We start from the raw sequence: 144,179 nt of genomic DNA, 5'->3' as shown, positions 1-144,179 counted from the left end.
ATTCCACGCAAACACACACATAGGGCCGTGGGAGTGAGCACATTCAACGGCATTTGGCCCACTTCCAATTTTAAACTGCACTTAGACACTGAGGGCTGTGGGTGCAAGTGGGGTAGTGTGGTGGCATCAGCTGGCATAGGCCAGAAGATGCCCGCACTGCCCGCTCACCACAGCCATGGCATACACCTCATCAACACTCACTAACACCATACTGGAGCAGGCGGAGGGAGACTAGGGGTCTTAGCACTCCTCTGTTGTCGCTTGACTTCCTGGGGCTGGAGGCTAGGAGGGAGATCCGGCCGTCCAGTTGGGGTCTGGGGTGGAGGGTTGCTGTGCTCAGCGTTGGGCGGGGGAGCCTGCTCATCAGCATCCCAGCAGAAAGGGTAGAACTCTGGGAACCGGTAATGGTTGTACCCCATGTGCAGCAGTACCGGGACCAGAGTGAATAGGGTGTGTATGGGGAGCATGAGTGGGTGTCCGGAGTGCATTTTTGTAAGTCTTTGGTTGTATGTGTGTGTGTGAGCATGAGGGAGGGATTGTGTGACTGTGTTTCTGTATGACTGTATATGTCAGGTGGGCCTTTGACTCCTCCCTTCTCTTGGGACTTCTTTTGATGATATAGATCTTCGTCTCCCCTCTCCCTGCCAAACCTGGTGTGGAGTGCGGTGCCTTGGTCTGCCTGGGTCGTGGCTCCCGGGTCAGGGAGTTTAAGTTTTTTGGCATCTGCCTGACAAATCCTGGTGGCTGCCTGGTGGGGTCTGGGTCCCTGGGCTCTGCTGGGTCCCTGGCGGGGGTGGTCACCCCTTGGTCCCGGGTCATTGGGTCCCAGACTCAGCCGGCTAGGGGCTGGGAGGCTGCGGACGGGCCTGTGGTCTTGCCGCCGATATCTCCCGGGACTCTGCTGACTGCTGGTTGTGGCCCTCCGGCGCGATCCTCTTCACCTCTCGAGGGGAGAGGGGGCTTTTCTGGTCGCAGTCTCCCTGAAATTCTGTGTAATCTGTGATCTGCTTGAAAGCTACACTTTCAATGATTTTGGACAGAAAGAGGAGCGAGATAGGTCGGTAGTTCTCCACATGATTTGGAGGAAGAGATGGGGTTTTTTAGCAGCAGTTTAACCTGAGCATGCTTGAGAGAGGAGGGAAATGTACCAGATGTCAGTGAAGCGTTGATCACATGTGTGACTGCTGTAGGAGCGCTTGGAGCAGATTAGTTGGAATGGGGTCAAGTGGGCATGTAGTACGGTGGCTGCACGTGAGAAGCTTAGACACACAGTTCTCAGTGAGAGGGGAAGGAGAGGGAAATGAAGCAGTAGGGCTTGAGATGGATGGGCTAGAAGGAGTTTGTGGTAACGAATGTTCAGGAGTGGCCAGTTGAGTAAACTGCTTATAGCTGCCACTTTGTCAGTGAAGAATGAGGCAAAGGTGTCAGCTGATATATTGTAGGTAGGAGGTGGAGACGGAGGGTTGAGCAGAATTTTGAATGTCGAAAATAGTTTCACAGGATCTTTCATGGATGTAAATTCAAACAGTCGGAATACCCGGCCCGCAGGGTTACCGGGGTCCCACCCTGGAGACAGGCCTGGGGTTGGGGCCCGTGAGTGTGCGCCTGGTGGCAGGGCTTTCGCCCATGGGGCCCAGCTGGGCCCAGCCCGAACCGGATACATGGGCTCATCTAACTGTGGACCCACCACCCGTAGGAGGAACATGAAGGGTCCGGTGCAATGTGGATCGGCCAAGACCAAGGCGAAAGCCTTGGCGGTCCGATCCCCGGACAAGAAAACTGGTTTTTTTTGGACATGGAACGTCACCTCGCTGGCGGGGAAGGAGCAGGAGCTTGTGGCAGAGGTTGAGCGGTACCGGCTAGATATAGTCGGACTCACCTCAACACATAGCATTGGCTCTGGAACCCAAGTCCTTGAGAGGGGTTGGACACTCTCCTTTGCTGGAGTTGCTCCGGGTGAGAGGCGGAGGGCTGGGGTTGGCTTTTTGTTAGCCCTGAGACTCTCTGCCTGTGTGTTGGGGTTTACCCCGGAGGACGAGAGGGTAGCTTCCCTGCGCCTTCGGGTCGGGGAACGGGTCCTGACTATTGTTTGTGCTTATGGGCCAAATATCAGTTCAGAGTACCCACCCTTTTTGGAGTCCCTGGGACGAGTGGTAGATAGTGCTCCATCAGGGGACTCCATTGTCCTGCTGGGGGACTTTAATGCTCACGTGGGCAATGACAGCTTGACCTGGAGGGGTGTGATTGGGAGGAACGGCCCGCCTGATCTGAACTCGAGTGGTGTTTCGTTATTGGACTTCAATGCATGCCAGTTTGGCCATAACGAACACCATGTTCGAACATAAGGATGCCCGTCGGTACACTTGGTACCAGGGCAGCCTAGGTCGCAAGTCGATGATAGACTTTGTAGTCGTATCATCTGACCTGCGGCCGTATGTTTTGGACACCCGAGTGAAGAGAGGAGCGGAGCTGTCAACTGATCACCACCTGGTGGTGAGTTGGATCAGATGGCAGGGGAAGATGCCGCGTAGACCTGGCAGACCCAAACGCATAGTGAGGGTCTGCTGGGAACGCCTGGCAAAAGAACCTGTCACAAGATGGCGCCCATGAGTTGTTGTCAGTTTGCTAGGCTCCTGGTCTTTTTTGGTTATTTGGTGTTTTTTGTTGTTTCTTCTTTATCTGGTGCGGAGTCCCTGCTAACATATGATCGAGACTTACTGTTGTCGATCAGGTCCGCGATGATCAACCTCCAGAACTCCGATACCGGACCCGCTTTCCCACCGCCTCTGGAACCTGGCATTAACCCAGGTCTCGGCCCTCTGTTACCTGTCAGCCTGCCGCTGCCCAGGAGGCCGTGGAAGAGGAAACGGGGGAAGTGAGCCGGCTTCTTCGTTCAGCTTTGAAAGATCCTGAGAGGCGAAGCTCTGCCTGATCGCTGCTCCGCGGCTGTTTTGTGGCGGATCCAACAGAAACTTAACAGAGTTGGGCTGATCTCGCTGCTAAATGGAGCCCCTGATGCGGAACGCTACCTGAAGGCTTGGGAGACAAAGAACCTCAGCGGGCGTAGCCTGGAGTCACTACGTAGCTTAGCCCGCCAGCCGCCCGCCATTATCGAGCCCGCAGCACACACATCGCCAGATTCCTCCGCGAAAATGATGTTGATTATCGCGCTCCATCGCCAACAAGTCTCACATCCTCAACGATCTGTTCCGGACCAAAAAATTTAACTTTTTGTGGATTTCTGAGTCGTGGCAGTGCGAAAATGACGTCACTCATCTCCGTGAGCTCTGTCCTCAAGACTGCTCTTTCTTCTCTGCTCCACGAACCACAGGCCGTGGTGGAGGAACAGCTGTTATCTTTAAGAAACACTTTTCGTGCCAAATTATATCCTCAAACTCCTACAGCTCATTCGAGATGATCATGATTAAAATTGGTCGAGTTCAACCAGTTTATGGAATTCTGGTATATCGCCCACCTGGATCTACTTCATCCTTCCTGTCTGACTTTCAGGACCTCCTATCTTCAACTATTAAACAAGACAGGATAATCATTGTTGGAGATTTCAACATCCACACTGAGGATCTATCGAACTGCTCCACTAGGGAGTTCCTAAACATGATGAACTCTTTTAACTTCTCTCAACACGTGTCTGGTCCCACTCACAGAGCAGGCCACACCCTGGATCTGGTCTTTTCCTACGGACTTCTTGTTGATAAGCTGCAGATACACGATGTTGTGTTCAGTGACCATAAGTCAGTTTCTTTTCATACCAACCTAAATTCTGAATCTCTTTTACCAGTCTCTGCTAAGCAACGACGTATTATCAACAGTTCTACCATTTTAACTTTCTCCTCCCTCTTTGACTTTGTACCTCCTCCCTCTGATGACGTAGAGCTCCTTACTAACTCATTTAATGATCACTGCCTCAAAATTCTAGATCAGGTCGCCCCTTACAGAACCAGCCGCAGTTCAAGTGCCTCCAGTTCACCCTGGCTGAACAACCAGATTCTTGAACTTAGACGCTCCTATAGAAAAGCGGAACGACGGTAGAAGAGGACAGGTCTGGTTGTTCATCGCGAATATTTTAAAGAACTTCTCGAGTCTTACAACGAAGCTGTAGAAAATGCCTGGTCTTCTTTATTCAGCAACCTCATATGTCAAAATAGGAATAATCCTAAGGTTTGCAAAAGGAGATCTGAGGCACTCAGGAGGTACAAAAATAAAAAGCCTTTATTAGTACATGGCTTAAATCCTAAGGTTTTGTTTGATACCATCTCCAGCATCGTGTCTTCTCCTCCGCAGCAGGCTCAGCTATCTTCAGCTGATGACTGTAACAGATTTCTCCACTTTTTTGCAAACAAGGTGTTGAATCTGAGATCCATCATTCCACCAGCCCTCCCCCCTCAGGAGGGGAGGCCCCTCAGTGCTACGAGTCTTTCACCTCCTTCTCCCCAATTACACTAAATGACTTAACCTCAATAATCAGTCAGATGAAACTCTCATCATGCTCATCAGATATCTTAACTCCCTCTGTTTTAGTCGGGTCCCTTGCCTCTGTCAGTCCATCTCTGTTGACTATAATCAACAGCTCACTGAGCCAAGGCTGTGTTCCATCTTACTTTAAAAATGCAGTAGTGACACCTCTCTTAAAGAAACCCAACCTTGATGCCAGCTCCACCAGTAACTTTAGGCCCATTTCTAAGCTACCTTTCATCAGCAAAGTACTTGAGAAGGTTGTTGAAACCCAACTCAGATCCTGGTTTTCTAAGTCAAAGATCTCTGTCCCCTTCCAGTCTGGCTTTCTGAAGCAGCACTCAACTGAGACTGCTCTAGTAAGGGTGCATAATGACCTCCTGATGGCTGCTGATGCAGGGAAATGCTCTGTCATGGTCCTGCTTGACCTCAGTGCAGCTTTTGACACTGTAGACCACAACATTCTACTAAACAGGTTAAGGCCCTGGCTGGGATTTCAGGTTCTGCTCTAGACTGGCTCTCTTCTTATCTCACCAACAGAACATTCACAGTGAAGTCCGAAACCTTCTCTTCAGATACTGCCTCTCTAACATGCGGGGTCCCACAAGGTTCAGTTCTAGGGCCTCTACTATTCGCATTCTATATTCTTCCCCTAGCTGGCATCATTCAGTCTTTCCCAGACATCTCCTACCACATCTACGCTGATGATATTCAGCTCTATATGTCCTTTATGCCACACCAGTTGGACAGGCTGGCCACACTTGTACTCTGCCTGACCCAGATCAGTAACTGGCTGTCCAGCAACTTTCTTGTTCTCAATGCTAACAAGACAGAGACCCTGATCGCTGCAACCCCGGAACTTCAGCCAAAAATTGAGCAAGAAATTGCCTCCTTTTGCCCATCAGCCAAGGCCAACATTAGAAACCTGGGAGTTATTTTGATCCAACTTTAAGTTTAGACTCACATGTCAAAACCATCTCCCGCTCTTGTTTCTTTCAACTGAAAAAGATTTCAAAAGTCCGTAAACTGGTTTCTACTGCAGATCTGGAAAAAATCATCCATGCCTTTGTGTCATCACGCTTAGACTACTGTAACGCTCTTTTTACTGGTCTCAGCAAAACCTCCCTCTCACGCCTTCAAGCCATCCAAAATGCAGCAGCCAGACTCCTAACCAAATCCAGCAGACGAGCTCACATCACTCCAGTTTTACAGTCCCTCCACTGGCTCCCGGTAGAATACAGAATTCAGTTTAAAGTTTTAGTCCTGACCTATAGAGCGCTTAACAACCAGGCTCCAAGCTACCTATCTGAGCTTTTATCCCCACACACCACCTCTCGGAACTTTAGATCCACATCTGAAAACCTCCTGGCTGTTCCTCGAACCAGACTGAAAACCAAAGGGGACAGGGCCTTTCAGACTATTGCACCCAGATTTTGGAACAGTCTGCCTTCAAATCTCCATCTCTCTAACACTGTAGAGGTCTTTAAAAATCATCTAAAAACTCACCTTTTCATCCAGGCGTTCCCTCCCTAAATGTTCAAAAAGATGGCTTTGTTCGGGTTCACACCTTCACTTTGTTTATGCTCATGATTTTATTTTCTATTTTATCACTGCTATTGTTTTTCTGATATTTTTATTGGTTAGAGGTATTTGCCCTGATCTTTATCATGTTGTACAGCGCTTTGTGATTTATATCTGTGAAAGGCAATATATAAATAAACTTTTACTTACTTACTTACTTACTTAAGACGGTCTTCAACTCCCATCTCCGGCAGAGCTTTGACCGTGTCGCGAGAGCAGTGGGGGACATTGAATCCGAGTGGGCCTTGTTCCACTCTGAGATTGTTAAGGTGGCTGTTGCTAGCTGTGGTCGCAAGGTGGCCGGTGCCAGTCGTGGTGGCAACCCCCGTACCCGCTGGTGTACACACCTTCATCTTCTCACGCTTAGACTACTGTAACTCTCTTTTCACATGTCTGAGCAGAACCTCCCTTAACCGTCTACAGGTGGTTCGGAATGCCTGTGCTTGGCTTCTGACCAAGTCCTCCAAACACACCCACATCACCCCGCTTCTCCTCCAGCTTCACTGGCTGCCAGTCAACTTCACGGTCTGCCCCTGCCTCCCTTACTTTGTCTCTCTCCTGACCTTGATTGGTCCCTATTGGTTTCACCTGCCCCTTGTTAACCTGCCTATGTGTTCCTTATTTTCCCCAGTGTATTTATACATCCCGTCTCGTTATGCCCTTTGTCAGATCATTGTAGGTGTATGTGTCAATGTTGCTCCAGTCCTGTCGTTCCTGCTCAGTATTAAAAACCATTTTTACTTTATCCGAGCCTGCATTTTTGCCTCCTGTCAGCTCCTCCACACATGGTCCGCCGTCATCCACACCCGCAACTTGACAGAATGATCTGACCAACCTGGACCTGTGGTGAGCTATAACATCTGCCTGGAGGATTTTTTTTTTTTTTTTTTTTTTTTTTGCTTTGTCTCCGTCCAGCGGAGGGAGATTCTGACTTGAGTGGTTTTTTCGGCGCATCCTACCTGTTTCCGGGGTGGTCGGACCCATTGAGGGGGTTTTGGCGCATCCTATTTGTTCCCGGGGTGGTCAAACCCATTCTCCTCTCCTGCTTTTGCCCCGTCCTGTTTTTCTTCATGGAAGCTGCTGTTCCTGGAGTTTTTGATGGAGGTAAAAACCCCTACGCATGCCAACATTCTCCGGGGTGGTAGGGCCGGTCTTCCCGCTCCATGTCTGCTTCCCTTCACCCGAGCCTCTGCCTGTGACCCAGCGAATCGGGATGTGCACCTGCTCAGACCATATGTCAAGTACCTGCCGCCGAGCTGGGTTTCCTTGCGTCGCTCCTGCTGTTCATCCACTTCCTGGTCCACGCCTGCGGCGCCTATGCCTGCAGGTCTCATGCTGCTGCAGTCCCTACACGGTCCCACGCCTGCTGCTGCAGTCCCTACAGGGTCCCACGCCAGCTGCTGCAGTTTCCAGTTCCTGTTCCCAGTCACAAGTGTTACCATCTCAAGTCTCCCAGTCACGTGTTCCCGTCTTAAGTCTCCCAGTCACAAGTGTTCCCGTCTCAAGTCTCCCAGTCACAAGTGTTCCCGTCTCAAGTCTCCCAGTCACAAGTGTTCCCGTCTCAAGCCTCCCGGTCTCAAGTGTTCCCATCTCAAGCCTCCTGGTCTCAAGTGTTCCTGTCTCAGGCCTCCCAGTCTCAAGTGTTCCCGTCTCGGGCCTCCCAGTCTCAAGTGTTCCAGTTCCCCAGTGTCCTGTCAAGTTCCAGTGTCCCGCGCCTGCTGCTGTCGAGTTCCAGTGTCCCGTGCCTGCTGCTGTTGAGTTCCAGAGACCAAGTTCCTGTTTCCAAGTCCTGTTTCCCGAGTCCTGTTTCCCGAGTCCAAGTGTTCCAGTCTCCCGAGTCCGAGTGTTCCCGAGTCTCCCGTGTTATGTGGCTTAAGGGCGTCTGGTATCCGCCCCTTAAAGGGGGGGGCGGGGGGTACTGTCACGGTCTGCCCCTGCCTCCCTTACTTTGTCTCTCTCCTGACCTTGATTAGTCCCTATTGGTTTCACCTGCACCTTGTTAACCTGCCTATGTGTTCCTTATTTTCCCCAGTGTATTTATACCTCCCGTCTCGTTATGTCCTTTGACAGATCATTGTATGCGTATGTGTCAACGTTGCTCCTGTTCTGTCGTTCTCGCTCGGTATTAAAAACCATTTTTACTTTATCCGAGCCTGCATTTTTGCCTCCTGTCAGCTCCTCCACACATGGTCCGCCGTCATCCACATCCGCAACGTGACAAGGGTTCATTTCAAGATCCTGGTTCTGGTCTATAGGGCCTTACATGGACAAGCACCATCTTACATTGGTGATCTTCTTAGTCCCTACACCCCCAGCAGGTCCCTGAGGTCCAGTGATCAAAGCCTACTGGTTGTGCAGCACCAGGATAAAGAACAAAGGTGACAGATCATTTGCTGCTGTGGCCCCCAGACTCTGGAACTCTCTCCCCCTGAGTCTGAGATCAGTGGACTCAGTGGTCTCCTTTAAAAAGCAGCTGAAGACTCACTTGTTCAAGCTGGCTTTTGTATGACCTTCTCCACCACTCTCTCTTTATTCTGCTCTCCCCACCTATTCCACCTTCCTCAGGATCCACTGACTTCCCTCTTTCCTATTCACTCTCTCTTTCTTAACATTTTTTCTTTTCAATCCCAATTGCCTATTTTTGCTCATTTTGAATATATTTTTAAACATTTTCTAAATGCTTTTTTATATTTTTACTTTTTTTTGTGAAGCGCCTTGTGATTTTTATCTTGAGAGGTGCTATAGAAATTATATTTTCTTCTTCTTCTTCACCAGAGGTTCGGGGAGCCGTCAGGCTGAAGAAGGAGGCCTACAGGGCGTGGCTGGTCTGTGGGTCTCCGGAGTCAGCAGACAGGTACGGGATAGCCAAGCGGGGTGCAGCAGTGGCAGTTGCCGAGGCAAAATCTTGGGCGTGGGAGGAGTTTGGTGAGGCCATGGAGAAAGACTATCGATCGGCTCCAAAGAGGTTCTGGCAAACTGTCCAGCGCCTCAGGAGAGGAAGGCAGCAACTCGCTCACACTGTTTACAGTGGGGATGGGGAGCTGCTGACGTCAACTGGGGCTATAGTCGGACGGTGGAAGGAATACTTTGAGGAGCTCCTCAATCCCACCTATGCACATTCCGAGGAGGAACCAGAGCCGGATGGACTGTCCAATTTCGGGGGCAGAAGTTGCTGAGGTAGTCAAACAACTATACAGCGGCGGAGCCTGGGGGGGGGGGGAAGAGATGAGGTTCGTCCTGGGTATCTCAAGGCTATGAATTTCGTAGGGCTGTCATGGTTGACATGTCTCTGTAACATTGCGTGGTCATCGGGGGCAGATCCTGTGGAGTGGCAGACCGGGGTGGTGGTACCCATCTTTAAGAAGGGTGACCTGAGAGTGTGTTCCAACTATAGGTGGATTACACTCCTCAGCCTCCCTGGAAAGGTCTACTCCAAGGTACTGGAGAGGAGGGTCCGATCAATAGTTGAATCTCAGATTGAGAAGGAGCAATGTGGTTTTCGTCCTGGCCGTGGAACTGTGGACCAGCTCTATACCCTTGTAAGGGTGATGGAAAGGGCATGGGAGATTGTCCAACCAATCCACATGTGTTTTGTGGATTTGGAGAAGGCTTATGACCGTGTCCCCAGGGGCACCCTGTGGGGAACGCTCCAGGGGTATGGGGTGGGTGGCTTTTTGTTAAGGGCCATTCAGTCCCTTTACCAGAGGAGCATGAGTTTGGTCCGCATAGCCGGTAGTAAGTCGGACCTGTTCCCAGTGAGTGTTGGACTCTGCCAGGGCTGCCCTTTGTCACGATTCTGTTCATTACCTTTATGGACAGAATTTCTAGGCGCAGCCGTGGTGTGGAGTGTGTGGAGTTTGGTGGCAAGAGAATCTCGTCTCTGCTTTTTGCGGATGATGTGGTCCTCCTAGCTTCATCCAGCTCTGACCTTCAGCTCTTGCTGTGTAGGTTCGCGGCCGAGTGTGAAGCGGCTGGGATGAGGATCAGCACCTCCAAATCTGAGACCATGGTTCTCAACCGGAAAAGGGTGGCTTGCCAACTCCGGGTCGGGGGAGAGGTCCTACCTCAAGTGGAGGAGTTTAAGTATCTCGTAGTGAGGGTAGGAGGGGTTGGAAGATCGACAGGCGGATTGGTTCGGCATCTGCAGTGATACGGACGCTGAGCCGATCTGTTGTGGTGAAGAGGGAGCTGAGCCAGAAAGCCAGGCTCTCAATTTATCGGACAGTCTACGTCCCAATCCTCACCTATGGCCATGAGCTTTGGGTAATGACCGAAAGAACGAGATCCCGGATACAAGCGGCCGAAATGAGTTTCCTCCGTAGGGTGGCCGGGTTCAGCCTTAGAGATAGGGTGAAGAGCTCGGACATTCGGGAGGGACTCGGAGTAGAACCGCTGCTCCTCCGGATTGAAAGGAGCCAGTTGAGGTGGTTTGGGCATCTGGTCAGGATGCCTCCTGGACGCCTTCCCGGGGAGGAGTTTCGGACATGTCCTGCCGGCAGGAGGCCCCCGGGTCGACCCAGGACACGTTGGAGAGGTTACACCTCCAATCTGGTCCGGGAACGCTTTGCGGTCCTGCCGGAGGAGCTGGTGGAGAAGGCCGGGGAGAGAACAGTCTGGAGCTCCCTAGTTGGGATGCTGCCCCTGCGACCTGGACCCGGATAAGCAGAGGAAGATGACGACGATGAAAATAGTTTCTGAGAGTCAGTAGAGCTGAGAATTTTGTCAGTGTAGAAAGCTTTCTTTGCATCAGTGATGCTGGCAGAGAATGAGGACAGTAATTCATGAAATTTCAATGGATCTTTTGCTTTGCGCCAGTTCCATTCCGCAGCTCTAAGATTGGTGCGTAGAGTCCGGAGGGTATCATTTAGTCAAGGGTGCGACTGAGAGGATCTAGCAGGTCTAGTGGCTAAAGTGCACAAGTTGTTAAGACAAGAGCAGAGTGTGTAGCAGAGTGACTCGGTGTCATCATTCTCTTCATAAGCAGAGAATGTGCTGGGAGATGGAAGAGTGGAGGCAACAAGAGAGAAGTGGTTGGGTGCCAGATTGCGGAGGTTGCGGCAGAATGAGACCATTGGGGAGGAAGCAGTGGACCTCCCTTGTAGAGTCATGCTGAAATGAATGAAGTAATGATCCGAAAGATGCAGCGATGTGACAGAGATTGTGTCTATGACACAGTTTCTGGTGAAAATGAGGTCAAGTGCTTTTCCAGCTTTGTGAGTAGGAGGACTTTGGACAGGAAGCCTGATGAGCTAGGAATGTCCAGGTGAATATTTATTTTTCAAGGACCATTTTGGGACAGTCGTGCTCAGGAATTGAGGAAAGCAGGGTGTCGAGTTCATTCTTTCATGCCCTGGGTAAAACATATTCCCAACATGACAAACACTAGAAGTCCCAGCATTTTCTAATTCCCCCAGCTCTAGCAGAGCTTTGTCAAATGACTGCTTGGTTTGATAACAACTGATCGTTAGCTGCCTTTCATTTTTGTTGCCCGCCACAGATGATGGCCAATGGAATGTGCTTGGGTGTTGTCAGTCTTTCAGGCTGGCCCAGTGGCTCTACTTGTCTCTCCTGTCTTGAATCTGGTCAACTGAACTTGTCCATTAAAAGACATCACAGAAGCACACAAAGGACAAGAAAGGATTTTTTATATTGCGCTTAATAAAAACAAAGCACGAGTTGCTTCAAAAGAACAATTAAAATATAAAAGAGGTCAAATTTAATAAAAAATTGAAGATAAAATGAAGAATTAAGATTTTTAAAAATGAGAATAAAAATGAAAAAAAAAAAGGTTAGCATGGGATCCTGAAAAATGTGGAATTGTTCATGTCCTCAGTCCTATGTCTCCCATGTTTTTTCCATGTCTCTCCCCTTTTCCTGTGCATCATTGTGTTTTCTGTCCCTCTATTTATTATCTTTCAGCTTTCATACTCACCCTTGTTACAGTGTCAGCCCAGCCATTACCAGCCCTAGCCTCTGATAATTTCAGTTTTTACTTCTCATCAGTTTTCACTTTCCTACTTTTTGTGTAATTTTTCTATTTTCATGCTTTATTTAGCTTCCATTTTTGTGCCTTTGAGCTCTGCGTTTTTCTAAGTTTTTTCTTTTTTTGTTTAGAGTCCTGTTCTAGTTTTTTCCTCAGTTTTTTTCCAGTGTTCATCCCCTCAGCTCTTTGATTTACTTTGTAAGATCCTGTTCTTGGTGTTAAGTTTTATCATTTTGTTAGTTTATCCTTATTGCAGAGGTCACCACTGGCCACTAGGGTGTGCTGTAATCAAACCTTGAGGGGAAAAGGTGTATTCACGGATGTGCCTGAAGTCACGTACATGTGACTATCCCTGACTGTATATACTGCTGCTTCTCATTTGGATTGCTGCGGCTTTCTGTCATCTGGCGATGGCTACAGTCACCGCTTTGAAGCGATCCTCTCCAACTCTGAATGGAAGGAAAGGTGCGTGGATGACACCATCCACTATGACACCGACCTTAACACTCATTGGTGGAGAACAATCGACTTCCTGACACACACTGGCTGATCCGGCATCGCGTTGAACCCATCTAAGTTTCAGTTTGCCAAGAGGGACATTGATTTTGCCGGTTTCAGGGTTTCCGATGCTACAATCGAGCCCCTCCCAAAGTACCTGACGGCCATCATGGACTTCCCCACGCCTACCTCGACCACGGACATCAGGAGCTGGTTTGGTCTGGTTAATCAGGTGGCCAACTACGCGCAGCTGCGTGATATAATGGTGCCATTTAAGCCCTTTCTGAGCCATCAATGCAAATTTGTGTGGTCACCCGAGTTAGAGGCAGCATTTCAGGCATCCAAGTTGGCCATCGTGGACTCTATCCAGGCAGGTGTAGAGATCTACGACATGGAGAGGCACACTTGTCTCCGCCCAGACTGGTCCAGGCGTGGCATTGGATACTTCCTCCTCCAGCAGCACTGCACCTGCAGCTCCGGTGTCCCCGGCTGCTGTCCGGATGGATGGAAAATTACTCTGGCCGGCTCATGCTTTCTCTCCTCAACTGAGCAGCGATATGCCGCTATACGCCTTGGCTGTAGCATGGGGTCTGGAGCAGACCAGATACTTCACGCAGGGGTGCGACAACCTGGTCGTGGTCACCGACCATAAGCCCCTGGTGAAGATCCATGGGGACCGGACATTGGATGAGATAACTAACTCTTGCCTGTTCAGGCTCAAACAGCGCACACTCCCATGGCGCTTTGATATTGTACACTTGCCTGGCAGGAGCAACTGCGCTGCCGATGCATCCTGCAGGTATGCCTCACCCTCTGGCTCTGATAAGGGCCGCCGCATGGGCAAATGGAACGTGACCGATAGCGAGGAGTCGGTGCATATGGCGTCCATTTGCAGTGACGCACTGGAGTCTGCTGCCATTGCATGGCCACTCCTTGCACAGGAGACGACCGCTGACGCATGCCTCTCCCACCTCCTGCACCTCATTGAAGATGGGGGCAGCATTGACCCAAAGGACCCGGCGCTGGCCGACCTGTCTAAGGTCTGTGAGTCAGTGTATGTGCAAGATGGGGTCCTGCTGTACTGTGACCGCGTCGTTGTCCCCACGTCCCTTTGTCATGCGGTACTTCAGCACCTCCACGCCGCCCATCAGGGCAAGTCGGCAATGGAACGATGGGCCTGCTCCATCGTTTACAGGCCTGGTATGTCTAACGACATCCGGTTGACCAGGGAGCGATGCGCAGACTGTAACCGCAATGCCTCCTCGCAGGCGGCCACACCTCCCATGCCGGCATCACCACCATCCACGCCATTTGAGGAGGTGTTCGCAGACTTCTTCGACTACAGGGTCACCACTACCTTGTCGTTGGCGATCGCCTCTCTGGCTGGGTGGAAGTCATGAGCTCTCCTGTGGGCACCAATCTCGGGGGTTCCATTGGACTTATCCATCACTTAAGGGCTTTCTTCGCCACATTTGGTGTGCCTGAGGAGTTGTCAAGTGACTGAGGCCCGGAGTTCTTGGCAGGGTGCACAGCGGACTTCCTCTGCTTATGGCAGGTCAAGCACCGCGTGGGTTCCCTCAGTCTAATGGAAGGGGGGAGGTGGCTGTCAAGATGGCGATGCGCCTACTAGTCTCAAACACTGGCCCGACCGGGAGCCTCGACCATGACCGCTTTCTGCGTGCGATGTTGCAACTGCGTAATATGCCTGACTTCGACTGTGACCTGTCGCCCACGCAAATCTTTGGTCGCCCCCTCAGGGACTCGCTGTCATTTGTTAATAGGCTGGAGAAGTTCTCCAACCCTCACATCCGTCCGCTCTGGCATCAGGCATGGGCCACTGAGTCTCTGAGAGAACATGTACGACCGCTCTGCCCTCTCCTAGTCGGAGAGGCGGTGTTCCTCCAGAACCTAGTTGGCTGTAGCCTGCGGGCATGGGACAGATCTGGGGTGGTAGTAGAGTCACTATGACATGACCAATACCGCGTCAGAGTCAATGGGTCTGGCCACCTCACCCTGCGCAACCGGCGCTTTCTCGGCGCCTACACCCCTCGCACTCACCCAGAGAGCGCTGCGCCCCTGCCTGCATCCAACGACGAGACACACGACTTAGGTCCTGCCAACCCGGGGTCAGCGGGACCCCTGCCAGATCAGTCACACACAACACCCGAGCCCCAAGGCACAAACCCTGGCACCCCCCAGCTGGTACCTTGTCGCGACTTCATGTCGGCCGAGAATCTTCCAGACGTAGCCAACGGGGAGGCTGACCCAGCGGCGTGGACCCCGGAACAGTGCCCATCACCTCCCTCCTCCCAGCCAACGGCCTCCGGTTGGGTAAGGCAGCCACCCAAGCGTTATGTACCTGAAACTGGCCAGTGGGTTAGGTCATAAGTCCACTGCGCCGGTGTGTCACATGGCTTCCTGGACTGGGGGGATGCAGAGGTCACCACTGGCCACTAGGGTGTGCTGTAATCAAACTTCGAGGGAAAAAGGTGTATTCAGTGATGTGCCTGAAGTCACGTACATGTGACTATCCCCTGCAGGGACGTGTCTGAAGTCACGTACATGTGACTATCCCTGACTGTATATACTGCTGCTTCTCATTTGGATTGCTGCTGCTCAACCATCACACTGTTGTCTATCCATGCTACTGTTCGACTTGTATCTGTAAGTCTTCACCTGCTTGTTAAGCTAATGCAGGGATTCCCAAATTGTGGTGCGCGCACCCCTGGGGGTGCGCGAGCTGCCGCTAGGGGGTGCGCGAGGTGAAAAGTGTAATGGCTGCGGAGCTCAGAGAAGTCTGTCAGATGTCACCATTAGCGTAGCCAGAAACTCATTTGTGGGTGGGCCTAAGGAAAAGTAAGTGGGCACAATAAATGTAATTGAAAACAAGTATATTTTTGCGCGCGCGTGTCCTCCACATGTGCCCTAGCTTCATAATAACAATAATGCGCTGAGCTTCAGCACTCTGGCCTGCGCATGCCGATATCTTCCGTCACGCGCGTGCGTGTCCTCCACATGCGCCCTAACTTCATAATAATAATAATGCGCCGAGCTTCAGCACTCTGGCCTGCGCACGCCGATATGTTCCGTCGCGCGTGTGCGTGTCCTCCACATGTGCCCTAACTTCATAATAATAATTATGCGCCGAGCTTCAGCACTCTGGCCTGCGCACGCCGATATGTTCCGTCGCGCGTGTGCGTATCCTCCACATGTGCCCTAACTTCATAATAATAATAATGCGCCGAGCTTCAGCATTCTGGCCTGCGCACGCCGATATGTTCCGTCGCGCGTGTGCGTGTCCTCCACATGTGCCCTAACTTCATAATAATAATTATGCGCCGAGCTTCAGCACTCTGGCCTGCGCACGCCGATATGTTCCGTCGCGCGTGTGCGTGTCCTCCACATGTGCCCTAACTTCATAATAATAATAATGCGCCGAGCTTCAGCATTCTGGCCTGCGCACGCCGATATGTTCCGTCGCACGCGTGCGTGTCCTCCACATGTGCCCTAACTTCATAATAATAATAATGCGCCAAGCTTCAGCATTCTGGCCTGCGCACGCCGATATGTTCCGTCGCGCGCGTGCGTGTCCTCCACATGTGCCCTAGCTTCATAATAATAATAATGCGCCGAGCTTCAGCACTCTGGCCTGCGCACGCCAATATGTTCCGTATTTGATCATTTTTAACGGTGTTGGAGGAATCTGAAGGTGGTGAGTCATTCTGGCAGATTGTAATTAACACCTGTCTCATGCAGGTGTTCTGACATTGTAAACCTCACACTCAGAACATTGTGGATTGTAACTAAATAAGAAATGATTCCCATTCAGGCTATTGACAGCGCGCTGAAGATCTGAAGTTCAGAGTGCGTCTGTTAGAAGTCAGACGTGTTCCGGCTGAACCACGGCTCACGGGTGCATATGTGAGCACATCTGGGATGGGGAGAAGTCATTTTACAACATTGGTTTAAATAGCGCGAGACGCGGTGACTTGAGCGGCTGTGCCGCGCGCGCGCACGCGCACACTCAGCTCAGGTTTACGCAGAGCAGAAGGAAGGAGAGCGCTCTGGCCGCACAGGGTAAACGTTCCTACTTTAAGAAAACCGTTAAATTGCATTGTTGATGTGCTACCTGGGCACTCTAAATATTTATTTAAAATGAAATCAAAGGAAATTGTAATGGTATCGAATGTTTATTAATTACTATTTAAAAAATGAAAATGATGGGGAATTTTTTAACCCTGTCTGTTTAGCTTGACATCTTATATATATATATATATATATATATATATATATATATATATATATATATATATATATATATATATATAGAGAGAGAGAGAGAGAGAGAGAGAGAGAGAGAGAGCCATGCCCCGATGTGGGGGCTGGGGGGGGGGGGGTGCGGGGGGGTGCGTCGACATGGTCGGGACATAGAAGGGGGTGCGCGGCTAAATAAGTTTGGGAACCACTGAGCTAATGTAATGGTCACATTGTCAGTATGCATGCTAAGCCGCGCTGTATTTATTTACCTATTTTATCGCATTGCTTAGCTTTGGCTTTAGCCCATGCTGCTGCTTCACGCTGCCGTTAGCTTCTGCTCACTCAGCTTTGTATGTCGCCGCAGGGCTCCTTCATCCTTGTCAATAAAGCCATTAGACATCGAGGAGTGCATTTCTTCACTTATGTTCTCCTAGCTTTTCACTTTCAGTAATCTTCATGTTTGCACTGCATTATGGTTCTTTTTTAACACAGAAAAAGTGTTATTTTACCTTGTTTTACTGATGTATGACTATCACTGCAGCCTTCTTTAGAGTTTTGCCACTGTTAGTGGCACCACTTCCTTTCCTGTTTGTGTGTCGAGTTGCCATCTGGCTTCACCAATGTAAGTTGTATTGCATAGCTTGCCTGGGATTTTATATATGACTCCACATTTGTGTTCTGCTGATATCTTGTCTTTGGGGTGTACAAGTCTTTTTCTAACTGTAATGTATGGTTTTGTTGGTGTACTTATGTTGTGTTTTTCATTGGTGCCATTATTTTCTGTTGTCTTTTATGTGTGGTTACATAAACAGAGTAGGAAGTGTATTCTGGTCAGAAATCACAACCAACCAACAACAATGGAGGCCTGCCATTAGAGCCTCACAGGCAGGATAACTGCAAGGCCAACTTGAACTGTTCAGCTAATTGTGAATAGGTGACTTTTAGCAGACAAACTTGCTATAGTTGCATTTGAAAAGATGGCTCCTAACACCTATGATAAAGCTGCTTTTCAGGCGTATGAAACAAGTCATACTCATACACAGACTTGGGTGTGGTGTGTTGGACGGTGGGCAGGATTGTGGACTGTGATGACAATATAACCTTGGGAATAAGGACAGTTTACTACAAGAACCTTTGGCTTGATAAACACGACACAAAGATGCCTAAAGGCTACACTGCTGCCGAGGCTTTGGCTCTGCTGCAAAATATGGGTTTTTGTTATTCAGATGGGGGGGGGGGAAGATCCATTTTCTTGCAAGAGAGTTTTGCTTTGTCTTCAGATGGTGAGTTGTGTTCCACGTCAGAGAGCAGAACTCCTCTAAAGAAGAATGGTTGACTGGAGACACAGACAGGCAACATTTTGGAACCTGAAATGTTGGAATCTTTGAAGGAATTGTCACTACACCACCGATTCACATGCAACTGCCACATTTACAGAACAAAGGCAACCATCCACAAGTGATTATGAATCCTAGATAACAACAGCCCAGTCAAATGACAACTGGTAGAGATGGGGGATCCCGTCAAATGACAAGTCTCTGGGACTTCTAGTGTTAAAAAGGTTGGTGGCGTTACAGTTAATCCTTCCAAGCTTTGAAGATTTTAAATACAGAAGTTATGTTTGTACTGGTGCATTTTATTTAGATATAGTGTTATTTGTGAAGTAAGATTAAGTACTGCATAAACTATGAAGCTTATTAAGTAACAAATTCATATCCCATTGTTTGTTTGTTGTTGTTTTTTTCAGGTTGAGCTTAGACCAAGAGCAGGGACAGACACATACTGCAGCTCAACTTCAAATTATTTTCAGCGCCCCAAGTCAGACAGTCAGAGCCTAGAAGTTTTTTTTGCATTCCACCCTCAGAAAAAGCAGCATCCATGATGGTACAGAGAGTGTTTAAACACAAAGATGGCACAGACAGAAAATGGCTGACATACTGTGAAGAGAACCATAACCTGTTTTGTGCAGTATGTTTAGCATTTGTCAAACCAACTGAAACCATATAAGTCAAAAGTTGAGGAACATGAAAGGTCCAACATGCATAGAGGTTGAGCTGAGGCATATTTTTTGAGAGAATCTAAATCAGATATAGCCAGCCAAATTGCCAAGTTGTGGCTGGTTTGAAACACCCCCATTGACTATAATGGTTTCTATTTCAAGTTGTGGCGTTACACTGCCATGCCGCCCCGCTGATGCTTCTCAATATGAAATAGGTGTAAGTTAGCTGGTTAGCTCTTCTTTCTAGTAACATGACCAATATTATTAGTCATCCATGACAGCCCAGGGTCCAGACCAGGAAGCAGAGTCTGCAGCTTCTGTACCCACCCACTACCTCATTTAAACAGTGTCCTGCCCACAGCCAAAATCACACAGAGCTCAAAACTAGAAAAATTAAATATGGGTTATTGAACATTAAGTCTATTTTTTCAAAGACGTTGTTAGTTAATGACTTGATTTGTTATAATCAGATTTCTTTGCTCTCTCTCGCAGAATCCTGGCTGCAGCAAGAGGAATGTTAGTAAAATGAGTCGACTCCTTCTAATTATTTAAATCATCATATTGCTCAAACTACATGGTGAGGAGGAGAAGTAGCAGCCATTTTTCATTCAGACCTATTAATCAATCCCTCACCAATCAATAGTTACAGTTCTTTTGAACATCTTATTTTTAGTTTTCCTAATCCAGATTGCAAAACTAAAACCACTCTTGTTTGTAGTTTTATATCGTCCACCAGGCCCTTACTCTGAGTTTTTGGATCAGATCTCTGATTTTTTATCTGATTTGGTGCTAAATACTGATAAGGTCAATGTAGTGGGGGATTTCAACATTCATGTGGACATTGAAAGTGATAGCTTCAATGTAGCCTTTAGTAATATCTTAGACTCCTACTTCTTACCCAAAGAATACATAGCTCCACCCACTCCTACATTAGACCTTGTGCTGACTGATGGTATAGAGTGTGAGGAAATAACGATCTTTCCACATAATCCCATCCTGTCCGACAACTTTTTGATAATCTTTGAATTTATTGTGTGTCGAGTTGTCGGTCTCTATCTGACAACGCTGTTGCAACTTTTAAATCATCTATTCCATCTTTACTGTCTTCAGTATCTCAGAGGAACGTAGCAGAGGGCAATTTTTTCATTTCTAGCCCTTCACAAATTGATGATTTATTTCATAATGTTACTTCTTCTTTACGTGTGGCATTAGATGCTGTTGCCCCTTTAAAAAAGAAGGTAATTAAGCACAGGAAGTTGGCTCCCTGGTTTAATTCTGAACTGCGTCTCACTTGGTGAGAACCTACACTGGTTGCCTGTTAAATTTAGAATAGATTTTAAGATCCTTCTTCTCATATGTAAAGCTCTTACTAATCAAGCTCCATCATACATCAGTGACCTGATTATTCCATATGTTCCTAACAGAGCACTTCGTTCTCAGACCGCAGGTTTACTGGTGGTTCCCAGAATATCTAAAAATAAGATGGGAGGCAGATCTTTTAGCTATCAGGCTCTTCTCTTGTGGAAACAGCTCCCAGCTTTAATCTGTAAGGCAGACACCTTGTCTACTTTCCAGACTAGGGCTTAAATAATTTTTATTTGATAGTGCCTATGGTTAAAATCCGCTGTTAGCCTAGATCTGGACAAGTGGGGGAGTAGAGGGAGGTGGAGTGTACAGTCGTTAAAGATGGATCTCCCTTGCCCTGCCTCCAACATGCCTCTCTCTAAAAGGCTAGGTTATCCAGAGTTATCTCTGTAGTTATGCTGCTATAGGCTAAGACTGCTGGAGGACACACTGACCACCTTCCACACTATATTACTTTCTTCTACAATGTCTCTCTTAACTGCATTATTTCCTGCTATTTGTGCTGTTAACTTTATTTTTTCTCTAAAACCTTGGCTCCTCTGCTGTCCCATCACAGGGGAGGGGGATGTCCAGGAGGGGGAGGACCCAATCTTACCTGGATGTCCTATGTTTTATATATTCTGGAAGTTGTGCAAATGCAGGGATGGGAGTAGATATTCTGCTGCGGTGGGGCTGGGTTGGTGCCCTCGGACTGCGTGAGGCTCTGCGATGCTGCTGCTTTGGGCCCTGGCAAGATAGACTGGGGTCTTCATGCCCTGGGTGGCATTTTGGCAACAGAAGTGCCTATTGGGGCCAGTGGGGGAGCTGGCTCCCTGGAGGGCTTAGAGCAACCAGCCATTCCTCCCCATCCCCACACATTTTTCTCCTCCGGCTCCCTCACATCATCACACAAACATGCACTTAGGACCTTGGGGGTGGGGGGTGGGGGGTGGGGGGACACACCGAGGGCTGTGGGTGCAAGTGGGGTGGGGTGGTGGCATCAGCTGGCATAGGTCAGAAGATGCCCGCACTGCCCGCTCACCACAGCCATGGAATACACCTCATCAACACGCACTAACACTTTATTGGAGCAGGCGGAGGGAGACTAGGGGTCTTAGCACACCTATGTTGTCGCTTGGCTTCCTGGGGCTGGAGGCTAGGAGGGAGATCTGGCCGTCTGGCTGGGGTCTGGGGTGGTGGGTTGCTTTGCTCAGCGCTGGGCAGGGGAGCCTGCTCATCAGCACCCCAGTGGAAAGGGTCAAACTCTGGGAACCGGTGATGGCTGTACCCTTTGGGCAGCAGTACCGGGACCAGAGTGAATAGGGTGTGTATGGGGAGCATGAGTGGATGTCCGGCGTGCATTTTTGTAAGTCTGGTTGTTTGTGTATGTGTTAGCATGAGGAAGGGAGTGTGTGTCTGTGTCTGACTGTATATGTCAGGTGGGGGCTTTGACTCCTCCCCTCTCCTGGGACTTTTTTTTATGCTAATCATCGTCGTCTCCCCTCCCCCTGCCACACTTGGTGTGGAGTGCGGTGCCTTAAGCCGGGCGTACACTGTGCGACTTTTTCACTTTTTTGAGCCGATTTTCCACTCGTGCGAGAATCCACGACATCGGGGCGAGATTTGCGCCGAGCGGTCATGTAGTGCACAGGGGGTTACGAGAGGCAATTAGCACCACGTCACCAGCTGCCGATCAGCAGTCGTGAGGTTGCACGGACTTCTGGAGTGTTTAATATTTCGCTCGTCCCTCGTGAGGGTATCGCACTGTTGAAGCGGCGCTGCGACCCAAAAAGTATCAGAACCGCTCACGGCGCATGCGCAATCCTGCATCAACGCCGCTCGCTCGCTTTTTCCCTAATAACACACGCTGTTCGTTTTTGTTTCTACACGTTTTTTTTACTCCCAAAGATTGTCAAGAAAGCGTGTTTGTCGTGTTCATGTCAAATTAAACTGATCACAAAACACAGATTTACTTTCTTTATTTCGTTTTCCTCATCCAACCCCCATAAATCCCTGTGTGTCCTCCTGCAGCACTCCTGAAGGACAACAGGCAAGACAAGACAAAAAAGTCTGACGTGTTGTGTAAAAACTGCTATTTTAGCATATTTTTAGGGCCGACGTGTTGCTACCAGACGTACAGTGTGAGCAGTCAGATCGCATGCGAGAACAGGGTCGTGCAGTGTAAGTGCATGACTCGGGAGATCTGCCCTGCGAGGAAGTCGTACAGTTTGAGCTGAAGCTGAGTGCTACGAGTGAAAAAGTCACACAGTGTACGCCCGGCTTTAGTCTGCCTGAGTGTTCGTGGCTCCCGGGTCAGGGGGTTTAAGGTTTTTGGCATCTGCCTGATCAATCCCGGTGGCTGCCTGGTGGGATCTGGGTCCCTGGGCTCTGTTGGGTCCCCGGCTGGGTTGGTCGCCCCTGGGTCCCGGGTCGCTGGGTTTGGTGCTCAGCCGGCTAGGGGGTGGGAGGCTGCTGGAGGGCCTGTGGGCTTGCCGCTGATATCTCCCCGGACTCTGCCGGCTGCTGGTTGTGGCCCCCTGGGGAAATTCTATGCGCCTCTCGAGGGGGGCAGGGGCTTTTCTGGTTGCAGTCTGCCTGGGGTCCCTGTGCTCTGGGGCAACTCCTGGATCTCTGGGACTTGGAGCTCCTTCCATCTCCTACACATCTTTGGGGGGCAGATCTGTGGCCCCTCACACTCTCTATTGGACACTCCTGTAGAGAAACCTTACATAAACAAGCATGTGTACACACACAGGTGCTCACATGGTGCTCTAATAAGTATAGACATGGACACGTTCAACACATGTCATAGGGCTGTGGTTGGCACTTAATGCACTGTGATTTATTATCGTGATTGTTCAGTAAAACATTGTTGATTTTATATTTCCTCATCAGGTTGACGCAGTGATAGTTTGCTCCTGTTGTACTGTTGTGTGTCCCATTTCTTTTTTTCTCCTTCTGCAGGTCTAGAAGCAGACTCTTGTTCATCACTGATTGTTTATTGTTGTGGAACACAACTTACATTCCCCATTTACTGGGACAGCCAGGAGGTCCTACGGAGCCGAGCGCACTGAATTGCATTCAGCAACAATACGCTCCCTGCGGTCATCACGTGTGAATGAAGAGTCAGCCAGGAGTGCAGCTCCACTGATGATGCTCTTGAGGCGCTCCTCAAGGGAAAGACGACAGCACTCCTCGCTGAATGCCAAGGGGTCCACAATGATTTGTTTCTGTTTTATAAAAGGGATGAAATTTAACAAGGTGCAAGAGAAGCTTTTTGTGTTTCTAGACCTTAATGGTAAATTAAATGCCAGCATATTTGCTTGTGCAGCACCTTTTAAAACCAGTGTTAAAGGTTGACCGGTCAAAAGGTCAGTGCAGATAGAATGAGTGCAGGAAAGGCTCATTTTAAAAATAAGCCATTATAGTTACTGAGAGTGGCAACACGAGGAGCGCAACGTCACGTCCCAGAAGCACCCGTCTGCGCCGAGACGCTGAAGATTGTTGCGGCTGTTTACAACAACGGCTTTACAGCACAAACCCAACCACCTAGACATGGACGAGGAGCTTATAAATGGTACTTGATTACATAATTAATAAGTTTAAAGTACTAGTGATTTTTAAATCTTCTAATAAATAGTGTACTTAACCGTTTTTTATTATTTAGAATCTCACTTTGTGAAATAAATGTAACGGAATGAAATGACTGTTTCCCCCTCTCCTATGAAACAGGACTAGTCTGCATGAGATATGGTCTCAAGGTCTCATGCATTTGCTTATAAACTGCTTCTTTCCAGCTCAACAGAAGATTGAAGAATGGACTCTCTCCTTTTAATTATTCAAAGAACTCTATTTTAATAAAGCTAATCAAGCAAAGCGTTAGTCAATAAATAAAATGTGACCAATCTGTGAAATCAAAATATTAATTACTTTATTATAATCCTATAGAATATGATGAGTAATATGACTTTAAATGGTCCAATAGGACTGATCTCACGTAGCGTTAAAAGACATGACACATTACTTTCACTGATCCAATCAGAATCTGCCAGATCTGACGGAGGCGTGTTTTTGGTGGTGCTTGGTAAACCTGTCATCTTTTCATTCGACCATAAACCAAAACATCCGAAGTATAAAACTATGCCCACGTCATCTTTAACGCCAGTTCAAAGCGTTCTAGAGAAGTGTCGGAGTGGCCAATCCGTAACTTTCCTCTTCAGCCAAAAGAACCAACGACAAGCTGGATAAAATCTGTTGTTGTTCCAACTGCTGCAACGGTTCGTTTCAGAATAAAAGCGGAACCATCAAGACCCAGGTTTGGGTCTCGCTAGACGCCAACAAAACTGTCGTGACCCGGAAGTATCTCACAGACTGCTCTGGTTGGCAACCGCTGCTTTTCCTTCCGGCTTCGGTTCCAGAAAAGGTCAAGCTGGACCTCGACATTCCTGATCTAACGGGGACTTCCGCTAAGGGTATGCAGGCCGGTGAAATGGCGTAGAATGTGTTTATGAATCTCCTAACCAAAGCTTAACGTGAAGACATCACCTTCTGTTCCCATCAGAACTAATCGCTTCTTCGGATTTGCTGGTTCTGAGCAACATTCCATATTACACCATTCTCCATCTCATCCACCTTAGTTACACCATACATTTAGTGTTAAAGTTAGTCTAGTTTAATTTGTTAAGTGATACATTTTTAAACTTTTAAACTTGACTCTCTCTCTTCTGTTGTCTCTGAGTGAATATGAAGTGGTTATCTAATCCCTGCATTAAAAAGTTCCAATCTTCTGGTTTAAATAACCTCACAGATCCGTAAGGTGGATTTCATATTTCCTATGGAATCTTATGCCTTATGGCTTATTAAATAATATGTAATTTAAATCATTACATAAAGTTTCAAGTCATGCTCTTATAGATGAGAAAAGAGAAGGATTTATCACACCATTTCATCTTATGAAGATGATATTTAGCTAGGATTATGATTGAATTGATTACATATGTTTATTTAGAACAAAAAGCTGGGTTGTCAAAAATAAGAAGTATTTTAGGTTTTGATAATGTTACATTTTTATCAATTTTGTCTGAAATAAAACTTTGAAACTCAGACCAGAATGTTAGCACGAGAACATTCTACAAACAGATACCGGTATACAATACTTTCACCATTACATTAACATAAAGAGCATTTGTTTCATATATCAGGAATAAATCGACAGATTGTTAACTGGGTAATACCTATGTATAATTGTAAATAAAATGAATTTAATCTTATTAGTAGGGTTCCGGTTCCAACTGTTCATTTTTCCCGGAATCGTTCAAAGTTTTTTATTTCGATTTCTAGTGTTGATTCCAGTGGCGGCTGGTGAAAAATATTTTTGGTGGGGCTGTGCTATTTTTTATTTTTAAATAAACTTGTGCTTTCTGAGCTTTGTGCACAACTTCACTATTTCCTGAATTAAGCACAGCTCTTTTATTTCCTGTCTTACATCATTGGACAAACTGATTAATCCAGGTGTGTCTGACTATTGGCACGCTGCCTTGCAGACCAAGGTTGAAAAATACTGCATTAAATTGCACATAAAATAACACGACCATAAATGGTAAATAGGCAATACAAGAGGCAAGTAACAAAAACATTTTGTTTAGTTTCAACATTTGAGTGAACACGAAAAATTATGAGCAGGTCACTGTTACAGTAATGGTAGTAAACACCACTTAGACAAAATGCCAGAAATTTACACTGTTAAATATTTCTGGAGTGTTGTGCCAAGGTCAACTTTATACAAAGATCAAGTGGATGCATTTGTGTGTGTGTGATACCTCATTTGTACAGAAATTTTGCCCTTCTGTCCTTCTGAGTGGCAAAGCTCTCGATTAGCTTTTTATTGAAGTCAGGAATGTTTGTGACAAGCTTTTTTTCCATGGAGAGCATGGCAAGAGCATTCAGCCCATCCTGTGTCATGGTGTTCCTCAAGGAAAGTCTTAATCCTCTTTAAAGTAGAAAAGCACCTTTCTGATTCGGCTGTGGTCATGGGTGTGGTGACAAGAATCTTCTTTTGCATGACTCAGGATGGTGTGAAAAACCTGTCATATGATAAATAAAAAACAACAGATAAGTACATAGGAAACACTTTTATAGGAAATAATGTCATAAGTATCCTCTTACAAATGTCATATTTCCCAGTTTTTGGGACAATAAAACATTTCTGATTCTCAATCAGATGTTTTTACATTTGAGGTAAAAACATCTAATTGAGAATCAGAAATGTTTAATTGTCCCAAAAGCTGGGAAATTTGTTTGCTGCAGCAGAAGTGTAACAAGTAAAATGGAATCAGATTGATGTATGTACAAATTTACATGAAATACACATTTACGTGATTAAATATGTATAATAAGTATGTGTGTTGAAATTAGTTTTTACAGTTATTGCACATTAAACATGTTATTAAACAAATGTCCCGGTTTGTGGGACAACCAAGGATTTCTGATTCTGATTGTCTTGTTCACAGAAATGTAATGTACAGCTTACCTCTGCACCCAGCTGCTGTTGTTCCCTGCATGGCAACGTTAGCTCTGCTGCCTAGCATGGCTAGCTTCACCGTGTTGTTGTCCATGTGTGCCCGGGATGACTCGTGTTTCTTCACCTTCTCAGAAAAATGTTTCATGTCTGTAACTCCTGACTCATCCATGCCTATCTGTCCCAGCCGTTTTGAATAACAAACACGGAAAGCAAAATAACGCATTAGCGTGATTGCATCCAGCTAGCCAAGCCTTCCTGGTGTACCAATTTCGGGAGAAGCCTCGTGTGTACAGTTTACCTCTCTCCTTCTCCTGCTGGCTTATCTTTACGTCGGGCTGATCTGGTCCAAGCTCTTTGACATTAAGTTTTTCCACCATAGTTCTCCTCTCGAACGGATACTGGAGAAGAGACCGAACTGAATTCAGTGGCTGCTGAGATCTGGTATCCATGCTGGTTGTAGGCTCACTGGCGGCGTCCATGTTACATCTGCGTCACGACCAAAAACGACTCTGCCGAGTTCTACCGAACACCAACGAAACCTTAGGCGGTAGCTCCATCGCCCATCATGCTTCTGAAACGTTCTGAAACAACGTCGACGCTGATTGGATACATTCCCATTCCTACCCTTTGATATTCTTGTCAGCAATTGGTCAGCTGGTCTCGTCCTGTTTGGGCGATTGAAAAACAGCACACAGCCTCCACCGCTCGGCAGAGACCGGCAGAGATCGGCAGAGACCGGCAGAGACCGGCAGAGATCAATATAGATATATATATATATGATTTATTTTTGTTACAAGACACACAATTAACTTAGAATATGTGATTATTGTTAATTTTATTTATTTATTTTTTTTAAATAAAAATTAAAAACACGGAAAAACTGGGAGGGCGGCGCCCTATCGCCCTCTACTGGCCATCCGCCACTGGTTGATTCCTAGAATGCCGACGGAAGAGGAATCCACGGCCGATCTCCGTGAAAAATAAACGTGATCTGCAAATTGTGATCAACGCTTTTCAGAGCTGATCACACCAGCTGTCTGTGTGCAGCACGAGTCCCCCTCCCCCCACCCGGCGCACAGCGGCCAAATCTAAACAAACGCGTCTGCCGAACTTTTACTCCGTGATGTAAACTTTAACTCCTGCAGCGTAGACGAAACGTGTTAAATACGTCAACACGGTGGATTTAATAGAAGCTTTAAAGAACAAACTCTGGACGGTGTGAGGTGAGTTTGTCTCACTGCAGAAATAAAACCACACACGGAGCGTCAGCAGTCAGACGCGATTCACTTCCTGTTGTGACTGAATGCTGCTGCAGCATGGAGGTGTAGTTCTCAGCCATCCTGGACATGATCATCCTGAGAGTTTTAGCTGTAAACAGCTGGACGTTTCTGGATATGTTGGAGACATTTAGCCTCTCATCTCAGAGGCTGCTTCCAGACTTTGGTTGTGGTCAGAAACAAACACACTGGTTGTGCTGCAAGTCTTTTTCTTTTTGTCTCCAAAACATGTTTTTGTCTAAATGAAGGTGATGTTGTTGTTCATAGAGTTAAAATTCATGTTGAAGTTAAGATTATTTCATCCAGTAGGACCTGTGGTTAGCTGGCTCATGTAACACATGTCATGTCTTGAAAGAATTTGAATCGGGAATAGATAGGAACCGGAATCGAAACGAGGAATTGGAATCGGAATCGTTCAAAATCAAACGATGCCCAACCCTACTTATTAGTAATGAAATACTTATTAGGCAATAAGAAGATTGCATTCCACTTTTAATTACTTAGAAAATCCCATCTATGTTTACATAAGGGAGTAGACACAGTATCAAGGTGAGCTCTGATGAATTTGTTCAAACATTTCTTGTCCAAGAAATTAATTTCTTGAAATGACATTTGATTATCATACAGATGTGTACTGTTATGGTGGACATTTTGTGCTAAACAGACTAAATTACATGGAAGTGACTGAATGACTTTTTCAAACTCATTTTTACTTATATCTATATTATTATTGAAAGTAAAAGTCTCATGGTTAAACCAGACACCTTCACCATCAAGTAGCTGATTCATAAAGATAATCTCCCTGTGACTTGTTTTTATGCAATATATACTCATTGTTCTATAGAATGCAAATATGTGGAGAATAATTATGTCAAAATTAAAGAATCCAATAAAATAAAACCTGTCAGTGAAATTTGGCAAGTTTGACAGGAAGTTTTCCAACTGAAAAAGGACATTGTAACAATAAATTTAGACTCCTCAACTTACTAAAAATATGTTTTGGGGAAATATGCTACATAGAATTTGGATTTTTTTTTTTAATGATTTAATCCTGGTAATTTTTATTATCTGAATGAAAAATGAGTAAGTCAGAGCATTTAGACCTTCTTCAGCAAGGGTACTTGAGAGAATGATTTCTTGATTTTATGGCTTTTGGATTTCCACAGCAGTTAAACACAGACTTAGGGAGACAGGAGCACGGTGTTTGGCTGACCTCTAGTGATGAAAAAATATATCATGCTTTAGATAATCCTTCAGCTTTGCTGAGATGAACTCTACCAAATATTGTTAAATCTCCAGCTAACCACCCATTAACTTTTTTTAATTGCTTCATTAACAGAGGAAAAATTATTTACCATGTTGGTATGGTCTTTTGTTATTTGAATACCCAGGCAAATTACACTGTTTTTCACTGGAATATCACATATTACAGTATCAGTTATATTGGTTAAGGGAAGAGTTTGGCATTTCTTCAAATTTAACTTCAAACCTGAAGCACTAGAAAATTTTGGTATGATCAATAAAAATTTCAGAATCTCGCTAAGATTTTTAACAAAAATTGTTATGTTGTCAGCTAATTGTGAAGTTTTGAATTCTTTATCACATTCTTTCATTACTTTAAAAGAGTATTGTCTAATCAAATAATTTAAGATTTGGCCTACAAGTAAAAATATGTAAGGGGGGCTGGGCAGCCTTGTCGTACACTTTTTTAATGTCAAAGCAATAAGATGTGCCATATGGGAATTTAATAGAGCTATTATTATCTTTATATATCGTCTTAAAAGCTTTAATAAAAAACCTACCAAAATTAAAGTACGATAAAGTTATCAAAAATAAATGAGTGAGTAACTGTATCAAACGCTTTCTTACAGTCTAAAAAGAGAATGGCAGGGTCACCAATGATGATATCCTTATAATCTATTAAATCCAGTACTAGTCAGATATTATCAGAAATATTTTGTCCGGGCATGAAGCCATTTTGAGATTCATGAATGATGTCTTGTAAAGTACTTTTTAGCCTATGATAGATGTTAGTATTTTGTAGTCATTATTTAATAATGTGACCCCCCCCCCCTCCAATTACCAATAAATAAATTATCCTTATGCGCTTTAGGAATCAGTGTGATAAGACCCTGTCTCATTAAATGTGGTAACTCTTCATTATCAAAAGATCCCAAGTAAATTGTGAGAAGAAACTGCGATATCTGGTGAAAATCTATGATAAAACTATGTGGTCGGGCCATCATTTCAAGGAAATTTGTTCATTTTGAGATGTTTAATGCCCCATTTTATTTCTTCAATAGACAGTGTTTCATCGCAGTCTTGTTTCATCAAGTCGTCTACTTTCCTGACATTTTTAAGCAAGTGTAAGATTTCACAACTATCTGCACATTCGTCTTTTTTGTATATTTCTTTATAAAAATTTGACACATATTTTGAAATTACTGAGGAATCTTTAGATATGAAATCAATAATCTTAAGTTTAGATAAAGTCTTTCATTCTGCATTTCTTTTTTTACATACAAAAAATTTGCTATTTTTTATCCTTCTCCAATCTACTTCAGTCTACATACAAATGCACCGTGTGCTTTATCTTTAGAAATTTCCCCCAGCTCTATTTAGTAATTTTGTAACTGTGTTATAGAATCTTCATCATTAGAGAAATTATTAGTGATGTCTGAAGTATTTTTGATTAAGTTGTCTAAAATTTCCTTTTTCTTTTGATTCAATCTTTTACTAAATTGGATTGTAAATTTCCTAATGTCATACTTTAGTAGCACCCAGTGTTTTCCAAAATGATTACTATTGTGAGCAAGGGTCATTATCTTCTAATCAGATTATGAATGTCAGTTGTGTATTCTATTTTGTTTGACTATTCAGTTTCCAGTTATTATAGATTTTTCTGTTCTGTGTATAGGGTTTGGTAAATTTAGTGCTTTAAGAGCTTAATATATATACTGTAAATCCTCTAATACAGGCCCGGGCCTGTATTTGACGCAAGCTCATCAAGCTCCAGGCCTTTATTGGAAGGAGGGCCAGTATTAGAGGCAGGCCTCTATTTCTATTTGAGCAAAATGAACTAATGGTTCGCTGGAGTTTTTGACAATTAAAAGTGCGCCCACATTTTCAAAGTTAAACACATTTCTTTTAACAACGGTAGTTCCTGCTTCAGCCCTCTCCCCCCTCCCCCTGCGCAGCGGCCGCAAACTCACTGATGCGCCTGCAGCCTCTCGGAGTTCCTGCTGCTCTAAACATATTTCATTTTCTGTTCCTCACTTCTGATGACCTTCAATGGTGTCTGTTTGTTGCAACCACCAGGTACAAAAACTAACTTGTTTTTATTTGACTATTTTTCTGTCCTGTCTGTTTATTATCTTCCTGCATCTCGTCTCAATCCTAAAGAAAAACTGCTACCTGGGTTCATATATATTCACCTCATGAGTTACCTTTGAACTGCAGTTCTAAAAGATCTACCGACCGCTAAAACAGCGGAGCGCTCGCTGTTTGGCGGCCGTATCAGTGATCAGTGCGTCGGAGGACAAGGTGATGCGCGCAGCGCCCCGCTCCACAGCATGCAGCGAAACGCATCAGGCGCAAATAAAAGACAGAAAACATTAAAGGAAATGAACTGACATGAACGATCGCGTGTCAGTACCTACGGTCTGGCACAGCGCGTTGCACCCCCCCCCCCCCCCCATGCGAAATATCAAGAGATTCTTGTTTTTTTTCATCAATTTCATCATAAAATGCACTTTTTGTAATAAAACTAAAAAAACCAAGTAAAAAAACAATTTCTTGAGTTTTACCCCCCAAAAGAGAATGTGATCATACGATAATTCAATAGGGAGCGTGGTTTCACAGACGCGGAAGTGATAGCGTCGGTGAAACGCCGGCTGATCTAGGAAACCCCCAAGCGTTCGAGCGTCAACGAAGTGACACGGAAATGCCGGGCTCTCCAGAAGTAAGTAATATAGCTTACTATGAGCTGATAGTTCGTTGGATTGATTGGTAGGTTGGAAACTCTGATCATGAATCTGAAGAAACGATGACTGAGTGGTGAGCTGGAAAGGCGACTTCCGTTTATAGCCGCGGTTTGTGATGTAGTTGCGACGTGGAGGGAATCCCCGCGAGGGGCATGCTGGAAGTCCCTACTTCGCAGATTTTCACCTATCGCAGCCAGGTCTGGAACGCATCTACCGCGATAAACGAGGGATTACTGTAGTTCATACACCCCCTACTGCTGCTCCCCAGAGTGTTCTGCAGCATAATCAGCACGTTCTCTTTGAACTTGATAGTGTAATGACCTGGCTGGGGTTGTAAGCCAGGTGCATTCTGGGTATTGTGTTATATGCGTTTCCTATCGTTCTGCTAGTTCCTATGTGCTGATTTGCGTGTTGTGTGAGTGTTATGTAAGCCACAGGGAAGGTGATGTGTGTTCTGTGGAGCGGGTTGAATTAGCATGGTTAACTGACACCGTGACTCTGTGTGGTAGGAGCGTGATAGAGGATCGTGTCTGTAGCGTTACAAAGCGTTGAAGAAAAAGCCTAATAAAGGTCTGCGTGAACCTCTACTGCCTCCTGCTGGTTGATTTGGGGACTATAACCCTGCCGCTGGGACGCTCGTACTTGCTTGTTACCACATTCCATCCGGCCACAATAAGAGACCGGCCATCATTTACCTCCGCTGACTCCGACACCGGCCAAAATTGGAGACCCGGTCTTTAATTGAATACCGGCCTGTATTAGAGGATTTACGGTATATATATATATAGACGTTCCCTGTACTTATGACCAATAAGCTGTGATACTCTATATAAATATAGAATATCAACCTGCTTGGTCTTTACTGTGTTTAATCAGAAGATTCTAGGATTCTTTGTTTATTCAGGGATTGTAAACACTTTGTTTTGATTCAAGAAGAGTCAAGTTTGTAAAAGTAAGAATTTAATTCACAAACAATTAAAGCATAATATTAAACACTAATATTTACTGTGAGTGGATGGATCTAGATGGAGTAGGTGTAGTGTGTGGTGCCTATTTGTGAGTGTGATGTTATCAGAACTTCCGTATCTAGGAGAGCTGAGTTCTGGGTGTAAAAGAATTTGGTTTGCGTTAAGCTATGAAGCTGATTATTATCAAAAGGCATCAGACACTATCTGTGTGTCTACTTCACCCGTTCTCGGAGACCCTCTTCGTGGATCCGAAGGTCAGAGAGGTCGGGTGATCTCTGGCACCGAGGGCTGTAGAATACTGTTGCACAGACGCTTCAGTCCAGAGATGTCTTGGGTCACAACAGATGGATGGAACCGCGCGTCTGGGAATCTTTAAGGAGTCGCAACAAAATCAGCTTTGTTCTGCAGGAACTGTTTGCTGTGTCAGCTTCGCAGGTGCAAAAAGATTTTGTCAACGTGTCAAAAGCTTTGATGGGTTAGAGAGGTTTTGCTTCAGATGGCCGGTCTGAAGCTTTCTCAAGAACTGATAAATCACCAGAGTGGTCCAGTTTTAATGTTCTCATGTTATGATTTGTGTAGCCAACCAGAGGTTGACAAGTTGAGGAATATTACTGAGGCAACCTCAGAAACACGCCTTCTTTGATACCGGATGCTCTGATCTGGGGTAAAGGACTATCTATGTGTCACACGTTTGTTTGTCTTAACTTTACTTTGTTTTTTTTGTGAGTGTAGATGGTGATGACCTCGTCATATCAACATGCTGAAACATATATAAATCTTCCAATGTGATCATAACATAGCATTCATTTCAAACTTCAATCACATATTAATGAAAGCATTTCATTATATTATAATTATTGTGACAATAAACAAACATTTATTTAATGATTATTTAACTTATAAGTTTTAAAACTTCATATTTAATTTAAGAATTAATTCTTTGATTTAGCAACTAATCCGAGCTGTGAGTGTTCCTTATTCAGAGGCATGAAGAATCCTGTAGGACGATAAGGGAAGCCTTAAGGAGAGAACATCATTGTTGACAATACGTTATCTGTGTTCAGAGCTGCAGAGAGGCTCTGAGCTCCAGCTGGTGTGATGAAGGCAGGCAGATTAAAGGGAACACATGCAGTCTCTTGTCTCCATCATTTTGACCAGATGTTGAATGGTCAAACTGTACTTAAAATTGACCATTGCTGGATGTTACATGTATAACGGAAAGATTAAATTTGATACTAATAGTTTTGTGATCAGTGAGTATGGCAGGACAAATTTTTACTTCTGTAACTTGATTCTAGTTCCTCTGAGATTAGCCTAAAGTTAATTCTGGAAGTTTTATTACTTCAAGTCAGGGCCGGATTAACCATATGGGCAACTGGGCAATTGCCCAGGGCCCACGAACTCTAAAGGGCCCAGGGCAGCAAGGGCACGAGCAAAATACTGTAGGCCTATCTGTAATCTCCCGCTTTATATTAAACTAGGGTGACTGTACGTCCTGTTTTCCCTGGACATGTCCACTTTTCACTCTCTGTCCGGGGCGTCCGGACTGGGGGTTCTTGTATTGATGAAAATGTCCGGCTTTTCATCCAGGAGCAGGGATCGAATTATGGGGGAGCTGTATATCCTACACATCCAGGGGAGCCGGAAAAAAGTCTTCTACCTATATTACATCATTTATGAACTCTTTTGAGCAGAGAGCACAGAGAGCAGCACAGCGCTGAGTTGTTGCGCAGCGATCCAGGCTGCTGCTTCCAGCGCACGGCCCATTCTCAAAGTGGCTCAACCAAAAAACTATAATTAGCACACGATCGTTCATGTCCGCACATGTTCTCTACTTTCTGTCTTATTTGTGCCTGAAGCGCTCTGCTACTGCGTGTCATGATGTGAGGGTGGAGATGGCGGACCAAGTGTGGTGGAGGGGTTCAAGAGGCAGGAAAAACTAAAAATGGTTTAATGGTGGAACGGGAGAGACGGGACAAAACACGCATGAACAAACAATGATCTGACGAAGACAGCAACAAGGAGGGACGTATAAATACACAAGGAAATCAGGAACACATGGGCAGAGTAACGAGGGACAGGTGAGAACTATAAGGTTAATCAAGGCAGGAGAGACACAGTCAGGGAGGCCGGGCTAGATCATGACAGTCAGGGAGGCCGGGCTAGATCATGACGGCTGCTGGTTGTGGCCCCCCGGGGCGATCCTCTGTGCCTCTCGAGGGGGGCGGGGGCCTTTCTGGTTGCAGTCTCCTTGGGGTTCCTGTGTTCTGGGACAGCACCTGGATCTCTGGGACTTGGAGCTCCCCCCATCTCCTATGCATCTTTGGGGGGCAGATCTGTGGTCCCTCACACTCTCTATTGGACGCTCCTGAAAAGAAACCTTACATAAACAAGTGTGTGTACACACACAGGTGCTCACTTGGTGCTCTCAAAAGTATGGACTTGGGCAAGTTCAACACTTGTCTTTAGGCTGTCGTTGCCACTAAATGCACTATGATTTATTATGGTGTGATTGTTCAGTTAAACAATATTGATTTTATATTTCATCATCAGGTTGACACAGTGATAGCTTGCTCCTGTTGTATTGTTGTGTGTCCCAATTTTTTTCTGCTCTGCTCTTTCTGCAGGTCTAGAAGCAGACTCTTGTTCATTGTTTATTTTTGTGGACCCCCCCCCCCCCCTCTCTCTTCCCACCATTTGTCTTTTCCTTTCTCTTTCACCTCTGTCTCCGTGTCTGGTCGGAATTACAAAGCATTCAAAAACAATAACAATAAAATTTGAAGTATCAGGCGTGACATTTTAAGCAGACGCTTTGATGCTCCACCTGAGAGTAAATCTGTAAGGCTTGTTACCAGCATTCAGACATCAATTCTGTTTGCTTCACAGCCAGACAGGACACGGTAAAATTAATTAAAAAAAGATAAATAAATAAAAAGAAGTGCAGGTAATGCATTCTGGTGCCTTTAAATGAAAAAAATGAATGAAAATTGAATTGGGAGTTTTTACTTCATATTTTGGAAATAAAAATGACGGGGAAAAAAAATTATGACGTCGTTGTAAACGAAATGTTCTAGCGCGACCTGCCTGCTCAACTAACTATATCGCGATATATTGCGATATTGATATTTTCTTACATCCCTTGTCTGCAGTGTACTTTATGTACACTATGGTGTGTCTTAGCTCACCAGCTTCAGTTGATGCATGTAGCCGTGTAGCACTTCCATTGTAATGCGATGCAGTAGTTTTCAATCTAAAAGGAAAGAAACAAAAGAAATAGCTTTTAGACAAAAATATAGATTTTATGTAAAAATTAAATAATTAAAAGCATCTATTTCACTCATTATTGATTATCTGTCCTTGATAACATTCTTTTGATGGAGAATACAGAACACGTGACAGAAAGCACATTGAATCTGATTTGTCCTGTTCTAACAAACAAATGTCAGATCTGTATACTGGTAAAAAATTTATTATCAAACATACTCAATTAGATAATTATTCAGTCAGAGTTACGTCATATAATCCATTCGTTTCACTGCACAAGGAGCAGGCAGAACTACGAACTTGTTTAGCCCGTCCAAGTAACATGGAATAAAAATGAATATGTTAAGATGAGTTTTTAATACGTCTCTCTGGAACAATAGACCATTGTCCTGAGGCTAGCACAATGACTTGCTTAGCAGCTAGCTAGTGAGCTAACGCCTGGTTAAAACCAACTTAAAAAGTGAATTAACTTACAGATTAACTAAGAAAAGATAAAATATTTTATCAATACTCACTTTAGATCCTCAGTAGACACCAAAGACAGCAGAAATGTGTTTGGGGCTCAAAATTCATGTTGTTGACCGAGGTGGAAAAAAAAAAGTCTTGGAGGCTGCATCACTTCCAGGTCACTGAACTGTCACTCAAGAGAAACCACTGCCCTATGGGAGAGGACTTCTCAGGAGTCCCACCCACCCGAAAGGGTTGTGACAGAATTGAAACCAAAAACTCAGGGAGTGCAAAGGAGAAAGTCAGAAAGTGTAAGTGCAAATCTGGTAGTGCGAGCAAAGCTGTGAGAAGGGAGAATGAAACTAAGGAAATTGATAACAAAAACACATAAAGGCAAACAGAAAAAGGAAACATACTTTGTTACTCATTTTAAGAAGTTGATTCAGATAGCAAGTTTTACTTTTGAAACATGTTTTTTCCTTTAGTCAATATTTTTGTTCTGTCAATTTCTTAATTTTTGTTTGACCGTCAAAGTGTTTTTCTTGATCATTTTAAGAATCTGATTCAGATTGTAAGTTTGTCTTTTGAAACAAATGATTTTTTTCTCTCAATGTCTTAAAATTTGTTTGCTCTCCAAAGTGTTTTTCTTGATCATATTGGTACAAATCTCATCCCACAGTGCAGTGTCTCCTGTGAGCTAATACTGCAGTGCCCACAATTGTCATTTTTGACGATGGCTACATGTGTGACGTTTGCAGTGGAAAAAACCGCATCAAAATCATTTGAAAATTCAAGGAGTTATGGTTGATTTTACATGCTGACACTTCAATGCCTCTGTCAAGGACTACTCAGGAGGGAAGGGGTGCTCGACCGATCCAAGATGGCGGCGCCAGCGCTCGTCAGCGCCAGCCCAACCTTTCAGCCACTCCCCCTGCTACGTCCGACTCCGTCTGCTCTCGTCTGTTTCCCAGGCGAGGCGCTGCTAAACTCCAACACGGCCTATGTATGTCGATGGGCGCTGCTCATGTCGAACTAATGGGCCCGAGTCGTTTATCGCCAGTCACGTAGTTTACTGGTTTCATAGACACACCCGGTTTGCGCTCGGCATAAGCCTCTGCTTGACGTCTTTCACTTTTGTCCCATCAGTATCTCCGGACAGAGATGGCGTCTCTTCTGCAGCCAGACAGGGTTCTGTACCTGGTTCGTGGAGAGAAAAGGACAAGAGCTCCCTTGTCTCAGCTTTATTTCTGCCGCTACTGCATCGAGCTACGGTCCCTAGAATGTGTGTCTCATGAGGTACGGCATTTCCCTCTCTGGTTAACGCAAGCTAGCGGTTAGCTTTTTGTTTAGTTCCCTGACGCGTTGACATGTGAGCGGGACCATCCGATTTTCAAACGCATTGATCAGCTAAGATTCTTGTCAATCAACATTTTCTATAATCTCTGGTTGTTCAGTTTCATTTCCGCTGGCGATAACGTTTATGACGCGAAAACAGGAAAAGAAAGGGTTAAGGGAGCTAATGGCTTTTGCTAAACTTGAAGGATCTAGATAATTGTATATAGTTTTTAGCTTGTTGTTTACTTAAACCGTCTCCGATCACGTTCATCCTCCACCTCGGCTAACATTTAGACATCGTATACGTCTTAAAGAGGCTCAGTTTGGGACACCACACCCAGTGGTGTTCTTCTAGGCACCTCCTGCGTCGAGCCGCCAGAGGGCGCTATTTGTGAGAGAAGCTCATGGAGAGCAGACTAGGTCTGAATCAGAGGTGTTCAAACGAAATTATAAGATTGAATCATTAAGATTAAATTTTGAATAGATAGAAAACGTGTTTGAATAAAAAGCTTAACGTTACATTGTTAAAGCCTATTTTTATTATTCCTATATAATTACATCATCATTCTCACATGATGCATTTATTTAAAAGTGCAAAATGAAAGTTTTTCTTATGTGGAACGAATCCTAAAGTTTTAGTGTTGGCTATTCTATTGCACAAGGATTGAAAACACATTTAAAATCAACAAAACATTCACAAAACTTCTCAGAGTTGTGCTTCTTAGTCTGTTCAACAACAAAATAGATTTCAATTCCATTGAAAATGGACAACAAAAAGTTTGATGTACAAATTATTCAATCCCACTGAATCAGTCATGCTTTTCTATTACATAATTTATTTTCTGCAGTTCTTGCACTGACCAAGCCAGTTACATAAAAAATTATAATAGTATAGTTTTATTCTTGTCTTGGATAGATCCTTGCAGCTCATGAGGAAATATTGATACTTGTTTCCCTCTGTTTAATTAGGTGGACTCTCATTATTGTCCAAGCTGTTTGGAGAACATGCCATCTGCAGAGGCTAAGCTTAAAAAAAACAGGTGACCTCAGCTATCTTACACCCACCAAATATATAAACATGCAACTCTGTCAAGTTGACATTAGCTGTTTTTGATAGCTTTTGACAATTAAAAAATTATATTTATTTCCTTTTTTGCCCCGTTATCTCTGTGTTCTGTTGTAGGTGTGCAAATTGCTTCGACTGCCCTTCCTGCATGCATACTCTGTCAACTCGAGCAACTAACATTCCTGCTCCTTTGCCTGATGATCCTTCAAAGACAACAATGAAGAAGGCTTACTATCTGGCCTGTGGTTTCTGTCGCTGGACCTCAAGGGATGTAGGCATGGCTGATAAATCAGTTGGTAGGTGTTGATATTTTATTAACAAGCTCACATTTTCTGTTCTGCAAGTTTGGTAATTCTAACAAAAAGCTCTAAATCTAAATTATTTACGGATAATTTATTTATGAAAAGTAGGCGTATCACTTAAAGGTACAATTTGGGTTTTTATTCTAATTAGTTAAAGGTGTGGAACACTGAAAAAACTGTTTTAATTATCATTTCTGATTATAATTGGTCACTCTGAATTTTTCATACAAACTGAAAATGAAAGCAGTCTTCTACACCGATCTCCTGCATTACCTTCTGATAGAAAATAGTAATCAATGACCAGGGGTCTCATTTATCAAACATTGCGTAGAATACCGTACTTAAGCTCAGTAAAAAAAAAAAAAAAAAAACTACTTTCGCCAAGCAGGCTTGTGATCTATCAAACATGGAGTTGTCAATGCATGGTCAATGCATGGTTGTCAATGCATGGTCAATGCAAAGTGCCTTGTGGATCTCATGCATATACATAAGCTGGCTCGTTGCAGCATTTCACCATTCACGATGGTCAAGCTCTTTAGATCAAGGAAGCGCTATTTCACAAGCAGAAGTTGAGGTACCTGTGGGTGAGGTGGAGAAATGAAAGGAAGTACTTTTACAAAACAATAAGAAAATCCACAGAATGGCACAGCGTTGCTGAAGCCACCAATGTTGTGAATTCTTCAGAGAGATCTGTGGCGGATATAAAAAAATAGTCCAATAGGGAATCGATCCCCAGACTCCCGGGTGAAAGTCCCGCGCGCTAACCAGTCACCCAAACGGAGATCTCCCTTGTCCAAGTAGCCAGGGAACATGACATTCTGTCTCAATCTGCCCCCTGCTGATATTCAACATTCCGGGGGGGGGGGGGGGGGGGGGGGGGGGGGGGGGGGGGGGTCTTGATCTGTGTGAAAACGAAGCGGTACAAATGATAATGCTGCAGGATTTCATAATTGTATCCTTCTCAGCAGCAGCACTGCAGGTGCTCTCCATGTCCAAAATGTGCGTAAGCCAGGTCCTTAGTCAACTTAAAGTTGTGCACATTTTTTTGCTGAGTTTTCTTTCATAAATCCCAACGTTTGCGTGGAAAGTTGCTTACGCAGTTTTCCACCCCTGTTTTGTGCGTAAGCAAGCTTGATAAATGTTTATGTATTTAGCAGACGCTTTTGTCCAAAGCGACTTACAAGTGATAATCGGCATGTTGCCCTTGAGGCTAACAACAACAATAACAACAACATCTTGACATCAGTCATGGAGAGTAGGGAACAAGTAGTGGACAGTAGAGAGGGGGACGGGTGCAGGCAGGGTGCTAGTTTAGAAGATGCTCTCTGAAGAGCAGGGTCTTCAAGAGTTTCTTGAAAATTGAGAAAGAAGCCGCTGTTCTGGTAGTGCTTGGTAGGTCATTCCACATTTGTGGAACGATGCATGAGAAAAGTCTGGATTGTCCTGAGCGTGGTGTAGGCACTGCTAGCCGACGATCCTGTGATGACCGGAGCGGCCGGGCCGAGACGTAAGCCTTTGCAAGAGGATTCAGGTAGATGGGAGCCGTACCATCTCGGACTTTGTATGCTAGTGTTAGCAATTTGAATTTGATGCGTGCTGCTAGCGGTAGCCAGTGGAGCTCAATGAACAGAGGGGTGACATGTGCTCTTTTAGGTTGATTGAAGACCAGATGCACTGCTGCGTTCTGGACCATTTGAAGAGGTCTCACAGTACAGGCTGGAAGACCAGTTAGAAGGGCATAGCAGTAATCGAGATGGGAGATGACAGTAGATTGCACCAAGAGCTGGGTGGCATGTTGTGTTAGGCATGGTCTGATCTTTCGTATGTTATACAGCGCAAAGCGGCATGAACGGGCAACAGATGCAACATGATCTTTAAAGGTCAGGTGTTCATCAATCACAACACCCAGATTTCGAACTGCCTTTGAAGGAGCCAGAGATAGGAAGTCATTCTGGATTGAGATGTGCTGTATGGATGGTTTTGCTGGGATGACAAGTAATTCAGTTTAAGAGAGATTGATTTGGAGATGGTGGGATTTCATCCATTTTGATATGTCAGAGAGACAGTTTGATATTCGTGCAGAGACAGTGTGGTCGTCCGGTGGAAATGACAGATAGAGCTGGGTGTCGTCTGCATAGCAGTGGTAGGAGAATCCATGTGATTGAATGATCTCACCCAGTGAGGTGGTGCATATGTCAAAGAGAAGAGGTCCTAGTACAGAGCCCTGGAGGACTCCTGTGGCAAGATGGTGTACGGTAGAGGATTGTCCAAGCCAAGATACACTGAATGTTCGTCCTGGGAGGTACGATTCAAACCAGGCGTATGCTTTCTCTGTGATGCCCATGGTAGAGAGTGTGGACAAAAGGAAGCCATGGTCGACAGTGTCAATTGCAGCTGATAAGTCGAGCAGGATAAGCACTGAGGATTTGGCAGTCACTCAAGCTTCTTTTAAGGATTCAGTCACTGCTAACAGAGCAGTTTCAGTGGAGTGGCCCTTTTTGAACCCAGATTGATAAGGGTCAAGCAGACAGTTTTGTGAGAGGTATTCTGTGATCTGCTTGAATGCCACCCTTTCAATGATTTTGGACAGAAAAGGGAGGAGAGAGATAGGTCGGTAGTTCTCCACATGATTAGGAGGAAGAGATGTTTTCTTTTAGCAACGGTTTAACCTGAGCATGCTTGAGAGAGATGGGAAATGTACCGGATGTCAGTGAAGCGTTGATCAAATGTGTGACTGCTGCGGCTACTGTAGGAGCAATAGCTTGGAGCAGCTTAGTCGGAATGGGGTCAAGTGGGCATGTAGTAGGGCGGCTGCACGTGAGAAGCTTGGACACACAGTTCTCAGTGACAGGGGAAAAAGAGGAAAATGAAGCAGTAGGGCCTGAGATGGTTGGGCTTGAAGGAGTTTGTGGTAGTGAATGTTCAGGAGTGGCCAGTTGAGTAAACTGTTTGCTTATAGCTGCCACTTTGTCAGTGAAGAATGAGGCAAAGGTTTTAGCTGATAGATTGTTGGTAGGAGGTGGAGATGGAGGGGCGAGCAGAGTTTTGAATGTTGAAAATAGTTTCTGAGAGTCAGTAGAGCTGAGAATTTTGTCAGGATAGAAAGTTTTCTTTGCATCAGTGATGCTGGCAGAGAATGAGGACAGTAATTCCTGAAATTTCAATAGATCACCAGGATCTCTTGTTTTGCGCCATTTCCGTTCCGCAGCTCTAAGATTGGTGCGTAGAGACCGGACGGTATCATTTAGCCAAGGGTGCGACTGAGAGGATCTAGCAGGTCTAGTGGCTAAAGGGAACAAGTTATCAAGACAAGAGCAGAGTGTGGAGCAGAGTGACTCGGTGGCTTCATTCACTTCATAAGCAGAGAATGTGCTGGGAGATGGAAGTGTGGAGGCAACAAGAGAGGAGAAGTAGTTGGGTGCCAGATTGCGGAGGTTGCGGCGGAATGAGACCGTTGGGGAGGAAGCAGTGGACCCCCTTGTAGAGTCATGCTGAAATGGATGAAGTAATGATCCGAAAGATGCAGCGGTGGGACAGAGATTGTGTCTATGGCACAGTTTCTGGTGAAAATGAGGTTGAGTGCTTTTCCAGCTTTGTGAGTTGGAGGGCTTTGTACTAGTTTTAGATGGAATGATGACATTAGTGACAGGAAGCCTGATGAGCTGGGATTGTCCAGGTGAATATTCATGTCTCCAAGGACCATTGTGGGACAGTCGTGCTCGGAAATGGAGGAGAGCAGGGTGTCGAGTTCATCAAGAAAGTCTCTGAAGTGACCTGGTTGGCGATATATGACAACCAAAAAGAATTTTTTCGGTACAGTTACCTGGATGGCATGGTATTCAAAGGAGTTGTATTTAGTGATTGGTAGCAACTGACTGTATATCCATTTGTTGGAAATTAACATGCCCGTTCCACCACCTCGGCCAGATGCATGAGAAGTGTGAGAAAGTGTGGTTAACTGAGAGAGCAGATGGGGTAGCATTGTCACATGGTTTGATCCAGGTCTCAGTGAGAGCCAGTGCATCGAGTGACAGGTGGTTTGCATATGCGGTAATGAAGTCAGCTTTGTTTACAGCTGATTGGCCGTTCCACAGTCCCATGGACAGGTGGATGTCTTCGGGGAGAGTTGGTTTTATCGAGCGGAGGTTTTGAAGGTTGCGAAAGCGGTTTGCTGTGTGTGACCTTCCTCTGATGCTAGTGATCACAGGTATAGGATAATGGCACATTTTGCTAGGTGTTGATGGAGCAGCGTCTGGGTCAAGTTTGTTTGCTCTGTGGACACGCGCAGGTAGACACGTATGTCTTTACCCCGGAGTGTATTCACACCGGAGGGGCTGAGACACAAGGTCTGACGCTTCAGTTATGCCACCAAACTTATGCTGTGCTACTAGTTGGAAACAGGTGTTCATGCAGCACCTGACTGCAATGTTTGAGACCTAGATCACCTGATGAGTGCTTTCAGGGAGGGCAGAAACAGCTCGTTTACAGCCTCTGATTGCACTTATTGTTTTCAACTGGCCCAAACCGGAGCTACTAGACAACAGGATAACCCACAGATGAGTTTCCTTCTCTTTTCCCAATGGAAGATAGTGCAAAGCAAAAGTTTAAGAAGACAAAAACTGGCACAGGGTATCCGCGGGTCCTTAAAAAGTCTTAAATTAGCTTTTCCAAATTTAAGGCCTTAAAAGTCCTTAAAAATGACAAATAATCCTTAAATACAGTTTCCAAAGGTCTTACATTACCAAAGACCCAATAAACAAGATTCTTTTATTCTATAAAATGTTCGTGAATTTCTAGTTAGTGTTCAGCTTTTTTTGTGTGTGATATTGGCGTAAGCGGAAACGTACACATTCAGTTGGTTGTGGAAAGGTGGGGGGGGCTATTTTTAGATGAGCACATTAGCTGTTTAAGCTAGCGGGAGCTTGCGCCATGGGGAAGTGCAAGTTTAATGTTAACTGGATGGCTAATCCCACGTTCGCGACGTGGTTAGCGCCGGTTCCGGGCAATAACTGCGAGGCCCGCTGTACTCTGTGCAAAAAGCTCTTTAAACTCGGTTCCATGGGAGTTAAAGCTGTGGAGTCGCATATGCACAGCGAGAAGCACAAAGCCGCAGCCAAAACCCGCGAACAGACGAATGCGATTTCTCAGTTCTGCACCGTGTCACCGGTTTCCCCGGCTTCAGAATCTCCGAACTCAGCAGCGACTGCATCAGCATCGGACCTCAGGGGGATTTTTGGATCCACTGCAACTCTTCAGGCAGAGGTACTGTGGTGCCTGCACAGCGTAACAAGACACCAATCCTACGGCGCTAATGAGGGAGTCGGAGATATATTTAGAGCTATGTTTCCCGACTCAGAAATTGCTAAAAACTTTACGTGTGGTAAAGACAAAACCGCATATGTAGTCATATTTGGTTTGGCTCCCCACATCATCAAACTCCTTATGGCCGATGTCAACAGAGGCAGTTTTACTTTGATGTTTGATGAAACCCTCAACCAGATGACCAAAACAAAGCAAATGGATCTGCATGTTCGTTACTGGAAAGAGGATCGAGTCCAGTCCAGGTACCTAGGATCACAGTTCATGGGCCATGGAACAGCTAAGGATTTACTACACCACTTTAAAGTAAGTAACAAGCCAACACTAGTAAAACACATGTAGCCAATGTTGTCAGAAAATTATGGGCAATTATTGCAATTGTGTTGCTGTAATCCATAAATGGGAATACATTTTATTTTTCAACTAGAATTTTTTTTATTTGAAAAAAAAAAATTCAATAATATGACTTTTTCAGTGGAGCAGTTCAAAGTTTTTCTTGTTTTGATACATTACCCAGCCTAATGCTCAGTTTTTTCCTCAGGAATGCTCTCAGCAGCTGGATTTGAAAAAGCTGCTTTCAGTCTCCATGGATGGGCCAAATGTAAACTGGAAGTTTTTGGAGTTGCTTCAAGAAGAACTGCGTGAGCAGTATGAGGGGAGACAGCTGATTGTGGTTGGGAGCTGTGGCCTTCACACTCTACATAATGCCTGCAAAAGTGGTTTCTCTGTGTGGCAGCTAGAGAAAGTTTTGAAAGCCATGCATGTTCTCTTCCATAATGTGCCAGCTAGGAGAGAGGACTTCATAACTTTGACAGCTTCTGCAAAGTTTCCACTTGCATTCTGTAGCCACCGATGGCTTGAAAACTTACCAGTAGCAGAGAGAGCCTTGGAGTGAGGTCCACGTGGCAGGGGTGAGGTGGTGCTCACTTCTCACCCCTGCCACATGGACCCAAGGGATAAACAATCAACCCTGCTCAATGGTCAACTTTCCTTGCGGGGTCACACCCATTAGGATAGTGGGAGGGTTAATTCAATAGTGATGAATATTGTTGGCTGTTATAATGGGTAACTTGGTCTTATTACATTCCATTCTGTTAGGAACTTCAGCAACAAAAAAAAGATAGGGGAGCTTACTGTCCTGGAGTTCAGGAAAGACTGCATCAAGATGCTGTCCACCATCATTCAGAAAGTGCAAGACAAGAGTCTATTAAAGTACCCCCCTGTTAGGCAGGTTGCCTGTTTGGATCCCAGGAGAATGTATTCTGACCCAGACTGGTGCCAGAAAAACATGACTAACCTGGTGCAGAGGTTTCTGCAAAACCAGCAGTTATCAGGAGGTGTCTCTGCTGGTAGGAGAGAATACAGCAGTTCAGTTTGTTTATGTAAAAATATATGAAGAAAATTAATTTTGCAGATACATGTTAAATATATCAGACATAAGGTGCAATCAGTCTCACAAAAACTCTTGCTTGCAGCTTTAATGTATACAATCAAAATACATCAAGTCATTTTTTTTATCACTGTGTTTTTTTTTGCAGGTGATGTAATTGTCCAGCAGTTTACTGAGGTCTTATCAGTTGGAGCGAGAAGTGAGACCTTTCTCTCCTACAGACCCACAGAGTGTAGACTGGATGTATTTCTCAATGGCGTCCTGAGCCAATGCTATCAGGAGCTATTGGAGTTTAGCAAGAAACTACTACTTCTGTCCCATGGACAAGCAACAGTAGAGAGAGGATTCTCTGTAAACAAAGAGGTGGAGACCTACAATATGCAGGAAGACACAATGATTGCTCAGCGACTGGTCTGTGATTATGTCACTGTCTCTGGGGGGGGGGGGGGGGGGGGGGGGGGGGTCTTCAATGTCCCTATGTCAAAGGAGCTACTTGCGTCGGCTGCATCAGCAAGGTCCAGATACAGAGTGCATCTAGATGAGCAAAAGAGGAAGAAAATCACTGATCGCGAGGCACAGAAGCAAAAATCTGCAGAAGAAGCCATTGAGAAGCTTAGGAAAAAGAAGCAAATTCTGCTGTAAGTGTCCAACAGCCTACATAGAGATGCTGATAAACTTGCAGAAGATGCTGAAGGGAAGAGTGGAAGCTTGATGGCCCAGCTCATCACAAAGTCAAACACGCTGAGGAAGAGATACAGAGAAAAAATGTAGAACTAGAACAGGTGGAAACTGAACTGAAGACCAAGACTGAAGAACTCAGATCTATTCCATAACTGAGAAAAGAGAAGGACCATTTACTTATATTTAGTATTCAATACATGGTACTTGTATTCATTTTACACGTTCATGTAAACTCAGTTCATTTAAATACGGATATTCAGTATTTAACTCAGAGTTGTTAGTACTGCATTTTGTTTTTGGAAAATATATGCTCAGATTCTCTTATCTCGATGTTTGTGTTATTTTTCATCACTTTCAGTTCCAATAAAGGTTTGGCCAGAACTATTTGTAAGGTCGTACTCGTCACATTATGTTTTTTAGTCTTGAATGTAAGGTCCTAAATTTGGTCAAAGTGGCCTTAAAAAAAGTCTTAAATTTGGCTCCCTTAAACCTGCAGATACCCTGTCTGTTGGACTTAGTAAAGTGGAGCTGACATGCCTTTGGCTGCAGTCTGCTTCCAGCATGTTGTCCTCCATGTTTTAGATCATGAACACAGCTGATTCATTTAATTTAGTTATGAATCACTCCTGTAGACAGTAAGGAAGGCTGAGGAGACATAATTTTTTGTTCTACTAAACGGACACTAGGGGGTGCTAAAAGTAAGCCAAAACTTAAAGGCATGGGTGGAGACTTATTTCATCCACACTTCATGTTAGGAAAACACTTCTGAAAGAGGCGTCGCCTGGTGGATTGAGAGCGCGGCACTGAGGTAGTGATAGACGGCACCCCCCTCAACCCCCCTGCGTGTGCTGTCGGAGTTTCTCTATCCAAAATGATAGACAAAGTTGGAAGTATGGGCATGTTTTGGATATTTGAAGAATGCCGAGGGACAGTTGATAGAAGACGGCTATCCTGTTTGCAGCACGTGCAGAAAAAGTGTCTGTGAAAGGCAGCAACGCTTCAAATCTCATGACACATCTGCGTGACTATCACCCACAACTCTACAGTCAACGCAAGGCAAGCTAACATTAGCGTTTTAGCTAAAATGCGTGATCCGAGGATTTGGGTTGAGGGAGAATACGAGTCGCTATATAAAGCAGCCGCAACGCCGCTACCTGCATATAAAGCGTGTCGCGGACACCCCCATGTTGAAATGACGCTATGCATTACGGGGCTCCCAGGGGCAGATAAGAGTTGGTCTCTCTCTGAGAATAATTATGAATTTAACAATGATTACTGCCTGATGACATTTTCCCACATCTGCAAAGCTCACTGGAAGGACACAAACCGAGGACAATATTTTCCTGATATAGGGCTTTTTACTCAAGTAAGGGTAAAAAAAAGTATCTGATTAGAAGGCTACTTGAGTACTGAGTATCATCTCATCTAATATTTTTAAAATGATGACATCAAACAGACAAAAAATAAGAAGTTATGGACAAATATTGGTATTTTAAAGACTAAAGGGGAAAAATGTAAACAAATAACATAATTACAAAATACCACATTTTAGGCTAAATTTAGACACAAACTGAGGACAATATTTTCCTGATATACAGGGTTTATTTAGTTGTCTGAAAATGTAACACGTTTAAAAAAATACTGCGATAATACCGAAAACCGTGATAATTTTGGTCACAATAACCATGAGGTTAAATTGTCACACCGTGACAACCCTAGTCCAGCTGTTGAAAAATATTGTCTGCTTCAAACCAAATAACCATAACATTTATTTATTTTATTTATTCATTATGTAACCAGGAAGTTCCCATTGGGATTAAAAACCTCATTTTCAAGGGAGTCCTGGCCAAAAGGCAGCAAAAGTTAGTCTAAAATACATGGGAGCGGGTCTAAAGCCTAATGTACACGTCTCCGTCAGCTCCGTGAGGAGGAGACGCACACGCACTGACAGAGACACGTTTTACGTTCAGACTTCTAGTCAGCTGGGGATTGTTGCTGAACAATTCCTCGCCAGGACAGCAGAGGGCGTAGCGGCATTCTGAGGTATCCTGTCACATATCCGGTCCACCGTAGTTTATTTGCATTTCTGTTTACATTGTTTTAATGTAGTTCAAAGACGTTTTTTAACACAAACAAATTTGCCCCTCATTCCACTTCACCTCCTCGCTAGATCCGCAACCCACGTTTCTCGTCTTTTCCGTCCACGAATAAAATGCCTGCTGCATATCTTTGTACTCCTTCGGTCACAGGTGAATAAACGTTTATATTCACAGACTTTTTCCCGCCATGCGTTCTTCAATCTGCTCCGTGTCTGCCGCTAAATACTTCTTTATTTGTTGAAGCGGCAAAGACTGTGCTGATGACGAATGAAGACAGGAAGCAGCGTCCTGACCAATCCAGGGTATCCGCGGGTCCTTAAAAAGTCTTAAATTTGCTTTTCCAAATTTAAGGCCTTAAAAATCCTTAAAAATGACAAATAATCCTTAAATACAGTTTCCAAAGTTCTTAAATTACCAAAGACCCAATAAACAAGATTCTTTTATTTTTGTCAAATTTTCGTGAATTTCTAGTTAGTGTTCAGCATTTGTTGTGTATGATGTTGACATAAGTGGAACCGTACACGTTCAGTTGGTTGTGAAAGGGGGCTATTTTTAGATGAGTACATTAGCTGGTTAAGCTAGTGGGAGCTCGCGCCATGGGGAAGTGCAAGTTTAATGGTAACTGGATGGCTAATCCCACGTTCGCGACATGGTTAGCACCGGTTCCAGGCAATAGCTGGAAATTATAGCTTAAATTTAATTTTAAAAATAGCTTAAATTTGGTCAAAGTGGCCTTAAAAAAGGTCTTATAAAGTCTTAAATTTGGCTCCCTTAAACCTGCAGATACCCTGCTGGCACTAACAGACACTCAAGGCCCTTCGGTGCAGATTCAGGTCTGTTTGAAAGTGCTTGCAGTTGCTTTTTAAGCTTTGCTTTAGGTGAGAGGACAGCCCACCTAGATCACCTGATGAGTGCTTTCAGGGAGGGGACAAACAGCTCATTTACAGCCTCTGATTGCACTTATTGTTTTCAACTGGCCCAAACCAGAGCTACTAGACAACAGGATAACCCACAGATGAGTTTCCTTTTTTCCCAATGGAAGATAGTGCAAAGCAAAAGTTTAAGAAGACAAAAACAGGCACTAACAGACACTCAAGGCCCTTCGGTGCAGATTCGGTGAGGCCCCTGCACTTGAATAGTGCCTTTCAGAATCAGAAGACTCCAAAGAGCTTTACACCACGGTGTATCATTCATCCATTTACACACACGTTCACTGATGGTGATGAGCTAGCTACATTGTAGCCACAGCTGCGCTGGGGCATACTGACAGATGATTGGCTGCCGAACCGTGGTGCCACCTGTCCCTCCGACCAATACCAGCAGGCAAGGTGGGTTTAGTGTCTGCTGCCCAAAAAATAGACGGTGAAGTGCTAGAATTTGAAAAGCCTACGTCGGAAAGAAGGAAAATAATCTTTTACATAACTCCTCTCAAGATAAAAATCACGAGGCGCTTTACAAAAACAAAAAAATTGTCAGTATCAAAATATTTCAAAATGTGATTAAAATATGTTTAAAATGTGAAAACAAATTGTGATTAGGAAGATTAAAAATGAATAGGAAAGAGGGAAATCAGGAAAGGCAGAATACGAGCAGAATATTCCGGAACTGCGCTGCTCTGGGTGGCTGCATGTTGGAGTAGCTCTGTGAGGGATCAAGCCAAATGAGTGGAGGAACACAGGCAATTTCCAAAAATAGACTCTTTAATTTCCTGTTTGTTTTAAAAATGTCCTCACAAAAACAGCTCGAGCTCATAAAAGAGGTCAAACAAACAAACTGAAACTCAATAAACTTCTAACTTAACATACTGACTGACTGAAACCATAACCGACCTAACAAACAAAGACACACAAGGGTATATATACACACTGGCTGATCAGACCACATGAACAATAGGGATTACTAGACAAACATTTACGAACTAAAACTAAAACCACAAATCAGTACAGTCAGATTATTAATAAACCTAAACATCCTAACCCATAAACCTAACTATTTAACTTCAAACTTAAATTAATTAACAAATGACAAAATAATAAACTAAAGGAAATTCTTCAGTCCCCTCTTCAGGGAGCTATTGGTTTGGTCCCATCAGCTCCTCCTGTATTTAGCTGACAGAACCCCTAAAACACTGTTTGCCTGTCCCATCTCAGGAAGCAGGAAGTGGAGAACCCCAGCACCGGTAAGAGAAAACAAATCAACTTAAATTGAACAAATGAAAGGCATAAAATACAGCAGTTAACTAAATGTGCGCGCTTACAATTAGAACTAATGCATTCAAGCCATCTAAACAATAAATCCAAAGAAATATAAACATACAAACTGCAATCATAAAAGTGCAAGAGTATACTTAACGTTCACCGTTGTGTGGACATGGATGTGGCCATCACAAGCTCTGTTGACTATATGTAAGTTTAGCTTTTTCTTGGACAATTTTTCTTCTAGTTTCTCAAGAAATATGGTATTTTTTTGGACATTTTACTTTTCTGTTTCTGGTGCTGTGAAGCTTGGCGTATTTTTACTGCTATTTTTTCACTTTTTGAGCATTTGTTATGATGTGTAACCATGGCAACAAGCTGGTTTACAATCAGGAGCTGCTGATTAACATTGGAAAGGCTGAAATAATACCTCAACAGAAGCCACAAATCCCAAATGAGCTAAAACGCAAGAAGCGTGGGCGCAGGGCGGGAGCAAAACAGAGACAGAGAAAGAGGAAATTCAAACCATCTCTTAGATCGATCATAATGGGCAATGTGAGATCACTGGCCAAAAGATGGAGGAACTCCAAGCCCTTTCAAGGACTCAGCCAGAGTTTCGGCAGTGCAGTGTTATGTGTTTCACTGAGACGTGGCTGCAGGACCATATCCCCGATTCCAGCGTCTCTCAGCCAGGATTCCTGACTGTTCTAGCAAACAGAGATCTGAAGAGGAGCGGGAAAAGAAAAGGAGGTGGAGTGGCAGTGCTTGTCAACAACAGATGGTGCCATCCAGGTCATGTTTCAGTGAAATGTTGTCTCTGCAGCCCAGATGTTGAACTCTTGGCAGTAAGTTGTCGCCCATATTATTTGCCAAGAGAGTTCACCAGTGTTGTCTTGGCAACCGTTTATATTCCACCTTCAGCCATTGCTGAAAATGCATGTGATGCCATTAGTTCCGTTGTCGCTAAGCTACAAACCCAGCACCCCAATGCACATTGGATTTGTGTTATGCAAATGTAAAGAATGCATACATGTCAAAAACAAGACCTCCTCTGGGACAATCAGATCACAGTCTTGTTTTTCTCTGCTCACAATACAAACCACTTGTTCAGAGGCAACCTGTGACAAGAAGAGCTGTGAGAAAATGGTCACAGGATGCTGAAGAAGCCCTGCAGAGTTGTTTTGAGAGCACAGATTGGATGACTCTCTGCCAAAGATATGAAGGGACATCAATGCCATGACTGGATGCGTCACTGACTTTATAATTTGCTGTGTGGACAACATCATACCCACCAGAACAGTGAGATGCTTCGCTAAAAACAAACCCTGGATCACCAGTGAACTGAAGAATCTGCTAAATGAGAAAAAAAGAGCCTTCAAGGAGGGAGACAGCGAATTACTGAGGAGTATACAGAAGCAACTGAAGATCAAGATCAGAGACAGCAAGGAGGCATACAGGAAGAAGCTGGAGAACAAACTACAGAGGAACAATATAAGAGATGTCTGGTCAGGGATGAAGAAGACCACAGGCTTCAAGCAGAGGGAGAATTGCACAGATGGCAGCCTGAACACAGCCAATGAACTGAACAAGTTCTTCAATAGGTTCAGTTCTGGAACAAACCCAGCATCCTCCTCGCCTGTCCCCAGCCAATCAGACATCCCATCCTCCTCTGATCCAACATTTTCCTGTCACACTCCAGTTCTTTTGTTCTCTAATGTAGTCATGGACTCTTCTGGTTCTATAAATCTGTCTTCAACCAAGTCAAGAGATGCTGCTGCCCCATTTACCTCCCCCTCCCACCTATCTGTCTCTAGAAGTCAGGTGAAGAGGCAGCTGGAGAGACTGAACAGGAACAAGGCTGCAGGTCCAGATGGTGTCAGCCCCAGGGTACGGAAGGCCTGTGCAGAGCAGCTCTGTGGGATTCTGCAGCACCTCTTCAACCTCAGCCTGGCCCAGGAGAAGGTTCCAGTCCTGTGGACGACATCCTGCCTTGTTCCAGTTCCAAAGAAAACTCGCCCATCAGTCAATGACGACTACAGACCGGTTGCCCTGACATCCCACATCATGAAGGTCCTGGAGAGACTCCTGTTGGTCCACCTGAATAAGCAAACTAGGACATATCAGGACCCGCTGCAGTTTGCATATCGCCATGAAGTTGGAGTTGAAGACGCCATCATCCAGCTGCTTCAACCAACCCACTGTCATCTGGACAAAGCAAGCAGCACTGTGAGGGTCATGCTCTTTGATTTCTCCAGTGCATTTAACACAATCCAGCCTGATGCACTTTGCCAGAAACTCCAGAAGACACAGGTGGGGGCCTCAACTATCGCCTGGATTAAAGACTACCTGACAAACAGACCACAGTTTGTGAGGCTGAAGAACTGCACATCAAACCAGGCGATCAGTAACATTGGAGCACCACAGGGGACTGTACTCTCACCATTCCTTTTCACCCTGTACACCTCAGACTTCCAGTACAAATCAGAGACCTGTCATCTACAGAAATACTCCGATGACTCTGCAGTTGTCGGGTGTATCAGAGATGGACAGGAAGCTGAGTACAGAGAGCTGGTGGAGCGCTTTGTGGCATGGTGTGGAAACAATCATCTGACCTTGAATGTGAACAAAACAAAGGAGATGATTTTAGACTTCAGAAGAAACAGGGTGGAGTCAAACACTGTTTCCATCATGGGAGAAGAAGTGGAGGTGGTTGAGGAATACAAACACCTTGGAGTTCACCTGGACAACAGACTGGACTGGAGAAAGAACAGCGAAGCCGTTTACAAGAAGGGACACAGCAGACTGCACTTCTTGAGGACGCTTAGGTCCTTCAGTGTCTGTAGCAAGATGCTGCAGATCTTCTACAAGTCTGTTGTTGAGAGTGTAATCTCTTCAGCCATCGTCTGTTGGGGTAGTAGCATCAGAAGCAGAAACAGTGTTTCCATAATTTTAAATGCAGTTTTTATTGCAAAAGATGAATTTAATAGATGTGAATACAAACAAATACGTTTTTTTTTTTTTTTTTTTTTTTTTTTTTTTTTTTACCGTGTCCCGTCTGGCTGAGAAGCAAGCAGAATTGATGTCTGAATGCTGGTGACAAGCCTTACAGATTTACTCTCAGGTGGAGCATCAAAGCGTTTGCTTTTAATGTCACGCCTGATACTTAAAACTTTATTGTTATTGTTGTTGAATGCTTTGTAATTCCGACCAGACACGGAGACAGAGGTGAAAGAGAAAGGAAAAGAAAAGGTGGGGAGAGAGAGGGGGGGGGGGGTGTTCCACAAAAATAAACAATGAACAAGAGTCTGCTTCTAGACCTGCAGAAAAAGACAAAAAAAAGGGACACAAAAACAATACAACAAGATCTAGCTATCACTGCGTCAACTTGATGAAGAAAATATAAAATCAACATTGCTTAACTGAAGAATCACAATAATAAATCACAGTGCATTAAGTGCCCACCATAGTCTTAAGACCTGTGTTTAACGTGCCCAAGCCCATACTTTTGAGAGCACCATGTGAGCACCTGTGTGTGTACACGCGCTTGTTTATGTAAGGTTTCTCTATAGGAGCGTCCAACAGAGAGTGTGAGGGACCACAGATCCGCCCCCCAAAGATGCGCAGGAGACGGGGGGAGCTCCAAGTCCCAGAGATCCAGGCGCTGCCCCAGAACACAGTAACCCCAAGGAGACTGCAACCAGTAAGCCCCCCCCCCCCCCCCCCCCCCCGAGAGGAACAGAGGATCGCCAACCAGCAGCCGGCAGAGTCCCGGGAGATATCAGCGGCAAGCCCACAGGCCCGCCCGCAGCCTCCCACCCCCTAGCCGGCCGAGCCCGGGACCCAGCGACCTGGGACCCAGGGGCAACCACCCCTGCTGGGGACCCAGCAGAGCCCAGGTACCCAGACCCCACCAGGCAGCCACCGGGATCTATCAGTTAGATGCCTGAATCTTAAACCCCCAGACCTGGTTGCCACGAACACTCAGGCAGACCATGGCACAACCCCTCACACCAGGTGTGGCAGGGGGAGGGGGGACAAAGATCTATATCATCAAGAGAGGTTCCAGGAGAGGGGAGGAGTCAAAGGCCCCACCTGACATATACAGTCATACACAAACACAGTCACACACTCCCTCCCTCATGCTCACACATGCACATACAACCCAAGACTTACAAAAATGCACGCCGGACATACACTCATGCTCCCCATACACACCCTATTCACTCTGGTCCGGTACTGCTGCACATTGGGTACAACCATCACCGGTAACCAGAGTTTGATCCTTTCTGCTGGGGTGCTGATGAGCAGGCTCCCCCGCCCAACGCTGAGCACAGCAACCCACCACCCCAGACCCCAACCAGACGGCCAGATCCCCCTCCTAGCCTGCAGCCCCAGGAAGCCAAGCGACAACAGACCCCTAGTCTCCCGCCGCCTGGCGGAGGGTAACAAGTTTTACTTTTGAACCTTTTTTCTTTTTTCAAATTTTTTTTTTCTCAAATTCCTAATTGTTTTATCTTCAAAATGGTTTTCTTGATCGTTTTGGCACTAATCTAATTCCATCTTTTTCATTTTTAAAACATGTCTGGGAGGAATTACACACACACACACACGCTTGCCCACGTTTTAAAAATGTTTTTGTCTCCTAATAATGCAGGAGTAAGAAGATGATCTTTCACACATTATAGGCTCTCTGCAGAGCTGTTTGAAGAGTTTGGCACTTTATTTACGGTCTGAACACATTAATGTTGTATTATCAGACAGAAGGAGTAGGTCCAGGTATTTGGTGAAGCTTTGTTTTTATTCATCATCAGTCAGAGTAGATTCCTGCAGAAGGCTGCTCACGGGTTCAGGTCATCGCTCAGCACACATTCTGTGCATTAATAAAATTAAAAACCGTGTCTTTGTCACCTTAAAAGCTTTAACCCAACACACACACACGCTCCAGTCTCTCCTGCACAAATGTGGCGTGCTTATTTTTCTCTCACTGTCGTGTGTTTTTGTGTTTTTATGCCGGTTTGCTGATGTGTGCATGTGTGTGTATGGAAGCAGAAGTCTTTGGGGCTGCCTTGAACCTTTCAACGGAGTCTTACAGCTGTGCTATGTCATAAAGTAGTCCCAAGTCTACAATAGCACCTGTGATTCCTTTATGTCACTAATTATTTTCCCTTGCAGTCAGTGTGATTATGTAGGTCTCCAAGCAGAATGGGGTCACTACTGCACTGAGTGATTTTAAGGATGCTTTTGCTCCCAGTGCTAGCTGGAGCCATTCACTTACTGAGTTTTATGCTAAGCTACAGCAAAAGGAGTACAGCCGGGTCAGGAGAGTGACTAGGCTGGTAAAAAAATGTCTTCCCCCCCCCCCCACCACCACCACCACCACCACTTATCTAACGCTAGGAAATACCGTAAATCCTCCAATACAGGCCGGTATTCAATTAAAGGCCGGGTCTCCAATCTTGGCCGGTGTCGGAGTCAGCGGAGGTAAATAATGGCCGGTCTCTTATTGTGGCCGGGTGGAATGTGGTAACAAGCAAGTATGAGCATCTCAGCGGCAGGGTTATAGTCCCCAAATCAACCAGCAGGAGGCAGTAGAGGTTCACACAGACCTTTATTAGGCTTTTTCTTCAACGCTTTGTAACGCTACAGACACGATCCTCTATCACGCTCCTACCACACAGAGTCACGGTGTCAGTTAACCATGCTAATTCAACCCCTCCACAGAACACACATCACCTTCCCTGTGGCTTACATAACACTCACACAACACGCAAATCAGCACATAGGAACTAACAGAACTATAGGAAACACATATAACACAATACCCAGAATGCACCTGGCTTACAACCCTAGCCAGGTCATTACACTATCAAGTTCAAAGAGAACGTGCTGATTATGCTGCAGAACACTCTGGGGAGCAGCAGTAGGGGTTGTATGAACTAGTCAACTTCACTATAGTGACTTTTTATGCCTGTCGTCGACTAGTCGCTGTCACGTGATAATGACCGGCAAGATGCAGCCCTCGGAAAAGACAGCAGCCTGCTGTCAGCAGGTGACAAGCTCCTGCGCTCGGGGGGTGGGGGGGCAACGCGCTGTGCCAGACCGTAGGTACTGACACGCGATCGTTCATGTCGGTTCATTTCCTTTAATGTTTTCTGTCTTTTATTCGCGCCTGATGTGTATCGCTGCTGTGGAGCGGGGGCTTCACCTTGTCCTCCGACGCACAGATCACTGATGCGGCCGGCAAGCAGGGAGCGCTCCGCTGTTTTCGCGGTCGGTAGATCTGCCTCCTGAGCACGGCCACAGTAACAATCAAGTGTCGCCACCTCAAAAACTTAATTTAACACGCGATCGTTCATGTCAATTCATTTCCTTTAATGTTTTCTGTCTTTTATTTGCGCCTGATGCGTTTCGCTGCATGCTGTGGAGCGGGGCGCTGCGCGCATCACCTTGTCCTCCGACGCACTGATCACTGATACGGCCGCCAAACAGTGAGCGCTCTGCTGTTTTTGCGGTCGGTAGATCTGCCTCCTGAGCACGGCCACAGTAACAATCAGGTGTTGCCAAATTATTTAACACGCGATCGTTCATGTCGGTTCATTTCCTTTAATGTTTTCTGTCTTTTATTTGCGCCTGATGCGTTTTGCTGTGGAGCGGGGCGCATCAACTTGTCATCCGGTGACGCACCGATCACTGGTGCGGCCACCAAGCAGCGTGCACTCTGCTGTTTTTGCGGTCGGTAGATCTTTTAGAGCTGCAGTTCAAAGGTAACTCATGAGGTGAATATATATGAACCCAGGTAGCAGTTTTTCTTTAGGATTGAGAGGAGATGCAGGAAGATAATAAACAGGCAGGACAGAAAAAGAGTCAAATAAAAACAAGTTAGTTTTTGTACCTGGTGGTTGCAACAAACAGACACCATTGAAGGTCATCAGAAGTGAGGAACAGAAAATGAAATAATTATTTTAATGTTTAGAGCAGCAGGAACTCCGAGAGGCTGCAGGCGCATCAGTGAGTTTGCGGCCGCTGCGCAGGGGGAGGGGGGAGAGGGCTGAAGCAGAAACTACCATTGTTAAAAGAAATGTGTTTACCTTTGAAAATGTGGGCGCAATTTTAATTGTCAAAAACTCCAGCGAACCATTAGTTCATTTTGCTCAAATAGAAATAGAGGCCTGCCTCTAATACTGGCCCTCCTTCCAATAAAGGCCTGGAGCTTGATGAGCTTGAGTCAAATACAGGCCCGGGCCTGTATTAGAGGATTTACGGTATGTCACCTGACAAAATTTAAATTTAGGGTGGAATATCCCTTTCAATGAAATGTATTGTTGTTGTTGTAGTTGTTCGTTTTTAATTTAGGTTTTAATTTGTTTATTTTCAGCCAGTGGAGGATGGCAGGAGCCAGAAAACCCTCACGTTCAGCGGGTAGGAACTCGTGCTTGTTGATCACACACACAGCATGTCTGAATAGATCTCTTAATAAATTGTATAAATAGAACAGAAGCCTTGGGCAAAAGCAGACAGTGGCTGCACAGATGGGTAGATTTTAACTATTCACTCCAGTTCGCATGTGTTTTATTACCTAATCATCTCATTTGCTCTTTTCCAAAAGAGTTTCAAATGCAGAAACACAATTACTTCAGATTGTTACGATTGGATGTTTAAAAATTGTATTTTACTTCATCACTGATGCTCACAATATTTAAACCCAATGCACCAGCATCTTTGGCTGAAAATTATTATATTATACACAACATTAATCAAATAGTGTTTTATTTATATCCTGTAAGTATACTGCTCCCTTAACCTGATTTAATCACGTTTTTAAGCTAAAGATGAGCTTGCTCCGAGACTTTCTAGTCCTTTTTACTGGCATATGGTAAAGAAAATACTATAAATTCAAGTAAGAGAATAAATGATTAGTTAAGCATTCAGTTTTATATTGGAGGCAAATTTTTAAGGAATCTATATTTTGTACCGACATTCAAATCTATCCATCTACCTTTTCTTCTGTATGAAGAAGAGCTTATTTATAACTCAAGATCTTGTTTGGGCCTTGAACATTTTTGTTGTGATAAAAATACATAAAGCACCACCAAAGTGTCCTCTATACATATCACATGTGTAGAAACTAAAGGATCAAGAGTTCAAGGATTTAGTTTTTCTTTACAGCTAGGGCCGTGAAACGGGTATCGAGGTTTTTATTTCTAAAAGGTCTTAAAAGATTTTAATTCAGCTTGAAGAAACCCGTAAGAACCCAGTATTCCTCAGAATCTGTGTGTTTTGGTGTGTGTGCGTGTGTTTTGGTGTGTGTGCGTGCATGTGACTTTGTGTCATTGCAGATCTCCAAGTTGATTGACTACTATCAGCAGCTGGCCCACAGAGAAAAGCAGGAGAGGGACAGGAAGAAGGTGGCCAGGAGACGACAATGCATGCCCCTGGCATTCTCGGTACTCCGCTCCCTCGCTCAAAAGTTATTTCATACCGCATTTTGTAAAATGTCACACCCTTTTTTGTAATCTTTTAAAATGTCAGGTTTAGTTTTTTACTGTTTTCAGATCAGAAGTCATTTGCAGTGAAAAGATTTAACACACCTTAAGAATGTCTCCGTAGTAGCACGTGCTGCTCCTGTTGGTTTTAAATGCATTTTGACACATTTATCCTGTTTTCAGTTATTCTCCTTTCTACTTTAAAGTTTCCATACAGTTTTCTTTATTTATCAGAAATTTGGATGTTCAACGTGGCATAATGTTAACACTAGGGATGCACCGATCAGGTTTTTGCTGCCGATATCCAAGAATGCTCGTCACCGATTACCAATACCTATCTTGTGGGTTTTGGCTTCAAGTTTTCTATGACATTATGAGTGCTACAGACTTGCCAGGTTTATTTTTTTTTACTGTTTTCAGATCAAAACTCATTTGCAGTCGCACATTTGTTGTCCTTTTTGGACACACTGTAAAACTTCCGTACCGGTGATGCCGTTTTCAGTGTAGGTGCTTTGTAAACACCATGCCCCAGTAAGAGACATGCGTTTGAGACGCAGGACAGGGTGTCCTTGTGGTGGTTTGTTTTAAACGTCATCTGATCAGCCTGCTTTCATCTATTTGGAAAACTGCAATCAGAACTGATAGGGGCGCTATCGGCCGATCAAATGTGATCAATCGGTGCGTCCCTAGTGAACTCTACCTGCTTTCTGCTTTATACAAATGAAGTTTCATTCATATAAGTTGATTTTTCCTGTTTAGATGAAATGTCCTGCAGTTATCTCCCCATCACTGATGCATTTCTGTCACGTTTGAATGTAACCCAAGGCTACTATTTGTTTAGCTGACTTTCTTTGGTTTCAACTATTTATTTTTTTCATTTTGCTTCTGCACTCTGACTTTTGCTTTGTTTCTCCCAGCAACACACAATTCATGCGGTGGTGAGTTGTATTTTTCACAGTTTGAGTAGTTTTGTCTTAAGGGCAGTTTTGACTTGCCTGAGCTCTCAGGAATCTCATGAATAACTCACTGGAGGAATGAGGCTGAGATCGGCACAAGGGAAAGAAGAGAGATGAATTATTTGTCTAAAAGGCAAACTAAGTAACCTTTAATATTTAAAAAATATTAGACTGAGCCGGTCTGTGTTGATGGCTGTTCACAGTGTGAATGATTAGTCCTTAAGCCCCTTCCACTCCTTTTGGGGAGAATACTGAATCAGTTGTCTTGAGCCTCAACAGATGGTGAACTCATGTATCTCACGAGAATCCGTAACGCTTTACAGCAACCCATGTTTACACCTCAGAACAAGCTGGAGATGGTCGGCATTTACTGTCATGCTCCTCATAACAAAGCCTCAGAACAAACAATGAAAACTTTTTTCTGATGGAACAAAAGAGAAAATGAATGTCTGAATGAAGATGGATTTTTTTTTACAACAGTGAGTTAATATGGACACTAGAGGGTGTTAAAGCCAGCCAAAACTGCCAAGTGTCCTTTTGGGAAAACAATAAATAAAACGAAAGATAATTCCTTTTGTTTTTCTGCCACTGCTCTCGTTTTGCTTATTAATTACTTTAAAGTTTCAAAACCAATTTGTGGTCTGATGGATCAAATCCCTTCTTTAGATAGACCATTTGAAATGTGTCTCGTAAAGAACTCATTGTAAATTATTTCCATAAGTTATCATGACTGGACCCCCCCCCCCCCCCCCCTCCACCTGCTGCTCCTCAAGTTGTCTTTTGGTTTGTCTAACCATGCCTCATTGTCCAAAACCACCCAGGAGAAATATGGACTTGGAAGCCGACTGCAGAGGCAGAGGTCTGGAGCTCCCGTTTCAAGCCTGGCTGGACTCTCGTGAGTTGTCTTTTATCATTGTTGCTGCTTGTGACCATATACAAAGAATGTAGGGCTGAAACGAGTCACCGGATGGTTTGATTCATTAAATTACTCGATTCATTCTTTTACTGATTCGAAGCTTCGTTAAATGTGTGCTCCACATGTTACTGGCGCACTACGTGGTGGTCTTGATGCTGTGGAGGAAAATGGAGAAACCAGCAAAGACACAAACCATTGTAAAAGGCAGAAACGGTTTGAATCAAGTTTGGTTTGGGAACAAGAGCGAAACTACGAGCAGAATTACTAATGTTAAACTAGCAGGTTGCATTCTCACGAGCAAGTATGGTTCCGAAAAAACGTGATGGTTGTAAACAACTAAACTCTAAAAGCGGAAGAAAAATCCTCACCGTCCCGTTTGTGTGGATGTCTGCAGCGTCGTGGGGCAGAGCCGCTGCAGCTACCGTCTTGTTGTTGCCACTAGTTGCTCCGCACACTGCAGCAGGTGTGTGTCAAGCTGTTGTAGCATGTAGTGATGGGTAGATGAAGCCTCATGAAGCGTTTCAGCACATTCCCCAAATAGTATTGAAACTGTGTCGACACAGTGCTGCTGTTTTGCTCTACAATGACACCTACTGGACTTTAAATATTTTTGCAGGCAACATACTGGAGACACAACAGATGCTGATTCAATGACCTAATCATACTTGTATACACTGTAAGCTATTGTAGGCCTACTTCATAAGTTATTATTTTAAACTTCTAAATTTAAAATCTATACAACTCAAAATATTCTGTGAATGATACCAAGTGACAATTAAAGTGACAGTGCTGTGAATGTGATATTACCCATTTCAGTGTCATTGACTCAAGTTTTTTTTATTTTTATAAATTTTTATTAAGAAAAATAAGTTTATCCAATGTGTTGGCATTTAGTCTATTACGTTTTTTGGACACTATTTCACCAGCTTTCGAAAACACACGTTCACAGGGCACAGAAGAAGCTGGGGTACACAAAAACTGTAAAGCCAGGTGGAAAAGGTGTGGGTAGGATGTCTTCCGGTTCCCCCAGTATGTTAATGGATCTTCTTGTCTTGAAATGTTTCCCTCTGCTAAGTAGCGCTGGACCTCAATGATCGAGTCAGCTGTTGCATTGGTGGTTTGTCTGCCAACCTCTTGATCAAGCTGCTGCCACAGATTATCTGAAATAATAAAAAATACATAGAAGTTTTAGTTTTTGTTAGCAACAAAACAAATGTGAAAATAAACTGATAATACTGAACAACTTGCCTGAAGTGGGTAACTGCTCTAATGAAGGTCCAGGCTGTGGCTCAGATGTTGTGTGACCAATTACTGCAGCACACTCCATTTTCAGGCGATTGACAGCCTCACTACACTGGGAGGAACTACGAAATCCAAGTGTTTTAACCCCCAAATTCCACTACCTCCGCTCCGCTCCGCTCCGGTCCGCCCCCGCCTTCCGCAGCCGCTCGCTTCCGAACTCAATTTTTACTGGTACCCGCTCTACAACGGCTCCGCTCCGGTGCGGAGACCTGAAGGGGGCAAACAAGCATGCGCGGGATTTTCGAGATCTTGCGATACAGTCCGAGCAATAAACGCGGAAGTTAGATCCAAACACCCGTTGTGCGGGAGAAGCATCGGAAATGAGCTGTTTAATCTGCCCATCATTGTGTTGAGAGATCAGCAGTGTTTGGATCAACAAAGTGTGACTACTTTGATAGTGGCAACTGTATTTATGGCTTATTTTTGTGCATTTAAACTTCAGCCGCCATTGATAGTTGTTAAAAGTTGTTAAACCTGTGCATATGAAACAAAAAACGCCTTTTGTTTAGCGATTTATTGTGAAAAACGGAAGATGTGCTTGCTCCTTTTCCTGTTGGGCCGTTGTGATTTCTGTCCTTTTACTGCGGAGGTGCTCCGGCGTCCGGCAAAAATAGGATCGATTCTATTTTTGCCGGACGTCGGAACAGAGGGCGCCGCACGTAAATCTGGGGTCTAAAAGTGTTGATAGGGTCAACACACTTAATGACTCCAGATTGGAAGCAGTGTCTGTGACGCGACGTCTAAGTTGGTCATGGAGATGTGTGGCTGCTTGTGTGTGTAGATGTAAAGAGTTCCGCTCAAGTGCACAATTTAGCATTTTCATCATCGGGATGACCTTTGATCCTGAAACTCTCCTCAGACAACTCCACTGTGGCCTGATGGAAAGGGGCCAGCACAAGAAGTGCTTCCCTTAAGATGTTGAACTCATCAGCTGTGAGTGGAGTTAAATCTGTTTGGAGAGAGGCAAGAGATACCCACACTGCTTCTTTCTCATCATGTAGCCGTGACAGCATCTGATATGTGCTGTTCCAACGTGTTGGTACCTCAGTGACAAGTTTCAAGGTGGGCCGTCCCATCTGTTGCTGCACTTGAGCTAGCTTCTCTTTTGCTGTGGTGCTGGATCTGAAGAATGATACAATTTGCCTAGATTTGTGTCTTATGGATGAAAGTTCAGGGATCTGATCACAGGATTTTTTGACTATTAAATTTAGTTTGTGTGCAATGCAGATTGAATGTCGAATTTGAAGAGTTCGTGTTGCTGCTATCATGTTTGGTGCTGCGTCGGTCACAAGACACCTTACCTTATTTGTTATGGCCCAGTCGTCCATCATGCCCCTTTTGACTTGGGCCAGATTGTCAGCAGTGTGACTTTGTGGAAAGTGTTTGACTCCCAACACAGATGTACACAACTGCATATTATCATTGATGTAGTGACAGGTAAGAGCTAAGTAAGCCTCCATGTTCAAGGAGGTCCACATGTCAGCTGTTATACTCACTGCCACAGCTTGCTGTACTTCCCTTTTTACTCATTCGAGTTCCTCCGCATGCTTTTTGGCCATCATTTCCTTAACCGTCTGAAAATGAATCAAAATCAAATTAGTCTAGTACTTAACACATTAATTAGACCACCTGTCATTAAAGCAAGAAAAACATCCAGCTATGAAGTTCTCTGTGTTTTGCCCTGTTGAATAGAAGGTAGGAATTTAAAACTGAATCCAGTTTTATACCCAAATGTGAGCTGACACACCGGACAGAAATTATTCAAGCATGCATGATATTTGAATCACAAGTGTTTATTTTTGTTTGCTGTGTCATAAACCTTAAATCAGACGATGGTCTAATACATTTGTTAAGCACTGTATATATTACATGAGTAACAGCAGCTATCTGAGACATTGTGTATACAAACCTTTCTGGTTGGCAAAACGTAAGATGGATCAAGGGCCTGAATCAACCCCCTGAACCCCTCACTCTCCACAATACTCAGGGGTTGGCAGTCCTTTATAATAAAATTCAGGACTGCTTGGTCCAGAGCAATCTTCCTAGATTCTAGATTTCAAAATAATAAAACATATATTAGTAAAACAACTGTGACAAAGCACGCCCAGTGTCTATATAGGTCTACCTGTGTTCGTTCTTGGTGTATTTGCTTCCTCTTCGTTTTCATGCTTGACTCTGTAATGTCTCAGCATTGAGGAAGTGCTCTTATTTGTATAAGACAACTCGGCTGAGCAGATCCGACATTTAACCTAATTAAATTAAATAAATAATTTACACTGAGTCAGTCACATTGCTATTTTCAACTCTGACAGATGCGCAGAAACAAGGAAAGACAAACACGTACCTTATTTGCTGTTAAAAGATCAAAATGATCCCATACAGCAGAAACTTTTCTTTTCCTCTCTGGCTCCATTTTCTTGATGTAAAGAGGGATGTCTTGTTTTATCTTTGAAATGGTAATTTTTTCGCGGCGACTCATCCCGTTGACAGATGCAGAGTCGATACCTTATAAACACAGTTTGGCGCCTCGGCAATGAGCGACACAGCAGCAGTGTTGGTCACGTGACTTTTTCTTAAAGCAACACACGCATCGACACTGATCGACACAGGTTTCGCTCCATGAGCTTGACACATGCGCCGGTGTGTCGGTGTTGCTGGACCCATCACTAGTAGCATGTAATTCACAAACACTTTTACATCTGAATACAAGTTAGACTGGATTATGTTGCCAACCTGTACATAATAACATATTAGGGATGTTACGCTCACATTTTTTTTGCTCCCAGTAAGTCAAACACAAAAGCAGCATAAAACCTCTAGAAACTTTCAAAATTAGTCACAGGCACATTTTCAGTTGCTTAACCAGTAAAAAAAAGTTTGTCATTACCTGTGAAGCCTCTGTAGCTGAGGCAAACGGAACAGAAAGTAAACCTTTCCTTGTTTACATTTTCCTTGCTTGTTAATGCGGGAACTGCCAAAATAACGTGTGTTCTTTTACCCAAAAACACCTAGGTGGCGCTATTGCAAAGATAAATTTGTTTCGACTAATAACTTCCAAACCGTTGGTCGCACACTCAAAAACTTTATATGTGCTTGCACCCTTGATGATTTTGCATATGTTTATTATTGGCCATGCCCATTTCCGCCTAATTAGATTTTTTTCTAGATTGCAAAAAACACAAAACTTTTTTATTTACCAATCCGTCATATTTTGTCGAATGGACTTGAAACTCGGGACATATGATCAATAGATGAAGTTAAATCATTGTGATGAAGAAAACTACAAAAATGTTAAAATATTGCAAATGATGCAATATCAAAGTCATTGCGCTAGCTCTAGATTCTCATCAAGTATGAGCTGTAAGCCATATATGTCCAATTTTGATCTGATTCACCAATTTTTAAAGGATTAAAAAGTTTCTTTCAACATAACGGCTTGATGGATTTGCACAGACCTTGGCACGGATATGATTTAAAAGTGGGCATGGCTTAAAAAGCTTTAGCCCTTTTAGTTTTGAAAAATATATATTCTATCCAGAAATTTACAGTTCATATCCATAATAGTTTGCTCTAGCGCCAGAAAGATAACGTTTTTGCTATTTTCTCCCCAACTCTTTAGTCTACAAACAAATGATCTTATTTCGAGACCAAACTTACGCCATCCAGCCCGACCAAACCCCGACGGTGCCGACGCTAATGTGTTAGCGCCATTAGCAGGGAGGCTCAGACTTCCCTCTCCCCAGCCACTTGGACCAGCTCATCTGCTTCGGTTTGCTCTCACTGCGAGTGCCTTTGTTTAATGCCAACTCTCTAATTGGAGTAGCATGTCACTTCACCATCTCTGATGCATTTATTGCTCCCGGTGATGGCCTCTATCACTCACTTCTCTGCACACTTATCACCCTCCCGTTGGTGGAGCGATGTTTATTACCTTGCTGGGTTGGTTAGGTCACTTGTTTTCCCCTAATGAAATGTTATCAGATGTGTTTCTGATGGTTTGATCTGAACCATTGAGGCGTAGGCTACATCTGGCTTCGCCTTTAACCCAATAGCGATGCCTTAAAGGGTGAAACTTATATGAAATAGAATGATGGCTACTTAGAGTAATCCCAGATTTTATGAGTAAAGACGTAGACCTCTTAACGCGTCAAGCCTCACTGGTTCCAGTAGTATGAAAAGCCTATGGGAGACGAACAGTCGGTTTACACGGCTCTGTTCATTTTGGTGTGTGTGCGTGTGTTTTTTTCCTAGTCTTAAAGAAGGGGAAGATCAGAAAGAGATCAGCATTGAGCCTGCTCAAGCCCTTGATGAAGTGGAACTATTGCCCGAGGATTGTTACACCAGACCGGTCACCTTACCAGAGGGTAATGGTTTTTTGAGAAAAACCACTTATTTTTCTGAAATTGTGACAATTTAATGAGTGTATCTTGGTCTTCTGTTAGTGACCACTCTGCGCCAGAGGCTCCTGCAGCCAGACTTCCAGCCTGCAGGAGCGCCTCAGCTCCACCCCAAACACAAACACCTCCTGATGAAGCGTTCGCTGCGCTGCCGGGTCAGTACTACTTAGGAGTTTTTTCCTCTTATTGGATCTCATTTGTATGATATATATTCATTGTTAACTGCCTTCCTCAGAAATGTGAGCATAACCTAAGCAAGCCTGAGTTTAATCCAACTTCAATCAAGTTTAAGATCCAGCTAGTGGCTGTGTGAGTATCACTGTCTGTCTGTGTGGGAATTGCAATCAGCCTCCAGCTTGTTTAGTTGAATTGAATAAGGTCTTTTATTGTAATTTTTTAAAGAGTTTTTTAAGAACACTCAACAGAAAACAAAAACTCACCCCACCATGCTGGATTAAATAAGACAGACTGTCGTCAAATCATAACATAAATATAAATTCTCAAAAGAAAGGTCGCACAAAATTGTCAACACTCACCATCAAAATAACACAAATGGCAACCATACCTTATTCAATTTCCCAACTGGGCCTCATAAACAATGCATTAAATTCTATTCAATTCAAGTTTATTTATATAGCGCCAAATCACGATAAGAGTCGTCTCAAGGCACTTCACATAAAAAACATTCCAATTCACAGTTCATTAAGCCAATCAGAAATAATGTTTCCTATATAAGGAACCCAGCAGGTTGCATCAAGTCACTGACTAGTGTCAGTGACTATACAGCAATCCTCATACTAAGCAAGCATTTAGCAACAGTGGAGAGGAAAACTCCCTTTTAACAGGAAGAAACCTCCAGAGAATCCTGGCTCAGTATAAGCAGCCATCCTCCACGACTCACTGGGGATCGAGAAGACAGAGCAGGCGCACACACACACACACACACACACACACACACACACACACACACACACACAAAGTAGTGTTTCTATGGTTACATTGTGATTTCTTAGTAAATATTCTATTTGGTGAGAGGTAAACTTTATTTTATTTATCCTAGTGGATCTATAATTAAATGGATAAACTAGTAGTAGCACATCCAACGTCAAGGAAAGCAAAAAGTTATTATCAGGAGAGGGAGAATGTTTTAGTGGTTAGCAGCAGTGTGCTAGACGATGGCCCCCTCCATGAGGCCACCACAGCTCAGCAGAACATCGTTGTAGCTTCTTCTGGGGAGAAAAACACTTAGAGAAAATAAAGTTTCGTCTCGTCTCGTCTTCCTCCGCTTATCCGGGTCCGGGTCGCGGGGGCAGCATCCCAACTAGGGAGCTCCAGGCCGTCCTCTCCCCGGCCTTGTCCACCAGCTCCTCCGGCAGGACCCCAAGGCGTTCCCGGACCAGATTGGAGATGTAACCTCTCCAACGTGTCCTGGGTCGACCCGGGGGCCTTCTGCCGGCAGGACATGCCCGAAACACCTCCCCGGGGAGGCGTCCAGGAGGCATCCTGACCAGATGCCCAAACCACCTCAACTGGCTCCTTTTGATCCGGAGGAGCAGCGGTTCTACTCCGAGTCCCTCCCGAATGTCCGAGCTCCTCACCCTATCTCTAAGGCTGAGCCCGGCCACCCTACGGAGGAAACTCATTTCAGCCGCTTGTATCCGCGATCTCGTTCTTTCGGTCATTACCCAAAGCTCATGACCATAGGTGAGGATTGGGACGTAGATCGACCGGTAAATCGAGAGCCTGGCTTTCTGGCTCAGCTCCCTCTTCCCCACGACAGATCGGCTCAGAGTCCGCATCACTGCAGACGCCAAACCAATCCGCCTGTCGATCTCCCGATCCCTCCTACCCTCACTCGTGAACAAGAGAAAATAAAGTTAACAGCTGAAATAGCAGAAAGTAATACGCAGATTGTAGAAGAAAGTAGTAGAGCGTGGAAAGTGGTCAGTGTATCCTCCAGCAGTCTAAGCCTATAGCAGCATAACTACAGAGATAACTCTGGATAATCTATCCTATTTAGATAGAGGCATGTTGGAGGCAGTGCAAGGCAGAGCCATCTTTACCGACTGTACACTCCACCTCCCTCTACTCCCCCACTTGTCCTGATTTAGGCTAACATCAGATTTTAACCATAGGCCCTATCAAATAAAATGTTTTAAGCCTATTCTTAAATGTAGACAAGGTGTCTGCCTCACGGACTAAGGCTGGGAGCTGGTTCCACAGGAGAGGAGCCTGATAACTAAAAGATCTGCCTCCCATCCTAATTTTAGATATTCTTGGAATCACCAGTAGACCTGCAGTCTGAGAGCGAAGTTCTCGGTTAGGAACATATGGAACAATCAGATCACTGATGTATGATGGACCTTGATTATTAAGAGCTTTATATGTGAGAAGAAGGAGCTTAAAATCTATTCTGAATTTAACAGGTAGCCAATGTAGGGAAGCTAAGACGGGAGAGATATGATCTCTCTTTTTAATTCTCATCAGAACTCAAGCTGCAGCATTTTGGACAAGCTGAAGACTTTTAACTACATTCTGTGGACTTCCTGAGAGTAATGAATTACAGTAATCCAGTCTTGATGTAATAAATGCATGAACTAGTTTTTCAGCATCACACCTGGAAAGGATGCTTCTAATCTTAGCAATATTCCGATGGTGGAAAAAGGAAATCCTACAAACCTGTTTAATGTGGGATTTGAATGACATGTCCTGGTCAAAGATAACACCAAGGTTCCTTACTTTGTTCTCGGAGATTAATGTAATTCCATTCAGGTCAGGTGATTGACTAAGCAATTTCCTTTTCTGGATTTCTGGTCCAAAGATGAGAACTTCCGTCTTGTCTTTATTTAAAACAGGGTATCCGCGGAGTCTTGAAAAGTATTAAAAGGTGATAAATCAATTTTGGAAAAATTAAGACCCTTAAAAAGTACTAAAAAGTCTTATCACGGCTTTATAAAGTCTTAAATTTAGAGATTTTTTTTCTGAATTAGATAGCCAACAGTTTGTTTTAGTTTTATTTTTTAATGAACCGAGGGAGGGAGCATAAGAAGATTAAAATAAAAATACTACGCTGTTGTGGGTGCGTTAGTAATTTTTCTCTCAGAGCACCAGGGCGGACGGGGTGGAAGCTCAATAGTGCAAAGAACGCTCTGGTGTTCCCGGTGCATATTACGAACGCACCTAAATGCTAAGATGGAAGAGTGTTGGTGAATGTGAACGCACAACGAGAATGGGAAAGTGCAAGTTTGCAGCGTCCTGGCTGGATATCCCGGATTTCAAAGAGCGGCTGCAGCCAGTCGAGGGGAACGTGAGCGAGACATACTGTACGATATGCAAGAAGAAAATAAGTATCGTGTCAATGGGCATAAACTCCTTAAAGTCGCACATGTGCTGTGCTAGCCACAAGGCTGCTGCTAGCCGCCGAGAGCGGCAGCTATCCATCGCTAGCTTCTGTGGAAATCGGGTTGAACCACCACAACACAGTCCCAACTTGTTCAAGCTGGCTTTTGAATGATCTTCTTCACCACTCTCTCTTTATTCTACTCTCCCCACCTATTCCACCTTCCTCATGATCCACTGATTTCCCTCTTTCCTGTGCACTCTCTCTCTTTCTTAACATATTTTTAATCACAATTGTCTCTTTTTTTTGCTCATTTTAAATATATTTTAACCATTTTCTAAATTCTTTTTTATATTTTTACATTTTTTGTTTTTCTGAAGCGCCTTGTGATTTTTATCTTGAGAGGCGCTATAGAAGTGATATTTTCTTACTTCATTTTCTAAAGTTACTCAGAGCCACAGTAGAAGGTCCAGCCTGAGTTAAGCTTTGGTAAATGGAGAGGAACAGAGAAACAGCTGTTCAAGTTTAATTTAAATAGAATATATTAGACATCAATCATATATTACTTTTATTTATATTTAACAGTCATGTTAGAGATAAAATGCAGAATAGTTTATTTCAAAACCATTTTTACATTTTCTCGTTGCATTGAAGCATCACGTCCCACCGTGAGTAGCCTCTGTCCCACTTTTGGTGAGTTGGGATCTGGTCATCCTACTGAAAAATGATTACAGTCATTTGGAATATTTTCAGATGTTTATATGTTTGGTGTTCTGTGAATTAGTTTCATAATAATTGTTAATTATTATTAGATGATCTCTAATCATTATCTGATCAGTTCTGTCAGTTTATTATATTTAGCTCTCTTGAACAGTATGACTGGTAGAAAATAGCTAGCAATTAGCAAAATAAATCACATAACATTTTTTATTATTCTCAATAAAATAAATGTATGTAAATGTTTGGGGGGGGGGGGGGTAAATTTAGTTGTCACTTTTTTCACAGCCTCTGAGTTTGCAGGTATGAAAAATAGATGCATGCAAACTAGTAAAATAATTTTTTGTTCTATGCGCACGGCTTGCATTTTTGTACCATGTGGCTTTACGTATTATTACTACAGCCTCGCTGTCCCGGATGAACGTAACCCATCATGAAGAAGAAAACGAAGCAATGCAGTATGTAAAAACAATATATGAGTGTTTAACTGCTGATTAGTTCTTTGCGATAAAGTCTTAATTGTATTTTTAGAAGGTCATAAAAAGTCTTGAAAAAGACTTAAATTTAATTTTGAGATCTCTGCATATACCCTGTAAAAGCAAAAAGTTTAGAGTCATCCAATGTTTTATGTCCTCAAGACAAGCCTGTAATCTACCCAACCGATTAGGTTCATCAGGGTTAATGGATAAATATAGCTGAGTATCATCAGCATAACAGTGGAAGTTTATCCCATGCTGTCTAATGATTTTACCAATTGGGAGCATATATATAGTAAAAAGAATTGGTCCAAGCACTGAACCCTGTGGTACTCCACAAGTAACCCTGGAGTATGAAGATTTGTCATGCACATTTACAAAATGAAATCTGTCAGACAGGTAGGATTTAAACCAGCCTAACGCTGCTCCTTTGATCCCTACAACATGTTCAAGTCTTTCTAAAAGAACATTGTGATCAACTGTGTCAAAGGCAGCACTGAGATCTAACAAGACTAGAACAGACACAAGATTCTTATCTGAGGCCATGAGAATATCATTTGTAACTCTCACTAATGCAGTTTCAGTGCTGTGATACTCTCTAAAACCAGACTGAAATTCCTCAAACAGAGCTTCTCCCACACAACGGGTGTTTGGATCTAACTTCCCCATTTATTGCTCGGATTGTATCGCAAGATCTTGAAAATCCCGCACGTGCCTGTTTGCGCACCTCAGGTCACCGCACCGGGGCGGAGCCGTTGTAGAGCGGGTACAGTATAATTTGAGTTTGGAAGCGAGCGGCAGCGGAAGGTGGGGGCGGAGCGGAGTGGAGATAGTGGAATTTTGGGATAAGTGTTTGAAGAGTACAGGAAAAATTATGAAAGAATGAAGGGTCAACATTTTTCACAGTATATGCTGACAATACATGTATAGATAGTTATAATACAGGGTGGGCCATTTATATGGATACACCTTATTAAAATGGGAATGGTTGGTGATATTAATGTCCAGTTTGTGGCACATTAGTATATGTGAAGGGGGCAAACTTTTCAAGATGGGTGGTGGCCATTTTGATGTCGGCCATCTTGGGTCCTGTCAAGGATTTTTATCAACAACCAGTGCCTGCAACTAGAGAAAAATAAACAAATGACAGACAAGTATCCAGATTGGAATGAGGAGGCAGAAGCTACAAGGCTACTGCCCCGAGCTCCTGAATTTTCAGTTTATTTATAACATGAGATAAGAAAATGTGTGTGTGTGGGAATGTTTGTGTGAGTGTGGGTGTGTGAATAAATGAGCATGTGTTAGGCATAGAGAAATACATATTACATTCAGGTGATTGAATCAATGATCAAGAAATAATAACAATAACATTTCCATAACAGGTCCAACTTTTGTTTTTTCATAAACACGTGTGCACGCCGGTCTATACATCGGCCAAAACACGTTTTTTTTACCTGCAAACTGAGGACATTAGTAGCAAAGTGAGGACATTTTGTCAGTCCTCACTTTGGGATGTTACAGAGCTCTACTCGTTAGTTTAAGAGGTATGGTGTGAATCAAGGTTTAGTTGAGGTTGAGGTTAGTAGTAGGCTGGTTAAGGTTAGAGTCAGTGTGTGCGAATGGCATGTGCTGCATGTGCAACACGAGGCAGACTGCTCGGTCACATAACACACTGATTTGACTCTATTATTTCTAGAAGTTTTTTAACAAAACAGCAGCCTTTCATTCACGTGTTAGTCTTTTATTGTCACTAGGGTTGGGCTTCGTTTGATTTTGAATGATTCCGATTCCAATTCCTCGTTTCGATTCTGGTTCCTATCGATTCCCGATTCCGATTCTTTCAAGACATGACATGCTTTACATGACGTGGACACAGGTCCTATTTGATGAAATAATCTTAACTTCAACATGAATTTTAGTTCTATGAACAACAACATCACCTTCATTTAGACAAAAACATGTTTTGGAGACAAAAAGAAGATGACTTGCAGCACAACCAGTGTGTTTGTTTCTGACCACAACCAAAGTGTGGAAGCAGCCTATGGGACGAGAGGCTAAATGTCTCCAACATATCCAGAAACGTCCAGCTGTTTTCAGCTAAAACTCTCAGGATGATAATGTCCAGGATGGCTGAGAACTACACCTTCATGCTGCAGCAGCATTCAGTCACAACAGGAAGTGAAGCTTAAACGTAGCTGCTGTCAGTAACAATCTAACAGGTTTAAACATTAAAACTCTCAACAGAAATAGTTCAGAAAGGAAATTAAAATGTTATTTATTATTATTATTATTATTATTGTTTGAATGCTGAAAAGCATTCAAACTATTGTTTTCCTGTTTCTCTTTATTCTTCTGCTTCTTCTTCTTATTCTGCTTCCGTACACTTTTTGAACCTCTTCTCCTTCAAATTTTGAGCTATTTCAACAATTTTATATCAAAACGTTCAGCTCGTTAAGCTCTTTCCGGCTATTACTTTTGGCATTGATATCTTTCAAATTTTTCGAGTTATTAAGCTGTTTCTGCGAAAAATTTCCCATTGAAATGAATGGGATTGGTCAATTTTCAGCAAATTCCTAACACTTTTTTGACCTCAAACTCTATAGGGTTCCTTTTAACTTAGATACTTCATTCAAAGTTTAACAAACTCACAAGACTTTCCTGTTTAACAAATCAAAGAGGCTTTTTGATATCTTTTACGGTTTTTCTAAAATCGCAGGTAGAAGTTGAGGTACGACTTGAAATTTTCAGAAAAAATCACAAAAGTTATAATGGGGAAAGATAGGAGTAGTGACCCTCCCTTGCTCCATTTCCGGCGTTGTCCCGAGAGAACCGTAGGTCCGATTGAAATGAGACACACACTGGCTTACAGCTAACGAATATAGCTTCGTTTTGAGCTATAATTCATGACTGTACTTTAAACATTGTGGTTGTACGGTTCATTTGTTTGAGAAAATTCAAATTTAAAAAACTGTCTCTCCCACTCTACAGCCCTTTTCAGACAGACATTCTGGAACAATTGTGGACAATTCAATCCGGTTTTTAACCGGAACTGTGTTTTCAGACACACTACTTTTGTACAGGAACTTGTCCTTTCGGCTGTGTTCACACAGCAGGGAAAAGTTCCAGATGTCTGACGGCGGCGGGGGGTGGGGTGGGGGGAATCGGACTTAAGTTAAGAAGAAGAAGAAGAAAATATCATTTCTATAGCGCCTCTCAAGATCAAAATCACGAGGCGCTTAAGCATAATTCTGCGCACAAGAAGACGCGTAAGAGACCTGGATGATGAAGCTCAATGGTTAAAGGAATCACTGAAGCGGTGTGAAGCGCTCTGTCGCGCGTCTAGGCGGTACCGTAGGAGGCGAGCTGCCGTGGTTCGCCACATGCTACAGCAGCGAGCTATCTAGGTGCGCACAGCGTCCCTCGGTCTCCTCCTCCTCCCCCTCCCTCTTGTCCGGAACTTTACCTCACCAGTCTGAAGCAGCCACCATGTCCGTAACAAGTCCGGACCTGTTACTAGGGGCTTCGTCCGGATAAATTCCGGAACACGTTATCCGGATGTTTGTATTCAGACAGAAACGTCTTACGGACAGACTCCGGAACATTTCCGTTTTTCATGGCCTGTCTGAAGGGGGCTTAACTTAAGAATTCCGCACTGTGCCTTTTGAACTTCACATCTTCTGTGAACAACTCCTTTCTACCCCCAGAACGTATGGACTACCGAAACAAATTATAACTCAAAAAGTAGGAATTTTTGTCAGCTTTTCAGAATGGGTTTCATTTTATCTGTAAGTGTTACCGTTCTTTCGCTACAAGCCTCAGAAAGAGGAGAGAGCCAGATTCTCGCTCATTGAAACCCATGTTAAAGGAAGAGAGATTTTCTCCTCAGTTCGGCTTCACACAGCTAAAAGTTTCTCGTCATAGCTTCTAGACAATTCATGATAGGCACATAAAAATCAGCACAGATGATCATCAAAGTCTTCTGCCGCTCGCGCTTTTTGAATGTTTCAAATCGGTGCAGTACTTTTCGAATGGTGATGAGAAGTTTGACAGGTCCAATTTCACTTCTGAAAGACAGATTTCAAGGGTTCTCTCGTTAACAGGATCATAGGCGGAGATCCCAGGGGGGACGGGGGGGAAGCGTCCCCCCCTCACACAAAGTTGTCCCCCCCACAAAAGTTATTGTAAATGTATAAATGCTATCAGTAAACCTGTATTGTCTTCTAAAACCACAACGTAAAAGTTAGTCTGCAAATACAAAACAATGTGTTTTTAATTGTTGAGAAATTATAGTCCCCCCCCCAATTCCTCAAGTTGGTACGGTCGGTCCACACACGCTGTTTCCAACGGGCGGGGCTGCCGGCTTTGCCTCGCTCACAGCTTCACAGCAGCCCGCAGGCTCACAGAAAGCGGGAATCAAAAAGCCAGCGGTTTCCAGCAGTAAGTCAATTATCTCACGCTTGTTCTACAAACTTAAATATGTACCGTAAATCCTCTAATACAGGCCCGGGCCTGTATTTGACTCAAGCTCATCAAGCTCCAGGCCTTTATTGGAAGGAGGGCCAGTATTAGAGGCAGGCCTCTATTTCTATTTGAGCAAAATGAACTAATGGTTCGCTGGAGTTTTTGACAATTAAAATTGCGCCCACATTTTCAAAGTTAAACACATTTCTTTTAACAACGGTAGTTCCTGCTTCAGTCCTCTCCCCCCTCCCCCTGCTTCAGCCATCTCCCCCCTCCCCCTGCGCAGCGGCCGCAAACTCACTGATGCGCCTGCAGCCTCTCGGAGTTCCTGCTGCTCTAAACATTAAAATAATTATTTCATTTTCTGTTCCTCACTTCTGATGACCTTCAATGGTGTCTGTTTGTTGCAACAGCAGGTACAAAAACTAACTTGTTTTTATTTGACTATTTTTCTGTCCTGCATGTTTATTATCTTCCTGCATCTCCTCTCAATCCTAAAGAGAAAGTGCTACCTGGCTTCATATATATTCACCTCATGAGTTACCTTTGAACTGCAGTTCTAAAAGATCTATCGACCGCAAAAACAGCGGAGCGCTCGCTGTTTGGCGGCTGTATCAGTGATCAGTGCGTCGGAGGACAAGGTGATGCGCGCAGCGCCCCGCTCCACAGCATGCAGCGAAACGCATCAGGCGCAAATAAAAGACAGAAAACATTAAAGGAAATGAACTGACATGAACGATCGCGTGTTAAATTAGTTTTTGAGGTGGCGACACCTGATTGTTACTGTGGCCGTGCTCAGGAGGCAGATCTACCGACCGCGAAAACAGCTGAGCGCTCCCTGCTGTGATCTGTGCGTCGGAGGACAAGTTGATGCGCCCCGCTCCACAGCAGCGATACACATCAGGCGCAACTGAAAGACAGAAAACATTAAAGGAAATGAACCGACATGAACGATCGCGTGTCAGTACCTACGGTCCGGCACAGCGCGTTGCTGATCACAGAGAATGTGATCATACGATAATTCAATAGGGAGCGTGGTTTCACAGACGCGGAAGTGATAGCGTCGGTGAAACGCCGGCTGATCTAGGAAACCCCCAAGCGTTCGAGCGTCAACGAAGTGACACGGAAATGCCGGGCTTTCCAGAAGTAAGTAAGATAACTTACTATGAGCTGATAGTTCGTTGGATTGATCGGTAGGTTGGAATCTCTGATCGTGAATCTGAAGAAACGATGACTGAGTGGTGAGCTGGAAAGGCGACTTCCGTTTATAGCCGCGGTTTGTGACGTAGGTGCGACGTGAAGGGAATCCCCGCGAGGGGCATGCTGGGAGTCCCTACTTCGCGGATTTTCACCTATCGCGGCCAGGTCTGGAACGCATCTACCGCGATAAACGAGAGATTACTGTAGTTCATACACCCCCTACTGCTGCTCCCCAGAGTGTTCTGCAGCATAATCAGCACGTTCTCTTTGAACTTGATAGTGTAATGACCTGGTTGGGGTTGTAAGCCAGGTGCATTCTGGGTATTGTGTTATATGTGTTTCCTATCGTTCTGCTGGTTCCTATGTGCTGATTTGTGTGTTGTGTGAGTGTTATGTAAGCCACAGGGAAGGTGATATGTGTTCTGTGGAGCGGGTTGAATTAGCATGGTTAACTGACACCGTGACTCTGTGTGGTAGGAGCGTGATAGAGGATTGTGTCTGTAGCGTTACAAAGCATTGAAGAAAGAGCCTAAAATAGGTCTGCGTGAACTTCTACTGCCTCTTGCTGGTTGATTTGGGGACTACAACCCTGCCGCTGGGTCGCTCGTACTTACTTGTTACCACATTCCATCCGGCCACAATAAGAGACCGGCCATTATTTGCCTCCGCTGACTCCAACACCGGCCAGAATTGGAGACCCGGCCTTTAATTGAATACCGGCCTGTATTGGAGGATTTACGGTATGTCAAATGTGGTCATAAATGATGCAGGAAGATGAGAGACACAGGACAGGAAAATAGTTCAATAAAAACAAGAAAACAAAACAAAGTGTTGAAAACTAAAATGTAGGTAGATTTATGTCCACTACACACATGTAATATTTATACATTTGATACAATTCAGATCACCTTCAAAACTCAGTCACACACCCAGGGCCGTTTCAAGACATTTTGGGGGCCAAGGCAAAATGACCCCCCACCCCACCCCCACCCCCCACCCACACCACACCACACACACACACACACACAAAATAACATACAAGAAAATTAAAGAGAATTTAAGGTGAAGCGCTTGCACATACTGTGTTATTGTGTGGTTTGTTCTGTGTGTAGAAACACGTTCAATTTGATTGACCGTCAGAAGGTGGGAAAGTGCCCCGCTCCCACCCAGCCCCCTGATTGGTTGAGAGAGGTCAATCATCTTCTGGCTAAATGGATTTACACACCCTCACATGTGAGACATCAAATCGATCGGCTAGGCCTAAGGAATCCATCCATCCATCCAACCAACCAACCAACACACCAAACAACCATCCATCCATCAAACCAACCAACCAACCAACCAGCTCTATACACTTAAAACTCTATACACTTACAAATAGCAGCATAGCTGACATTTTAACACTAGTCAGAAGGCAGGAACCGCCCCAGCCTCCTTCATTGCTCTCTCATTGGCTGAGAGTTTTCAATCGTCTTCTGCCTAAAAGGAAATGTGCACCCACACGTATGGTACATCAATTCAACCTGCTTGGTCCCAGGAGTCTTGTATTAACTTGATATTGTGCTCTGTGTTTCCATGGCAACGTGCTTAGCAACAACATTTAACAACATTTTAGACACAACTGTATCAACATACTTTAATATAGAAATGTTATTCAAAGTGTAAATGACTCATGTGTTATTGTACATAGCTTTATTAATGCAGACTTCTGTCATCTGTTACCATGGCAACACAAGGAACTACAAATCACTTTAACCAAGTCTCATAGGAATGAATATAAAAAGCAGAATATTGAGCCATTAACAGACTCCTGTTTTTGAACTGTTTGTAATTAAAACTAGAAATAAGTTCAATTTCATTGACCATCAGAAGGTGGGAAAGTGCCCCGCTCCCTCCCAGCTCCCTTATTGGTTGAGAGAGGTCAGTCATCTTCTGGCTAGATGGAATTACACACCCACGCATGTGAGACATCAAATTGATCGGCTTGGCCTAAGGAAGCCATCCATCTACATGTAAATCCATACATGCTTCTATCTATCCATCCATCCATCCATCCAATAAACCATCTAACATCCATCCAACAATCCATCCGTTATTTCATTCATCCAACTCTTCATCCATCCCATATCAAATCTGAACTATTCTCATTCAAATGCCAGCTGTTTAACGTTTCGAATTTCGAGTTTAAAAAAAATGTTCAAACATTACAATTGTCTGCTGTTTAGCATTTTGATCCATTCTTCGCCTATATTCTGAGCTACATTACGCTTGTTGGTGATTTTTGCTTCTACATCTTTAAATACATTCAGCTCATTTTGACAGTTCTGCTTTGTTTCAGCTTCAGCTCAGCTGTTCGGCGGCTTCAGCTTACAGTTTCAGCTGTCCAGCATTCAAACAGCATTTGTGCAACAAATGCAATTTTTCTAGTTATTATTATTATTATTATTTATTGTGGCAGAAGCTGGTGCGGTCCACCACAGAGAAGCTGCTCTAGCATGATGACTTTAATTATTCTACAGGTTATCGTTCAGCCATCTGACGCTGACGCTCCGTGTGTGTTTTTATTTCTGCGGTGAGACAAACTCACCTCACACCGTCCAGAGTTTGTTCTTCAAAGCTTCTATTAAATCCACCGTGTTGATGTATTTATTTCCTCTACGCTGCAGGAGTTAAAGTTCGGCAGACGTGTTTATATCTGGGTGGGGGAGGGGGGACTCGTGCTGCAGACAGACAGCTGGTGTGATCAGCTCTGGAAAGCCTTGATCACAATTTGCAGATCACGTTTATTTTTCACGGAGATCTGCCGCGGATTCCTCTTCCGTCGGCGTTCTAGGAATCGAAGCTAGGAATCGAAATAAAAAACGTTGAGCGATTCTGGGAAAAATGAGCAGTTGGAACCGGTTCCAATCGATGCTCGATGCCCAACCCTAATATTTCCTCATGACTGGTTATGAGAAACAGGTGAACAGTTTACCCCCACATCTTAATACCGCTCATTAGAACACATCTTCACAAATATCACAATATTAAACATTGGCTTGTAAAATTTCATTCATAGCTGCGACCATGTTCACATTTATCCTAAAACACGCAAGTACATAGGTCTAAAACAAAAACAGGAAAAAAACAATTACCTTGTGATCATTCTAGAACATGAAGTTTTGCAACTATTGCTACCTGCTTTTGTGGACTACATGGTGGGTCTCTGTTTGGAAGCAGTAATTTGTAGCTTATTTGTAATTTTAGATGACAACAAAAACTATCATCAGTTCAAGTCAGCTTATACAACAAGAAAAATACTGATATCCTGATTAAGACGAATGTGAAATGGCTACTTTAATTTACGCATTGATATTTTAAATAAAGCTTGTGGAAAGTTTGTCAGGCAACTTCAATAAATGTTTTAACCTATTCACTTAACTGATGTGGTGGGGAAATGGACTGACGACTTGATTTTTTTCCCTCCAAGACTCCTCCTCTAGGATACTCAGGTTACACACAAACTTTAAGTTCATTTTAAAACTAAGATAATTTTAATGTATTTAGGATACACAAAATACATGATTTTAATTTCATGTTCTTAGTGCAGGAAAAGCAGATCTGTTGAAACAACACAGACAAGCTGACATGAAGAAAACAAGTTTGTCACCGCTCTGTTCGAGCGGTTGCTGGGAGATTGTGTCGCCAAGATTTGAGAGAGAGCAGCAAAAAAATCTGCGAGCCCCGAGGCCAGACTTGTGGGAGACATTTTGAGGCTTTGGCTTTAGCTGAATGTTGTGGTGAATTTGGTGTTTTGAGCATTTCTTTGTCTGCCTTTTGGTCCACAGGAATTACATCCCTGAAGTGAGAATTATGTCCATTCCAAAACTCCGATACATGAAGGTTAGTGTCTGTTTAAGCACTGCTGCGTATGGAATATGCAGTTTTTGTTACATTCTTCTGAGTGATTTCAGTCCCGTCTCGTTTTCCCTGCACGGGCTGCATGTATGTTTTACGATTGGTTTGAAAAGGGACTATTTCATTGCACTATGCAAAATATACTTTTTGGAGCTTTTGACCATGTTAAAGGGGACATATTAGGACTTTTTAGGTAAACAGTTTTTAATAATGCATTGGACAGTTCTTAACCCAATTTTAGTAGTTTCTGCAATATCCTTAGATGTTTTCTCTGCTTGATGCATGCCAATGATTTGACCCTTCTCAAACAGACCAACATCTTTTCCAAGACCATAAGATGCGTCTTTCAGCATGGTTGTTTAGGAAATGAGAAGCAACCCATTGCACCAGTTAGGGTTAAAAAAGGTGTTGCCAGCTGAACGATAGTCGCCCAGGCAGTAATCATCCACTAGGAGGCTTGTGCCTATTTACTTTGTTAAATCCAGGTGGCAACTTACTTTTTTTGGCCAGGCAGTGCAATTCTATGGTCCAAACTTAACATGTTTATAAAGTTCTTTGTATAAAATCCTTTTTGCATAAAGTGATTTCAGCAGTTTTATTCTCGACAGCTTCACTGCCTTCCAAAATAAGCCAATTCTGGGCTCCATCACTATAAGAAAACAAGCTGGAAATGGCCACACCCACCCATCACCTGATTGCCTGGTATTTGCTGAGAAACTCCAGGAGGGGCTTAGAGTAGAGCTGCTGTTCCTCTAGCAGCAGCTCCCTCTTGCCTGTGAGAGGTGGTTCTATTTTACTTTCCCTGTTTGTGACAACACGGGGACTTTTTGAAATCGCTTGTTTTAGGCACTTAATTCCTCAAAACAAAACACTGTCGAGGAACAGATGGATGGGTTTTTTGTCGTATTTGGAGTGTTTATAGAGGCAGAAAAGAAACACATGACAGCACAAATGGAAGCAAAATGGTGTTTTGCTTCATGCATGTATTCTGCTCATTCAGCTGCAGCACCTCTTCAGGTTATAATAAAAATGATAGTTGTTTTGTTGACAACACTTTTTCTCATGAAGAGCAAGATGCTGACAAAGTGAAAATAAGTCTTTGGTGTAGGGGTGGGCGATATGGAAAAAATCATATAACTTTTTAATAAAAAGTTTTTTTGCAAAATTCACAATCACGGTTTTTTCCTAGTTTTACATTTGAGATGTTTTGAAAGTTATTTACCAGTAAAATACACCAATTTAAAAGTATACCGCTTCACAGAAAATAGGATGAAAGCTTTCAGAGTCTTTCCTACCTATCCATCCACAGTTTGAGAAGAAACTATCATTTATATAGCGCCTCTCGAGATAAGTCACGAGGTGCTTCACCAGAACAAACATTTAAACATTAAAAAAATATATAACTATGAGAAAAGCAAGCCGTACGGTTGGATGAAGAAAATCAGACTTACACGTTAACATGCACATCTAAGGTGTTCACACTGCAGGCTTTAAAGCTCAATTCAGATTTTTTGAGTTAATCAGATTTTATTTATTTATTAGTTAATCAGATTTTATTTATTTATTTATTTATTGCGTGACTGTTCCTTCATGACTGAAATGCTTCACAGCCCCAACGCGACCCGCATGCACAGAAGAAAAGAAGTCACTGTGGAGTGGGAACCAGGAGAGACGGATATGTGATGTGAGAGCCTTCACTGACAGTTCATCAACAGGCTCAGGATTACACCCGTCAAGTCTCCCATTTTGGGCGGGAAACTGTTTTAAAAACTGTAAATTATTTTACACTTAATTCCCTTTTTTTCCCACTAAAAATGTTCCGGTAATAAGTTCATTCATGGATAATTGTCAGAATGAGATGCTTTATTCCAGCAGCACCTTCCGCTCCCGTTCTCAGGCTCTCTTGTATTCATTCCTAGACAGACTCCTGAATCCCTCCGTCAGCGCTTCTCCTATGGCTACAGTCACACTGCAGACAAAAGGGCATCAATCCGATTTATTTTTCCTTCACATGCGACCCATATCTGTTTTTGTACGATGATCTGAACAGCACAAATCAGATTTTTTAAAATCTGATCCATGTCACTTTCATATATGGTACTTGTTCCGATACATGTCTGATGTTTTTGAAAGCGGCTGCAGTCTGAACGGTCATGTCACATTAAGTCTGTCTCCTGCGCCACGGAGACCGTGGAGGTGATTGTTGTGTGTTGACATTCCTGAGAAGTACTGACAGAAATATTTACCAGTCTGTCTGGACATCCTGTTAAGTTTAGGAATTAAAAATCCTGAGAACGGGAGCAGGAGGTGCTGCTGAAGCAAAGCATCTCACCGGTCTCCCATCTCCGTGAAGGGGGGGGGGGGGGTGTTCTCCGTGAATGTGCTTAACTCTGAACTGCTTCACACTGAACTTCAACTGAAGTTGAACTCAACTTTTCGGTGAAAAAAAAATTTAGGAGGCCGACAGAAATAAGGAGTAAAATAGTTAACAGTTTTTAAAACAGTTTCCAGCCCAATATGGGAGAATTAAAGGCTTTCACATCTCTGCCCCTCCTGGTTCTTACTCCACTGAGTGTGACTTCTTGTCTTCTGCGCATGCGCTTCGGGGCTGTGAAGCGTTAACACTGTCATAATGTGAACAGCCACACAAAAAAATACGATTTACTCAAAACATCTGAATTGAGCTTTAAGACCAAAAGCAGTTCTTACAGGTGCTGGCCAGTAAATTAGAATATCATCAAAAGGTTGAAAATATTTCAGTAATTCCATTCAAAACGTGAAACTTGTACATTATATTCATGCAATGCACACAGACCAATGTATTTCCAATGTTCATTACATTTAGATTTGATATTCATAAGTGACAACTAATGAAAACTCCAAATTTGGTATCTCAAAAAATTAGAATATTCTGAAAAGGCTGAATATAGAAGACACCTGCTGCCACTCTAATCAGCTGATTTACTCAAAACACCTGCAAAGGCCTTTAAAAGGTCCCTCAGTCTTGTTTTGAAGGCACCACAATCATGGGGAAGACTTCTGACTTAACAGCTGTCCAAAAGACAATCATTGACACCTTGCACAAGGAGGGCAAGACACAAAAGGTGATTGCTAAAGAAGCTGGCTGTTCGCAGAGCTCTGTGTCCAAGCACATTAACAGACAGGCGAAGGGACGGAAAAAATGTGGTAGAAAAAGGTGTACAAGCTCTAGGGATAACCGCACCCTGCAGAGAATTGTGACGACAAACCCATTCAAAAATGTGGGGGAGATCCACAAAGAGTGGACTGCAGCTGGAGTCAGCGCTTCAAGAACCACCACGAGGAGACTCATGAAAGACATGGGATTCAGGTGTCGCATTCCGTGTGTCAAGCCACTCTTGAACAAGAAACAGCGCAAGAAGCGTCTCGCCTGGGCCAAGGACAAAAAGGACTGGACTGATGCTGAGTGGTCCAAAGTTATGTTTTCTGATGAAAGCAAGTTCTGCATTTCCTTTGGAAATCAAGGACCCAGAGTCTGGAGGAAGAGCGGAGAAGCACAGAATCCACGTTGCATGAGGTCCAGTGTAAAGTTTCCACCGTCAGTGATGGTGTGGGGTGCCATGTCATCTGCCGGTGTTGGCCCACTCTGTTTCCTGAGGTCCAGGGTCAATGCAGCCGTCTACCAGGAAGTTTTAGAGCACTTCATGCTTCCTGCTGCTGACCAACTTTATGGGGATGCAGACTTCACCTTTCAACAGGACTTGGCACCTGCACACAGTGCCAAAACCACCAGCACCTGGTTCAAGGACCATGGTATCCCTGTCCTTGATTGGCCAGCAAACTCGCCTGACCTTAACCCCATAGAAAATCTATGGGGTATTGTGAAGCGGAGGATGCAATACGCTAGACCCAACAATGCAGAGGAGCTGAAGACGACTATCAGAGCAACCTGGGCTCTCATAACACCTGAGCAGTGCCACAGACTGATCGAGTCCATGCCACGCCGCATTACTGCAGTTATTGAGGCAAAAGGAGCCCCGACTAAGTATTGAGTGCTATACATGCACATTCTTTTCATGTTCATTCTTTTCAGTTGGCCAACATTAGAGAAACAAACATTTTTTCATTGGCCTTTAGAATATTCTAATTTTCTGAGATTCCAGATTTGATGTTTTCATTGGTTGTCACCTATAAATATCAAATTTAAATGTAATAAACATCGGAAATACATTGGTCTGTGTGCATTGCATGAATATAATGTACAAGTTTCACGTTTTGAATGGAATTACTGAAATATTTTCAACCTTTTGATGATATTCTAATTTACTGGCCAGCACCTGTATATTACTTAAACACGCCGACAAACACAATAACAAGAAATATCTTCAGATTTGTTTGACAGACAAGAAAAACAGCAGCTCTGAATCATGACATTACATTTTTCATCATCGGTGGTTGATTTCTTCTTGGGTGAAGTAAAAAAAAAACCAGTAACTTGAAAATATGCCGCGTGACTGTTATGTCTAAAATAGTGTTGTCAAAAAATCGATACCTAGATATAAATCGATACTAAAAGTGGTATCTAAATTAGATATTCCATCCCTGTGGTATCGATATTATGGATTATTATACACAGCCTTCTTCAAGTACACCGACACGCACGACAGCCAGATGCCGTAAAGCAGCCTCCGCCTCCCAGACAAACAGAAGAAGACGCCGCATGGCTACATTGCAATTTCCCACGCGAGTTGTCTCCGATCCAAGTTTTGTTAACAATGGCAACAGCGAATTTGGGAGGCGCTTCACAGCCCAACTTCATTAGCATACCAAGTCCGACACGTAGTTGTATATTCACGCTTATATGCTTAAAGGAAAACTCCCGTTTATTGCAACCCGGACTTAATTTCTAGCATGCAGTACGTTTGTTTACTCACGCTGGCAACTTTGGTGCTACTTGGATTCCCTGGGGTATTTAGATCCATCGGCGAATTGCCATCAGCGTATATCCATATAACGGGTGCGGACGGGCACCCAAGGTGCAGCCTCGAAACAAGACATTATCTGCACCAAAACATCTCGGTGTCGAAAGGTTTTGTTAGGAATCATTAACGTGATTCCCCTGTTCGTTTGGAGCGGGTCTGGGATTTCTAGACGTAAACAGACTAGCTGCGGCTAATCTAACAGCGCTTTTAATGACGTCACTGCCGTGCGCCAATCTGTTTTTATTAAGATTACCTTTGTCCTTCTGTGGAGAAATTCGTTTTCTCCCTTTATTGACCAACAGAGTTGTTCAAAAGTACAGAACAAAACATATGGCATTACATCTTATGACAAAAATGCACCTTAAACAGAGTTTAAGCAGCAAAACATCACTCTGCAAATAGTGTATATATAGTGAGACAATTCATGATTTAAAGCAGGGGTCTGCAACCTTTCTGGTGATGAGTGCCATTTAAACTTTCATTAGAAGTCAGTGTGCCATTTCAACTGTTGCATAAAGCATACATTTAATAACACTGCATAACAAGTTACACATTATATACTGTGAAATTTTACAGTTAGATCCAGTATTGGGCAGCATAACATCTCTTTTCCACTTCATCCTAAAACTGAACTTCATAGAACTATATTTGTTGACCGGTGTTGGCAAAGGGTAGATCAGGTATTTTAAAAAACCCTGTTCATAACAAGAACATCAAAAGACATACACCACAGAAAATACTATATTTAAGGTGTCACAACAAAGATAAGAATAAACTAAACTTGGCCAAGATGTGTTATTGCAAGGATAAACATGCTAATGAGATTTCTGCCCCTGCTTTGCAATTGCTAGTTCAGTTATCTGGGGTTCACACTTAGTAACTTTCAGGAGCACACAGGTCTCTGAATGTCCAGCAGTTAGACGGGAGGCACTGAGGACACACTTCATGTGAGAGAAAATCTGCTCACACAGATATGTAGAACCAAATACTGTCAATAAAGCCTGTGCAATGTTCTTGAGACAGTTAAACCTGTCTGGTAGTGATGTCCAGCAACTGAAAATGCAAGCTCCATGATCATGCACAGCTGTGGATTCCAGCTGCTGCCGTTGTTCTGCAAACTTTGTCCCCCACAGAGTTGAGCTTTTCAGTTCAATCAGCTGCATTTCCATGTCGTCTGTATCCAGAAAGTTAAAGAGAGACAAATCCAGCTAATTACCAAAGCTCTCTGGTCTGATCAGAAAATAAAACATTGGTCCATACAACTGAAAGTCCTGAAAACGCGTTGCGAATTGTGTCTGGAGTCTTCGGATGCATTCATGAATTGCTGTGGTGCTGATGCTGCACTGAGCAGACAGCTCCCTGAGGTGTTTGAAGTGGCGGAATGTGGAAGTCTCAACATCCTTTAAAAAACTTCCAGCTTTCCAACAAAAGCTTCCCAAGTATCACGCATGTCCAAAACAGTTTGACCTGCTCCCTGCAGTTTGAGATTAAGCTCGTTCAGGTGTCCAGTTATATCTGCGAGGAAAAAAAGTGTTTCAACCCACCTCTCATCTTCAAGTTCAGGATATCGTTGCCCCTTTTCATTCAGAAATGTTTTTACCACATCAAAACAATCCACAAATCGTTCCAGAACCTTTCCACAGCTAAGCCATCTAACAGCACAGTGGAGTGGGATGTCTTTGCATGAGCTTTCCATCTCCTCGAGCAGAGACTGGAATTGGCGGTGAGTCAAAGCAGATCGCTTAACTATGAAGTTCACAATTTTTGCTACTGTGGCCATGACATCATTAAGATCTGAATTTGACATCTTGGCGCAGAGGTTTTCTTGGTGTATTATACAATGCAGTTTCATGATGGGATGGCCTATTTGTTCCTCAATTAAAGTAACAGCCCCCCTGTGTTTCCCAACCATAGCTGGTGCACCATCAGTTGTCACAGCAAAAATCTTTGCAATGTCAATGCCTCGTTCCTCAAAACGCTCCATAAAAATGTTGGCAATATCCTCACCTCGTGTTGTTTCAGGCATCGGGGTAAGGCAGAACAGTTCCTCTTGTACTGTCACATCACAGCATCTTACTATTACAGCCAAACGTGGCACATCATTGATATCAATGCTTTTATCCAAAGCCACACTAAACACCTGGGCTTCTTTCAAACCAGCTGTTTGTTGGGCTCTGACATTGTCACCCATTTCCTGGATGCGTCTTTCCATAGTTCTGGCTGATGCAGGTATGTCTTGAATCCTTGCTTTAATAGTATCTTTGTTTGGAAGCCCATCAAATAACACGTCTGAGGTACAGAGAAATGCCTCTTTAATAAAGTTACCATCAGTAAATGGCTTTCCATGTTTAGCAATACAGTGTGCGATACGAAAACTTGCTTCAGTTCCATGATGTTTAGTAGTTGTAAAAACTTTCAGAGTACTTGCTTGCTTCTCATATCTTGACACAGCACGTGCAATTGATTCAGCCTTCTCTTCCTCGTCCTTGAAATCTTTTTGATGTTTCGTCTCAAAATGCCGCTTAACACTGGAGGTACGGCAAACAACACTCTCGAGGCAAAAAGCACACACAGCACGATCTCTTTGCTGCACAAAACCCCAGTCTTCTGTCCAAGTTGTCATAAAAGACCTGGAATTATCTTTTTTTGCTCACTTAGATGCCATTTTTTACAGGGCTAACTAGCTAGAAACATCCTCCTCACTGTACCGGCAGGTAGATTACCGTCATCAAGAAGCGGCCTGGATGTTGTCTTTTCGCTCTAATTTGGGATTTGGACCGGCGGGCCATCGCGTGGGTGTGGCGTTTTATTACTAATAATAACGCAGTTATTTCCGTCTTTCCGTTTATTTTTAACTTCCAAATATCACAGTGACTGCATCAACAACTGAGATAATCCCCGAACAACAAGACAAAAACTAAAAATATCCACCCGAACCTCCTCTTATGCTGTGCCACGTCTTTGTTCCGACACACAAGCACATGCGTTGCCAAGGCAACCAGCCGACAGAGCGCTTCGCCAGGCGGGAAGGCTGAGAGATCACATTTCAACTTTTTAACGCGTTTAGTGTCCAACCAAGAAAACAAAAACAATTAACAGAAAAGTCAGTCCGTTACAACACTTATTTTTCAACACATCTTCTCAGATTAATGCTCTGTGCCATCAGTTAACCCTTTGCGTGCCAACAGTGGCACGAGTGCCCAGGATTGCCGACCACTGATTTAAAGTGTTCACTTTCGCCAGTATTTGTATGCACGTTTTAAAAAATGCTGATACTTGAAAGGTTTAAGCACTTTACACACTTAATTCTTAACATTTAATTTTTGCAATATGAATTGAGGAATGTTATTTTTTTGAATAAACTTGTTCAATAAATTGGTGTTTTGAAATAGTATCGAAATTGAGTATCGAGTTTTTTTTCCAGTATCGAATTGAGTGTGAAATTTTAGTATCGTGACAACCCTAGTCTAAAAATATTTTATTGGACAGACAGGGTTTCCCCCAGCGCTTAATAAGCCTGGTAGCCCGCCAGGCTAAGCGTCATGCCCCGCCGTCCCCGACCCTACCGTGTCCGCTGACATGAATGGCGCACGGCAGTGAAACAAAAGTAGGGCCCTCCATCAGCTGATACTGGTGAGAAATAGCAGCGGATCATGTGCACGTGCATGCACCATCCCCCACCCCCCGCTGTCACGGACGAGCAACGGAAAGGACCGTCCGCTTCATATACACACACACTGTCACGGATGAGCAACGGAACTCGGAATTCATTTTTCTTTGCCAACATGTCGCCCTGTACAGCCCTTGGTTGACTTAGAGCAACAAAAATGGTCAACAAACACTGGTGGAAGTGAAGCAGATGGTGCATGTACATAATGGCCATTAGAATGGACAACAGCAACACTGCTGCACAGCGTATTTGGTATAGACTGGACTGTTTGATGTTACACGTGCATTGTGGTGATATTATCAGAAAACTGCTTTCACTCGACTCAGGTTCCTACCTCATTATCAGTGTGGTAGGAACATAGTTCGAATAGAACCAGTTCGACTACAGAACATGTGAAGAAGTGTGGCAGGTGACTGTCTGCAATGTTGAAAACTTGGATCTAATTCTGACTTAATTTTAGACGATTGTCTTTAGACCAGTGGAAACTGTGCACAATTTTAAACTGAATATTTCATCTGACACAAATGGAGGATTTATGGACCAGTTCCAGACCAGTCCAAGACCTAATAAAGAAGAATCCGAGAAGGGCACGCGGGAAATTATTCAGTTAGACCCGACAAAGTGTCTCAGTTGTAAGTACACAAAGAACTCGCAGTTCTGGATATGAAATTAGTCCACCAGTTGCTCGAAGGAGGCAAATGTAGCATCAACCTTTTCTAACAGCACTAAGCACGACTAAGGTTGGTCTGGCCACCTTTTACAACAGCATGGTTCAGTATTTTCCCCCTATGTTCCCTGCTTCCTCGAGGTTCCAAGTGCTTGGGCCAGCATCGCGCTGATGGCCGGCGATTGCCTAGGGGGTGGAGCAGGGCTGTACTGGGATGAAAATCCAGCCCTGGCATTTGTCTGATCCAATGACCGTCAGGGTGTGGAGACTTGCAGAAATATACCATTAACTTTGTTCACCGTGTGGGGAAAAGCACCGTGCAGCAGCCTACGTAATCCCTTGGTTCCTGAGCTTTCTGGCTTCTGCCTCACTGCCTGGACCCTCAAGTGTCCGTTTGTATCAACCAGCTCAATGGCCTAGTGGTAGAGTGTCCACCCTGAGACTGGGAGATTAGGGTTCAATTCCTGGTCGGGTCAAACCAAAGACTTAGAAAAAATGGGGGGGATGGGGGCTTGGTGGCCCTGGGTGGCCCTGTAAAGGGTCATTTTAGCACACACAGGCTCAAGAAAATTATTTAAAAAATTAAAAAGTTTTAAGGCAGAGTTGCATAGTATCCCTTTAAACTCCTTCTCAGCGTCTAGGGAGAGCACAACATCGACCTTTTATTTAATGTGTGTTTAGCTGTAACCATGGTAATTGTCTGTAATGTGCACACAGAGGTTGAAATAAGTGCTGCAGAGAAATTCCCAAGATTAGTCTGCTTTGTTTACAAATAGTTAAATTTTACCTGCATTCTAAATGAAAGCCAGAATGGAGGAAAAGCCTGCTGGGTCATCCTGGATCTGAGCCTGTTGTGTGTATTTACCTACAGGATGTAATAAATGTTTACGAGGCTGAGTTTGGACCATTACATCTAAGAGAAAACATACAATCAGTGATTTTTTTATTGTTTACATTAATATACAAATTTACAAAGTATTGACCTCACAGCAAATAAGTAGAGCAGTATAATAAACAGGCTTTAGTAGTTAAACAGGCGTTGTGCACACAGGTGCTTTATGTCCCAGTGCTGGTGGTATCAGAGTTCGTCATCCTGCCGTCTTCTGTCGTCCTCATGATACGGCGTGATGTTTACTGATGATGAGGGAGGGGCTGTATGTGAGCTTCAAACTGGTCCTGGATCAAAGTGGGAGATGTTGGCAGGCACCTTTGTTGTCTGAATACTGAATACCAGAGGGTTGGTGGGATGTTGGTCTTTCCTAGAGTCTGAGGGGTAGGGCTAAAGTGTCATCACTCACTCTGGTCTGGTCCAGACGCCGTCTCTTTATTGTTGGGACTCTCAGTAGGTGACGTGAAGCTCCAACATCTGAGCGTTCCATCTTCCTTTGAGGAGAATAAAAGTAACATTAGCAAGCTGGCTAAATTATTCTTTACTAACATTTCACGGTCTTGGAGAAGCACATTTTCATTTACCTAAACATCAGACCAGAGTTTGTCCCAGCTGAGCTCATCAGGGCTTTATTCGGACGTGTGTCAGTGAAACGTGGCTCCAGTAGTCTGGATATGGACTCTAAGAAACAAAAGGAGCATTTTTATTTTTGTTTTAATTATTTTACAGGTGACTTTATCAGATTTCTGACAGTCATGCTCATACAGACGAGTGTCAGTGAGTTTAACTGAGTCTGACTGATGCAGAGTTAGTTTTGATATCTGCAGTGAGACAAAAAACTAACCTCACTTCACTCAGATTGTTCTTTAAAACTTGTATTAAATCCACTGTGTTGACCAGGGCTGCACAATAGGGGTTGTATGAACTAGTCGACTTCACGGCTCTGTAGTGACTTTTTATGCCTGTCATTGACTAGTCGCTGTCACGTGATAATGACTGACAAGATGCAGTCCTCCAGCAGGTGATGAGCCCCTGCATCGGGAGGCGGAGGCGACGCGCTGTGCCAGAGCGTCGGTACTGACACCGGCGGTAAAACGGACATTTAACCAAATTGTGACCTCTTCCCTCTTGCAATTTTACCTTCCCCTCACCCCCAACCTAATCTTAACCAGTGTGCATGCAAAGCTCTGATCGTTGACGCGCTGCTCCAGACATCTGCGTCCTGAGCACCGCCAAATCAGGTGTCACCACCTCAAAAACAAATTAAATATGCGATCGTTCATGTCGGCTCATTTCCTTTCATGTTTTCCGTCTGTTATTTGTGCCTGATGCGTTTCGCTGCTGCAGAGCGAGGCTCATCACCTGTTTTGTCCTCCGGTGACGCACCCCCAAAATTCCACTATCTCCGCTCCGGCACGAACTCCGCAGCAAAAACGGTCCCGTTGTAGTTGGCCGGCGAGCAGCGGCACTCCGCTGTTTTTGCGGTCGGTAGATCTTTTAGAACTGCAGTTCAAAGGTAACTCATGAGGTGAATATATATGAACCCAGGTAACAGTTTCTCTTTAGGACTGAGAGGAGATGCAGGAAGATAATAAACAGACAGGACAGAAAAATAGTCAAATAAAAACAAGTTAGTTTTTGTACCTGGTGGTTGCAACAAGCAGACACCATTGAAGGTAATCAGAAGTGAGGAACAGAAAATGAAATAATTATTTTAATGTTTAGAGCAGCAGGAACCCCGAGAGGCTGCAGGCGCATCAGTGAGTGTGCGGCTGCTGCGCAGGGGGAGGGGGGAGAGGGCTGAAGCAGAAACTACCGTTGTTAAAAGAAATGTGTTAACTTAGAAAATGTAGGCGCAATTTTAATTGTCAAAAACCAGCGAACCTACCGACCCCCCCCCCCCCCCCCCCCGCTTCAGGTGTATGGCGTCGTCAACGACTAGTCGAAGTCGACTCGATTTTCATTACTTGACTGTTGACTTTTAAAAAAATTAAGTCATGCAACTCCTACTGCACAATATATTGAAAAATTATTGTCATCGCGATAACAGGGCGTGCGATAGGCCCATCGCAAAACACGGCAAGAACAGCGATAAATGTTTGGTTCAACATTTCCATCCGTGTCATACATCAACTTTTTGTAAACCAGCTCTGTTTTTTACGCAGAAGTATTATTTGACCAATCAAATGTAGCCCTTCTGATATGCGGCCAATCAGATGGGTCCGTTCACGTAATACGCCCGCCCCCTACGTAGACCCTTAGGATGGAAAGCAACACCCGAACAGAGTTAGCGGCGCTGTTCCCTTGTTCGTCATGCTGGCTCAGAGCAACGAACGCACTTTGTGCTGAGGTTTCTGGATTCAGCGCTGCTTTCAAACGTGAACGTGACTCCGCTCGGTGTCGTTAATCATTTTTACCGGGCCGACTCCGACACGTGCCAGTGAACCAACCCACCTTCATGTCGCTAGTGTTAGCCCCAGGCTCCGGTTAGCTTCCAGCTAAAAGGCTGCAGCACTCTCCTCCCAGTCCCACCCTGCTAAAGAGGGCCTGGAAAAGTTCCCCCACACATCAAAGTGATTTTTCATTTATGAGCTTTTATAACCTTGTTAATCAGGATAGTTGATTTGCTGCTGCACATAAACTGTCAGTCAGAAGCTCTGCTAGCCGCTTATCTTAGAGGAGCTAGTTCCATTTGTTAGCTTGTTATCAGAATCATAGTTGCAGTTTCATCATCTGAGCTGCTTTTTAAGATCTAGGTAAACTTGTTCCATTTGGGGTTAAAAACAAACGTTTTCACGTATTTTCCATGTAGTTTTTTGCCAGTTCCTCTTCTGAAAGGTAGACAATTGTTTTTCTCTTTCCCTCAGAAAATCTTAATATTCTCCTAGTTTGGCCCAGCACAGTTCACTTCCTAATAGCAGCAACAGCCTTATATCATAACCACATAAGTGGAGAAAATGCTCAGTAGCAATGAGAGAATTTGCTGTTGCATTTAAGTGATGTTAACTATTATTTAACATTTAAACTTATTTTCTGATTTTTTTATTTATTATAAAAACCCTGGTAAGGGATGTTTTTCTGTATTTGGAGCATCAGAAAAAGTTTTATGGTGGAGGTGATGTTTTAAAGTCACTGAGAAACTGCATGCATGCAGTTTGTTGTTTTGCTGCTAATACAGTAGCAGGTGCAGCTGCTAATACGGTAGCAGGTGCAGCTGCTAATACGGTAGCAGGTGCAGCTGCTAATACGGTAGCAGGCGCAGCTGCTACTACAGTAGCAGGTGCAGCTGCATATTTTTGCAATAAAAATGTTATGTTGTAATGGAATTCATGCATTAGTTTTTGTTTGCTTTGAACCCAGAGCAGACGTCACACGCCAGATGACATCAACACTGCATACTTTAGTATTTGTTCATTTATCGTGAGTAATATCGATATCGCAATATTAAGCACTGTTATCGAATATCGCAGGTTTTCCCAATATCGTGCAGCCCTAGTGTTGACGCACTTTAGTGACTTTCTGTCTCGCTGCATGCTAAGATCACATCACACTCAGAGTACAACACACAGGCTCTCTGCTGGCTACAATGAGTAGGTTATCATCTGGCGTAAAAAAAAAAGCACAAAGCACTCAGTACAGGACGTACTAATTGGGTGGTGGGAGGTTGGAATGAGTAAAGAATGGGGATCCGCTGCAGGTGGTGTTGACATCCCTCTTAGGTCTGCTCCCATCAATTATCCAATCAGGATGCTTTCCGGGCCACTGGTTCACTGATGACAGAAGGGCAACTGCAGTAAAATGAACATTTAGGAACAGAACACAAAGCAGCAGGACCCAAAACAAAACACATATGACCCTTGGTCGTAACAATGGTGCTTGCAGTATATCTCTTCAAGCTCTCTCATCTGGGATTATGAAGGTCTACATCCTACTGCTCCAGCAGTTGTTTCTGTTTCAGGAACTCCCAACAGATTAGTGGTTTCCCCTGACTTACTACTGCTCCAGCAGTTGTTTCTGTTTCAGGAACTCCCAACAGATCAGTGGTTTCCCCTGACTTACTTATAACCTGCTGTAGCTTTATCTGTGCCGCTAGAGGTTCTAACAAAGTGGGTAATCCAAACTACGTACAAGTGACTGAACAGTTTGGTCCCTTATTTTGAAAAATGTAATTTTCTCTTGTCGGTCTTTTTTCCCAGTTGGGGCTTTTGTTTTTTCCTATTTTTACCAGCCTTGTAACTTGTTAATTTTAGCAGAGGGCTAAGGCTACGCATATGACCCTTGGTCGTAACAATGGTGCTTGCAGTATATCTCTTCAAGCTCTCTCATCTGGGATTATGAAGGTCTACATCCTACTGCTCCAGCAGTTGTTTCTGTTTCAGGAACTCCCAACAGATCAGTGGTTTCCCCTGACTTACTTATAACCTGCTGTAGCTTTATCTGTGCCGCTAGAGGTTCTAACAAAGTGGGTAATCCAAACTACGTACAAGTGACTGAACAGTTTGGTCCCTTATTTTGAAAAATGTAATTTTCTCTTGTCGGTCTTTTTTCCCAGTTGGGGCTTTTGTTTTTTCCTATTTTTACCAGCCTTGTAACTTGTTAATTTTAGCAGAGGGCTAAGGCTACGCAAACATGAGCTGTTAGCAGCATGTCTGTTTGGCTGCCGTGTGGCTCAATTCCACCACGGATGATTGGCTGTTCATCTTTTCTTTATATCGAGGTTCTGTCAACCCGTTCTCAAATGTCTGAGAACGTTATTTCTAAATGTAAAATGGTATTGTTCTATCACCTAGCCCTGGTTTCAAGTCTTATTTATTTGAAGTCCTTATCTTGATTAAGAAACAAGATAAACTCTAAAAAGTCAACTCGGTCAACAAAAAGTGTACAAGCAAAAGTTAAATCAGTTTTATTGTTCTGCCTTGACAAGCCATATAATAAAAAAAGAGGAATCTGGTATGCTTTTAATGAGTTTTCTGTTTGTTTTTTATAGGAGAGTCAGGTGTTGCTAACCGTGACTAATCCAGTGGAGAACATCACCCACCTCACACTGGCTCCTTGTGAAGAAGGAGATCCCGATGACATCAATAGCACTGCCAAGGTTCATTGTTTACATTTATTGATGTTTTTTATTGGATGAGAGGACCTGTTGGAAAAGTTTTCCTTAGAAGTAAAATAATAAAAAATCCAAAGTCTACATCAGGCAATTTAACATTATTTTATTTTGAAAGATAAAGAAAGGCTGATACTACATTGTCTGATGGCATTGTCTCACAGCTAAAGTCACAACGCATTGAATTAAAATGAAAAAAATATATATAAATACAATTAAAAAAGGGCTGTACCATATATTTAAAACTTGTCAATTGCTGGGTTTCACATGACGTAGCGTCTACGTCACCAAATGCAGATGGGGTCCGGAACTAGCCGGGGCAGCACAGAACGCTATTCACATTGGTGACTGGATGTTAAAATGCCAAAATTCTCTGCTGTCTATGGTTATCACTCAGTCACTCTAATCGGGACAAAGACAAACATTCTGTTCAAGTCCCGAATGTAGTGCGTCACAAAGGACTTGATTTAAAAAAAACATAATGAAAGCAGATGGCAGAAATAAATCAGTAATCTACAGCTTAAAACAGCTGAAATGGACAATGCTGGAGTTTACAGCAATCACTTTCTAACAGGTACGATATTATTGAGTGTTTTATTAAACGGTTGCTTTGAAACAGCCAGAAAAACGACAGTTTAACAGTTTTATAATCACGTGTTCTCACTGCAGACCCTGCTTTCAGAGTGCTAATGTTTTTAGCAGTTAGCTTGGCGTTGTAACGTTGCATTTATACCTTATTGAAATCAGACAAACGTACCAGAAATTTGGATTAAAAAAGGCATAAAAAGTTAGTTGCAAGTAGATCCTAGCACATTCTAGGGATGGGTACCTTTGACATTTGATTCGATACCGTACCAATTCCCAGTACCTACGAATCGGTACCAGTACTTAACAGTACCAATTTTCGATACTTTTGATTGATTAATAGTTATTTAAATTGCTTTTTTAATTAAATATATATTATTTTCTCAATATATAACCAAATTTGATAAATATCATGATAAATAACATACAACTGTTTGTATTTTCTCATCGCGATGTTGTACAAAATTCAATATGAAAAGATTTAACAGCTGTTTCTAAATGATGCTAAAACAAACCCAGCTCCATGCACTCCTAATCCACTTGTATGCCCTCTGGAATAACTATGATGAGGAGACCATGTATTATAAACTACAAATGAAACTAAAGCAAAGTTTGTAGTTTATTATTGTGGTGGTTCACAAACTAAACCCAGCTGGTACCACCTTTCCTCTCCTTTCCCCTCCAGACAAACTGTGCTATGGTGGTTCCTTGTAGTTTTATACCTGAAAATTACACTGAAGCAACCATCTTTGCTGTGAACAAAATTTACTGTGTATCTTTATTCCTTTTGCCGTCCATTTTCAAACTTTTCATTTTTCCTACTAGGAAGTTGGAATTTTCGAGAAGAAGGTGAATGCACCATTAGCTATGCAAACAAAACTATCAAGCTAATGTTATCCAAACAGTTTATTTTACTGCTGGAGCAGATTAAGATGTCTCACACTCAGATCATTGTCGCTGGTTTCGTCATCACCCAATAGTCCATCGCATTTAGTGAAGTGAAGCCAAACTTTAGAGCATGTTTGCATTCTTCTAGTCAGATTTTCGGCATTCCAAGGAGAAAGTGAACACACCATTAGCTGAATGGAAGCTAACATATAAAGCTGACGTTATCTTGAACATTTTATTTACCTACCTGAGCAGTTTATGATGATGATGCCTCATTTAGATCGTTGTTGCTGGTTTCATCATCACCCAGTTACCCATCCCAGTTAGTGAAGTGGACCCAAGCTCTAGAATGCTTCCTCTCTGCCATGCTGCTTTGTTTACTACTCGCCCACAGTGACTGACAACGCTACGGGTAAATCCTCCACAGTGTATGTAAAGTCAGATTTTTAAAACCATATGGGTCACAACCTAAAAGAAGATGTATAATTTATTTCATGATATTGTGTCTGTGATGGCTCATTTAAAGCCTTAGTAAAATCGTTTTCATCCATCGCACTGTGTTGTATCGGTTTTGTTGCCGAGGCAAAACACTTGCCCCCATTTGAGTTGCGCGTGGCTGCAGACATCGCGTGAGTGAACTACAGCAATATTCGCAAAATTGAAATTGCAACAGATCTGCAAACACAAAGTGCCGTTAGGGGTTGCAGGGACTAACCGTTTTGACTCGTAACCACAGTGGAAATGCTGCAGCTGTCCCACACTAAAGACTTCAAATAAAAAAAGACAAAAGCGTGACCCACATGGACCAAAGCAACAGTGAAACGGATGCACTCAGCAGAAGCTGAACCAGTGTCGACAACCTGGGAAGCCATTAAAGTCTTCTGTTTGGGAATATGTTGGATTCCCACAGCTGCCAAAGGAGAAATGTAGGAAGATGGCTTACCCATCGGAACTTGCAGAAAAAAAGTTGCGACACCCTCAGCTTGTTTCATGATCTCTGAGATCATTTTCTCTGAGACAAATACGATAAAAATAAGTCAGATTTTAATGAATGAAGTGATTTAACAGATCTAGAGAACAATAAGTATATCGGTGGGCCTCTACTGCCACTCATGCAGCCCACCTTCTTATCTTTAACTGTCGTTTTTTTACCTCATCACTCGATTCTTTAACAGCTTAATTTGGTCAATGTGCTTTAGGTTTTGTTACCTAGTAAGGAACTGGTCCTGGCAGGAAAAGATGCTGCAGCAGAGTACGATGAACTGGCTGAACCTCTGGACTTCCAGGACGATCCAGAGTGAGTAAACACTCATCTTCAAACACACACCCTGACGAGCGAGAGCAAGCACCCAGCTTTATCTTCCTGTATTTTCCACAGCGTTGTTGCCTTCAGGAAATCAAACAAGATTGGTTTGTTCATCAAAGTGATTCCCCAGGATGAAAAGGATGCAGATGTCACTGTTTCATTTAAGATCCGACACGATTTCCACAACTTTGCCGTTCCCATGCGGCTGAGCGAGGAGGGTAGCGATGGCGCTCCTGAGGCCACTTGGCTCTCTCATCATGTAGAGCTGAGGCTAGGACCACTCGCCGCTTGAGCTCTGTTTAGACCTTTCATCTAGTTTCAGTATGCTTAACTTATAACTGATTCAGCCTATCATTGTGTAGGAACAGCTTTAGTTGCAGACCAGGTTTTCTCCCCTCATTTTAGCTTAAACAGCAGGAACATCTTGGAAAAATGCAGGTAGTATGATGAGCCATCTTTCATTGCTCAGTTTATTATTACAAACTGTTTAAGTGCTGCTGAATGATGTAACGTAGGTGTTACTTTGAATAAACGTTATACCATCTAATATTTGCTGTTTGCAGTATTTTGTTAAAGCATTCTTGTCCTTTAATGTATTTGATGGTGGCTTGTTCATGTTTACTGTATTAAAAATAGAGCTGCTATGATGGATGTTCATATCAACTACCAACGTTTTGAACACGTAATTATTCACTGTAGAAGTGATCGGACAGGTCCTCCAGTGCACCGCACCTCTGTATTCCTGTCTGCATCGATGATGAGAGATCAGGCTCGTGGACAACTTTACCTCTGATTTTGAGCTCTTATCATCATGCATGTTTGTGCGGTTTTACTACTGAGGTGTACTAGTACTGAGCTACTTGTGAGTAGGGCAGCAACGATTCGTCAACGCTGTCGACAAATATCGACAATAGAAATAGTCGGCAATGAATTTCATTGCCGACGTTGTCGCCAGACGTGTTTTTTCCGACCGAGTGAGACATCTCGCTTCATTACAATCTCTGCCGAGAGTTGCACATGTGCAATAGCTTCTCTGCTGAGCACCAACTAACAGAAATGGCTGCGTCCGACGCAGCAGCTACGCGTACCAAAACATCTAAAGTTTGGAGCGTTCTAGCCTGGATTTGGTGAATAAAAAGATGAACTGCATTATTTGTAAAGCAGTTCTTGCGTATCATGGCAGCACCTCGGTAATGCATGAACACTTAAAGAGGAAGCTCGTCGGACAGTTGAATGAAAGTCTGACTCACCCCGGTAAGATTGAATTAACACGAAAGTCAATACGTTTTGTTTAGGATGTACATCTTTTAAACGTATTTTCTCTTTTAAAAAAGAGATTTAAAGTTATGTCCGACTGTGCCTGACAAAAGTATTTAATTTTATTTATGTCTGTACTGACTGGGCACTGTGCCTAATTAGTGTTGACAGGGCATTTTTATTTACTTTAGTATGAATTGGCCTGTCAGCAGCAAAACTCAATAAATATGCATTTTCCATTGAAGTACCCATCTTTGTTGTGTTTATTATCATTTTTCACAAAATTAAAGCAATCTCAGAAAAATATAAACATTTTCCCATTAGTCGACTAATCGTTTCAGTAGTCGTTATTTGCAGCCCTCATTATAAGTCAGATATTCAGTTGCATATGGCCCGCCATCAGATTATCATTATAATCTGTAAATTGTGTAACAGTGCTTCTCTTAATAAACACTGGGGACTCCATGGAGGTTAAACACCTTTTCCTTTATTACTCTACGCACAACCCATTTTCAATTCTCCTCATAGAGCCACCATAGGGGCACCACGTGTTATTGTCCTGATTATCCCCGCCCCCCTCTTTAGCTTTTAAATCTTTCTTTACTTTTAATATAAAGAAAGATCTTTCATAGAGCGCCTCTCAAGATAGAAACCACAAGGTGCTTCACAAGAACAAAAAATTCAAAATACAAAAATACATTTCCAATGGTTCGAAGTGGAAGAAGAAAAAGAATTGTGATCAAAAAAGGCAAGGAAAGAAAAAAATAATTAATAGGGATGAGGGAAATCAGTGGATCCTGAGGAAGGTGGAATAGGTGGGGAGAGCAGAATAAAGAGAGAGTGGTGAAGAAGGTCATACAAAAGCCAGCTTGAACAAGTGAGTCTTCAGCTGCTTTTTAAAGGAGACCACTGAGTCCACTGATCTCAGGCTCAGGGGGAGAGAGTTCCAGAGTCTGGGGGCCACAGCAGCAAATGATCTGTCACCTTTGACCTTTAGCCTGGTGCTGCACAACCAGTAGGCTTTGATCACTGGACCTCAGGGACCTGCTGGGGGTGTAGGGACTAAGAAGATCACCAATGTAAGATGGTGCTTGTCCATGTAAGGCCCTATAGACCAGAACCAGGATCTTGAAATGAACCCTGAAGTTGACTGGCAGCCAGTGAAGCTGGAGGAGAAGCGGGGTGATGTGGGTGTGTTTGGAGGACTTGGTCAGAAGCCGAGCACAGGCATTCTGAACCACCTGTAGACGGTTCAGGGAGGTTCTGCTCAGACACGTGAAAAGAGAGTTACAGTAGTCTAAGCGTGAGGAGATGAAGGCGTGGAGAACTGTCTCAAGTTCAGAGCGAGACAGAATGGGACTCAGCTTAGCAATGTTCCTGAGATGGAAGAAGGAAGAGCGAACAAGAGAACTGACATGAGAATCCAGGGTGAGAGCTGGGTCAAAGGTCACGCCAAGATTCCTGACAGAAGGTTTGGTGTGAGAAGCAAGCTGACCAAGAGAGTCTGGCTTTGGGAACCAGCTTGTCTGGGGCACAGATGAGGATCTCAGTCTTATCTTCATTCAGCTCATGCAGCTCTTTTGATAATGAGGACAAACAGCCATTTTTACCGCAGTTTTGCTCAAAAACATCAGTTCAGTCCCTGTGATCCACTCGCTGTTTACCTCCTCTCTCCCTCCTCTCCTGTGGGTTGGAGCCCGCACCTTCGCGCACCGTTGTGACGTCATCAAAATTCTGCTCGGTTCGGTAGCCGGACTCGGTTCTGTGTTTGAAATGTGTTTCCCCACCGCTCCGCACGGCAGCGGCAAAATAACATTTAGCGCTCATAACAAGCGGATTCTCAGCGCTTTGCTCATAAAACAGAAGACCTGCAGGCCTCTGTGAGTTAAAGCGTCCTGATACTGTTCAGGTGTGAACATTGTGCTCCATCCCTGTGTCTGAACTCAGAAGATGCTTCTTGATGCCACAGATATGTGATGATTTAGCTTGTTTCTTTATTTTACTCCAGAATAAGATATTAAATTATTACAAAAGCAGTTCAGTGTAGTTAAATTAGTCATTCAAATGATTCTAACATGCTGCAGTGTGTGTGTGCGTGTGTGTGTGTGTGCGTGTGTGTGTGTGAGTTTGCATCTGCATGGGACGGGAGTGAGGGTGGGAGGAGGGAGATACAAAGGGGATCTCTTATGTGAATCTGTGTGTGTGTGTGTGTGGGGGGGGGGGGGGGACGACTGCTGTCTGGTTGTTTTTAATAGTGTAAACCGCTTTGAGTTGCATTTGTATGAAAAGCGCTTCATAAATAAATGATTTGATTTGATTTGATAGGCTTTCGAAGCAATTTTAATTTATTTTACTCAACTCCTCTGATAGGAATATTAAAAGAGTAAAGATCTAAATTAGAGCTGAAACGATTCCTCGAGTACCTCGAATAATTCGAGTACAAAAAATCCTCGAGTCAAATTCTCTGCCTCGAGGATTCGTTTAATTCATATTTAATTAATTCATGGCTTTGCAATCGCCCGGGGTCATGTTTCACCCGGACCGAAATAAGTGACGCACATGCCCACTGGACTGAATGCACACGCGAGTAGCAAATGTAACTTAACTTTCTCTTAAGCCATGGCGGACAACTTGAACCCCGGTGGAGTGCGAAAAAGACAGAAAATGTCAAAGTTGTGGAACCATTTTTCACGTCGTAAGGTGGAAAACGTAGTCCAGTATAAATACAGTAAAATGGATTTAGCCTAGCACAACACCACATCCTCCGTGCTGCAGCACCTGTAAATGTCACTTCTGCAAGCGGACTCGGAGCCTCTACAAGATAATGCATTTTAGCCTGTTTTTCTATATATTCTGCGGACTCTGCGACTTTTTCGTTTGTAGCACTCAGTTTCAGCTCACACCGTACGTCTGGTAGCAACACGTCGAACTTAAAATGTGCTAAAAATAGCAGTTTTTACACAACACGTTGGACTTTTTATTGCGTTATTGATGTCCGTTGTCCCTCAGGGTTTCTGCAGGAGGACACGGGTATTTATGAGTGGCGGAGGAAAACGAAAGAAAGTAAATAAATGTTTTGTGATCAGTATAATTTGACAAAACCACAGCAAACATGCTCTCGACAATCCTTGTTATTGTGAGAAAAAAAGTGTGGAAATTAAAACGGACGTGTGTTAATAGGGAAACAGCCGGCGAGCTGTTTGCGCCGTGAGCGGTTCTGGTTCTGTTTGGGCCGCAGCCGCTCGCAGCACTACTTCAACAGTTATCCTCCTAGTTTTTGTCTGACTTGCAGGCTAGCAGATTCTCGCACGAGGGGAAAATCGGCTCAGGTTTACTTATTTTTTGCACAGGCATTTGTTTACTGTGAAGTAAAGTTGAAGTGCTGAAGTTATGCAAACTAATTTTGAATAAAACTTGAATAACTGGCAATTGCTTGCTCATTTTAAGAGGTCTTTCATAATTATAACATGCTATTTGATATCATCACTTTTATTGTCACGTCACATGTGCAGGTACACTGGTACAGTACATGCGAGTGAAATTCTTGTGTGCGAGCTTCACAGCAACAGAGTTGTGCAAAAATACAGTAATGTAAAAACAAGTAAAATATAAAAATGGCTAATCTAAGTATACAAATGAATAAAGTAAACAATAAGATAAGAGATATAAAATGTACAGAGGTTGGTATGTGCAAAACAGTGGCATTAATGTACAGTATGGAGCGTGTAATGTTGGAACTTGGTGGAGCTCGCGACGAGGCAGCCATACTGGGCGCCATCTTGGCTCATCAATATATGATATAAAGGTTTACAAACACAAAAGGGTAATTTATTAGAGTACTCGATTAATCGAAAAAAAGATTCGATAGAGTACTCGATTACAAAAATATTCGATAGCTGCAGCCCTAATCTAAATCTATAAACAATAGTTAATAAAAGGAATAACACTGAGTCCCACTGAGCTGGACAGTCAGGCCAGACTGTTTCAGCCAGTAAAGGACCATCCTTTCAAGGTCAAACATTCTTTACTTAACTGCAAAACTCCATCAGAGAAACAAGTCTTCAGACGTGAAACGTCTCACCAGCAGACCCGGGATGTACCTCATCGGCAGCCATGCAAATTCAAAGGAAGCTATGACCTTTGACATTCCAGAGGTCAACTCCTCCTGGGAGTTGGGCAGAGACAACTCCTTAGCCAGCTGGACCTGCCAAGAACTCCCATCACAAGGGTAATCGTAGACTCTCACCTGGCATCTGGATGATTTTTATTATTCATTTCATAACCTGTCAAACCTCATTAAACAGTCAGCCAGATTCATTTTACAATCCAGACATCACAATTTTCTCTCAGGTTCAAAATAAGTTTTGATGAAAGGACGAACACCTAAGTCCTTCAGGGGTGCTTTAGAGTTAAACAGTGCTCATGAAGCACGAGTGTGGAGTAACCAGGTAGGAAGGTTTTAACGTTACACATCTGCAACGCCTGCCTCCTGAGGGTTCCATTAGGCTTTTTTAACATAACATTCAGTTAATATAACCTTAACTCAGCATGTATAATAATTTGTTCTGCATCATCAAACTAGTAGAAATAAAGTAATAGTTTATTTTTGCCTCTGTGTCAAATTATTGAAAAGTAGTGATTCACTGGTGTTACGGCCACCAGCCCGGCCTCTTCAGAGCCAGGATCACCCAGCCCCGGTGATCAGCCAGACACCATCCGTCCTCCTCCTCTCCTCCAGGCTACTGAGGAGCACAGCTGACTTGAGTCCTTCTGATGAACCACACCTGGGATAAAAGGCTGTGCCGTCCAGCCGTCTGGGAGGTAGCAGTGCAGGGTTCGGCTGTCCTCCAAGCTGTGTTTATTTATTTAATATAATAATAAACCTCTTTGATATGATGCGGTTTTACTTTAATGGTTTTAACTCTAAATTTGATGAGTTTTAACTAAAAAACTAAAAAAGTGTTGGAACTCTGAGGGACCTGTGAAGGCTGTTTTTAACTGAGGGTATCTCCCTCTTTGTTTAAGATCAGTTTGGTTTTAAACACTTTCGGTTTCGGTAAAACCTTTTGACGAAGTTTTAACCTTATTTTCATAATGTTCTCCATCTGTTTGCTTGTTTTTAGAACATTTTTATGACATTTAAACCCATTATCATGTTTCTTATGTGACTCCCTCCACGGGTTTTAATGTTTAACTTGTCCTTTAGACAAGGGCGTCAGTTTGTTTCCAGAATTGCTGGGGACAATAACCATACACTTGAGTGGGGTTTAAAAATTGCTGGGGACAATAAAGTTGGCTAGCACAGGGGTCGGCAATCCGCGGCTCTGGAGCCGCATGCGGCTCTTCCATCCATCTGATGCGGCTCTCTGTGCTTGTAAAATAATGAATGGATATTTAAATAAAAAGCTTTACATTTTACTGCATCAATTTTACATCTGTATGCTAATTCTAAATGTAAAGATTGTCTGCGTAAACCTGAACAGTTCCAACCCGGTCTTACTGTGAGACCGGGTTGACGCGTCACGCTTGTGCGTAATCATAGGCGCTTCCTTAGCTGAAGAGGATGTGAGATTCTGGGCTTCTCCTCAGACGGCTCCTGGATGCGTCGCCACATTGGAGACAGGAACAAGCGCTATTCAGCCAAAGTTTCATAATCAGGTGTGGCAGTGTGAGTGTCCTGTCACAGTGTCTTGATAGATGATGCGCCCTGGCTACTTGGCCAAGGGGATGTCCCTTTGGCTGACTGGTTAGAGCGTATGACTCTCACCCGGGAGTCTGGGGATCGAATACCACCCGGGCCCTCGTTTCTCCACCTTGCCACATATTGACGGATAAACTCAAGGATGTTGGTTGTTTTGAAAGAATTACCCCGACGCGCATGGATGAGCTGACATTTTAATCGTTACACACATCGCAGAGGTAACTTGATTCCCATCAGAACATCAGAGCTGTCCCACTGTCCATGGACAGTGGGCTGAAGATCTGTAGAGGGGTTCGCAGCGCAGTACAGAACCACGGTGCACGCGATAAGATTTCCTCCCACTGAAGCGTTCTGGAAACCCGGTCTCTCTGAGGGATGTGTCACTTGGAAAAATGTTCTTTTTATGAAATTATGAAACTTTGGCTGAATAGCGCTTGTTCCCGTCTCTAATATGGAGACACATGATGCGTAGAGACATTTGATCACGCACAAAGTTTATGTGGAGCAGAAGCGGTTGGGCCACGCCAGGTGAAATGTTCCTAGCCTACATGAAGTGTAACATTAATATGTTACTGGACACGCTGGTCTGGTTGGTTAGACCAGTGTTTGAAGTGGAAAACACACACACACACACACACCAATTAAAATAATGCTGATAGTGTGGACTAGAAGACAGGTGATGGGTTACATATTTAAATGATGATCAGGCTGCTGTAAAATGTAATCTCCATCCACATCCAGACACAATTATCCTCTATTCTTTCTCTATTTGCTCTGCTCTTGTCTGGGCTGACGGAGCTGACGGTGCGCGCAGCGCGCCTCACCCCGGCTTTCCACGGGAGCCGTCAGCAGCACGTTACTGCAGCAGCACGTCACAGCTGCTGATAGGAACCGCTGTGGTCAACAGAACCTTTTCCACCGGAGCCGTCAGCAGCGCGAGTCGGCCGCGTCTCAGGAGCAGCATGTCGCAGCCTTTACGCGCCGGTTCTATTTTCTACGCGCGACGCCTCTGAAACGGGTCAAGTTCGACATTTTTGGGGAAGGAAAGACAGGAAATCGAACGCGGAAATGGAGAGAAGCTCCCGAGATTTTCAGAATAAAGAACGTACTGCTTTCCGGTTGCTTTACTTTTAAAAAAGGTTACTAACTGTGCGTCCCCGTGAGAAGTTATCACCTAGCTAGCGGTCTCCTTTGTTTTTCAGGTCCATATTGGCGATTATAATACGGACAGAACATAAAACACAAACCATGTTGTAGTTTTCTCCTGCTTGTTGTTGTGTTTACTGACAAAGTCACTCGTGTGACTTCGTGCTCGGTCGGTGACAGCTGCTCCCCTGCTGCTTCGCGTCTCATGGGAAGGGCCAAGCAGCAGCTTACGCGAGCAAGACGTGCTGCTGCAGTAACGTGCTGCTGACGGCTCCCGTGGAAACCCGGGGTAACTAGCGGCTGATGCACATTTTACGCATTTGGAGAGGTGGGCGGGATGCTTTGCTCTTACTGGAAGATGGTCCACTTAACGCACGGGTGTAGACTACATATTAATGACAAATGAATGAAAATTAAATTGTGAGTTTTTACTTCATATTTTAGAAATAAAAATGACGGGGGAAAACATTTATGACGTCTTTTTAAACAAAATTTTCTAGCGTGACCTGCCTGCTTCACTTAAGCCACTGCTTATTAAGGTTCGTCCAAAATTACCGTGGCCCACCCAAAAATGAAAACCTGGCACAGCGCCTGTTATAAACCTCTGAAAATTGTTGTTCTTCACTTTATCAAACTCAGACTTTGTAGCTAATGTCAAGATGTAAAATTATGAATTCAGTCGAGCTCTTCCGTCCCTCCATCTCCTGCTCTCCTGGAAACCCGACATCGGCTGTCAGAAGCGGGAGGTGAAGAAGGAGATGAGGCAAACAGAGTGAGTGCGACATAAAGAGACCAGACTGGTGTGGAGGTGAGCAAAACCGCTGGAAAAGTGTGGGTGTTGAATCCCCCACGGGTGCGATGCCCATGCGAGCAACCGGTACCGGTTTCTGTCACCTGGTTGTGAGCAGCTCTCTGCTGTCTGAGGGTAGGCCCCGCCCACAACGCTGCGGCCGCTGTGGGGCTCCCAGTGTTTTCATTACTGTGGGAAACGGGTAATAATGGCTCTTTGATGGGAACAGGTTGCCGACCCCTGGTATAAGATCTAAGCTGGTAAAACAAAAATCCTCATCAGCAGGCATTATTTAAAGTGGGGGGGACACAGCTGCCAATCACAAATTTTGCCGGGGACATGTCCCCGGCGTCCCCGGTTAAAATGACGCCTATGCCTTTAGATGTTAACCTTTTAGTCTTGGTTTGGTTTGGCATTATAAAAAATGCTCTCCATCTGTTTTCTCACTATTTTAAATACCTTTTTATGACATTTAAACCCATTTTAAATCCACTGTCCTGTTACCCCTCCTTCACATTTTAACACCTCCTGTTGGATGGAATCCAAATCATCTCGTTCCATCATCATCATCATCATCATCATCATCATCATCGAATAATAAAGTTTCAATAATACTGATGACCCATATTTTTATGGAGTATTACATTTTATTGAATATGTTTATATTATATTAACAATTCATTAAAAATAACCTCTTAGAAAAACTGTTTATATTCTGCATTTTAAACTTAATTAGAAACTGAAGCTGAGGGAGGCCGAGTCGTAGGGTTTCAAGCATGTTAGTAGACGGTCAAAGGCTGTGTTGGGTCGTGAGACAGCTCAAAAAGCTGTCCCAGAGTCAATCTGATTGAACCATCACATATATGCAAATCACCCTCATGTTCACCGTTTTTATTTATTTATTTTTTTTTAAACAAGATTATGCTCCCGACAAGGGAATTGGCTAAGACGGCCGCAGTTCGCACTGTGTGCTCCGGGCTTTACGAATTCTGAAATGAAGATGGACGTTCTGGTGACTGACCATTGGCAGAGGGTGGCAAAGTGGGTCAAAGACCCTCTTGTACCACAGGGTACAAAACACTTCTATGATGTCTGGGACTGCGGAAAAGGTGATTAAAAATGCTTTAATTTGTTTATGCTGTTTTTGTTCTGGGGTACACAATATTCAATTTCCAGGTCTGTCCAAGAAACTTGACACAGTAATCCAAGAGCGGTGTTGTGATGATGATGATGATGATGATGATTTAATCAATTAAACTTATTTGTATTCTGCAGTCTCAACAACCCAACAGGATTAAGTTTAATAATCATTAAAAACCAAGCAACAAGTTCTTTCACAGTTTTACTATTTTTATCAGTTCATGCAAACATTGATTTCCATTTTTTACAGATACCACACTAATCCAGATCAGACCACTGGAAGCCTCCGTCCTGGCCATCGTCTCCTGGAAAGGCTGCTCTGATGGCGTTCATCACACATGATGGCAGAGAGGCCCAATGATTCCATGTGCCCATCGGATCATCTGCCTGTAGGCTACGTAGCGATACTGCCTGCAACGTAAACATTGTAAAAAGATTATCTCCTCACCTGACGAGCTTATTGCTTTTCAAAGTTGCTTCTATATATTCCGTTCAGTATATATTTATACATATACTGTATATTGTATTATACTATGTCGAATATACTTCACAAATGTTGTTTCTCACCCCTACCTTTTGATAATAAAAGTTTCAGAGATGTCCTGGAGCTTTACCCATTTAGTTGGTGTATTATTGTAGATAAGATTTGTGTATGATTGTGTAAATAAAGCATGGTGTTAAAACTTCAAAAGAAATTGAAAACATTAATAGTGAGGTAATATTGCTAGTTATCCTTGACACTAAATTTAATGTTTGAGACAATAAATCTGTTCTATGAATACCAAAGACTTGTTGTTCTGTCTTTATACAAATTACAACACAAATCATTGTCAGAAATAATGAGCCCTTACACATTAAACTGCAGATTTATGGGCCCGTGTTGCTCGTTACACGTGTGGTATGCCAGCCTTAGAACAAAGGGGTTCAAACAGCACTCCTCACGTCCAGGATGGCCTGTAACACACCGGATATGAGGTGCATGCGATTGCAGAGTCAGCAGCAGCTACCCGAAGAGTCGGAGCGCTTGACAGCACACACTATGAATGATGCGGTCCATTGCTCCACAGTTGCCACACCGACTCCTGAACAATGGAGATAACATAAATTAGATGGTAAAATTATGACAAGCTAGATAATTACTGAGCATTCGCATATTGCTACGGTATTTTCCGGACTATAAGCCACTACTTTTCCCACGCTTTGAACCACGCGGCTTAGAATGAGGTGCGGCTTTAGTCAACCAGAAAGGATGGATGCTGGAAAGTCTACTGAAGCAATGGTTAAAGGAGCGCAACGGAAAGCGCCCAGGAGGATTTGTTTCACAGTAAAACGGCGCTGCTTGTTTTCCCAGCTTCACCCGGGAATGATGACAGCGACACGGAGAGCGACACTGACATCGCCACAGAAAAGGTGTGTGACGAAGCTCTTCTGAGGCTGTTCAACTCCGACTCTGAAGATGACTTCAGTGGTTTCATTGCGCAGGAGGAGGATGAATAAACTAATCAATAACTTTTCTGTTTGTAAGGGCTGAGGAGGAGGGCGCTGTGGGTGAGTTCCATGTAGTTTAATGACCTTAATGAGACCTTCTTGGTGGCTTATCAAAATAACAATAACATTAGTTTAAGCTGTTTGGCTGGAGAAGGTTTGTAGCTGGAGATTTTTCAGAAGCCATTCCACCCAGAGGTCAAGTCGTTTACAGATATCTGTTTCTATTTATTGTCATAGTGCTGGTGTTTGTTTATGAACACTTCTCTGCTGAACCTGTACTTGGCGTCTCTGTGAAAGTCCTTGTCCCCACTTTTAAAAGTTTCTCTCTTTTCTGTTTGAGTTTTGGGTAAACAAGCTTTGTTATTGTTATGAATCACTTAGCTAGCAGTATGTCGAATTTTAGATTATTATCTGCAATATCGAGTGAGTTATTGTCAAATTTCTGTTGCCTAAGATTAACTGTGGGGGCCATCTTTAAAAAGGTTCACTCAAAAGTTTCTGTTAAAAAATTCACCAGTGAGAATGACGGAGAGAAGGAGATAATCCAGGACAGAATTATTGCAGCCCATCTCTTGGCGAAAGTATTCGATTAAAAAATGACTGACTCTTTTACCCACACCTGGACAGTGCCTTCAAGAAGCAGAAGCGATTTAAAATGTTTTCCCTGCAACATCTGTCAGCTGACTGCAGAAGAGTAACTGTTAGCAGCGGTCAACCACAGATTATTGCTAGATGATAGAATGTTATTTCTTGACGTGTCAGTCAGAGATGTTTGAAATTTATCCAACCAGCCTGAAGCCCACTGCAGCTCTCAGAGGGTGTACAAACGCAACACCCACTCCTGCATGGATGTGTCACATTCAGATAAGGGCCTCATGTGGACAGGCACAGCTTTGGTACAATGTCACAACGCCAAAATACACACTGTAGAAAAGGGCTTAGTGAGGCGACATATTTTTCACACCAAAGTTCAAATCTACAGAGTGTCAGCCTCCATGACTCATACAAAGTGAAGAAGGGGCTGACTAATCACAATAAACATCATTCTGCCGTCTCGACAGCTACTCTATGAACCTTATCAGTTCAGTTTAGTAACACACCAAATCACTCCCTGAAATGAGACAACACTGGTGTTGAATCATCTGTGTCAGCACATGTGTGTGTGTGTGCTGAGCAGTCTAACTGTAGCATAACGATCGTCTCCTTCTCTTAGCCAGCAATGGGGCAGACGTTATTAGGGCTTTTCACATGACTAAGCCCACTAAAGTGGGCCTGCTGGGGCCTTAAGCATAGCTGCTTGTTGTAAACGGTGTGTTGATAAAAGGCAGAACAATATGGATTTTAAGATTAGCTGTGGTAATTGGACTGAGATGAAAACTAGATGTCAACTCCGTGCTTCCATTGGCTCTGCCCTTTTTCTGCTAAGAGAATGTACGCTGGCAGAGGGAAGTCAGGGGTGTGTCATACACAAGCTCAGCTCAGGCTCAGGGAGCGCCATCACCCATGACCTCATCCAAGGAAAATTCCATGCCTTTCGCGGTTCCAGAAGCTCTGAGGGCTCCCTCTACTTTCTGTACAGCTCCCAGTCTGTCTCGAGGTTGCAGCAAGAGAAAGAGAACACAGAGATACAGTGAGTAGACAGAGAACAGCAGAGGGAAAACGCCTTGCTGAGATCACAGATGCCTCAAGTTGCTTGCATTCATTGGTTTTTGGTTTCATCATGCAAAGGGACAAAAGGCATCTTGCACTTTAATAGGAATGTTTAATCCAGTCTCGTCTGGATTTGATTTACGTAAATAATAAGAAAACGCAAAATGACAACAAAACAATTGTGTGTGATCATAGTGACCACACACAATACTCACTGTAACATTCTCCAAGCAGGAAGCACTAGCCCACATTCCTTGATTATTTGCAGTTTTTTGCTAATTCCCTGGACTGCATCACAATAATTCTTATAAAGACAAGAAATTATTAAAATCATAACAAGTTGGGAAAATAATAGCATAAGCCAGTTTCATAATTTTGTAAGTTAGCTAATGTTAGCAAAACCGTTTTAGGACATGCTGACTTAAAACAAAGTTCCACCATAATTTTTGACCACATGGTTTTATTTTGATATAGCGTGGAAATTGGTAAGTGATGCTTCATTTGTGTGGTGTTTTATGAGCACACTGTCCTATCTCTTCAGCCTGGACAAATCCATTGTTGTGAACAGAATCATTTAAAAAACTGAGCATGAGGATGATTTGCAAGTCTAGTCGTCTAGTATGACCTGCCCAGTGAAAACTTTTTGAGCACTCTCAACCAAATTCAGCCTTCAACAGTCTTCAAGCAGTGTCAGAAAACCTATGACTCTGATCTGCAATCTGCAATGAAACTGATCTTACCTGAAACTGCTGCAGAAAACTAGAAAAATTAAATGTGGGTTATTGAACATTAGGTCTGTTTTTTCTAAGACTTTGTTAGTTAATGACTTGACCTGTGATAATCAGATTTCTTTGCTCTCTCACAGAATCCTGGCTGCAGCAAGAGGACTATGTTAGCTTAAACGAGTCGACTCCTAATTATTTAAATCATCAAATTGCTCGAAGTATAGGGCGAGGAGGAGGAGTAGCAACCATTTTTCATTCAGACCTATTAATCAATCTTATTAGTTACAGTTCTTTTGAACATCTTATTCTTAGTTTTCCTAATCCAGATTGCAAAACTGTAAAACCACTCTTGTTTGTAGTTTTATATCGTCCACCAGGCCCTTACTCTGAGTTTTTGGATCAGATCTCTGATTTTTTATCTGATTTGGTGCTAAATACTGATAAGGTCATTATAGTGGGGGATTTTAATATTCATGTGGACATTGAAAATGATAGCCTTAATGTAGCCTTTAGTAATATCTTAGACTCAATTGGTTTTACTCAAAGACAACATAGCTCCACCCACTCCTGCCATCATACATTGGACCTTGTGCTGACTTATGGCATAGAGTGTGAGGAAGTAATGATCTTTCCACATAATCCAGTCCTCTCGGACCACTTTCTGATAACCTTTGAGTTTTTTTATAACTGAGTTCTCGAGACATGAAAGTAAATTTCACTATAGTCGGTCTCTATCTGACAACGCAGTTGCATCTTTTAAATCAACTGTTCCATCTTTACTGTCCTCAGCATCTCAGAGGCATGTAGCAGAGGGCAATATTTTTTATTTCTAGCCCTTCACAAATTGATTATCTAGTTCATCATGTTACTTCCTTTTTACATGTGGCATTAGATGATGTTGCCCCCTTAAAAATAAGGCAATTAAGGACAGGAAGTTGGCTCCCTGGTTTAATTCTCATTTACAAACTAAAACAAAACTCTAGAAAATTGGAGAGAACATGGTACTCTACACACCAGGAGGGGTCCAGTCCAGGTCCAGGGGTTTAAGTACAGTTGCCAAACATACACATAATCATAGCTCTGAACCCTCTATTCCCTTAGCCCTCAGCAGCAACTTTATGGGATTAAGTAAAAATAATTCTAGCAGAAACAAATCATTAGCATACTCCCGAATGCAATTTCTTCTTCCTCAGTAAGTGAGGCAGCATCAGAGGTAACTGTAGAACCTCATCTGTGTTTGAACCGTTTTGATCCAGTTAAGCTTTCAGAGTTTTCAAAATATTAGCGTCATCTAAACCTTCAACTTGCATTTTAGATCCAATCCCAACCAAATTATTATTATTTTTTTACCGTGGGGGGGGGTGGGGGTTTCCACAAAAATAAACAATAATGAACAAGAGTCTGCTTCTAGACCTGCAGAAAGAGACAAGAAAAAAAGCAAAAAAACAAAAGAAAAAAAAACAAAGAAAATGGGACACAATAACAATACAAGATCAAGCTATCAATGTGTCAACTTGAAGAAATATATAATCAACATTGTTTAACTGAACAGTCACACGATAATAAATCACAGTGCATTAAGTGCCCACCATAGTCTTAAGACCTGTGTTGAACGTGCCCAAGCCCATACTTTTGAGAGCACCATGTGAGCACCTGTGTGTGTACACGTGCTTGTTTATGTAAGGTTTCTCTGTTGGAGTGTCCAATAGAAAGTGTGAGGGACCACAGATCTGCCCCACAAAGATGCGTAGCAGACGGGGGAGCTCCAAGTCCCAGAGATCCAGGCGCTGCCCCAGAACACAGGAACCCCAAGGAGACTGCAACCAGAAAGGCCCCCGCCCCCCTCGAGAGGCACAGAGGATCGCCCCGGGGGGCCACAACCAGCAGCCGGCAGAGTCCCGGGAGATATCAGCGGCATGCCCACAGGCCCGCTCGCAGCCTCCCACCCCCTAGCCGGTCGAGCCCGGGACCCAGCGACCCAGGACCCAGGGGTGACCACCCCCGCCGGGGACCCAGCAGAGCCCAGGGAACTAGACCCCACCAGGCCACCACCGGGATTGATCAGGCAGACGCCAAAAATCTTAAACCCCCTGACCCGGGAGCACGAACACTCAGGCAGACCAAGGCACCACACCCCACACCAGGTGTGGCAGGGGGAGGGGAGACAAAGATCTATATCATCAAAAGAAGTCCTAGGAGAGGGGAGGAGTCAAAGGCCCCACCTGACATATACAGTCATACACAAACACAGTCACACACTTCCTCCCTCATGCTCACACATGCACATACAACCAAAGACTTACAAAAATACCCGCCGGACACCCACTCATGCTCCCCATACACACCCTATTCACTCTGGTCCCGGTACTGCTGCGCATGGGGTACAATCATCACTGGTTACCAGAGTTTGACCCTTTCTGCTGGGGTGCTGATGAGCAGGCTCCCCCGCCCAACGCTGAGCACAGCAACCCACCACCCCAGACCCCAACCAGACGGCCAGATCTCCCTCCTAGCCTCCAGCCCCAGGAAGCCAAGCAACAATAGAAGTGTGTTAAGACCCCTAGTCTCCCTCCACCTGCTCCAATATAGTGTTGTGTGTTAATGAGGTGTATTCCATGGCTGTGGTGAGCGGGCATTGCGGCATCATCCGGCCTATGCCAGCTGATGCCACCGCACCACCTCACTTGCACCCACAGCCCTTGGTGTCTAAGTGCAGTTTAAAATTGGAAGTGGGAACCAGCACTCGGGAGGAGGCCGAGAAATCCCCCTGCCAAGTGCCGTTGAATGTGCTCACTCCCAAGGCCCTAAGTGTGTGTTTGTGTGGAATGTCGTCGGTGGAAGTGTATAAGGTGCAAATACAATGGGGGGGCAGGTTGCCACAGGAATGCGGAAATGGGGTCCATACCCACACTCTCTGACTTATCCACCCCCCAAGGTCCTATGCGCAAGTTTGTGTGATGATGTGAGGGAGCAGGATGAGAGAAATATGCGGGGATGGGGAGGAATGGCTGGTTGAGCTTAGCGTCCAGGGAGCCAGCTCCCCCACTGGCCCCAATAGGCACCTCTGTCGTCAAATTACCGCCCAGGGCATGGAGACCCCAGCCCATCCTGCCAGGGCCCAAAGCAGCAGCATTACAGAGCCTCACAGAGTCAGAGGGCACCAACCCAGCCCCACCACAGCAGAATATCTATGCCCATCCCTGCATTTGCACAACTTCCAGAATATATAAGACATAGGACATCCAGGTAAGGTTGGGTCCTCCCCCTCCTGGACCTCCCCCTCCCCTGTGATGGGACAGCAGAGGAGCCAAGGTCTACCCGAGGCCCCTGAACCCGAGCCAGGCACTGCTGCATGTTCCTGCCTTCTTCCCGGCAGCATACATGTCAGGACCCGACCCCCAAGGCCCCGCCCAGATCCCCACACGGGGCCGGCCACCCCAACACCCCGAATCCCCAGGCCCCCACCCAGACCTGCCCAGGGGCAATGCAGTTGCCAGGCAGTGGCCCATGGCCGCTGCCAATACCTCCAAGGGGCCCCACTCACAACCGCCAGCAATCCACCCCCGAGGCAACCCAAGCACCTCCAGAGGGGGGCAATGGCCCTTCAGTCCCAGACATCCCCAGTGAACCCACCCCCAGGGAACATCCGAATACTCGAAACTCAGACCCTCCAGGCCCCCCCCCCAACCCCCCACCCACATCATCCCGCAGGACAACTTCAATGGTCCCCCATCATCGCTATGTGATGGAACCGATCAAAGGAGCCCTGAGAGATTGATCTGAAGTGGAAGCAGAGGCTATATCAAGTGTAATATGATCCAACAAAAGATTTCTATACTGGTTAATGCAGAGAGTTTCTCTATTTTTCCAATTCAAGAGGATAGTTTTCTTAGCGATGCATATGGCAGTCAGAACCACGTGAACCAAAGATGTTTCGATCGGGACATCGTCCAGGTTTCCCAGTAAACAAAGAGAGGAGGAAGTTGGGATATGACATTTCAGACACTTTGACAGATCCTCACATACTCTACCCCAAAATTCCTGGACAGGTGGACAGGACTACAGTGCATGAATGTAATTGTCAGGAATGTTGTTTGTGCAGTGTGTACAGTTGTCAGACGACACAAACCCCATCTTGAACATCCGATGATCTGTATAGTGTACTCTGTGTAGAATTTTGTACTGAATTAATTGTAAATTGGAGTGTCTGATCATTTTAAAAGTTTTTAAACAAGTTTGGGACCAGAAGTTCTGGTCAAAGCTGACTGATAGATCCACCTCCCATTTTTCAATAGGGATTGCTATTCTATCGTCTATTTTGGACAGTGTTTTATATAATTTAGACAGTAGTTTGGGGGGTTTGAGATTATAGAAGTCTAATACCCTTGGTGGTGTTTGTAATTCTATTTTATTGGGCTTAAATTTTTGTTTGGTTTATCCTGCCAAAGGAATTTGGTAATTGAGGAGTCCAGAGATTTAAACCAGTCAGCTGGTGGTTTGTTTGGGATCATTGAAAATAAGTAATTTATTCTGGCTAAGACCATCATTTTAATTATAGCAACTCTCCCCATGAGTGATATCGGTAAGGATTTCCATCTTGCAAGATCATCTTCCACTTTCTTTAAAAGTGGGATGTAGTTTAGTTTGGTTAGATCTGCCAACTTGAGAGAGACATTAATTCCTAGGTATGTTATATTCCCTGACTCCAATTGTGTATTAAGTAAATTGACAAAAGAGAAATTAATTGGTAGAACTGTGGATTTTAACCAGTTTATAGAGTAATCTGAAACTCTTGAAAAAGAGTTTATCAGTTCTATTGAATGAGAGAGAGATGATTGAGAATTCCGGAGAAAGAGTAAAACATCATCTGCGTAAAGACTGATCTTATGTTCTATTTTCTTACACTTTATCCCTTTAATACCTGTTGTTTGCCTAATTGCTGCCACTAGTGGCTCGATAAAGATAGCAAACAGTGAGGGGGAGAGTGGGCATCCCTGCCTGGTCCCCCTCTGAAGACAGAAGCTAGCTGATATTTGGTCGTTTGTCCTTACACGTGCAGTTGGCGAACTGTATAATGTTTGTAGCCAGTTTATGAAGAAGTTCCCAAAAGCAAATTTATGTAAAGTTGCAAATAAGAACTTCCAGTTAACTCTATCAAAAGCCTTTTCTGCATCTAGAGATAATATACTAGTTTATATGTTTCTACTGTAAGAGAAATCTATCAAATTAAGTAATCTACGTGAGTTTGTGGATGACTGTCTACCCTTGATGAAACCAGTTTGGTCAGGGTGTATTATGAAGGGGTTGCCTTTTCTAATCTTTTGGCCAGGGCTTTACAAATTATTTTGAGATCAACATTAATAAGAGAAATTGGGCGATAGCTGGTAGGAAATGCTGGGTCTTTGCCTGGTTTTAACAAGAGACTAATATTGGCTGAATTCATGTTTGGCTGTAATCTGCCGGTCTCTTCGATTTCCCTCACCATTCTGAAAAATATTGGAGCCAGAATGATCCAGAATTCTTTGTAGAACTCTGCTGGAAACCCATCTGGACCTGGAGCTTTCCTATTAGTCATGGATTTAAGGGCTTCCTGGAGCTCAGCTGATGTTAGTGGCGTATTCTATTGCATGAGAGAGAGAGATGATTGAGAATTCTAGAGAAAGAGTAAAACATCATCTGCATAAAGACCCAACCAAATTATTTAAAGATGCATTTCCTTTGGTTACAGAATAAGAATCAGAATAAGCTTTGTTGTCAGCGCTCCAGCGACCCAGAGCATAGGAACTTGACTCTGCAAACAGAACCTGACCAAGGTCACACACACACACACATATAGACAAAACAGGTACAGGCAGTCCACGAGAGCAGCCAGAACGACGCTCATTTCATTAGATGTAAAGGGTGTTACATGAGGATAAATGGGGTAAGGTAAAAAAAAAAGGCATACCAGAGTTAGTCCCAGCAGGGAGTAGCTCTACTATACAAAAAACTCCTCAACATAGAAGCAAGAATATCACAGTTACAACACCAGACTCCGATAGGGAGGCGGGGGGAGGGATCCTGAATCCTCCAATGGGAGCTGCCAGTGTACGGCGCTCACAGCTGCAGTCAAACAGGTGGGAGGGAGATAGGAGGGCCAGAGAGCACATTGAGTTTCCTGCAGGTTGATGACCTCGAAGCAGAAGTCACAATCTGAAGGCAGGGGGGGAAGGTCGGGTCACAGCATCTGTTTACATTCCTCCTTCCGTGGGGGTTTGTTGATGGCAGCTTTGGAGGCTGCCTTGGCATCAGATTAGGATAAACAAGACTTTGTTTAGGGCAGACAGAGATAATTTTCTCTCTGCCTTGGAGTCTATTAAGTGATCATTCATGTCCACCAGTGAAGCCAATTATACGTTCTAAACATCCCCCACACCGTCCAGCGACCCTCTCCGAGATGACGTCCATCTTGCGCACTAACACAGGCAACGCCGCGAGGACATTGTCCAGCTTACGGTTCACCTCGAGTAACGTCCCAGTCTGTGAGGTCACCGCATGGGCGGCACATTCCGTGGGTACGGGTCGCACTCCAATCGCTCCCGTCTTCCCAAATTTCCAGAAAACCAGATATCCACCCACTCCAATCAGAAGAAATCCAGTGATCATCAGGCTGAATATCCACAAATCTTCCACGTCCTCGATGGACAACTGAGAGAGGCACACGATTCGCCAGACCTCCCAAGAATCGAGTGCATATCCTGCTGCGTATGTCCCTTGAGGACAGGTGGGAGCCGCCTTCTCTGTTATCATCGTAGAAAAAATCTTATCAATCGCGTTGAATGACCAGTTAATTAAGTCCATTTTCCAAAAAGAAGTAGTGATTTTCAGGAGAAATGCAGAGAAGTGCTCTGTAGGCAGACAGGACAGAGAGCCTTGGGAAAAGCAGATAAGGGAGCTGAAGAAAAAGCATCTGTACTCTCTGAGGGCCGGATAAGAAGCTGCCCCCATTCTAGATATTATCAATCTATCCTTAGTAAATAGGTATGTACCACAGGATTTTAAGGTTGCTGTAATCAAACCTTTACTTAAGAAGCCTTTTCTGGATCGAGATGACCCAATGAATTATAGACCAATATCTAACCTTCCATTTTTATCCAAAGTCCTGGAGAAAATAGTGGCCATCCAAGTATGTGAGCATTTAAACACTAATGATCTGTTTGAGGAATTTGAGTCTGGTTTTAGAGAGTATCACAGCACTGAAACTGCATTAGTGAGAGTTACAAATGATATTCTCATGGCCTCAGATAATAATCTTGTGTCTGTTCTAGTTTTGTTAGATCTCAGTGCTGCCTTTGACACAGTTGATCACAATGTTCTTTTAGAAAGACTTGAACATGTTGTAGGGATCAAAAGAACAGCGCTAGGCTGGTTTAAATCCTACCTGTCTGACAGATTTCATTTTGTAAATGTACATGACAAATCTTCTTCATACTCCAGGGTTACTTGTGGAGTACCACAGGGTTCAGTGCTTGGACCAATTCTTTTTACTATATATATGCTCCCAATTGGTAAAATCATTAGACAGCATGGGATAAACTTCCACTGTTATCCTGACAATACTCAGTTATATTTGTCCATTAACCCTGATGAACCTAATCGGTTGGGTAGATTACAGGCTTGTCTTGAGGACATAAAACATTGGATGACTCTAAACTTTTTGCTTCTAAATCAAGACAAGATGGAAGTTCTCATCTTTGGACCAGAAATCCAGAAAAGGAAATTGCTTAGTCAGTCACCTGACCTGAATGGCATTACATTAATCTCTGAGAACAAAGTAAGGAACCTCGGTGTTATCTTTGACCAGGACATGTCATTCAAATCCCAGGTTAAACAGGTTTGTAGGATTTCCTTTTTCCACCTTCGGAATATTGCTAAGATTAGAAGCATCCTTTCCAGGAGTGATGCTGAAAAACTAGTTCATGCATTTATTACATCAAGACTGGATTACTGTAATTCATTACTCTCAGGAAGTCCACAGAATGTAGTTAAAAGTCTTCAGCTTGTCCAAAATGCTGCAGCTAGAGTTCTGATGAGAATTAAAAAGAGAGATCATATCTCTCCTGTCTTAGCTTCCCTACATTGGCTACCTGTTAAATTCAGAATAGATTTTAAGATCCTTCTTCTCACATATAAAGCTCTTAATAATCAAGCTCCATCATACATCAGTGACCTGATTGTTCCATATGTTCCTAACCGAGCACTTCGCTCTCAGACTGCAGGTCTACTGGTGGTTCCCAGAATATCTAAAAATAGGATGGGAGGCAGATCTTTTAGTTATCAGGCTCCTCTCCTGTGGAACCAGCTCCCACCTTTAATCCATGAGGCAGACACTTTTTCTACTTTTAAGACTAGGCTTAAAACATTTTTATTTGATAGGGCCTACGGCTAAAATATGATGTTAGCCTAAATCTGGACAAGTGGGGGAGTAGAGGGAGGTGGAGTATACAGTCGGTAAAGACGGCTCTCCCTTGCCCTGACTCCAACATGCCTCCATCTAAATAGGATAGATTATCCTGAGTTATCTCTGTAGTTATGCTGCTATAGGCTTAGACTGCTGGAGGATACACTGACCACTTTTCACACTCAACTAATTTCTTCTACAATCTGCTCTTTAACTGTATTATTTCCTGCCATTTCAGCTGTTAACTTTATTTTCTCTCTAAGTGTTTTTCTCCCCAGAAGAAGCTACAACGATGTTCTGCTGCAACTCTGCTGAGCTGTGGTGGCCTCATGGAGGGGGCCATCGTCTAGCACACTGCTGCTAACCACTTAATCATTCTCCCTCTCCTGTTAAAAACACTTCACTTTCCTTGACGTTGGATGTGATACTACTAGTTTACCCGTTTAATTAGAGATCCACTAGGACAAATACAATAAAGTTTATCTCTCACCAAATAGAATATTTACTAAGAAATCACAATGTAACCATAGAAACACTGCTTGGTGTGTGTGTGTGTGTGTGTGTGTGTGTGTGTGTGTGTGTGTGTGTGTGTCTTCTCCATCCCCAGTGAGTTGTGGAGGATGGCTGCTTATACTGAGCCAGGATCCTCTGGAGGATTCTTCCTGTTTTCCTCTCCACTGTCACTAAATGCTTGCTTAGTATGAGGATGGCTGTAAAGTCACTGACATATATAATCATAATCTGATCCAGATGCCAGGGGCACCTGCCCACCCCACTGCAGATTGTTAGCAAAATTATTGCATCTTTACACAAGTCACAATTGAATTGGCCTGTAAAATATTGCCTCATTCTTGTTGTAGGTTTGAGGCTCCATCAAAATTTCTGTTGGAATTTTCTTATTATTAATTAATATAGTAAGTTGTTAGAGTTTAATTATATGACCAGTTTTAAATAACTAAAAGTTTACCCATCAGTAACAAATGAATATCTTGTGAACTATCCAAATGATCAATACCAGCAAATAAACAAAAACCTTGCCATTGTGCTATGGAGCATTACAACATAACAGCATTGCCTGATACCTGCTTGTATATGTATATTTAACTGTACCTGCTGCCATTTTAATGTCAAAATTAAACTGGAATAAATGTTCATCTTTGTACACATAAAACAATGCAAGTTAGCTTCGATGAATAAGAATTTAAACAGAGCAATTAAAGTTGCTCTAGTTCTTGTGGCTTTTTGTGAAGACAATAAAATTCCTGTTGTCATAACTTTGGCATGAAGAGGTATTTCTCCACTATGAAAATCCCAGCGCTTCTTTCTTGTAGTCAATTCGGGATCATAGTGTAACAACAAGGATTGCCTAAGTGTTTGCTTTGGGCTGAGGGATGGTGGTGGTGGGGTGAGGTGTCTCAACCACAAAGGCAATGAAGGAGGCCTCAGGGCGGACTCCAGAGGCTGCTGCCGTCCTCCGAATTGTGCCTGCCCCACTGTTGTTATAAGCTCCAGCATTAGCCAACTGAACCAGTCAGCACGTGTTTGGCTGATCCTCTAAAACCACCAGAATGCGTCTGCTCCTACACATACGTGCATGCTGGGCGGATGTGAGAGGATTTCTTTTCTTCAGAAGGGAAGAGAACCGCAGGCTGTACTGTAAAGGGTTGAGAAAACAGATGAGTCAAGCATGTAGTCACCCTACCTTCCTGTCAACTTTCCGTTGTTTGTGTGTAAAACAGGGAAGCAGATTCCTTAAATTATTGCTTTCATTCTTGCCTTTTCCTCCTGGTTCTTCTGCCTCCTTACCCCCTAAACCCAACTTCAGTCCTTTTCTCCTCTCATCTTACAGAGTAACAGGGCTCTGATCAGCCTCAGTAGGGTCTTTATAGACATCAGTGAAAATTTAATATGTGTGTGTGTGCATGATACTCAGCAAGTGTTTGTCCAACAAGGTGACATCACCAGTCGGGAATCTGTTGGTAACCCGGCCCAGCAGCTGCTGGCATCAGGAGCAAATGGAGGAGGGTAGAGTTGAGCTGCCATTTTCCCAACCCCAGTAACAGAACCAGCTCTGTGAGCAGAGGCCAGGCTGTCCTGAGCAACTTGAGACAGAGGCATGTTTACTTTCTGTTGCATCTAAAGTGTAAAATTTACAAAAAAACTAATTATTAATTTTTATAGAATACTCAACACTCACTTATTTCCTCCAAAATGTAAAATGTTTCATCGTAAATGCCTGAGTGGGTTCCGGTATGTTCCATAATTGTCATATTTGCATGAGCATGAAGCAAATGTGCATTAAATCTGTCTTGTAACGCTCCATCTTCACACATATCTGTCCTCCCTGCTCCCCCGATCTAAATTATTATTGCTGTGTTTTCCAGTCAGGAAAGGATGATGGCATAAAAGGACGCTATTATAACATCAAACTATAGGAAAATAGAGACAAAACACTCACAGCAGGAGATTAACCTCTGCATTCAGAACTGGAGCCATGGTGTACGCAGGTCTGCAGAAAAATCTTTAAAATAACAAAAAATAAGTTTTTTGAGTTAGATTACTTGTTCACTTGATGATTTTAACATACAAATACTAATAAAACTGTTTGCTCAATCTGGATTTTAAGCTTGAATGCTCATCGGATTAAAAACAGTAAGACTAGGTTTAGTCTGACTGCTACTTTTCTGAAACAGTGTCAGCATTTACTTTATTTCCCTCAGCTGCAGTGATCAGAAAAATGCTGTTTGTGTTTTAAAGAGGTGGCTTGGCTTAATGAGGTGGTGGGCATGAGTCAGCGAATGAGTGCTTTTTTATTTAACAAACGAGCAATGGTGGTCAGGAAGTGTAACGTGCCGGCATGAGAACTGGATTAGTTCATACCTCTTTTGGTGGTCGCGATTTCTCTACATCCATTTTTTGAGTCCCTTTTATATACATGTCTTCATTGCTGGAGGAAAGGGAAGTGAAGGAAGAGGACATCAGGAAATGTTGAGAGGGACTAGAACAAACAAAGCTGTTAGGAGGATCTTGACTGTGCAGCGGAGCTGACTGAGGTCTTCACAGACATCTTCAACATGTGGCCGTCCCAGTACTCTGTCCACACCTGTCCTCCACAAGAGCACGGATACCCCAAAAGGTCTGCAATAACAAGCCACAGGCCTGTAGCTATAACACCTCTCAATATGAAGTGTATGGAGGAACACATCTAAGCCAATATTTGTGGACTACAGCTCTGCATTCAACAACAGCAGACTATTCCACAAGACCTTGGCCTCAAGCACAACATCTGCCTCTGGATACAAGACTTTTTAACCAACCAACCAACCAACCAACCACAGTCTGTTAAGTTAGGCCCTCACCATTCTTAAAACTTTCCCTGAGCACAGGGGCCCCACAGGGCTACGTGCTGAGTCCCTTCCTGTACACATGTGATTGTAAAGCCTAATTTATACTTCTCTGTCAGCTCCACAAGGGAGAAACGCACACGCATTGACAGAGATGTTTGCTCTTGGACTTCTCCATCAGCTTGAGATTGTTGCAAAATAATTCCTTGCCAGGACAAAAGTGGGCGTAGCATTATTTGGCCCAAGATAGTGTATTAACTATTATGTTTACAGTGTTTTAATGTGTTTCAGAGACTTGTTAACACAAAAAATGTGATTGGCATGCAACTGGCACCTCTAAACTCCCATTTTTTGTTTTTTTCCGTCCACAAATAAAAAACGCTGGCTGCACATCGTTGTACTCCTTCAGTCACGGGTGAATAAACGTTCATATTTTCAGACTTTTTCTATGATGCATTCTTTAATCTGTTCCGTGTCTGCTGCTAAATAACTCTTTACCATTTGAGGGGGCAAAGGCGGTGCTGTTGATGAGTTAACAGGAAGCAGCGGCTCTGACCAGTCACAAGCTTGCGGTCTCCGTCACTTTTAATGGATAGTTAAAAATTTGGGCATGTCTCCGTCACCCTGCTGCGAGTACGTCTGCGAGGTCTTGCAGAAGGAGAAGTATAAATTGGGCTTTAGGCCACTCCCATCACCATGTTATCATTAAATTTGCCGATGATAATAGCGTGGTGGGCCTTATCAGTCAGGGAAATAAGTCAGCATACAGAAATGTGCCACAGCCAACCCTAACACCAACTAAACCATCAATGACCCAAGAAGAAAAAAGGGGGAGCACCAGTCACCCACAATAAATGGGGAGCAGGAGGAGAGGGTGTCACAGTTCAAGTTCCTGAGCACTAACACACATGGACACACAACATCAAATGTCTGATAAAGAAGGCACAACAACAGCTGTACTTCCTGAAGGCTCTCAAGAAAATCAACCTGCCACAAACACTGCTGGTGTGGTTTTATCACTGCTCCTAGGATAGTGTCCAGACCAACAGCATCCTGGTGTGGTACAGCAGCCGTTCTGCCACTGACAAGAAGATCTTGCAGAGAGTACCGTATTTTCACGACCATAAGGCGCACCTAAAAGTCTTAAATTTTCTCCCAAATGTACGCCGCGCCCTATGGTGCGGTGTGCCTATTGTGTTGTTGTGAGACACGAACGTAGTAGAAGACAAGGGGCGTGGCGTGGCGTGCGGATTTGAGCGAAGACAGACCTGTGGATCTGCCACATCGTCATCAACATCCTCACTGTTTGCCTCAGACTCCGGCTGAGTCTCTGTCCACTTCTTCTGCTTCCAGTTCAAAAACAGCCGTACTATCTGAACTGCCTGGTGGACATTTATCCTTCTCATCATCCTTTATATAAGCCTAATAAAAGCCTACTAAACTGCAGAGACAATATATCTGCCCGGATTCGCTCCAAACTATGAAGTTTACCATCAATATCTGTCTAATTGTGTGTTGTTACTCCGTCCGCGCCATTCCTTTCCCCGCGAAGCGGCTCCTTTTTGCACACATCTGGTTACTCGTGCGGCCTTCCTCTCTCTCTCAGATACATAATGATGCTTTTTATCAGTTGAATATGTGAGACTTCCACCAACAGCGAAAGGATCTCATGTTTTTGTGGGTTTTTTATGTTCACAAGCACGTTCCCTCTCACGGATTACTAAACTGCTGTTTTGACAAGTTATCAGATTGTCTAAAAATAGGTCGTTTTTTAGTTTAGTATAACTCTGCTTCTACGTTGCCTATTAACAAAATTTAAAAACTTGGGTGTAGTTTATAATCTCCTTTTTAAAGCTGAATTGAAACTGAAACTCAGGGAGGCGGAGTCTTGCTGCTACAGCGTCCCAAATCAGACCTGATCTAAAGACGCGGATACGCGTCCATGGACCCCAGAGGGTTAATAACACACAATTCAAATCACACGATTTTCATAGGCCTGTTAATAACACACATATGATTTTGTTCATGTGGAAAGTTTATGAGGTTAAATCCAACAACTACCGGTAAACACATTCTGAACTTCAACACAGCACGTCAGTGCTGCGAGCAGCTGCGACCCAAAAAGTACCACAACCGCTCACGGCGCATCAACACCGCTCGCCCACTATTTCCCTAATAACCAGTGGCGGCTGGCCAGTAGAGGGCGATAGGGCGCCGCCCTCCCAGTTTCCCCAGTGTTTTTAATTTTTTATTTAAAAAAATAAATAAATAAAATCAACAATAATCACATATTCTAAGTTAATTGTGTGTTTTGTAACAAAAATAAATCATATATATATATTTCTATATTGGTCTCTGCCAGTCTCTGCTGGTCTCTGCCGAGCGGTGGAGGCTGTGGGCTGTGTTTCAATCGCCCAAATGGGACGGGACCAGTCGTCCAATTGCTGACAAGAAAATCAAAGGGTAGGATTGGGAATGTATCCAATCAGAGTTGACGTTGTTTCAGAAGCATGATGGGCGATAGAGCTACCGCCAAAGGCTTTCGTTAGTGCTCGGTAGAACTCGGAGAGTCTCGACTCCAGCACGTTTTTGGTCGCGACTCGTGACGCAGACATAATAGACATGGACGCCAGTGCGCCTACAACCAGCAGCAGCATGGATACCGGATCTCAGCAGCCACTGAATTCAGTTCGGTCTCTTCTCCAGTATCCGTTCGAGAGGAGAACTATGGTGGAAAAACTTAATGTCAAAGAGCTTGGACCAGATCAGCCCGACGTAAAGATAAGCCAGCAGGAGGAGGAGAAAGGTAAACTGTACACACGAGGCTTCTGGGAAGGCTTGGCTAGCTGGATGCAATCACGCTAATTCGTTATTTTGCTTTCCGTGTTTGTTATTCAAAACCACTGGGACAGATGAGGCATGGATTGAGTCAGGAGTTACGGACATGAAACATTTTTCTGAGAAGGTGAAGAAACATGAGTTATCCCGGGCGCACATGGACAATACGGTGAAGCTAGCTATGCTAGGCAGAGCTAAAATTGCCATGCAGCTAGAGACGAGGGACGCAGGCTTGCAGTGAAGAAACACAATGAAGAAGTGGATCAGAACTGGCACATTTTGTCCAAGAGAGAGATGTCAACACAGTGTATGAGCACAAGGATGACCTCCTCAGATTTTTCCAGATGATCAGAGACTCGGATGACTTTGATCCAGTCACTGAGAGAGAGGCAGGAGGCTTTGTGAGAATGCTGGAGGAAGAAGATTTTGGCTTTCTGCTGGCATTGTGTCACAAGATCATGCCACATGTGGACATGCTGTTCAACCAGTTGCAGAAGAGGATCATTGACTCTGTCTACATCACAGGGGTCATCCAGAGCTTCACCAACAGCATGCAAAAGATCAGGTACATACTTGTTTTTTTAATATTATTGTGATGAAATTCTCCAGTATGTTAGTTTCACAAACAGTAATGTGGATGTGGACCATTTATGGTCATGTTATTTTATGTGCAATTGAATGCAGTATTTTTCAACCTTGGTCCGCAAGGCAGCGTGCCAATAGTCAGACACACGTGGATTAATCCCTTTGTCCAATAATGTAAGACAGGAAATAAAAGAGCTGTGCTTAATTCAGGAAATAGTGAAGTTGTGCACAAAGCTCAGAAAGCACAAGTTTAAAAAAAAAAATAGCACAGCCCCACCAAAAATATCTTTCACCAGCCGCCACAGCTAATAACACACGCTGTTCGTTTTTGTTTCTACACATTTTTTTTTCACTCACAAAGATTGTCAAGAAAGCGTGTTTGTCGTGTTCATGTCAAATTAAACTGATCACAAAACACAGATTTACTTTCTTTATTTCGTTTTCCTCATCCAACCCCCATAAATCCCTGTGTGTCCTCTGCAGCACTCCCGGTGTACGCCCGGCTTTAGTAGGAGGGAGACCCGTGATTATTGCTTTGTCACGCATGTCTCATTGAAAATGAATGGAGGAGAGGCGAAGTTGCCTCCCGTGTGTCGAACCCATTAGAAGAGCACGAGCCGTCAGTGCACGCAATGAGGAAGTGCATGTGCGCTCTAAACCAGGTCTAAACCAGGACTAGACCAGTAAAGTGAAGCATGCTTTTGGCTGTTTATAATTTTCACAATGTCTGGTTTGCACTGACATGTTCGGAGTCCCGAGCCTGCACAGATGTTTTACCGTGCCCCGCCCTATAACCCGGTGCGCCTTTTGTATGTGTTAAATACCAAAAAGACACCCTAACTGAAGCCTATAACACGGTGCGGCCTATGGTCGTGAAAATACGGTAATCAAAACTGCAGAGAAAATAAACACACACCTGCTTGCCCTGGATGACATCTTCACCACGGCCTTCGACAAACCAGTGGACCCAGAACAAACCCAAAAATTTTTGTCTAACATTGTTTGGCTTATCACGTTGCTGTGGCAACTCAAAATGCTAAGAAAAGTAATTGCACACCTCTCCCGACCAAGCCAGTCGATTTGATGTAAGATTTGTGGGGGTGCTTCTGTTCCAGCCACATTAGTGTATACGGTAAAAGAATAATAAAAACAATAAAAACAGACAATTTCTCCGGTGAAGAACAATAATAACTAGAAAATTTCTGAAGACATTTAGAAAGGAAGGGGTCTGGCGCAAGACGGTAGCAACATGGTGAGAAGCCAGGTGCCAGGTAGCTATAGCTCACCTAGGTGCTAGTTAAGCAAGCGATTGCTCATATATAAACCCAGACATTACCAACCTAACAACTGGTTTTAACACCGAAGCCATCAGACATGAAAGCAGGTCAGGGGTGAAAAAGGTGAGACACCATAGATGTCATCTCCCGCATTCTAGTGCTTTTAACCAGTTGTTTAATGTATTAAAATTATTATTTTAAATTAACAACTTAAGGTTTTTAAGGTTTAAAAAGTAAATCAATTATCAATGAAATAAGATCAATATAAAAAAATAACATGAAGTAACATGTTTGGCCTGGTTTGTTAATTTGTTTAAATGGTCTCATTTCAGAAATGTGATGAAGCATGAAGCTCTGCTGCTGAAAAAAAAACTATAGAGAATCCTAAACTTCCAATAATAAGTGTTGGATGTTTATTTTATATTACTGATAATATCATCAGCAGGAGGGTGTGTATCCCCAGAAATCATGTTAAGCTTGGCGGACCGCACCCAGGGGCGTAGCAAGCTTTTCTAAAGTGTGGGTATTGAGGGTCCTGTTGTTATTCCACCATAAGGGGTGCACCAGCACCAAAGAGCAGAGATGAAAAAGATCAGAGGTGAAAAGTAATGAACAACTGTAGGGGGGTCCGTGGGCATGCCCCCGGGGAGAAAATTGTGGACATTTTATCCTAAATTTATCAGGCTGACACATTTTGAGAAAGAAAGTGGAGTTACAGGCTAGTAGGAATGTGTAATAAAGTATCTATACATGTTAATGGTGTTATATTATTGTATTTGAGTTAACAATGTTTCCTGTCCTGTCTTTAATACATTTTGAACACTGACTGTAGTGAAATCCTCTGATTCATCCATGCTGCTCAGTACCAGAACTGTTCTGATATGACCAGTCACCAAAAGAACCAATCAGCTGGCAGAGCTCCCTGTTGTAGCGCACGGATCGCTCCGCTACTGTTCGTGTCAGCGGATGGAGGGCTCGCGGTTCGTTTCGCTGCCGTGCGTCGTTCGTGTCAGTGAAAAAGTTAGCCCCACCCCCGAACCCCGCTCTGACGGTCGGGGAACAGAGAATCAATTATTTATATAGCGCCAAATCACGACAAGAGTCGTTTCAAGGCACTTCACATAATAAACATTCCAATACAGGTCAGGGGTCTCATTCATCAAGCTTGCTTACGCACAAAACGTTGTGTTAGCAACTTTCCACGCAAACTTTGGGATTTATGAAAGAAAACTTAGTGGAAAAATGTGCGTAACTTTAAGTTGACTAAGGACCTGGCTTACACACATGTTGGACATGGAGAGCACCTGCAGTGCTGCTGCTGAGAAGGATAACATTATGAAATCCTGCAGCATTATCACTTGTACCGCTTCGTTTTTACACAGAACAAGACCCCCCCCCCCCCCCCACACACACACACACACACACACACGTGCACACACACACAGACTGAAGCGTAGAATACGGAATGCAGAATAACAGCAGGGGGACAGATTGAGACAGAACATCATGCGTCTGTGACAGTGTGTGTCCTGTCACTGTGACCCGATTGATGATGCACCCTGGCTACTTGGACAGGGGAGATCTCTGTTTGGGTGACTGGTTAGCTGGCGTGACTTTCACCTGGGAGTCTGGGGATCGAATCCTGATTGGATCTTTTTTTTTTATATCCGCCACAGATCTCTCTGAAGAACTCAGCATTGATGGCTTCAGCAACGCTGTACCACTCCGTGGATTTTCTCTTATTTGTTTTGCAAAAGCACTTCCTTTCATTTCTCCACCTCACCCACAGGTACCTCAACTTCTGCTTCTGTGAAATAGCGCTTCCTTGATCTGTCTTGATCTACAGTCGCCATGTCATTGGCAGAGCGCTGCAATTTTCTACAGCTCAATGTTGGCAAAACACAGGAGCTGGTAATTGATTTTAGAAAGAAAAAACAAACATTCTCTCCAGTGGTCATCAAAGGCCAACCTGTAGAAACTGTGGAGACATATAAATATCTCGGGGTGTACCTCGACGATAAGTTAAACTGGAAAAGGAACAGTGACGCTGTTGTTAAAAAGGCCCAGTCCAGATTGTTTTTTCTTAGGAAGCTAAGATCTTTTGATATAAGTAGAAGGCTCTTGAATGTGTCTTATCAGGGGATTATGGCCAGTGTGTTGTTTTATGCTGTGTTGTGTTGGGGCAGGAGCCTCACTGCTGAGGAAAAAAAACAGGATCAACAAAATGATCAAGAAATCTGGCTCAGTGGTTGGGCAACGCTTGGACTCATTTGACATGATCATCTACAAAAGGATGAAGCGTAAACTTAAGACAGTTATGACTCTGGAGGATCACCCCCTTCACCACATTTTTAAGGATCTCGGGAGCCCTTTCAGTGGGCGAATGTTAATGCCCCGGTGTTCCACTGAACGTTTTAGGAACTTTTTTATTCCAGCTGCAGTGCGTTTTTACAATGACCATTTCGTATGATTGTATATTTGATATTTTTATATTTTATCAGGACCAGTGAATGTTTTATTGTGTGGATGTGCATGTTGTGTTTACTTGTCCAAGGCAATTCAATTTCCCCCTTGGGGATTAATAAAGACAACCTTGAACCTTGAACCTAGCCGGCTTATGTGTATGCATGAGGTCCACAAGGCACTTTGCATTGACTATTTATGGCAGTAAGTGGGCGTGGTGAGGGCGGAATGTGACTAAAAAGCAGCTGAGAACCATTCTTGTTAGTCTCTGATTTATGAAGCGGAGATTGCGTGCAGCTGTGCGTACTCCATAATTGATAGATCACACACCTGCTTGGCGTAAGTAAATTTTTATTGCTGAGCTTAAGTACGGTTTTAGTAAGGATTCTACGCCATGTTTGATAAATGAGATCCCAGTTCATTAAGCCAATCAGAAAAAAGTTTCCTGTATAAGGAACCCAGCAAATTGCATCGTCACTGACTAGTGTCAGAGTCTTTACAGCAATCCTCATACTAAGCAAGCATGCAGCGACAGTGGAGAGGAAAACTCACACACACACACACACACACACACACACACACACACACACGCGCGCGCGCGCACAGAACACACACACACCAAGTAGTGTTTCTATGGTTACATTGTGATTTCTTAGTAAATATTCTATTTGGTGAGAGATAAACTTTATTGTATTTTTTCTAGTGGATCTATAATTCAACGTCAAAGAGAGTAAAAAGTTATTATCAGGAGAAGGAGAATGTTTAAGTGGTTAGCAGCAGTGTGCTAGACGATGGCCCCCTCCATGAAGCCACCACAGCTCAGCAGAACGTCATTGTAGCTTCTTTTGGGGAGAAAAACACTTAGAGAGAAAAAATAAAGTTAACAGCTGAAATAGCAAAAAATAATACAGTTAAAGAGCAGATTGTAGAAGAAAGTAGTCGAGTGTGGAAAGTGGTCAGTGTATCCTCCAACAGTCTAAGCCTATTGCAGCATAACTACCGAGATAACTCTGGATAACCTAGCCTTTTAGATGGAGGCATGTTGGAGGCAGAGCGAAGCAAAGAAATACATTTGCTCCAATATCAGCTCATAAACAGACCCAAGGGACAGAAAAATAGACTCCAGCTCCCATGCAACACATGATCCCGTGATCAAATGGGCAGCTTCAAAGAGTATACAGAAGTCAAGTGCATTCCCTGAAGATATAAAATAGTAGTTTTTCTGCAAATACATTGCCATGGCAACTCAAAATGCTTAAAAAAAAGTAAAAGCACACTTCCCCCGACCGAGCCGGTCGATTTGATGTAAGATTTGTGGGGGTAGACATTTTCATTCGAGATGTTTGAGCCATAAAAATTTAGTATGTTTGTCTCAAATTATGTTGCCATAACAACTCAAAATGCTCAAGTAATTAAATTCGCAAAGAGGGGCCCCCGAACACCGCATGGCTGCCTATTGAGGACCACTGCTCTAGAGGACCCCCAGAACCCAGGTCCAGATTTTGGCCCAGGTTGGATGTTCAGGGGTGGATCTACAGGTCAAGACCACAACCAAAGGCTTCTCGAGGACTCCCAGGTTTGGCCCAGGTTGGGCATTCAGAAGGGGATCTATAATTCAAGACCAAGATCTGGGACTTCTGGAGGCCTCTTAAAGACCCCCAGAGGCCAGGTCCTGATTGTGACAAAGATTGGGTGTTCAGGCGTGGATCTACAGGTCACGACCACTATCTGGGTCATTTGAAGGTGTCTGGAGGATTTCTAGACCCCAGGTCCATTTTTTTGCCCAACCTGGGTGTTAAGGGGTGGATCTACAAGTCAGGACCATAGTCCGAAGCTTCCATTCCAGTAAGTAAATTCACAAAGGGGGGCCTCCGAACACCGCGCGGCTGCCTATTGAGGAACACTGCTCTAGAGGACCCCCAGAACCCAGGTCCAGATTTTGGCCCAGGTTGGATGTTCAGGGGTGGATCTACAGGTCATGACCACAACCAGAGGCTTCTGGAGGACTCCCAGATCACAGATTCCAAATTTGGCCCAGGTTGGGCATTCAGAAGGGGATCTATAATTCAAGACCAAGATCTGGGACTTCTGGAGGCCTCTTAAAGACCCCCAGAGGCCAGGTCCTGATTTTGACCAAGATTGGGTGTTCAGGCGTGAATCTACAGGTCACGACCACTATCTGGGTCTTTTGAAGGTGTCTGGAGGATTTCTAGACCCCAGGTCCATTTTTTTGCCCAATCTGGGTGTTAAGGGGTGGATCTACAAGTCAGGACCATAGTCCGAGGCTTCCATTCCAGTAAGTAAATTCACAAAGAGGGGCCCCCGAACACCGCGCGGCTGCCTATTGAGGACCACTGCTCTAGAGGACCCCCAGAACCCAGGTCCAGATTTTGGCCCAGGTTGGATGTTCAGGGGTGGATCTACAGGTCATGACCACAACCAGAGGCTTCTGGAGGACTCCCAGATCACAGATTCCAAATTTGGCCCAGGTTGGGCATTCAGAAGGGGATCTATAATTCAAGACCAAGATCTGGGACTTCTGGAGGCCTCTTAAAGACCCCCAGAGGCCAGGTCCTGATTTTGACCAAGATTGGGTGTTCAGGCGTGGATCTACAGGTCACGACCACTATCTGGGTCTTTTGAAGGTGTCTGGAGGATTTCTAGACCCCAGGTCCATTTTTTTGCCCAATCTGGGTGTTAAGGGGTGGATCTACAAGTCAGGACCATAGTTCGAGGCTTCCATAGGCTTCTGGAGGACCCCCAGATTACAGATCCTGATTTTGGCCAAGGTCCGTTTTTCTGGGGTGGATTTAAAGGTCAAGGCCACAATCCGGGTCTGTTGAAGAAAATAAACTTGAATTGAATTGAAGACCTCTGGAGGACACCCAGAGCCCAGGTCCTCCAAAGCATGCACCTGGTGACTTCACTCTACAGTTTTTAAATTTCAAATCTTGTGTAACCAGTCTGGGAGTGAAACTTGACTCTGATCTGTCAATGAGTTCACAAATTAACTCTACAGTCAGGTCTTGTTTTTCAACTACGGTGCATCTCACGTTTAAAGTCAATAGTCAAACGACCACAGCTGGAGTCTGTTGTTCACGCCTTTGTCACCTCACGTTTGGACTATGCCAACTCAGTACTTATTGGTGTCAGTGTCTCAGCAATCGAGCGTCTTCAGAGAGTACAGAATGCGGCGGCTAGATGCCTGACAAACACCTCTAGACGAAGGTCACATTTCACCTGTCCTTGCATGCTTGCACTGGCTGCCAGTTACAGTAAATATTGCATCCAGTTTAAGGTTTTGACCTTTGTTTACAACATCCTGAATGGTCAAGCCCCGGCTTATCTGTCTGAACTGCTTAAGCCTTATGCTCCAACCAGAAACCTGAGATCAGCAGATCACTTGCTTTTGTGCATCCCAAAAATGAGGTATAAATCTCGTGGGGAGCGGGCCTTTGCGCTCCCTGCTCCTAAACTTTGGAATGCTCTTCCCCTTAGTGTTTGACAGGCCCCAGAACTGGGTCGATTCAAGTCGCACTGAAGGCCTACTTCTATCAATTAGCTTTTGATCAATGACCAAGCTTTTATTGTTTTTATGTTTTTATTGTGACTTTTTTTTTACTCTTGTATGTTTCTTTTAAATTTTTAGGTTATTCCTTTTAAATGGTAAATGGCCTGTATTTGATCTAGTGCCTTCAAGAGTCATGGAACCCCTCAAGGCGCTTTACAACACAATCAGTCATTCACCCATTCACACACACACATTCACACACTGGTGGGGATGAGCTACGATGTAGCCATCTCCTATATGATTTTTATCTTGGGTTTTTTTCTTTTTCTTACTACTGTACATCACTTTGGTCAGCTGTCATGCTGTTTTTAAATGTGCTTTATAAATAAACCTGGTATGGTATGGTAGGTCCTAACTTTGGCCCAGTTCAGGTGTTCTGGGGTGGATCTACAGGTCAATGATCCAGGTCATCTGGAGGCCTCCGGGAGAAAGAGTCAATCTAGGGGCGCCATCTTTAAATAAAATAAAGTCCCAATGAGTTGTTCTTATGTTTACAATGATCATTTATGTGTAGTTTTGTGAGAATCAGTTATTGCATGTTTTATTTACAGGAAACCATCTATAAGGGGGCAAAGCTAGAGTTATTTCAACAAATGACCACATGGGCCTGACCTGTTCGGCAGGCCCCTAATAATAATAATAGTAATCATAACTAGAACTGCAAGCAGTTATCAACGGGTTCCAAGCCATCCAGTGCCAGTCGCCCACCCGGCCCCACCCTCACCTTCGCCATTCCTCACGCGGTCCCGCCCCAAAAACACGTTCTCCCACCGGCGCCCCATCAGCTCACTTCAGCCGGCGCAGGGAAAGTAACACTCAGGATACGTCATTAAACCTCTTGCACAGCCTATACACATCTTTCACAGGCATGGCTGACTTCTCAATCGTGATTACAATGGAATTCCACCATTTCCTGTTTAACTAACGTGAAGATTTAATGAGTGAAGTCATGTGAAATCATGTTTTATCATATTATCGATTCTAAATTAAATGCTTTTTCGAAAAATAAATATATTTGAGATGTACAATGAATCGGACCGAAACAAAAACTTCATTATAAAATCCATATTTGATCTAAATATTGTCAGACAATAATCTATACATCTACCGAATACTACAAATAACATAAATACTTGATAATGTCTCTAGATTTAAAAGATTTTCCACAAAAACTGTTTCATTTTGTGACTCACTGATCAAATCGTTTAAAAAAATGCTGAAAAATCCATAAATCATCATAAAATTACCAAAATATTCTCACATGGCAATGTTAAGATGCGGAATAATATGCTGTTGTTTTTAAATCAGTAAATTCAAAGCTTTATTAAATAAAAATTGGTAGATATAATTATAAGGGTCACAGCCAAAATTAAAATATTCATAAAAAAAGTGCTACTTTCTAAAATTAGTAGAATAATCTCAGATCTTAGATACATGTGGAATGTTATAAATGGTTTATATTTAATGTATACCTAAAAAACCTTCTAACAAAATTTATTCACGTTTTTGTCCAACTGTACAGAAAAACTGGCAAAAAGTTAAAAATTCATTAAAAATCTATGCTTTTGTACAAAAATCTCAAAATATTCCCAGATTGCCTCTGTGATGTGAGAATTCTTCTTATATTTGTGTAGGGATAATAAACGTTAAACTTTTCTTACAATAAAATAATATTTGCATTAGTGGCAGTCACCAAAAATAAGTCCCATAATTAAACACAAGGGGGTGCTCAAATCAAACCACCTAAGAGTGAACTTTGTGTCAAATTTCAAGAAGGTTGTGATAACAGAATTTGCGCTACAACTGCTAGCCTAAAAATGTATTTTCGTAAATATAAAGCACAAACCTCTTCGTGGAGCTGCGATTTTCGTGACATAAGCTCCATCCTACCCAGTTAACACAACCTGAAAATCTTAGCCTCTTACATGCAAATAATGATTTTTAGGAAATTTTTCAAATTTGAAATTTTAAATGATCATAAACCACGCCCACTTTAATCAATCATTACCATATTGATAAAGTAGTCTTAAGACTCTATAATGATGACAACCACTAAGTTTCGTGCAGATCCATTTAGCCGGTTCAGCAGTATAATTTCTTCCTGAAAAATTTCAAAATCTTTTGAAGTTATGCTAAAAAAACTTTTTCATTCCCCCCCAAAAATATTAAAAAGTCATATTTCGAAAAATAAGCAAATTATCCAAAATCCGTTCACATCGTTTGGTCAGCCGCTCCTCCTCTCTTGTCAGGCCATGTTTTGATTTGATTGTGTTTGATGGCCGGGAGGAGTTAACGAAAGTATGTTTGAATTACTATGCAAATTTCTACTAATTTGCATAAGTTTAAAACATTTTTTTAAATCTAAATTTGACAGACTCAATGAACATACTGGATGAGATCATTTGATTTTTTTACTAAAAAATTGAGGAGAAACATGCCAAAAACATTTTTTGGCTACAACAGCGCCACCTATTGGACAAAATTCAATTTTTTTTCTGTGATTGTAGATGTCCCTATGACTGATATGATTTGTAACTTTCTGTACAGAATATATATTTTTCATGAGTAAAAGGGCGAAAAATTTTAAAGCCTATGAGCCACGCCCACTTTTTAATTATTTTCTAAATATAGTTAAGGGTCTGATGATAAACATATCTGCCAGGTTCTGTGGAAATCCATCCAGCCGTTTTGCTGAAACAAATTTTTTGACTCTTTAGCGCCCCCTATTGGTGAATCCAAACAAAATTTGGTAGATAGGCCTTACCGCTCACACTTTGTTAGCTTCTAGGGTCTCATCATTTTATCTTGAAAAATGGTGAAGATATCATCAATTAGGACATGTGCTAGCTAGGGCACTGAATTTGACATGGGGTCATTAGCCCAATTTTCAGTAATTCCACATTTTTCTTCATCACAACGACTTAGCTTAGTCTGTAGATCATATGTGCAAAGTGTGAAGTTGATTTGACGAAAAATGACGGAATGGCATTTAAAAGTAAGTTTTGTGTTTTTTGCGATCTAGCAAAAAATCTAGTTAGGCAGAAATGGGCGTGGCCATACATAAAAGATGCAGAATCAACCAAGGATCATGTACATATAAAGTTTTTGACTGTACGACCTATGGTTTGGGAGCTAGTAGGTGAAATGCATTCACCTCCGCAATAGCGCCAACTAGGTGACTCGGGGTCCAAATTTTCGAATCTGAGTAGTGGTCACAATTTTCTATCAGACTGCCATGTCAGATTTTCCCTGGCAATCTCAGGCTCCTGCGCCCATACAGTATTAGCAGAGAAGAATAATAATAAATAATAATAATTAATAAATAATAATGAAAAATCCGTTTAAAAACAATAGGGTTCCCTGCCCGTTGGGCTTGGAACCCTAATAATAAAGAGACCATTTGGTCATTGCATAACAGTAAGCGCCCTGGCTGTTCAGCACTAGAAATTTTTTGAAGAAATTTTGCAAGGAGCTTGCAATCTGGCGTAAGATTGTGGCCATGTGTCTAAAGACGTAACGTTTGTGGTGTCGTCCCTAATTCGTAAACAAAGGTAAACAGAGGCTCCCCTTTATGGTAGGTGTGAATTTCAGCTGGCCAATTAGTCAGCAGTGGGTGTGTTGGGTCAGTTTATCCAAAGCAGACTGCCAGCACAGGAGGTCAATAAAATGGTCACTTGAGCACAGAAAACACACAGGCTACCCAGATGTGTCATAAGTGATGTGATGTTCACATAGACTCAGCTTTGCAGGTCTAACCAGAAACAAGAATTAGTTTACTCATCACTTAATTCAATTTATTTATTTAGCATTAGTTCACAGCTTGAGTTCTCCCAAAGAACAAAACAAAAAAAATAAACAATCAGGTCCTGACTGAAACCTCCAGTATTTTTAGTATGCAACTTGAGAGGCTACAGTACATTTTACATTTTACAGCTCCACTCATGTGCTGGATGGGTTGTCATAAGAGTTAATTGTGACATGGGGGCTTATTTATTTCCCACCTTTAGACCACAAAACAAGATCCTTGGTGCAGATCAGCAAAGTGTCAGTCTCTTCCAAAACTGGATGTGCACATGTTGGCCAGGAAGGTCTCTAGGCAGTAGAGCAATAAACACACACTGCAGTGGAGTGTGAGAGTGCTTCATTTTTTTCCTGCAAAGACATGATTGAATATAACAGTTGATGAGTATTGTTACACAATGTTTTTTTTCCATGACCATGAAAAATAAAACCACCTCACCTGGCTTTCTGATCCTTTTTCACTTTTGATGTGTCTTCGGAGATGCTGCTACGTGTCCCAACATAACTTGGATCTGTCGGATAAAACATTCGGGTTTAACTCTCACTGGGTTAAGCAGCAGGGCAAATCACATAGACTCAGTCATATTTAGTACCTCTGCACATGGAGCTGAAAGTTCAGTTTCATTCAGGAGCCACCATCCTTCTAGAAGAGAAAAAATAAAACAGTTATTACTGACAGGCTGGATGGCACAACAAGGTCTAAACTAAGATTAGCACAAATCATAGATTAAAGTAGCTATAAAATGGGTTATAAAGCTAAGCAGAGCTGCGTTGCACCACCTGAAATAAATCCCAGTTTAAACTCAATTGATATTTTTAAACTGGGCTAAAATTGATTTAAGTCAAGGGGAGTAGATGTTGGAATCAAATCTACTAAATAAACAGGCTAAGTCAGGCAGAAGCATGTGCTCAGGAAAGGAAACTAAACTCTAGATCACAATCATTTCCACTGATGTTTGACAGATTTCTTCATATTAAAGAACCGAGCGGAACTGCTTACTATAGGATGGCTTTTCCTTGACACCCACACTTCTTTTCTTAACCTCAGGAAGCGTAACACTCCACCGTCACTGGTTCCGGCCACCTCCCTGTTGTCCTTGCTATTAAAATGTAGAGCAGCCAACAGAAGTCTGCAACAGGAGTAACATGAATGATGATTGAAAAGTGTAGGTGCTCCAATTTTATAGCAATGGATGATCCTGCAGAAACAACATTTTTGTAATGATGAGGCAGATGGTATATTTTTATCAGGTGTGTTTTGTATTAAATCTTGGTTTTCTTTATTATTCCTTCATAGCAGTCAGGCTGACAAACCAGTCACCAAACCACAAATATTCTGTACCTGTACAGAATATATATATAATATAATATTCTGTAAGTGCTGTGTCTCACTGGTCTAGCTTAGTAACACCATAGAGAAAGGGTTTTGAGATAGCATTGCACCAACTAGGTTTAATTTAAACAAAGATTAGTTGTTGGAACGCAGCTAACCGCCTTTCTGCTCAACCTTAAGGTTTGAAATGTCTATTTATTGTAGTTTTTAAGATAGAGAAGATTAAAGATGGCCAGAGTAGAGAACATTTGCCCTTTAGCCATTTCCCGAATCAGAAGCTAACTTCAGCCTCGTCAAGTTAAGCTTAAGTGCAAAGCTAACTTTGCTTCACAGACCGCTGCTCACTGAAAACAATGACTGTTGAATGTTCAAACTGCATGTGAATCCAATAGAACAAGAGCGTTAAACTTACCTTGATCCATCCGCTTCTGAGTCCTTGCAGGTCGGCATGCGGAGACGAATGATAGGCCGTGTTCGAGTTGAGCAGCGCCTCGCCTGGAAAACAGACGAGAGCAGACGGACGCAGCAGGGGGAGTGGCTGAAAGCCGGCGTTTAAGTCGAACAGTTTTGCCTACATGTGTAGCTTGCGGTTGATGATGGAGGAAGATATCGCGTTAGAGTTCATACTTGTTTAATTTTAATTCTGGTGCCAGTTAGCAGCTGAAACACATCCTCACACGCTTATGGATATCATATAGTGTAGACATGTGTATATGAAGATATGACTGTAATAATAAGTAAAGGTTATCAGCTGTAATTTTAGTGTGCTCATAGGAAATGTGACAAAAGAACACAAATCTTCATGGCCTATATAGTTATCATCAACATAACATAATTTACAGAATACATGTGACCAACTAACATTTCACATTCTACCACCGGATGTTTGGATCAGAATGTGAACCAATCAGATCTTAGATCAGGTGAGAGCCAGGCGTTTCCCGTCATCCTCTAGGTTTTGCAGCTGGTAGAGAGCCACTGCAGCACCTTGCTCTAAAATCTGCAACCGCCTTGATCTCACAAAGTTATCGTTGCCTACGTATGCATGACGTCAGAGCAAGTCGGCGTCAAGTCGGACACAAATCTAACTGGCAAGCAATGCGCGCCGATCACCGGTGGTCTAATCTGCGCAGAACTGGCTCATCTCGAACACGGCCATAGTGTTCTGACCTGCGACGCTAACGTAGCCATGCTGCATCTGTTTATGTCTTATCGGCAGATTAACCACAGCATTTCACACCATGGTTATCAGTCAATAAGTCCCTGCGCTGGGTTTTCCTGTTTTAATGGTGGTGGTACAGAAATTGAGGTGTGAAACGAAACACAACCAAATGTGATGACGTCGTTAAACTGTTGCATTCTGGGAAATATATGTAAAGGGTTTAATTTACCTATTTAATGAACCATAAGACATGAGATTCCATAGTGAATATGAAATCATTCTTATGGCTCTTTGGGTACTTTTAACCAGAAGACTGGAACTTTTTATTGCAGGGATTATGTAACCACTTTGTATTAACTCAGAGACAACAGAAGAGAGAGTCAAGTTTTAAAAGTTTAAAGATTTATTACTAAACAAATTAAAACTAGACTAACTTTAACAATAAATGTATGGTGTAACTAAGGTGAAGTGAGACGGAGAATGGTGTAGTGTGGAATGTTGTTCAGAACCAGCAAATCCGGAGAAACGATAAGTTCTGATGGGAGTGAAGAAAACACTTATCTGACATTATTTTGACTAACTGCCACAACCCGCGTGTCTTATTTAATACTATTAACTCTGTTCTTAGTGCACCGTTCACTCACTGTATCGAGCCCTCATCTGAAGCCTGTGAAATTTTTTTACACTTTTTTATTGAGAAGGTTTCCTCAACAAGGGCTCAAATCTGTCTTTGTGCTCATGACCCCTCGGTCTTTGTTTCCTTCTCTGCTGTCTTTGGCAGGTTTGAGCCAGTGACCCTGTCCATTATAACGGAGACTGTTGGTCGTCTTAAGCCTGCTGGGCCTCCAAATGATGCTGTTCCTCCTCGACTTTTAAAAGAGGTGTTACCTACAGTTGGTCCTTTGGTTCTTGAGCTGGTAAACCATAGTCTGATGTCAGGCATTGTCCCTAAAGATTTTAAACATGCAGTAGTCAAACCTCTGATTAAAAAAACCTGCTCTTGATCCACAGGATCTTGCGAAATACAGGCCTATCTTCATACTACCTTTTCTTTATAACATTCTTGAAAAGGTAGTTTATAGCCAAATATTGGCCTTCCTGGAAAAGCAAAATGTTTTAGAGGTTTTCCAATCTGGTTTTAAACCCTTTCATAGCACCGAATCAGCTCTTTTAAAAGTTTTTAATGACATATTCTTAGCTACTGATGCTGGGGACTGTGTTGTTCTTGTGCTTTTAGATTTGACAGCTGCTTTTGATACTGTGGATCATGCCGTTTTATTATCTCGTTTAGAGCACTGGGTGGGCATTAGCGGCACAGCTCTGGAGTGGTTCAGGTCCTACTTGTCAGGGCGAGCATTTTGTGTCAGACTCGGTGACTGTGTTGTCCTCCGCTCCTCTCTTGTGTGGTGTCCCGCAGGGCTCAGTTCTTGGCCCTCTCCTCTTCTCTTTGTATCTTCTTCCTCTCGGGTCTATACTGTGTAAGCATGGCATTGCTTTCCACTTGTATGCTGACGACTGTCAGATCTATGTCCCTCTTCAGAAAAAAGGCAGAAACCTCATACAGCCATTACTTCAGTGTCTTGACGACATAAAGGCTTGGATGTCTGTGAACTTTTTAAAATTCAATGATAAAAAGACTGAGGTGATGATTTTTGGTTGTCCTACTGAGACCCCCAATGTGTATGTTGATTCCCTGGCCCAGTTTGTTAAGCCAACTGTCACCAACCTGGGGGTCAAAGTGGACTGTGATCTGAAGTTTGAACATCAGATTATGGCGGTGGTAAAATCTAGCTTCTTTCACCTCAGGCAGCTGGTAAAAATAAAGCCAATTCTTTCACGGCAGCAATTTGAGACAGTGATCCACGCCTTTGTTACCACTCGGCTGGATTACTGTAAAGCACTCTACATTGGGGTCAGTGCATCTCATATTAGTCATCTACAGAGGGTGCAAAATGCCGCAGCCCGTCGTTTAACTGGCACTCCAAAGTTTGAGCACATTTCCCCTGTTTTAGCTTCACTTCACTGGCTGCCCATTTCTTTTAGGATTCATTTTAAAATTCTTTTGTTTGCTTTTAAAGGTCTTCATGGCCTCACCCCCTCTTATCTCTCTGACCTGATACAGCCTTACACTCCCTCCCGCTCTCTCAGGTCTGCTGATCAGCTACTCCTGAATGTACCCAGGACTGAGCGTAAACTTAGAGGAGATTGCGCCTTTGCTGTAGCAGCTCCTAAACTGTGGAATGAGCTTCCTTTAGAGATAAGACAGGCC

At 43.5% G+C, this 144,179-nt stretch overlaps 3 protein-coding genes across 5 annotated transcripts; 2 read left to right on the top strand and 1 right to left on the bottom strand.

The window, feature by feature from the left end:
• The first annotated feature begins 37,525 nt into the window (after nucleotides 1–37,525).
• Nucleotides 37,526–99,746, top strand: dctn4 (dynactin 4). 2 transcript variants are annotated; one of them, XM_054733697.2, is made up of 14 exons: nucleotides 37,526–37,890; nucleotides 38,899–38,969; nucleotides 39,113–39,291; nucleotides 58,357–58,400; nucleotides 59,318–59,425; nucleotides 60,382–60,402; nucleotides 61,242–61,315; nucleotides 66,890–67,002; nucleotides 67,081–67,190; nucleotides 67,271–67,344; nucleotides 81,057–81,111; nucleotides 96,301–96,408; nucleotides 99,093–99,190; nucleotides 99,272–99,746. In XM_054733697.2, the coding sequence occupies exons 1-14, from the start codon at nucleotides 37,756–37,758 to the stop codon at nucleotides 99,489–99,491; spliced, it is 1,410 nt and encodes a 469-aa protein (XP_054589672.2). In that variant the 5' UTR covers nucleotides 37,526–37,755; the 3' UTR covers nucleotides 99,492–99,746. The 2 variants fall into 2 exon arrangements, with proteins under 2 accessions (XP_054589672.2, XP_054589673.2); XM_054733698.2 differs by lacking the exon at nucleotides 60,382–60,402 and having other exon boundaries at nucleotides 37,527–37,890.
• Nucleotides 43,010–46,195, top strand: LOC107373390 (uncharacterized). Its single transcript, XM_054733699.2, has 2 exons — nucleotides 43,010–44,922; nucleotides 45,158–46,195. The coding sequence occupies exons 1-2, from the start codon at nucleotides 44,227–44,229 to the stop codon at nucleotides 45,509–45,511; spliced, it is 1,050 nt and encodes a 349-aa protein (XP_054589674.1). The 5' UTR covers nucleotides 43,010–44,226; the 3' UTR covers nucleotides 45,512–46,195.
• LOC139063552 (E3 SUMO-protein ligase ZBED1-like) lies at nucleotides 62,002–65,913 on the bottom strand. Of its 2 annotated transcripts, XM_070545814.1 has the most exons (5): nucleotides 64,983–65,913; nucleotides 64,764–64,887; nucleotides 64,548–64,687; nucleotides 64,135–64,212; nucleotides 62,002–62,496 (listed from the first exon to the last, which is right to left on the bottom strand). In XM_070545814.1, the coding sequence occupies exons 1-4, from the start codon at nucleotides 65,115–65,117 to the stop codon at nucleotides 64,165–64,167; spliced, it is 447 nt and encodes a 148-aa protein (XP_070401915.1). In that variant the 5' UTR covers nucleotides 65,118–65,913; the 3' UTR covers nucleotides 62,002–62,496; nucleotides 64,135–64,164. The 2 variants fall into 2 exon arrangements, with proteins under 2 accessions (XP_070401915.1, XP_070401911.1); XM_070545810.1 differs by having other exon boundaries at nucleotides 62,002–64,212.
• Nucleotides 99,747–144,179: the final 44,433 nt, after the last annotated feature.

This window comes from Nothobranchius furzeri, chromosome 2 (assembly GCF_043380555.1).
Source record: "Nothobranchius furzeri strain GRZ-AD chromosome 2, NfurGRZ-RIMD1, whole genome shotgun sequence".
Lineage (NCBI taxonomy): Eukaryota > Metazoa > Chordata > Actinopteri > Cyprinodontiformes > Nothobranchiidae > Nothobranchius > Nothobranchius furzeri.
Note: the sequence above shows the minus strand (reverse complement) of the source record. Positions and strands in the feature narration are given on the sequence as shown.

Bases quoted from the DNA above. Each gene is read 5' to 3' on its own strand.
- dctn4 (XM_054733697.2), top strand. From the start codon at position 37,756: ATGGCGTCTCTTCTGCAGCCAGACAGGGTTCTGTACCTGGTTCGTGGA. The intron at 37,891-38,898 runs GTACGGCATTTC...CTGTTTAATTAG, and splicing joins TAGAATGTGTGTCTCATGAG to GTGGACTCTCATTATTGTCC. The intron at 81,112-96,300 runs GTTAGTGTCTGT...TGTTTTTTATAG, and splicing joins CAAAACTCCGATACATGAAG to GAGAGTCAGGTGTTGCTAAC.
- LOC107373390 (XM_054733699.2), top strand. From the start codon at position 44,227: ATGGGGAAGTGCAAGTTTAATGTTAACTGGATGGCTAATCCCACGTTC. The intron at 44,923-45,157 runs GTAAGTAACAAG...TTTTTTCCTCAG, and splicing joins ATTTACTACACCACTTTAAA to GAATGCTCTCAGCAGCTGGA.
- LOC139063552 (XM_070545810.1), bottom strand. From the start codon at position 65,117: ATGAGTCGCCGCGAAAAAATTACCATTTCAAAGATAAAACAAGACATC. The intron at 64,888-64,982 runs GTACGTGTTTGT...TAATTTAATTAG, and splicing joins ATCTTTTAACAGCAAATAAG to GTTAAATGTCGGATCTGCTC. The intron at 64,213-64,547 runs GTTTGTATACAC...ATTCATTTTCAG, and splicing joins ACGTTTTGCCAACCAGAAAG to ACGGTTAAGGAAATGATGGC.